The sequence below is a fragment of the Salmo trutta genome, chromosome 7 (assembly GCF_901001165.1).
Source record: "Salmo trutta chromosome 7, fSalTru1.1, whole genome shotgun sequence".
In the NCBI taxonomy this organism is placed as follows: domain Eukaryota; kingdom Metazoa; phylum Chordata; class Actinopteri; order Salmoniformes; family Salmonidae; genus Salmo; species Salmo trutta.
Genome location: NC_042963.1, coordinates 10,530,723 through 10,672,682, shown reverse-complemented (window position 1 = coordinate 10,672,682; position 141,960 = coordinate 10,530,723). Strand labels below are relative to the sequence as shown.

Sequence of the window (141,960 nt, the reverse complement as noted above, 5' to 3'; positions counted from 1 at the left end):
AGTCTGGAGACGCCGTGGAGAACGTTCTGCTGCCTGCAACATCCTCCAGCATGACCGGTTTGGCGGTGGGTCAGTCATGGTGTGGGGTGGCATTTCTTTGGGGGCTCGCACAGCCCTCCATGTGCTCGCCAGAGGTAGCCTGACTGCCATTAGGTACCGAGATGAGATCCTCAGACCCCTTGTGAGACCATATGCTGGTGCGGTTGGCCCTGGGTTCCTCCTAATGCAAGACAATGCTAGACCTCATGTGGCTGGAGTGTGTCAGCAGTTCCTGCAAGAGGAAGGCATTGATGCTATGGACTGGCCCGCCCGTTCCCCAGACCTGAATCCATTGAGCACATCTGGGACATCATGTCTCGCTCCATCCACCAACGCCATGTTGCACCACAGACTGTCCAGGAGTTGGTGGATGCTTTAGTCCAGGTCTGGGAGGAGATCCCTCAGGAGACCATCCGCCACCTCATCAGGAGCATGCCCAGGTGTTGTAGGGAGGTCATTACATCAAAATTGGATCAGCCTGTAGTGTGGTTTTCCACTTTAATTTTGAGTGTGACTCCAAATCCAGACCTCCATGGGTTGATAAATTGGATTTCCATTGATTATTTTTGTGTGATTTTGTTGTCAGCACATTCAACTATATAAAGAAAAAAGTATTTAATAAGATTATTTCATTCATTCAGATCTAGGATGTGTTATTTTAGTGTTCCCTTTATTTTTTTGAGCAGTGTATATATATATAATAGTGTGTTCAAAACCTATCAAATATGCACCTTTACAGGTTCCTACACAAGTAGATATTTTTAATTGTCAAGTTCTCTCTATTTCAACATGCAAAAGAATGAAATACATTGTACTCTTCAGTCACACCACGTGCTCAGGTTGCTCTGCTTCCTGAAAGAAGGTCCCTCCCCCAATTGATACATCATAGCAACTTCTGCACCTCATTGGATTGTTTACAGACATGTCATCACATATTATCATAATATGGGGAGGGTGAGGGGCAAAAATATTTTCTGTTGCCTGAGGGCAACGATGTGCAGTAGAGGGCTAGTTTTGGAAGCAGTATAAGAGAGGGGGTGGGGGGCTGCACATGTTTTTTTTATATAAAAAATAAATAAAAGTGGTACTTTACAGGCTTTGCCAAGTTGCTCTTAGTCCTGAGCAAGCAGAACCTTTCCAGATGTTGTCCAGTACTGTTCTGTGAAGCAGACTCTTCCATAGGGTAGCCTGGGCTTGCGCTACAGTACAGTACATTACAGTACATTACAAGAGCCAAACACAGGCTACTAGTCTACTGCATCCCACTGCTTCTCCAAGACAAAGCCCAAATCTTAGACGCAATGAAAACAAGAGAGAAAAAACAAACAGACAAACTAAGAGAAGTGTTTTGCTTTTTTTTTATAGCTGCCTAACTAACTCAAAGACTCTGAGATGTTTTTATAGCATGTCTGTAAGGGGCTTGTACTCCACCCCGATTCTCCTGGTCCTCTTGTAAGTGATCATCCGGTCTGTGTGTGCTCGCTCTTCTCTTCCTCCTATGCCTCTCCGTTTCTCTATCCAGCAAAGTTAAACAGAGCTGCCAATGTGAAGGAATGAAAGTTGGGGCCAAACGTGTGGAGTTTTATTTTTCAACGACGTTTGCTCCCCCAGTCTTGACTACATGAGTTAGTAGGTACTGTTGGAAACTGGACTGATACCGTTAGAGGGTTAAGGCATATTATGGGAAAGGGTTTACTGAATCAAAGAACAACGATGGAAAAGTGTTCCAGTGGCTGTTGATGATACTGAGAGGTGCAGAGGTGACGACTGGTTGATCTACCTGGTGGTTTTTCTACCATTCTGACTGGAAGTACCTATCGCCCTGTGAGCCCATCGCATGCCCAAGCATGCCCAGTTCTTTTCTTCTCCTCCTCTGTTATTTCTTTACTTTTTGGGGGTCTGTTCATTTTTGAGTTATGTGGAGAAAATAATGAAAGTGTTTGAAAGAAAACTCCTGGTTTGTGGTTATTGAATCTTTGTCCTCCTTCCTTCAAGTCTGATTTTACTCAGGTCTTCTTTCCATAATGAAAAAGAGTATTGAAGATATCAGAGATAAAATTAATTGAATGTGCGTGTGTATGCAGGTATACTGCATATTGTTAAATTGTTTAAGGTGAACAACATGTTAGATACCAAAGTACAACAAAGACACAGGAGTAAACCAAGCTGCTACTTTAAACTGCAGCATTGGAGGGTGGGTCACCATGGCAACCCTGACTCCATCATATGAGGGGCGTGGTCAGACAGACGAGGGCGGGGTTTGTCTCCTGGTACCCATCTTCACAATGAAAGGGAGGGCAGAGAGAGAGAAAAGGCAGAGGAAAATGGTGTATCAAGTTCGACACACGTCCATTTCCCTGTGTTCCCTCTCCATGCCGTTTCAGTCTATATATACTGTATGTTAACCCTTCCTCTATCCTATTCTTCTTTATTTCCCATGCTATTGCATCACCATTACCCAGAGAGAGAAAAAAGTCTTCCCCTGAATAGATTTAAAATGGTACACTCCAGATACACAACTACAGCTTGGCTTGTAGGCTTCATGTCAATAACATTAGTTTGTGTGTGTAGCCTTCATGTTGCTACATCAGACAGCAAGACCACACAACAACCAGCAGGATGCAACTTACATACAAACTATATTCTTTAGCTTAGCTAGTATATAATCAAATCAAATTTATATAGCCCTTCTTACATCAGCTGATATCCCAAAGTGCTGTACAGAAACCCAGCCTAAAACCCCAAACAGCAAGCAATGCAGGTGTAGAAGCACGGTGGCTAGGAAAAACTCCCTAGAAAGGCCAGAACCTAGGAAGAAACCTAGAGAGGAACCAGGCTATGAGGGGTGGCCAGTCCTCTTCTGGCTGTGCCGGGCGGAGATTATAACAGCACATGGCCTAGATGTTCAAATGTTCATAAATGACCAGTATTGTCAAATAATAATAATCATAGTAGTTGTCGAGGGTGCAACAAGTCAGTAACACAAGAGTAAGTGTCAGTTGGCTTTTTCATAGCCGATCTTTGAGAGTGTCTCTACCGCTCCTGCTGTCTCTAGAGAGTTGAAAACAGCAGGTCTGGGACAGGTAGCACGTCCGGTGAATAGGTCAGGGTTCCAGCAGGTCTGGGACAGGTAGCACGTCCGGTGAACAGGTCAGGGTTCCATAGCTGCAGGCAGAACAGTTGGAACTGGAGCAGCAGCACGGCCAGGTGAACTGGGGACAGCAAGGAGTCATCAAGCCAGGTAGTCCTGAGGCATGGTCCTAGGGCTCAGGTCCTCCGAGAGAAAGAAAGAAAGAAAGAGAAAGAGAGAATTAGAGAGAGCATATTTAAATTCACACAGGACACCGGAAAAGACAAGAGAAATACTCCAGATGTGACAGACTGACCCTAGCCCCCCGACACATAAACTACTGCAGCATAAATACTGGAGGCTGAGACAGGAGGGGTCAGGAGACACTGTGGCCCCATCCAATGAAACCCCCGGACAGGGCCAAACAGGTAGGATATAAGCCCACCCACTTTACAAAGCACAGCCTCCACACCACTGGAAGGATATCTCCAACCACCAACATACCATCCCGGGACAAGGCCGAGTATAGCCCACAAAGATCTCCGCCACGGCACAGCCCAAGGGGGGGCGCCAACTCAGACAGGAAGACCACGTCAGTGACTCAACCCACTCAAGTGACGCACCCCTCCCAGGGACGGCATGGAAGAACACCAGTAAGCCAGTGACTCAGCCACCGTAATAGGGGTAGAGGCAGAGAATCCCAGTGGACGAGGGGAAACCGGCCAGGCAGAGACAGCAAGGGCGGTTCGTTGCTCCAGCCTTTCCGTTCACCTTCACACCCCTGGGCCAGACTACACTTAATCATAGGACCTACTGAAGAGATATGTCTTCAGTAAAGACTTAAAGGTTGAGACTGAGTCTGTGTCTCTCACATGGGTAGGCAGACTGTTCCATAAAAATGGAGCTCTATAGGAGAAAGCCCTGCCTCCAGCTGTTTGCTTAGAAATTCTAGGAACAATAAGGAGGCCCGCGTCTTGTGACCGTAGCGTACGTGTAGGTATGTACGGCAGGACCAAATCGGAAAGATAGGTAGGAGCAAGCCCATGTAATGCTTTGTAGGTTAGCAGTAAAACCTTGAAATCAGCCCTTGCCTTAACAGGAAGCCAGTGTAGGGAGGCTAGCACTGGAGTAATATGATCAAATTTTTTGGTTCTAGTCAGGATTCTAGCAGCCGTATTTAGCACTAACTGAAGTTTATTTAGTGCTTTATCCGGGTAGCCGGAAAGTAGAGCATTGCAGTAGTCCAACCTAGAAGTAACAAAGGCATGGATACATTTTTCTGCGTAATTTTTGGACAGAAAGTTTCTGATTTTTGCAATGTTACGTAGATGGAAAAAAGCTGTCCTTGAAACAGTCTTGATATGTTCTTCAAAAGAGAGATCAGGGTCCAGAGTAACGCAGAGGTCCTTCACAATTTTATTTGAGACGACTGTACAACCATCCAGATTAATTGTCAGATTCAACAGAAGATCTCTTTGTTTCTTGGGACCTACAACAAGCATCTCTGTTTTGTCCGAGTTTAAGAGTAGAAAGTTTGCAGCCATCCACTTCCTTATGTCTAAGACACAGGCTTCTAGCGAGGGCAATTTTGGGGCTTCACCATGTTTCATTGAAATGTACAGCTGTGTGTCATCCGCATAGCAGTGAAATGTAACATTATGTTTTCGAATGACATCCACAAGAGGTAAAATATATAGTGAAAACAATAGTGGTCCTAAAACGGAACCTTGAGGAACACCGAAATTTACAGTTGATTTGTCAGAGGACAAACCATTCACAGAGACAAACTGATATCTTTCCAACAGATAAGACCTAAACCAGGCCAGAACTTGTCCATGTAGACCAATTTGGGTTTCCAATTGCTCCAAAAGAATGTGGTGATCGATGGTATCAAAAGCAGCACTAAGATCTAGGAGCACGAGGACAGACGCAGAACCTCGGTCTGACGTCATTAAAAGGTAATTTACCACCTTCACAAGTGCAGTCTCAGTGCTATGATGGGGTCTAAAACAAGACTGAAGCGTTTCGTATACATTGTTTGTCTTCAGGAAGGCAGTGAGTTGCTGCGCAACAGCTTTTTCACATTTTTTTGAGAGGAATGGAAGATTCGATATAGGCCGATAGTTTTTTATAATTTCTGGGTCAAGATTTGGCTTTTTCAAGAGAGGCTTTATTACTGCCACTTTTAGTGAGTTTGGTACACATCCGGTGGATAGAGAGCCGTTTATTATGTTCAACATAGGAGGGCCAAGCACAGAAAGCAGCTCTTTCAGTAGTTTAGTTGGAATAGGGTCCAGTATGCAGCTTGAAGGTTTAGAGGCCATGATTATTTTCATCATTGTGTCAAGAGATATAGTACTAAAACACTTTAGTGTCTCCCTTGATCTTAGGTCCTGGCAGGGTTGTGCAGACTCAGGACAACGGAGCTTTGGAGGAATACGCAGATTTAAAGTCCGTAATTTGCTTTCTAATGATCATGATCTTTTCCTCAAAGAAGTTCATGAATTCATCACTGCTGAAGTGAGAGCCATCCTCTCCTGGGGAATGCTGCTTTTTAGTTAACTTTGCGACAGTATCAAAAATAAATTTTGGATTGTTCTTATTTTCCTCAATTAAGTTGGAAAAATAGGATGATCGAGCAGCAGTGAGGGCTCTTCGATACTGCACGGTACTGTCTTTCCAAGCTAGTCGGAAGACTTCCAGTTTGGTGTGGCGCCATTTCCGTTCCAATTTTCTGGAAGCTTGCTTCAGAGCTTGTGTATTTTCTGTATACCAGGGAGCTAGTTTCTTATGACAAATGTTTTTAGTTTTTAGGGGTGCAACTGCATCTAGGGTATTGCGCAAGGTTAAATTGAGTTCCTCGGTTAGGTGGTTAACTGATTTTTGTCCTCTGACGTCCTTGGGTAGGCAGAGGGAGTCTGGAAGGGCATCAAGGAATCTTTGGGTTGTCTGAGAATTTATAGCACGACTTTTAATGCTTCTTGGTTGGGGTCTGAGCAGATTATTTGTTGCGATTCCGAACGTAATAAAATGGTGGTCCGATAGTCCAGGATTATGAGGAAAAACATTAAGATCCACAACATTTATTCCATGGGACAAAACTAGGTCCAGAGTATGACTGTGGCAGTGAGTAGGCCTTCCCTGTAGCTCAGTTGGTAGAGCATGGTGTTTGCAACACCAGGGTTGTGGGTTCGTTTCCCACGGGGGGCCAGCACAGAAAAAAAAATGTATGAAATTGTATGAAATGTATGCATTCACTACTGTAAGTCGCTCTGGATAAGAGCGTCTGCTAAATGACTAAAATGTAATGTAAAAATATATTGGACAAAACCCACTGAGTCGATGATGGCTCCGAAAGCCTTTTGGAGTGGGTCTGTGGACTTTTCCATGTGAATATTAAAGTCACCAAAAATTTGAATATTATCTGCGATTACTACAATGTCCGATAGGAATTCAGGGAACTCAGTGAGGAACGCTGCATATGGCCCAGAAGGCCTGTAAACAGTAGCTATAAAAAGTGATTGAGTAGGCTGCATAGATTTCATGACTAGAAGCTCAAAAGACGAAAACGTCGTTGTTGTTTTTTTGGGGGTAAATTTAAATTTGCTATCATAAATGTTAGCAACACCTCCGCCTTTGCGGGATGCGCGGGGGATATGGTCACTAGTGTAACCAGGGGGTGAGGCCTCATTTAACACAGTAAATTCATCAGGCTTAAGCCATGTTTCAGTCAGGCCAATCACATCAAGATTATGATCAGTGATTAGTTCATTGACTATAACTGCCTTTGAAGTGAGGGATCTAACATTAAGTAGTCCTATTCTGAGATGTGAGGTATCACAATCTCTTTCAATAATGGCAGGAATGGAGGAGGTCTTTATACTAGTGAGATTGCTAAAGCGAACACCGCCATCTTTAATTTTGCCCAACCGAGATCGAGGCACAGACATGGTCTCAATGGGGATAGCTGAGCTGACTACACTGACTGTGCTAGTCAGCACAAGTACATAAGAACATATCCTAGTTGTATTGCTAGTATTGTCGTACCCCTGTCAACTCCCATTAACCCCCATCTCAGATTCTAGAACCACTGTCCTTTTCTCAGTGCAGTTCTCGGTCTGTCTTGTTGCGTCTCTGACTGCCTCCCCTGTCTGAAGGGAAGTTAAGCCAATTTCACCAGATTAGGAGGAGGTAGAGAAAGAGGTAACAGTCTGTCATGGACTCACCAAATATCTGTCCAGCTGGGTGTATGATCACAACAACTCACATAAAACACACAAACAAATGGCTATAAATTGAATTATTTGACTTCTTATCTTGGAAACTGTATTAGCATGTCATGAGTCAGAATACTGGGCCGGAACAGCTTCAGTGCGACAACATTGAGAAGGGTTGATAATGATGATTATTGCACCTAGTCAGTCTAAAAACACCTAATATGGTATTATCAAATAGGAGAATACCAAAAAGATCAAGAAAACAGGGTATGAAATTATACAACTAACACTGACGTAGCCATGCGCTCTGAATGAGTCTCACTCTCACATGGGACCACTGACGAGGCTGTGACGATAACACTTCATGTGCTCCGACACGTCAGCAGCACTGGGCCCCCCCAAAAAAGTCTATTTTTAGTTATTTATATCGGTCTTTTTTACAGGATTTAAAATAAAAAAATGGGGTCGAAGGCAAATGAAGAAAGGAGTGAGGGAAAGAGTTGGAGACCGTCTGCAGCATCCCAGTAACCTCATCTATCTGCTCTCCATCTATTATTCATCTCTCCACTCTTCATCCCTCATTCTTCATCCCTCATTCTTCATCCCTCATTCTTCTCAGGGCTGAGAAAATAGGTCACTCTGGGATAGATAGCTAGCTAGGCTGCGTTTCATTTGGAGGCACTGCTTTCCTCGTCCCTCATCTTGAAGAATGATCTGGCCTTAATGGCTATGTACTCCTATAATCTCCACCGGCACAGCCAGAAGAGGACTGGCCATCCCTGAGTGTGGTTCCTCTCTAGGTTTCTTTCTAGGGAGTTTTTCCCAGCCACCATGCTTTTACACCTGCATTGCTTGCCGTTTGTGGGTTTAGGCTGGGTTCCTGTACAGCACTTTGCGACATCTGCTGATGTGAAAAGGGCTCTAAAACAAATGTGATTGATTGATACCTGACTACTATTCTAAAGTATTTTCATTGTCCTTTTCAAAATCACTCACTCGCTGAATCGTCCTCCCTCTGCAATATACCTTCCTCTCTCCATCGTCAGATAAGAAGATGAGTCTGGAGGAGGTAGAGCTAAAACGAAGGAACTGTTTTACCTTTAGCATACAGCAGGGGGAGCTTGACCACGTGTGACCGCTGCACAGTAAAAGGTAAACAGTTGGGGAGCAAATGTACTACAGTGTATGTTCTGGCAAAGCTTTGGTATAAGTTGGCAGGGTAGAGTGGTTCAAATATGTCAAGAGTTGAGTCAACAACCTATTTTAAAGGCTAAAACCTAATCTTCTTATCTTCAATACAACACAAACCCTGGGAAAGACCAACCAGTACTTATCAAGTTGAGCCATTTTCAACACTAAACACATTGGCCATCACCTTTAAAAAGACGACAGACACTACAGAAGTATTACGGTTGGATGTTTAATGACAAATTGGTTTAGAAAACAATAATCAAAGGGGGTGAGCAATAACAAGGATTTTCTTACCATCTTCTTGAAGATATGAAACTAGAAACTAATTCCAAATACGATACAGTATACATACTGCAGTGTAGTCCAACTGCCAAAACAGCAGCATATTGCCTTGCACAGTTAGGCCTACTGTACAAAGGCATGGGGGGTTATGAGGGCAGAACATTTTCACCAAGCAGAGAGATTATTTCATTGGCATCTTCAGTTTAAAGCAGTGTTTTCCAACTCTAATAATGTGTCATAGGGAAGAAAGAGGGTACTCATCAGTGGTTCCCAACTCCAGTCCTCGAGTACCCCCAACCGCGTACATTTTTATTGAAGCCCCAAACAAACTAACCAGATTCAACTCATTGAGGTCTTGATGATTAGTTGATGTTGAATCAGGTGTGCTTGTCCGTGGTGTGCTGTTGGGGAGGGGTACTTGAGGACTGGAGTTGGGAAACACTGATGAGTACCCTCATTCTTCCCTATGATAAACTATCACTCTCCACCTGTCCCATTCTCTCTCACACACACACACACACACACACACACACACACAGAAAGAAGTCGGATACACATGCACATACACCCTTGCTCACTGCTGGTCTTCATAGAACACCTTGGCCATGGCTATGCCCACTTTTTGCACCTTCGTGTCCTTAGCCTCTGGGCCCATGTTGGCCCGGGCCTGGCCTACCCAGTATTGCTCTGTACGACTCTGGAAGTCTTCCAGCGCCTCACCTGGCTGCACTGGGGGGTGACCCTCTTCATCTGTTAACACATACACCATACAGAAGAGTGTTACTGCTGGTGTCAACACTACTGCGACTGACATTGTGTTTAGACAGCACTGTCCCTTGAGGCTTTCTATAAGAGGCTTTGGCTTTGATGCAACCTGTTCACTGCTCTAGTGGAGAAGTACATTCTCTGATATACTACGGCTTTCAGCCAATCAGCATTCAGGGCTCGAACCACCCAGTTTATATTGTCTGATATACCACAGCTTTCAGCCAATCAACACCATTGAACACATGAAGAGCAGAATAAAGTAGGGTTAGAAACATACACTGAAAAGAATAGAGGGATATTTCTCATTTACCTTGTTCGTCACTTTCTTCTTCAGATTCCTCCTCTTCGTCATCACCTCCTTTAGCCTCCTCTTCATCCCCCTCCTCATCGTCCTCTGAGTCAGACCAGTCGTCCAGCCACTCTTGGGTCTCTGCAGAGAGAAGGGGTCAGTGTGATCAGGAACACAACCTCCATCGCACAGAAACACACAGACAGAAAAGCCCAGTTTCCCTCTTACTTACTGGGGTCCATCTCGACCAGCACCTCCCACTGGTCCATCTTGTGGAGGTCCAGACAGTACAGGTCGTTGAGGGTGAACTGGCGGTCGCCCACCTCAAACATGCCCCCATACAAATACAGCTTCCCATATTTCACTGTTGCCATGGCGCTGGAGCGAGCACAGGGCTCGATAAGGATGGCCGAGGCACCTTCCTCACCTTCCTCCTCGTCTTCCTCACTCTCTTCCTCCGCCTGTGTCCCGGGGATTATTTCCTTGATGGTCATGACCGTTCCGTCTTCAGTGACGATCTCCTTGATGACCTCCACAGGTCCCTGTGCTGCTGCTCCTTCCTCCTCCTGACCCTCCCCTGACCCCTCCCCTGTCTCCCCTCCCTTCTTCCCCCGTCGACGCTTCTTCTTCTCCGACTTACAGCCCTGGACGAGGGGAGGGAAACACAGGTCAACAACAATAATATTAACACAGTTGCTTACAAATGTCCAAGAAACATTATATTTACTGTATGTGCCAAAATGGAAGTTTCCAGAAATTACCTTGAGCTGAGCAGGGAACCAGCGGTGCTTGTTGATGTCATACAGGTAAAGGTCGTTGTAGAAGTCCCCCTCCAGAGTCTCATCTTCCTCCTCGTCACACACCCCTCCGAAGAGCAGCGCCCGGCCCGTGGGCCCCACAGCCAGGGAGAAGCCCGACCGGGCGGGTGGCTTGGAGCCTGAGGGACTCACCCGGGACCACAACCACTTCTCTGAAAGGGACAGGGAGAAAATAAACGTGAGGAACAATGTTATGTGAATAGAAATCCCATTGCCTCTCTGCCTTGCGTGTTATATGTCCAGGCTAGTCTGTAGCCAATAGTAAGTATAAGCCTGAGCATCATACCTTGTTCTTCTTTGCCATCTCTCTTGAGAAGAAACATGTCAGAGTGGATGGTTCCCTTTTCCACATCTTTCTTAGCTTTCTAAAAGGGAACAATAAAACACAACTTTGATTCAAATGTCATGGAGTCATTCAAAGACTTGCTGCATATCTCTCAATATCATATCAAATAACATGAGCAAACGTAAGAACCTGTTGAGTGCACACACACACACACCACTTTGGAGTATCCTCCGTAGATGATAACCCCGGAGCCATCGGGGGTAGAGGTCATCTGGCAGGCTGAGCGAGGGGAGGGGCCGGTGCCGGAGGGGGAGAGGCGACTCCAGGTGAAGGAGTCCAGACTGAAGGCGTGTACATCGTTGTAGTAGATAAAATCCCTGCAAGATAAGAAGTACACTATCAACAAAATAATCGAGTTCATTTTGCATATTTCATGCAGCAGCTGTATCTAATATTGTGATAGTTTGACCTCCATGAAGCTAGCCAGAAGGTTCTCTTTACTCTCCTCTTATTTCCTACAATTACTCCGCCTCTCCTTAACTGACACGATAGCTCCTCCCATCATCTCTCCTTACCTAGCACTTTCGTGGAAGCCTCCGAACACCAGCAACTGCCTCTTACTCAGGACCATACGATGTCCACTCCTACCAGAGGGGGCACCTGGAACCCTGGGTTACAGACACAACACTTGAACTCACACACACACTGACCAACAGGTTCATCTAGTAGCATCTCAAACATACGTTTAACCCACTATTACTACAATAGCAATATGGCTCCCTCACTTGATCTGCTCCCAGGTGTTTGTGGAGAGGTGAAGAACCCAGAGGTCTTTATAGTGGTAGAACTGCTCCCCGTCAGGAGACGCAAACTCCCCGCCAAACAACCACAGCTGCCCCCCTGCCTGGGGAACTACCACTGCCTACAGAGAGCGAGAAAGAGAGACAGGGAAAGGAGAGAGAGAGAGAGAGAGAGAGAGAGGAGAGCGAGAGAGAGAGAGCGAGAGCGAGAGCGAGAGCGAGAGCGAGAGCGAGAGCGAGAGCGAGAGAGAGAGAGAGAGAGAGAGCGAGAGAAAGATGGAGAAAGTTGGAAGGGAGAGAGAGAGTTATCAGATAGATACCATCTATGTTGGCAACCTCTCAAATTTCTTCATCGCTGTATCAAAGCATAGTCTGTCCCCTGGTGTCCAAAAGGGAGAATGACAGAACAATGGGCAGGCTGCCACCTGAGACCCGCAGTGAGAGAAATCACTCATCCACATCAGAGAAAAAGTTTAAAATTAAATGAAATGTGTCAGTAAAGGTGTGACATGCCTTTGAGTTCCCCAGAAGTAGAACAGAGGTGTGAAAACGTTACCCCGAGCTGTCTAAGTGACTATAAAGAGTAAAGGTAGACTCCTGGAAGAAGGCATGGGGGTTCTGGTGAGCTCTGTAAAGTACAGGGATGCAAACTGGTGAAGGCCCAAAAAGTTGAAAAAAAATGTTTTGCACGGAAACACACGAGAAATCGATGGAACTGTTCTAAGTGGGGTTGTCTCTCTGCATTTAGAGATATTCATACTGATACTGTATATCAACCGTATACCCACTGTATATTTGTATATCTGCTCATTCTCTTATAGCTCTATGCTCACTCTACCTAGTTGTATATCATGTATGTAAACTTTGTTTAAACGCCACTGTCTGTATTCTGTCTCTAAATATTGTCTATCACTAGCAGCACCATATGACTAAGTAACATTCTGAGTATGTGTAAATGTACCTGTCGAATAAAGGGGATTCTGATTTTACAATGTGATACCAGGCACACTATCACAATACCTAGTAGTATGGTGATCCACCCCCTCAGATTGAGCTTAGAATTATATTGATTAGACATATGCATCCTACCTTTGAAGCATCTCTTGGAGTAGGCTATCTATCCCTTTTCCCTGTGCCATCCAAATGTGTGCATAGCCAAGGAACCATGGTGTTTCGCTAGCTAGCCAGGTAACATGACTAACCAAGGTCGTTTGTTATGAAACCAAAACCTCGCAAAATGGCCTGCTTGTTCTTACAGGCGAAATGAAAAGATACCTATCCCCTTTGCTCACCCTGGGAGCTGCTCTAATAATTAAACAAATGTAACAACAGAAACCCCATGACTGTCTGCACACCCCAACTCGCCATCACGGCTAAATAACAGTTTAAAAACTGATGGAGATGCGCATAAAGAACGGCCGGAGAGAAGCAGCTGAGTAGGCTAATGGCTGGTTAGGGGGATACGGCTGACATCTGTCACACGTGATATTGGATGAAGCACTCATTCAGATATAACATATCTGACATCGCGCTCTGAACTATGTTTGATATTCAATTTGTAGGACGCGTAGGGTAAAGATGCATCCTGTACTCGTTCATTTAGAGAGAGAAGGCAGTAATCGCAGAGGGCGAAGATCTGTTTGCGCTCTCTCTTTTATAGCTTAATGTGTGATACACTCTACGTCTGCACACTTTGCGTCAGATCCGCCCAACACCTTCCTTTTAAGGATCTACACGTTTCACGTGGATGATCTATTTTGAGATCAAAACGGCGAATATCGTCAAAAAGAGAGATGTTTGCATCCCTGAAGGAAAACGGGGGTGGTTGTAGAGATGGTGGTTGGAGGTTGAAAGGAGGTACATAGTTACCTGGTGAGCACAGCGTCGTGGAGGAGGGTTGGGGATGTCCGACTTCACCCAGGTGTCCTTCTTTATGTTATAGAAGAACAGGTCATTGTAGAGGTACGTCTGAAAGGAAGAAAATTAACCCACTGTCAACCCTATTCATCCAAAGTCGATAAGGACTCATAACAGACAAAAAATGATTAATATGAATATATGAATACATTAATAAATATATGAATATAAAGGCTCCCGAGTAGTGCAGCGGTCTAAGGCACTGCTTCTCAGTGTTAGAGGCGTCACTACAGACCCTGGTTCGATTCCAGGCTGTATCACAACCAACCGTGATTGGGAGTCCCATAGGGCGGCACACAATTGGCCCAGCGTCGTCCTGGTTAGGGTTTGGCCGGGGTAGGCCGTCATTGTAAATAAGAAATTGTTCTTAACTGACTTGCCTAGTTCAATAAAGGTTTAATAGAAAAATAAAAGGTGTTCAACATACACTATATATACAAAAGTATTTGGACACCCCTTCAAATTAGTGGATTTGCTGACAGGTGTATAAAATCGAGCACACAGCCACGCAATCTCCATAGACAGACATTGGCAGTAGAATGGCCTTACTGAAGAGCTCAGTGACTTTCAATGTGGCCCCTTCATAGGATTCCACCTTTCCAACAAGTCAGTTCATCAAAATGCTGTGCTGTTATTGTGAAGTGAAAACATCCAGGACCAACAACGGCTCAGCCGCGAAGTGCTAGGGCAGACAAGCTCACAGAACGAGACTGTAAGCTTGAGTGCTGAAGCGCGTAAAAATCGTCTGTCCTCAGTTGCAACACTCACTACCGAGTTCCAAACTGCCTCGGGAAGCAACATCAGCACAAGAACTGTTTGTCGGGAGTTTCATGAAATGGGTTTCCATGGCCGAGCAGCCACACACAAGCCTAAGATCACCATGCGCAAGTAGTGTAAAGCTCGCCGCCATTGGACTCTGGTGCAGTGGAAATGTGTTCTCCGGAGTGATGAATCACGTTTCACCATCTGGCAGTCTGACAGACGAATGCATAGTGCCAACTGTAAAGTTTGGTGGAGGAGGGAAAATGGTCTGAGGCTGTTTTTCATGGCCCCTTAATTCCAGTGAAGGGAAATCTTAATGCTACAGCATACAATGACATTCTAGACGATTCTGTGCTTCCAACTTTGTGGCAACAGTTTGGGGAAGGCCCTTTCCTGGTTCAGCATGACAATGCCCCCGTGCACAAAGCGAGGTCAATACAGAAATGGTTTGTCGAGATCGGTGTGGAAGAACTTGACTGGCCTGCTCAAAGCCTTGATCTCAACCCCATCGAACACCTTTGGGCTTAATTGGAATGACGACTACGAGCCAGGCCTAATCGCCCAACATCAGACCTCACTAATGCTCTTGTGGCTGAATGGAAGCACATACCTGCAGCAATGTTCCAACTTCTAGTGGAAAGCCTTCCCAGAAGAGTGGAGGCTGTTATAACAGCAAAGGAGGGACCAACTCCATATTAAAGCCCATGATTTTGGAATGAGATGTTCGACGAGCAGGTGTCCACATACTTTTGGTCATGTAGTGTATATGAATTGTACCTTTTTTCCATTGAAGAACTCGCCTCCAAACAAGATCAGCTCATCCTTGTCGGGGTGTGCTGACAGAGAGGCGTTCAACCTGAGTGATGAGACAAACAGGATACCACTACTTTCAAATCAAATCACATTTTATTGGTCGCATACAAATATTTAGCAGATGTTATTGCAGGTGTAGCAAAATGCTTGTGACACCTGGCTTTGACTTGAGCTGCCACACCTAACACCAGGCTCATGTTCAGTAGGCACGAAACAGCAAAGGTTTTGAAATTAAAAAAATCTAAAACGAGACAATTCTTATTGTACAAGATCAGCCATAGTAACTCCCTGGTTTCAACACATTTTCTCCCGTTTTGTGCCCATTGAACACGAGCCAGGTCAACACCTATCAACATCTAGGCCAGAGTAGTGGGTCACCTGGGTGAGGGGGGTGGGCAGGCGGTCTCCACAACTGTTGTCTTCTTTGCATCCAAGGACTGAAACTCAGCTATCAGCGCTGCCAGGTCCTCCTGTACCAATGCCAAAGGAAAACACAGCAGTGAAAAGCTGAAACTATTCACTCTGTACAATGTCTGTCAGACAACGACACTAACGTCATGTGATTGAGTAGAAGTTAATTGACTTGGAATTTTACACACACACACACACACACACACACACACACACACACACACACACACACACACACACACACACACACACACACGATTTTATGCAATAATATGTTATGCTATAAAGACATAGCTATGTCTCTGTTTTAAACTGCAATGTACTGTAGAGCTATCTAGCCAGCTAATGTTAGTAGCTAGCAGTTGAAAGGGGAGACAGACATGCCTAACGTTACCTCTTCTCGTTTGGACCGCTTTGAAATCTTTTTATCCATTTTGGCTGCTGTCTTCTCTGCTCCTTTCACTTTCTTTTGCTCTTTTTTACCCTTTTTGCCCATTTTTACAGGACAGTACTAGCTACAGATTAGCTTTGAATCAGTTGTTGAATCAGAACCACATGGAAATTGTCTAACTAAATAAACTCACATGTACTTCCACAGACAAGCGCGGTTCACTTCCGGCAACAACAGCGAAGTGACATAGAAACATGTCAATACAATATGAAACAGTGCCACCTGTTGGACTGGGTGTAGTACTAGCTCACTCCTAGTAAAATAAGAAGCAGGTTTAGACTAGAAATAAATAGTTAGTTCGTGAAAAACTGTACATCTAAAGGAATATCAACTTGGAAAGTGTAGGCTAGTTCTGTGGACCAGTGATCTGGGAAGTATTGCAAATGTTATTTCACACAATGAGTTCAGTAGATTATGCTACATTTAAAGAAATTGTGTTTCAACTCATATTTGTATCATGTAAGACATAATGCCTGGTATTGTAAAGAAGTATGTTAAAGGGCACGTAAAAGGATAAAGCTTATTGTTTTTAGAGAGGACGAGCCTGTTGCATGTTGTAACATAATTAATTGAGCTGGTCAGGAGCGTCCCGATCACTCATGTAGATGAGGGTTAAGCCCTGTTCCCTCACTCTGTTCACTGGAGTGGGGACTATTAGGCATGGAGCAGGAAAAAGCATAAGGCATTGTCCTTGCCAAGGGTGTGCTAGCACTTTCACCCCTAGTGGTGCATTATCCCCACTTGGAGATGGAGTCTCTAAAAACCCTTACAGGGTTGTCACCTCTAGCAGTCTGGAAGTCAGTCTGGATCGATGCGAGAAGGGGGGTCTCTAGAGGCTGGAATAAGCTAGTGCCTGCGTGTTATGCGCACCCAAGGGTGTAATAAAGCTGCAGAGGGGGCAGAGAGTGTGTCCCAGTAACTGGGGTACTTCGAAATGAGTGAAAAACATGCTCAATCCTCTTGGATTGTGCCCTAGTGAGTGGCGACAAGTATGGCCATACCATGTCACCATGCTGGGCTATGTGCAAGGGAGAAGTCGACGGAATGATGTAAGACGTCAGACGGTGTTGCTAAAAGAAAGAAGGAAACATAGTGGTTTCCCAGATGTCCTAATCCTGAGCAGTAGAGCAGCCACACTATGTGTCTGGTCTGTCTTGGTTCTAAAATATTGTGGAAGTAGAGTGTGCCTTGACTGCACGTACCAAGCGCAAGTGTAGAAACAGGACGAGGAAAAGACCTGAGCATTGTGGACTCAAATAACCGATAGCTGTCTGGGGCTCTGACGCCTTCTCTTCTTTTTAACCAGAAAGTATAAGTAACTGTACTGACTGTTCTTTAGCTCGATAGATAGGGTTCTCCATCAATAGAGCTGAGGTTGCCATTGGCTTGCCAAAAAATCCCCAAAACTAAGTGGGCTACAGATGTAGGATCTTAATTTTAGCCAGTTTGCTACCGCAGGAAAGTTCTCCTGCAAGTGTGATCAAATTTAGATCCTACATCTGTAAGGGAGTTTCATGGGTGAGCCAAAAAAACCTGTTCCCCTGTTAAATAAATTAAAACTGAGCTTATGAGTGACAGGAATCCACAGAGAGAATGGGGAAGTGTTAAGCAGGTTTTATTCCATGCCTTGTTCACCTAGAGTGATGGCAACCGATAAAATAAGACCAGAGGGAGAGCGGATATGCTGTATTTCGCCCCTGGCTGAAACCTGACAAGGCTCTGAGAGTAGAGGGAGCTGACGGAGTCCCTTTGCGTTGCATTCCAAAAATTCAGCCGCACAAATGTACGTAGAAATAGGTAGAGACAGGGGTCGGAAATCCCGGGGGGACGGGGGGGACACGACCTGGGAAAAATATGATTTGTCCCCCCCAATATATCACTGAAACATAACTATGTAATTTAAATAATATTAATAATACGCAATGAAAGCAATTGTGCTGATTATAGACACTTAATAGCGCGTTTTTAAGTTTCAAAAGATTGCGACCCCCCCACCCTTTGCCTCACAATGGTTTGATCCACTGCCAGTTCCTCAGTTGGCAAGGTAACAGAGGGGTCGTATCTACTGTCTGAAAGGCACTCAATGAACGTAACTGACGTGAGGTTAATCCAGTCAGTCGCGCACACACACTAGCTGAATATGCAGAGCTAGCGCGCAAATATTAACTATTAAGCTAGCTAGTACCTATTCCATTTATGTGGCCTCGTCAAAGATGGAATCTTTGCTATCGTCAATTTATTCCAAGATCAGCATGCAGATGATGTAAATTAGTGCTTCAAAGTCCCTGTGATAAGGTTAGCGATAAACTGAAGTCCAAACTGAACAGAACTACACTCTCTTCTACCATTGTCTTAAATATATTTAATGGTCTCGTTACAAAAGCTAAATTGTCGCAAGGGAACTTTTATTTATTTATTTTATTTCACCTTTATTTAACCTGGGTAGCAAAGATTATAGCAAACACCACTGAAACGGAATTGGTGCTCGCTAGCTTTGCAAATTCAGCTATTGTTGGAAGCCAGCCAATATGAAACAAACTATTAAAATTACAAAAGGTTGCAGCATATGTTGTGTAAATGGTGAACTCATACAGCTGTCAACTCTTGTCATTTTAATCCGTTTCACATTTGCTAGCAACCTTTTAGATCGAAGCCCAAATAGAATGATAAAAGATAAGATGATAGAAGCCCATCTCCTACTGTAAATAACCTACACACTGTGTGTGTGTGTGTAGCCAGCCAGCCAGCCAGATAGAAAAATGGCAGAAAAATAAAAGACGGACATCAGAGTATTTTTCAGTACACCAAAACGCAAAGTAAGAACCCTACTAGCCTAATATCTCAAAGACTAGTTGATAAAATGTTCATAAGAAAGAAATGAAATTCTAATGGAAATGTTTCACAATGATGTCATTAGGCAGAGCAGGCAACAGATGGCACACAGACAGCAGAGTTGGGGACAGATATGCAGGGACAGACTAGCAGAGACAGGGAGTCTCAGGTAAGTTTGTTGAGTCTTTGTTTGGCAACATTATGAAAGGTTCTCCATTTTTTTGACTTGTAAAATAGGAACATAATTGGAAAATGCCATGGATACCCCCACTCTCAACTTAAACTGGTGACTGAACTAAGATTTGTTAAAGGCAATGGTATTGCTGTTGTGATTAGTTGTGTAGTTTTGGGTACCGGTAGGTAGGAGTACGGCAAACACCTTATTTCTTTGGTTCCTCAATATACATTTACCATATTACAATGTAGGCTATGTGTTACAGCACTACTTTTGGTGTCCCCCTCAGGAATTGCTCTTGAGAACATTTCATGTAATTGTCCCCTCCAAAGTTGATATCAGATTTTCGCCCCTGGGTAGAGAGCGATGCAAACAAACCTTCATCTGCTCCATTTGCTGTGTAAATGTAATGACTGTGTAAAGACTGTAAATTAAGGGATGATGGCACTTGGGAGTAAAGTGCAGCTCCTCCATTTTCCCATGTGAGCAAGGCCACGAAAGTGAGCGGCTGCACAGTGATATAAAAAAAATGCACCGTGCTTCCCCACTGCCTTTTCAGGCGGAAAGGGGGAGGATTGTCTCACTTTAAACCCAAGAGAGAGAGGGTAAGGCAGGGAGCCGTAGGCTTTGCTCGCTATCTTCTTCCGCTGCCAGTGCTGCGTCCTAGGAGAGCGGACATGCTGAGTCTAAAGAGCTCTACACGGTCTAAGCAAACGGAGCAGACGGAGGTCCGTTTGCATCGCGTTCCAAAAATTCAGCCACACAAACGTACGTTAGAAATATCTAAAGAGCGACGCAAACGGACTTCCATCTGCTCCGTTTGTGTAGACAGTGTAGCACCTGTGCAGCAGCTCACTTTCATGGCGTTGCTCACATGGAAAAATGGAGGAGCTGCACTTTATCCCCAAGTGCCATCATCCCAAAGCCAGCTTGTTGTTCCATCACGGTTGTGAGGCTGGAACGAGCTGCTGGAACCAACAGGCTGTGCCTTCCTTCTTACGTACAGTGCATTCGGAAAGTATTTAGACCCCTTCACTTTTTCTACATTTTGTTGCTTTACAGAATTATTCTAAAATGGATGAAATTGTTGTTTTACCTCATCAATCTCCACACAATACCCCATAATGAAAAAGCAAAAACAGGTTTTTAGAAATTGTTGCAAATGTATAAAAAATGTTTTTAAGGAAATAACATTTACATAAGTATTCAGACCATTCACTCAGTACTTTGTTGAAGCACCTTTGGCAGCGATTTCAGTCTAGAGTCTTCTTGGGTATGGCAGCACAGCTATTTTCAGGTCTCTCCAGAGATGTTCACTCAGGTTAATGTGCGGGCTCTGGCTGGGCCACTCAAGGACATTCAGAGACTTGTCCCGAAGACACTCCTGCGCTGTGTTGGCTGTGTGCTTAGGGTAATTGTCCTGTTGGAAGGTGAACCTTCGCCCCAGTCTGAGGTCCTGAGCGCTCTGCAGCAGGTTTTCATCAAGGATCTCTCTGACTAGTCTCCCAGTCCCTGCCGCTGAAAAACATCCTCACAGTATGATGCTTCCACCACCATGCTTCACCGTAGAGATGGTGCAATGTTTCCTCCTGACGCTTGGCATTCAGGCCAAAGAGTTCCATCTTGGTTTCATCAGACCAGAGAATCTTGTTTCTCATGGTCTGAGAGTCTTTAGGTGCCTTTTGGCAAACTCCAAGTGGGCTGTCATGTGCCTTTTACTGGGGAGTGGCTTCGGTCTGGTCACTACCATAAAGGCCTGATTGGTGGAGTGCTGCAGAGATGGTTGTCCTTCTGGAAGGTTGTCCCATCTCCAAAGAGGAACACTGGAGCTCTGTCAGAGTGACCATCGGGTTCTTGGTCACCTCCCTGACCAAGGCCCTTCAACCCCGGATTGCTCAGTTTGGCCGGGCGGCCAGCTCTAGGAAGAGTCTTGTTGGTTCCAAACTATTTCCATTTAAGAATGATGGAAGCCACTATGTCTTTGGGGACATTCAATGCTGCAGAACTTTTTTGGTACCCTTCCCCAGATCTGTGCCTTGACAAAATACTGTCTCGGAATTCTACGGACAATTCCTTCGAACTCATGGCTTAGTTTTTGCTCTTACATGCACTGTCAACTATGGGACAAAATTAAAACATCCATCTACCTGGTACCACACTATTAAAGGCCCTGGGACTTGAACCATTGTTGCTCTCAGTAACAAGTCTGTGCATGAGTCGTCCCTATAGACAGGTGTGTGCCTTTCTAAATCATGTCCAATCAATTGAATTTACCACAGTTGGACTCCAATCAAGTTGTAGAAATGGAAACAGGATGCACCTGAGATCAATTTCGAGTCTCATAGCAAATGGTCTGAAAAATGAAAATAAGGTATTTCGTTTTTTTATCTTCTGGAAGAGGGGACCAAGATGCAGCGTGGTAAGTGGTCATAATGATTTTTAATGAGACACTTCAAAAACAAACAGGGAAAACGAAAGCCAACAGTTCTGCCAGGTGAACACACACAAGACAGAAAACAACTACCCACAAAACCCCAAAGGAAAACAGGCTGCCTAAGTATGATTCCTAATCAGAGACAACGATAGACAGCTGCCTCTGATTAGGAACCCTACTCGGCCAAAAACAAAGAAATACAAAAACATAGAAAAAGGAACATAGAACGCCCACCCAATGTAACACCATGGCCTAACCAAAATAAAGAACAAAAAAACCCTCTCTATGGCCAGGGCGTTACAAGAAAGAAATGAGTGGAAAATGATTTAAGTTGTAACCCCTGCCTACAATACAGTGCCATCCATCTACTGCCACTGTGTCTGCATGCACGTGTCTGTGTCTAAGTCTGTATCTCTCTGTTATGTGATAAGGAAGTGGTGATATCTGTATGATATGTAATAACATCATCACACTACCTGTGTTAGCCTGTCATATATGATGCAATACACTAAACTGGCACAGTGTGGCAGCACTAATAATGAAACTATGAAATGTAGAGGAATGAGAATCTGACTGCAATGATAGCTGGGGCTAGGTAGGTAGAGCACTTTTGCACAATAATTGTCTGAAATCATTCAATGAATTGATTTGAAAACATGCTGTAAATCATGATTTATGGAGGTAAAAATGTACACACATTCACACTTTTCCTTTATTGTATTTACAAGAACTTGTAAACCCCTTTTTCAAGGGTAGGCGTATTGTAATATTACAAACACGAAAGTTAATGTTCTTTCCCCTTTCCTGCCCCATAGACCACATGACTGCTCCCTGCCTTCTACTCCTACCTCCTGACTGACCACTAACCTTTTTCTGTGAAGGCGACATTGTGAGATTTGTGTGAGAGAGTGTTTGTGCTCGAGCGTGGATGTTGGTAGCTCAGAGGGTAGTCACAGACTTTATCACAAGCTCCCCTCACGCTGCCCTGTGGGTGCCCTCGGGGGGGGGGGGGGGGGGGACACTCTCCTCCATGCCTCCCCTGTTCCCTCTAATGAAGATGGACAGAAATCTGCTTTGCAAACTATGAGTGCTTCCTTTAACTTATTGTTTCAAATTTAGAGAGCTTGTTTCCTCTCTTTGATTGTTTGTTTGCAAGGAGCAAAAGTGGCGATGGTTGAGAATGGTTTAAAGTGTGTGTGCTCACACGCACATGTGAATCAGCACAACCTGTGTCAATAATAGCATAGCAGTTAGAGCACAGGGCCAGTAACCGAAAGGATGCAAGTTTGAATCCCTGAGCCGACAAGGTGAAAAATATGTTGATTTGCCCTTGAGCAAGGCACTTAATCCTCATTTCTCCAGGGTAGCTGTTGATAATGGCAGATCCTGACCGTGAACCCACTCTCAGGGGGAGTTGGGATATGCAATGAAACACATTTCCAATTCACACGTGTACATGTGTGAAATAGGACAAAATAATGTAAGCACCCACCAACTTATTCTAGCTAGGTGCAGGTCCCTGGTATCTGTCCTCTCAGAGCTGAAAGGCTAATCTATCTGCCTGTGATGAATGGGGCTGTAAGAAAGAGGGGAGATCAGGAGTAATAGTGTTATCTGACTTGATAGGTGTTCCATTTCTTAAATATGAATGTTATCGCATATAGACCCATACACACAGGAGAAATAACCTGCTATTTCCTTGTTGCCCAGAAACAAGGCAAGCCGTGGTCACGCTCAATTACTCATCTAAACAATAGCCCTTTCTCTCTCTCTCCCACAGACAAGCACACACACTCATTTTACGATGACAGCCACCGCTTTCAAATCTAATGGTGGACATGAATAGCGTCCAGATTGCCCTGTCCTTGTATGATGAGTAAGACAGGTTATTGAGGGAGAGTAGATGTGGGATATAAAGTGAAGGCATCTCCATGGTGATGATACCAGGCCGAAGCACCTGCCAATTCTGCCCACTGGGTGTTCCTCAGTTCCTCAGAGACATGTTGGGAAATGTTGTACTGGAGGTAACATATAAATAAAATGTTATGTGAAAGGAAGTGCTGATATCTGTATGATAATGTTATGTGATAACATAACATGTAATAACATCATCACACTGCCTGTGTAAGCCTGTCATACATGATGCAATACACTAAACTGGCACAGTGTGGCAGCACTAATAATGAAACTATGAAATGTAGAGGAATGAGAATCTGACTGCAATGATAGCTGGGGCTAGGTAGGTAGAGCACTTTCGCACAATAATTGTCTGAAATCATTCAATGAATTGATTTGAAAACATGCTGTAAATCATGATTTATGGAGGTAAAAATGTACACACATTCACACTTTTCCTTTATTGTATTTACAAGAACTTGTAAACCCCTTTTTCAAGGGTAGGCGTATTGTAATATTACAAACACGAAAGTTAATGTTCTTTCCCCTTTCCTGCCCCATAGACCACATGACTGCTCCCTGCCTTCTACTCCTACCTCCTGACTGACCACTAACCTTTTTCTGTGAAGGCGACATTGTGAGATTTGTGTGAGAAAGTGTTTGTGCTCGAGCGTGGATGTTGGTAGCTCAGAGGGTAGTCACAGACTTTATCACAAGCTCCCCTCACGCTGCCCTGTGGGTGCCCTCGGGGGGGGGGGGGACACTCTCCTCCATGCCTCCCCTGTTGCCTCTAATGAAGATGGACAGAAATCTGCTTTGCAAACTATGAGTGCTTCCTTTAACTTATTGTTTCAAATTTAGAGAGCTTGTTTCCTCTCTTTGATTGTTTGTTTGCAAGGAGCAAACGTGGCGATGGTTGAGAATGGTTTAAAGTGTGTGTGCTCACACGCACATGTGAATCAGCACAACCTGTGTCAATAATAGCATAGCAGTTAGAGCACAGGGCCAGTAACCGAAAGGATGCAAGTTTGAATCCCTGAGCCGACAAGGTGAAAAATATGTTGATTTGCCCTTGAGCAAGGCACTTAATCCTCATTTCTCCAGGGTAGCTGTTGATAATGGCAGATCCTGACCGTGAACCCACTCTCAGGGGGAGTTGGGATATGCAATGAAACACATTTCCAATTCACACGTGTATTAATACACATGTGTACATGTGTGAAATAGGACAAATGTAAGCACCCACCAAATGATTCTAGCTAGGTGCAGGTCCCTGGTATCTGTCCTCTCAGAGCTGAAAGGCTAATCTATCTGCCTGTGATGAATGGGGCTGTAAGAAAGAGGGGAGATCAGGAGTAATAGTGTTATCTGACTTGATAGGTGTTCCATTTCTTAAATATGAATGTTATCGCATATAGACCCATACACACAGGAGAAATAACCTGCTATTTCCTTGTTGCCCAGAAACAAGGCAAGCCGTGGTCACGCTCAATTACTCATCTAAACAATAGCCCTTTCTCTCTCTCTCCCACAGACAAGCACACACACTCATTTTACGATGACAGCCACCGCTTTCAAATCTAATGGTGGACATGAATAGCGTCCAGATTGCCCTGTCCTTGTATGATGAGTAAGACAGGTTATTGAGGGAGAGTAGATGTGGGATATAAAGTGAAGGCATCTCCATGGTGATGATACCAGGCCGAAGCACCTGCCAATTCTGCCCACTGGGTGTTCCTCAGTTCCTCAGAGACATGTTGGGAAATGTTATACTGGAGGTAACATATAAATACATGTATTGGTCGCGTACACCGATTTGCAGGTTTTATAATGCCCTAGAGTCGATTGAAGCACAGGTGTTTCAATCTAAGTACATAATAGATCCCCATCAAAATCCGTCAGTTTAAGATATTGCATTGGATGCGTCTCAAGCCACCGCATCCACCGAAGTTGCCTTTCCTCATCTGCGGTGAAAGGTGGCAGAGCTTGAGTTGTGTTTGTCAGACCATGAGACATCCTGAAAAATCGGTCTTCTCACAACATCTATAGCATCCAAACGGTTTGACCTACAAAACAATTATGACCACTCTATGGAAACGGGAGACTCTCACAAACATGATAGGGGTCCCCGTACCTACCCAAAAAGGGGGTTCAATATGTGAAAAAAAAAATATATATATATATTTCCTGAGCTTTATTATTATCTCCTTTTTTAAAATAATTTTTGTCTTTTTGAGACATGTTGTAATTTATTTTTTATTTTTTGATATTGTTATTATTGTTACAATAAAAAAATATGACACATCAATACAGGGACATTCCTGTGAATACAATGAAAATAATTTAATAATAGAACACTAGGTGAATAATTCAGCTTAGACCCCCCATCCTCCCTCCCCTCCCCACTCCCCCGGTATACCAGGTGTACCAGGATGAGCTATGTTGGGACTACAGTATATTCATACACAGTGAGTAAAGAACAGTATATACACATACAGGACAGGAGGAGAGAAAGTAAAACAACAATAAATCACTCTGTCAGTAACTTCCAGTTCCACTCCCCAACAAACCAGCTCAACAACAGAGCTAAACAACGGACTGTAACAAGCACAGTAAACAGACAGTGTTTGAGCACCCCTCCGTTTGTGTTGACACAGGGAAGTGTAAATCAGGGTGACATTGTCTGCCCCTCACACCTGTGACAATCCCCTTCCTGCAGAATCAATATTGGGTGCCTGTTGTTGAGGCCTATCTCATGTCTCCCTCACATACAGCAGGCAACGTTTCACCAGCAGGCTCACAGTGTGGGAAGGAGCTTGATCCTGCACTTGTTTCCCCCTTCCCAACTCTGTCTCTGTGGTGGGTTATCGAGAAGACAGTCCAATCAACTAACGTGGTTAGCAATGAACACCTGCTCACTCTGCATGTAGCTCTGAAAGAGGGTATCTACAAACTATCAGTTAAAACCAAAAATTAGGCACTATCAGTGTGGACACATGGAATAACCTCTAATGCACTTTAGTGAATTCACTCTGAGCACTCTAATGGGAAATGCTTCCATGTTTTTACCTTTTTTTGCTCAGTCTCATTGAACTGTGTGACTGGCACTGGCATGTCATAATTAACTGCAACATATTTAATCCTGTTTACCAAATTTTCTAGAACTACCAGGTATGCAAACAATCTGGTATGCAAACACATTGATCAGATGTCACGTGAATGCTTCGCAAGATTACATTCACTCCAATGCCACAATTACTTGAATGGAATACACGTGCACAACCTCATATTTTTGGCTAGTTTCTGTCCTACAGGCTTAGCATCATGTTCATTGTCACTTCAATGGGTGACAATGATGGTAAACTGGAGGTGTCTTCAGGAGCCTCAGAGACCAATGGTCAGTTAGGTTAGTTAGGGCCTGAGTGTGAAATGTGGCAGCAACCCCAAACGCCATACTACAGATTCCCAAGTAGTTTCATGCACCACACTACACTCAACTTCAAGTGTAAGTTTGGGAGTACATGGACCGACTTGATGACTACATAACTCCACCATCCCATTTCCCAAAAGTCCAGTACCCCATGTGCACATTGTCAGCTAATTCTAAATGAAGAATTCTCTTTCCTAAAGGAAGCGTGTCAAGGCCAATGTGGCCATCCTATGAACATTCACACCAAAGGAAGTGTCAAAGGCCATCCGCTGAACATTCACACTAACATCTATCCTGTCATATAACACATCCAGACCATTGTAAAGACAGAAGCATCAAACACAATGACGGAATATACCAACCATGTTTAATCATTAATGATTTGCAAGAACAAAGAAACCACTCCTCTCAAATTTCTACGTCTTCCTTGTGGATCAGTTGGTAGAGCATGGTGTTTGCAATGCCAGCATGGTGTGTGGGTTCGATTCCCACGGGGGTGCAGTACAAAACAAAAAAACAAAAAATGCATGAAATGAAATGTATGCATTCACTACTGTAAGTCGCTCTGGATAAAAGTGTCTGCTAAATGACTAAAATGTAAATGATTCTAGAGCACTAATCTACTTTTTTAATACATAAAGCATTTACAAAACACCACCCACTATGAGTCTTGTAAGAGAAACATACAATGGTTAATCATCTCTATTTGGTTCTTCCAAATAGGAACAGGTCAAATGAATGTAATAATTACTTACTAACTTGTGAGTCTACAGTATGTTGCTTGCTGATATTGTCATCCAAACAAAGAGGCTACACACAGTAAGCTCTGTAATGCAGAGTACTTTACTTTACTCTCAGAGAGAGCTCAGTCCCGAATACAGTCCAGAGGGCAGACAAAGGTACAAGGCACAAGAGCTTTACAGAGACTTAAGCACTAAGAGTAATAAAAAAAACGTACAACAGAGCTTTTCACAAAGCATTGTGACAGGAGAGAGGGAGGGAAACAGAAGAACAGAGGCTATGGTGGGAGGAAGAAAACAGTCCTGGGCACGGTTTCCAAAAAGCATCTTGAGGTTAAGTTCACCATTAGAACCTTCGGAGGACCATCGTTAAATCTCTGAGCTGTTTCACAAAATCATCAGTGTTAAATTCTGAGATTCAGAGTGTTTAATAGTCACATGTACATGGGTTGCAGGTGTGATTGTAGGGTACAGTGAAAATCTTAGGCTCCGAGCTTGTTACGAGAATTATGTTCTCAATGTTCTTAAACTGAACTTCAATTCAACTACTCAGTCTGCAACCCAGAGTTTGTAAGATTCTGGTTGAATGAAACAGACAGAGTCCCAGCTTACAATAGTCAAAATGTTTATTCACGAGGGCTCTAAATATCATACAATGCACATAGCCTAAACAGAAGATCTCCGCTAAACATAGAATGGTTTAACCATCTCTCTGTGACCTCCTATACCTGCAGAACAAAGTTGACTGCAATTAAAAAGTTGCCAATGTCTTTGATACAAACAAGGGGCATATAAAAATATCCTTCAAATGAAGCCTGAGATGACTGCATAAAAACTTAAACAGTAGGCTATACAGTATGCCTATTTCAATCATATTGAAATATATTTTATGTTCAATCAATTTAGTTATATTTTGCTACTAGTAGACTACTGTGTGTAATTTGTCTCGATATATTTAATGATGTGTAGCCTAACACGTGTGCAATGATGTGCTGAATCGGTTATTTAGTGCATATTTATTGGGTAAGCATTACATTAGAACAAGCCGCCTCAATATTTGCAGCCGTAGGTGGCAGCTGATCCATCGCCAGAATTGTGAAATAATTATGTTAAGATTTGAATTGAGAAAGCTTACCCGAGAGCAGCGCTCCCTTTCTTTCGATACTATCATGCCAAGTTCAAAACAACTGGCAACTGGGACTTGAGGAATCTCCGACTTCAGTGCGTTCCAAAAATCTGGGAACTCGGAAAAAATTATCTCCGAACCGTCATCCAATTTGGAATTACAATTCGGGAACTTGGGTCTCTTTTTAGAGCTCAAACCTGAAGATCACTGAAGTCATGATTTGATCTCGTATTTTTCCGAGGACCCAGTTCTTTTGAACGCCGCATCAGTATGGACACATGCTCCAACGCGTCCGTTCTTTCTGCGTCATGTTTTGGAAAACGTCATTGTAGGAAAGATGTATCGTTAAAACACTCGTAAACACGTTTTTCTTTAAACGTTTTGAGCGCAACACGTTGTTAAAAAAATATGTCTTCATTGGGCTTGCCTATAAATTGGGGAAATGAAGGCTTCTAGGGCATAGGTTAACTTTTATTTTGTTCGATGAAAATGATAGACCTTTGAAACGTTGTATGCAACGTTGTATGAATCATTATTGGCAAGTGACTTGATGCGATAGAGTTGTTAAACGGGAGTGACGAGTGTGCTGATATAATGGTAATTATTGTCAAAATTACGCTTTTAACAACCATCAGAATTGTAAAAAAAATAGTTATGCATATTAGGGAAAGTGATCGTGTCAAGCAGAATTGATAAAAAGTTGTACCACTGCAACATTTGAAGTACAGTCACATTTGATTCACCATGCTTTTCTGAAGCAATGCTTGCTGACAGATGGAAAGATCTGGTCGGATTGGTTATTTAAGCAATAAAGCAGGAGGGCGTGTGGTATATAAGAATTTGTTCTTAACTGGTTTGCCTAGTTAAATAAAGGTGTATATATATATATATATATATATACCACTGCTAAGGGCTGTTCTTAGCCATGCAGAGTGCCTAGATAGAGCCCTTAGCTGTGGTATATTGGCCGCTGTGGTATATTGGCCATACACCACAAACCCAGAGGTGCCTTATTTCTTATATAAACGTGTTACCAATGGAATTAGAGCAGTACAAATAAATGTTTTGTCATACCCCTGGTATACAGTCTGATATACCATGGCTGTCAGCCAATCAGCATTCAGGGCTCGAACCACCCAGTTTATAATTGTCAAGTCTACTCCTGCTAACCCACTCCAGCGCTTGACATAGCCGGTCTACTAACCACCGGTCCTGGCAACCTTGTCATCATGCACATCTGGCAACCATCATTACGCACACCTGCGCCCCATCATGAGACACATCTGGACTTTATCACTCCCTGATTACTTCCCCTTTATCTAGCGCTCCGTTGTATCACCCATTAGGTAGTATTGTTTCCTGTTTTCATGTTTAGACGCTACTCCTGTTTTTGTATTCACACGTTTGTTCCTATTAAATTCACCTACTCCCTGCATCTCCATTACAATAATCCTACATTTGCAACAATGTCAATGAGCGTCATCACTATCTTTTCTTTGTGGAACCTCAAACTGTCGTCATTACAGTTGAGAAACTTTTATTAGTTGATTTTTACTCCTGGCTCAGAGTTTGTCTGGGCAATGTCTTATCCTAAAACCTACTCTGAGCTGGCAGTTTGTCTTAAAAGACACCGATGTCACAGGAAGGCCAAAAAGATCGTCAAGGACAACAACCACCCGAGCCACTGCCTGTTCACCCCGCTATCATCCAGAAGGCGAGGTCAGTACAGGTGCATCAAAGCTGAGAGCGAGAGACTGAAAAACAGCTTATATCTCAAGGCCATCAGACTGTTAAATAGCCATCACTAGCAAAAAGAGACTGCTGCCTACATGCAGACTTGAAATCACTGGCCACTTTAATGGAACACTAGTCACTTTAATAATGCTTACATATTTTGCATTACTCATCTCATATGTATATACTGTATTCTATCCTACTGTATCTTAGTCTATGCCGCTCTGAGATTGCTTGTCCAAATATTTATATATTCTTAATTCCATTCCTTTAGATTTGTGTGTTGTGAAGTTGTTAGATATTACTGCACTGTTGGAACTAGAAACACAAGCATTTTGCTACACCAGCAATAACATCTGCTAAACACGTGTATGTGACAAATACAATTTCATTTGAAGCATCTGTATGGAATAAAGTGTATTACAGCCAGATTTAGCAGTTTTTGTCAGGACACACAGGAGGCAGATGGTTGGAGTCTTACAATATTTATTAATCCAAAGGGGTAGGCAAGAGAATAACCCCCCCCCCCCCCGGGACGCCACCTGGCTGTCGGCGGTGGAAATCGGCGATGAGGGCCGGGTCCAAGATGTCTTTAGCAGGGACCCAGCACCTCTCCTCCAGGCCATAACCCTCCCAGTCAACCAGGTACTGGAAACCCCTGCCCTGTGGTCGAACCTTCAGGAGGCATCTCACCGCATATGCTGGCTGGCCATCGATAACCCGGGGAGGAGGGATGGGCCTGGAGACAGAAGACACGGGCTTAATTCTGGACACATGGAAAGTAGGGTGAATACGGAAGGTACAGTGTAACACAAGACAGACAGCAGTGGAACTAAGGACTCTAGAAATTGGAAAAGGACCAATGAAGTGGGGAGACAGTTTGCAGGACTCTAACCGAAGAGGCAGGTCCCGAGTGGAAAGCCATACCCTCTGCCCAATGCGATAGTGGGGAGCTGGAGTCCGGGGACGGTCCGCTTGCCGACAATACCCGGAGTTGGACTTGAGAAGTGCTGCCCGAGCTCTTCTCCAGGTACAGTGGCGGACAAACATCTAGGTCGAGGGTATGCTGACCTCTTGCTCTTGTTCCGGGAAGAGTGGAGGTTGATATCCCAAAGAACACTCAAATGGAGAGAGTCCCGTGGCTGAACAGGGAAGGGTGTTCCGAGCATACTACACCCAGACCAGTTGGTGGCTCCAGGTAGTGGAATTGGTCGAGACTAGGCATCTCGGGGTGGTTTCCATAATCTCATGAATTTGATTGGATACATGTTATTCTGTTTCCTTTGCTATGCAGCACAGACTACCCAGTAAATATACCACTTTATGGTTAAAGGAATTCCTGCCTCTGTCACGTCCTGACCAGTAAAAGGGGTTATTTGTTACTGTAGTTTGGTCAGGGCGTGGCAGGGGTCGTTTGTTTTGTGTGTTTCGGGGTTTTTGGTTTATCTATTTCTGTGTTTATCTAGCTTTTATATTTCTATGTTAGTTTTGTCAGTGACCTCCAATTAGAGGGAGCTGGTTGTTGTCTCTAATTGGAGGCCATATTTAGTTGTGTTTGTTTTCACTTGTGTTTGTGGGTGGTTGTTTCCAGTATAGTCTGTGCACCTTATTGGACTGTTTTCGGCGTTTGTTTTGTTTAAGTGTTTTTCCTTCATTAATAAAGAAGCTGATCAATATACCCGCTGCATTTTGGTCCACTCCTTACGACGAACGTTACAGCCTCGGTCTCATCCATTCCTGTCACCTGACCCGTGACCACCTGTTCACCTTCACTGTCAGTCATTCTACCTGTCCAGCTACCCACACAGACTCCACTAATCTTTCAATGCCGCTCTGACATTGCTTGTCCATATATTTATATATTCTTAATTCCATTCCTTTACTTTCTATTTGTGTGTTGTTGTGAAATTGTTAGATATCACTGAACTGTTGTTGGAGCTAGAAACACTAGCATTTCGCTACATGTGGGCATGCCCCAAGGGTCAATACTGGGGCCCCTCCTGTTCAGCCTGTACATTAATGATCTGCCTTCTGTCTGTACTGGGTCTGAAGTTCAAATGTATGCAGATGATACAGTGATATATGTGCATGCAAAGAGCAAACAACAAGCTGCACAAGAACTCACTACTGTAATGGTACAAGTTAAAAAGTGGCTCAGTGACTCATGTTTGCATCTCAATGTAAAAAAAAAAAAACTGTCTGCATGTTCTTCACAAAGAGGACAACTGATGCCACTGAGTCAGATGTGTATGTGTCAGGGGAGAAGCTCCAGGTGGTATCTGATTTTAAGTACCTTGGCATCATACTTGATTCCAACCACTCTTTAAAAAGCAGGTGAAAAAGGTAATTCAAATAACCAAATTCAACCTAGCTCATTTCCGATTTATACGAAATTGTTTGACTACAGCGGTAGCAAAACTGTACTTCAAATCTATGATACTCCCCCACTTAACATACTGCTTGACTAGTTGGGCCCAAGCTTGCTGTACAACATTAAAACCCACTCAGTCTACAAACAGGCTCTCAAAGTGCTTGATAGGAAGCCCAATAGCCATCATCACTGTTACATCCTAGGAAGCATGAGCTCCTGAGTTAGAAAAATCTTGTTCAATACACCGACACGTCTTGTATTCAAGATCCTAAATGGCCTGGCTCCCCCTCCACTCAGTACTTTTGTTAAACAGAAAACCAAACATATGGCCGCAGAACCACAAGGTCTGCCATGAGAGGTGACTGTATAGTTCCCTTAAGGAAAAGCACCTTTAGTCAATCTGCTTTCTCTGTGAGAGCTTCCCATGTTTGGAATACACTGCCATCAGACACACAACTGCACCACCTATCACACTTTCACAAAAAACATGAAGACATGGCTAAAGGTCAATCAGATTTGTGTACATAATCCATTGTTGTGTATTGCTGCTTCCATGTTGTCTGTAGCTTGTGAGGTGTGGAAACATTTTGTTGTTTTTATAGATTGTCTTGTTGCCGTTTGTGCTATGTTGCTCTGTCTGTATGCTGTGTCTTGCTTGTCCTATGTTGCTCTGCGTGTGCTCACTGCTCAATGATTCTATTGTAATTGCCTTTAATAACCTGCCCAGGGACTGCAGTTGAAAATTAGCCGGCTGGTTAAAACCAGCACTTTTACTGAAACGTCGATTAATGTGCACTGTCCCTGTAAAAATAAACTCAACCGCCTGCAATAACATCTGCTAAACACATGTATGTGACAAATAAAACTCGATTTGATTTGAAGCATCAAATCCAGTTTTATAGTGTATTACAGCCAGATTTAACAGTTTTTGTCAGGACACACCTAGCTGAGAGAACAGTATTCCGTTCCATCCTGGCTTCTGCCCTCAAGGCAGAATCAGGAAACCTGTTATCCTGTGAGTAGCAGGATTGTAATTACACATACAGGCTTGTGCAACTTAATGATAATTAGCACAAACCACTGTATAACATATAGGGGTGGTTTCCCAGACACAGATCAATCTTAGTCTGGACTACCAAGCTATTTCAATAAAGATTCTCCATTGACCATGCTTCTTAGTCCAGGACTAGGCTTAATCTATGTCTGGGAAACCAGCCTGAAGTGGATAGAAATGTGTGTAATGTATCCTGGGAGGTCAAGGATCAAAGTTGAAAGGATGGCCCAAGTCATTGGTGTAGGCTACTTATTGTATTCTGCTTCATCCCTTTAGCAGATCACCTGGTACAGCATATGGACTACGTACAATCAACATAACACATGTTACACAGAGGATTGTATTGAAACATTTTACACGAGAATACTGAAAAACGAAACAACAAATGGACAATACATGTATGGAATAAAACGTAAGATTTATTCATAAAGCACTTTCACAAATGCCCTGTAAAAAATTAAAGACCCCCAAAAATTAGAAGGCTAACAGTTCCTACAATAAATAAATAAACCTACTGTACTATTTAAATGACCTCTGATGGCTGGAGTGTTAGCTTGCTATGCAGCTGTTCTACATACAATGACAGATCCTCCGAGAAACTGATGGGAGACCAGACTCGTGAACGATACGGTTACCACAGCAACCACATGGTCTATAGCACAACACATCATACTCTTTACCACGGTAAAGATACAACGTGGAGGAACACGGGTCTGGACAAGCTTCTGGAGGATGAGTTCAGTTAATACAGTACACTACAGTTTCTTTCAGCAAAAAATAATAACAATGAATTAATCTTGTCAACCTTCCCAACCTCCTTTCCACCTCCTGTCCTATGTCTCCACTGTCCCACCCCCTGAGGCATCTGTATCCAAAGACTGTGGTTTTAACCTCTGCTCTGAATGCCCTGCCTGCCTCCCCCCTTTTGACTGGACAACTACCCATCTCCTACTACCATGGTCCATACCTCATCAAACCTTTACAGCCCAAATCTTATTATCACCCTAAAATAATGAAATCCTTCAATGAAGTTGGTAGCTGACAGTAGTGACAACATTCAATAGACCTTTTCTAATGTAGGATACCAAGACACACATAAGCACAGAAACACTAAAACAATATTCACAGCTATGAACCTATTCTTAGACACATGATCTCACACACTCCCACATAACGGCCCATTCTAACCCAATATCTAAGGTTATTAGCCACCCTTGTCGTCGTAGGTAAAAATAGTGGCTGTGACATCAGTACTCCTATCGTGGGCCTTTGTTACAACCTGCTCTGTTGTAAAAACACTAACTTAACAGTAGTATTATAGCAACAACACCAATGTGCATCAGATGATACCCACAAGATCACTGTGATCTAAGAACAAATGAAGAGTCCTCAAGCAGGCAACTATTATGTTCATTAGCTGGTGTTAATGCCAGTATTAAAAAACCATGATGTTGGATGTGTAAGGTTTACAATCAGATAGATTATATTCATGTGATACTCGAGGTCCACTGAGGTGAGATTGTACAGTAAGAAGGCTACTGGTGATTGAGTAACAGACCTTCACAGGACACAAGCAACTTGTATACGAGAAATTGTTGTAATAATAACTAGAATTAAAATGTCCCCTGTATGGTATAATTGTGAACCAGGAATCTAATAGGAATTTACGAATTCCCTGGATTTACAAAATAGTTAATTGACAGCACTAAAAAAAGCTCCACTGCATCTACCTATAAAAATAAAGGAATTCAAGTAGAAATTCATATCTACAAAGAATTTAAAAAATAACTGCCAAAGCAGGGATTTCCAACGTGTGCAGTCTAGGCGCAGTGAACCAGTCTGGTCTGCCAGATGCCGAGGGGAGGGGGGCTATCACATAGGAAGTACACCGCTGACACTCCTCCAATCGCTGTTACACGTGCATTTACCTGTCTACCTCTGTCTTCAGCTTCTCTGGGGTCAGATGACTTGTACTGTGTCTGTAGTCGGGGAAATGAATAGCCTTGGCTTCATCAGAGGCACTAGTTTAAGCAAATGTTATCTGTGGGTCCTTCATGTTTGGCTAATTCTTTACAAATACATGAATACTTCCCGGCCAAAAGCTGAAAACATAAAAGCATACAGAAAACACAAATATACACAGATATTTAGATACACACCCAGATGACAACCCATAATGGCTGCATTATACAGCCTGCCAGGTGCTGAAATAGAAGCCATGGCAACACAGAGATGATACCCTACTGGGAAGCAGTTGACTGCCTGACTGGGTAATGGCAGAACTACTGAGAAACAGTGAGTCTACCATGAAAATCTGAACAAAAGTTCTAGCTTTAGCCTACAAGGAATTGGCAAAAAGCCAGGCCACAAGTGTCCATCACAACTACATGAAAGCACAGATTGTAATTACACAAAAACACGGACACTAAACCCTCAGTGAAATAATAGTTTGAACGAGAAGGCGTTTCTCTGCAACTCAAATATGAAAAATAAAAGTAACATCATTCTTATAAAAACAACACTTGTGGGTCATGGTTGGATAAGAGTACAAAGATATTCAAAAATACAAATCAACAAAATCTTTAAAAAGGTCCAATGCAGCAGTTTTTATCGCAATAGAAAATAATTTCTGGGTAACAATTAAGGACCTTACTGTGATTGTTTTCAATGAAAATGGTCAAAAAGAAGAAAAAAAAATAGCTTCTTAGCAAAGAACAATTTCTCAAGCAAGACTTTTGCTAGGACTGACTGGAATGTTCTGAGTGGGGAGGGGACAACTGAAAACTAGCTGTTGGCTGAGATTTTTTGAAGTCTTTCTTATTGGTCTAACTAAATTTAACTAAATTTCCGCCTGGTGATGTCACTAGCCAGGCCAAAGCTCCATCCCACCAAAACAGGCAGACATTTCAGGTAGTCTTTTCAAATAGCTCTTACACGAAAAGGGCATTATGATAGTTTTCACAATTTCACAGTATTATTCCAACCTCGTAGTATGGAAATATGAAACACAGGATCACCATGTTTTTGACTGTACTGGCCCATATAAACGGATACTTTGCAGTGAAAACCTGTCTGAATATATCCCAGCACTTATCAAACGGCCTATGAGCAGGGTGGAGGTGGCCGTGCCCCTGCCTGGTGCGGAGGAATGAAGGAGGGGCTCTGACATGTAAACCAGTCTGCAGCATAGCTCTCCTTCACTACAGCACTAGGAGATCAGGGGGAATGATTGGAGTGTGCTTGAAGAACACATCGATAGGGGCTGAGTTAGGGTGTACACTGGGGGCAGGCGTAGGGGTGCAGGGTAGATGAGCAGTTACTGGGTTTTCCGTGTCGAGGGGCTTCATCGATTTATCTCCTCTTTAGGACTCCTGTGGTACCACCTCCATCATCTTCTGGCACAGGGCCGTAGAAGAGACTGGAGAGAGAGACACAAATACACACCGTCAGTTATAAGCACTGTATAATCAGAAACAGACTACATCATGAAGACAGATCAAGAGTACAGTGAAGCAATTCATAAATACAACTTACAGATAAATTGAAGGAGCCATTTAGGCTTGTTTTGCCACCAAACGCCAATAAAGTAGACTGGCACTCCCGTGGCAATGATGCCAAAGCCGATGGCACACTCCACAGGTGTTTTCCAGATGGACACCACGATAAGGAACATACAAGCCAGGACGAAGCTGATAGGCAGCAGGATATTGACCTGGGGGAAACGTTTCAATGGGATACTGAATACATTACAAACACAGACAAACACATTGAAACTCCCGCTAACAAAATACACAGAGAATGACTGGATTCAAACTAAACTCACCGAGGAAGTCGAAATAGGAAAATAATGTGAAATTGTGTTAACGTAATTGGCAAAGCATCTTTATATACTAAATATAATATTTTAAATCCAATATTTTGAAAACAGGGAATCCTTTCATCAGCAAATACTCATTTTCATCAGCTTTACTGAGGTACATGCCTAAGGTTAAAGTGTGGACAAGGGTTAGAGGTGAAATTCTGACTAACCAAATGGCATTCATCCAGAGGACCAGGGAGAGAGGGAGAGTGTTGGTGCTCTCCGTCACACAGTGATCAGAACACTGACTCACATCCAGATGAATGTGGAGCATAAGACCAGTAATCAACTGTCATCTTTTCAGAGGCTGACAAAGGCTGTGTGTGATGTTAAGCCACACAAACTTAATGAGTACCAGCGAGTGCGTATATGAGAGAGAGATATTCAAAGGCCGACAATTGAATGAACAGTGTTGAAAAAAACCCTCCACCCCCTCCTCTATGGTGGCACAGACCAGGCCACTGTACGGTCCTCTGTCCCAAACACACAGGACATATTTATGTGGTCAATAGATAGATAGATCCATCTGAAACCATAGCACTGTGCAGCGATGGCCTCTTTCACTTCACTGCCTTTCTCGGCCACTCCCCTCATTAACACATCGCCATGTCAACCAGGAATTAGGGGTCCATTTTGAGGGCAGGCAGAGGACCCACAGTCCCACAGTCGCACAAAGGGGCTCTGTGTGCCCAACAGTCCTAGGGCGACTGTATCAGTGCACATGCTGCGCTACCTTCACTAGCCAGCAGCTCATGCCCATGGCAGGTCACATTGCAGCCTACGCTTCCAAGTAACCAGTTCCAGTTCCCTTTATCATTCTCTTTTTCTCCGTCTCCCTTCTCCCTCTCTGGTGCCTGATCAGGTGATAACGGGTTAGAGACATTACACATATTCTCACCTTGATTGGTCGTTCCAGCTCAGGCTTCTTGTAGCGCAGCCACATCATGCCAATGATCGCCATGGCAATACAGAGCCAGTTGAAGAAACTGAAGAAGTTGATGACGGAGAAGATGTCGTTGGAGAAGGCGTACAGCAGCGTCATCAGGCACTGTGAAGGAGAGAGGGAAGTGTGAGAGAGAGGTTTGGAATGCAGCAGACAGCAGTGACTAGCAACGACAGCCATAGAAAAAAAGCTAACATGACAATAATACGGAGCCTCAATGTTTGACTTCCGATATGTTTCACTTGTTGAATGACGAGAGCCCTTGGTGTTGGGGTGGTTTTGAGAAGCCCCTGGTTGGAGGGAAGTGTGTGTACGTACTGTGAAGATGAGTGACGGCAGAGGGGTCAGCAGGTTGGGGTGGATCATGGACAGCAGACTAGGGAGGTGGCCCTCTCTTGAGCCCACAAAGAACAACCTGACAGAGGACAGGGGTTATAGTAATTCTATATACACACAAAGCAAAGTAGTCCATAAAGGAGCATACTCGTAGTTGGTGTGTGTGAATGAAAAAGTGTGTGTGTGTGTGTGTGTTACCTGGATGATGTAAAGAGAGAGCCATTGACAGAGCCGAAACAGGACAGTCCCACAAACACAGGGATGATCCAAGCCATGGGACCCAGGTGGTAGTTTCCAAAGTCCTGAAAGACAGACAAACAATTTCAGCAAACTGTCCATCTACCAGTCACTGAGGCTGTGTGTACAGGGACATAGAGCGATGTATTTATAGCCAGAGATTGTGTGTGCTTAAGGGAACATAGAGAGTACAGTATGTGCAGGCTGCGTGGTATGGCATGGGGGAGAACTCACCACAGCCACTGCCTCAGAGCCGAGCATCTCGTCTGGACTCAGAGTAGTGAAGTAGGCCAGGTTAGTTAGTACGTACACCACCGTGACGATGGGAAGGGAGATGATGATTGCACGAGGCAGGTTCCTGTGGGAGAGGGGGGCAGTGAGGGATACGCACAGTTAAACTCTTCAGCTGTGACATTATACTTCCTATGTTTACCTACGTCTGAAGAAAATCTCATGTAATTCTACATTTAACACGGACTGAGAAAGGGATCGCGCTAACATAAAACATGCATGTACCAGTAATTCTTCTAAATTCATAGAGTCATTCCTGACCTATAGCATGTTACAGGGAACATAGAATAGAGTTGACACTCACTTGTAAGGTTCAATCATTTCTTCCGTAACAAAGTTCAAGTAATTCCTGCAAGATGAGGATGACATGGTTTAGAGACACTAGCTAGGTTCCCATCCAATTGGTGACAGATTTTCATGCAAATATTCTAGAATCCACACAAAGAAAATATGTTAATTTTTCCACCATTGGTGGGTTCCCACCAAATGGATTTGTTGTGCATAAAAATTTAATGTACCTAATAAAATCTAAAGTTCAATATGTTTCCATCGCATGTCAAACTCTACCGATAGTTTTGGCACAAAAACGGCTGCGTTAAATAGAAAATGTGCCTACACTGGGCATGGCTTGTGCGCTCTAGCCAACAGCTCACAGATACAGTGGGGGTAGGCTCGTCTACATGATGAGATTATTATGGATAAGAGCAAGAATATTTCTATTTGTCAAAAATGGCAGTCAAGCATCGATTATCATGCCACCAAACTAACATGCTGACCAGACCGGACATGTCGTGTGCGCGAGCGTCGCAAAATAAATTTAGAAATCCACGTTATTCAATTATTGCACCCACACACCCAGCTTGCACTTGCTAGCTAATTCGTCCTATTTAGCTGTTTGTTGTTATTTGTTGTTATTTTACCTGAAATGCACAAGGTCCTCTACTCTGACAATTAATCCACAAATAAAACGGCCAACCGAATCGTTTCTAGTCATCTCTCCTCCTTCCAGGCCTTTTCATCTTTGAACTTATATGGTGATTGGCATCTACACTTTCAACCGGCAAAACATTTCGTCTTTCAATCACCCACGTAGGTATAACTAATGAGGAGATGGCACGTGGGTACCTGCTTCTATAAACCAATGAGGAGATGGGAGAGGCAGGACTTGCAGTGTGATCTGTGTCAGAAATAGTAATGACTTCTATTTTAGCCCTTGGCAACGCAGACGCTCGTTGGCGCACGCGAGCAGTGTGGGTGGAATAATTTAATTTCTAAATGTATTTTGCGACGCTCGTGCACGCGACGTGTCCGGTCTGGTCTGCATGTAATAAACTGCGTGGTTTCCCCGAGTCGTAGTGGGAGGACCACACACCATATCATCGTGTGACTCCCAAGTTTACTTCGATACAATGGTTATTATATAAATATTTGCACATAAATACGTTTCCACCGTCATTTCTCGCATAATACATTTTACAGACACAAAAAGATCCCACCACGTCGAACAAACAAATGATCTGTCGGCATTTATAAAATTATACCGGAACTTCCTGTTTCCATCACGGCTGTCGTGATTTTACTCACATAAAAACTGTGGATAGAATAGTGGTTACAGACAGACAGAACACCGTGTGCAAATCTATTGTAGACAGGCTGTGATTTCATTAAGTGTGAGTGAGGATAAAGTATTCAATCATCCAGTAATGTTCATGTCCCATAGAGCAACAAAACTGTGCTAAAAAGATCAGAGGGAAGAGGGACTGTTTGAGGTTGAAACCTGAGCACCATGCATTGGGGGGATTAGTCTGAGCAGAGTTTTCAATTCACTTAGTAGACTTCTTAATTGGTCAGCCCTCCTAAAAAGGGGTTTACAATGGGATTATATGGAGGACAAAATGCTGCTCTAGTGTTAAATACTCCTGGATGTGTCAGTCAAGTTCTAGTTCTCTGTACTTACCAGCCCCCATAGGCAAACAGACCACTGTACAGGGCCAGACCAATGTTCCCAAAATTGTAATTTGAATTCTTGAAAGAATTTTCTGGTAGTAGGTTGACGGTGTCACCTGGAAGAAGGGAAGAAAGAGTTGGAAAGGCAAGTCCAAAGTTGACACTGAATTACTGACCACAAAGTGGACAGAATCAGCAGCCCTGTGAATTGTGTCAGAGCAGGGTCCTGGAATGACGAAACACAAGATAACATCAATGCACCATGAAAACTAGGATCAACATGACAAAGTTAAAATAGTGGAAGACTAGACAAATATACCCAGACAAAATACCACCGTTAATACCAGAGCTAGATTAAAAGGCTGTGAGCATGCATGGGTTCAACCTAAATCCCCTATAATAAACAGTTATGGGGGTTTCACTAAATCCACCACTCAGGGGGGTAGAATGGCGATGGGGTTACCTGTTTTATTAAATGAAAAACAAGACAAATATGTGGAACGTATGCCTCAGGGGGACACAAGGGATGGACATTCCAGGAGTACCAGCCGGCCAAAAGAGCCAGACATCCTCTGAACAAACAACTCCCAGAGTGTTGTTTCAGACAGAGGCCCGTGTTTAACCAGGACCGGGCCGTGTCCCTCTTCATGTAGGACCATGACCTTCCACCTTTATTGTCCCCCAACTCCAACCCTAAAGTCTGCATGACACCCCAACATGGAAAGGGTCTTTCTAGGGTTGTGCAACGTCAGCTAGTACACTGAAACTCTACGACACAAATACATAGTAACCACAGTCCTATATACACTGAGTGTACAAAACACTAGGAACACCTTCCTAATATTGAGTTGCACCCCGTTTTGCCCTCAGAACAGCCTCAATTCGTCGGGCATGGAATCTACAAAGTGTTAAAAGCATTCCATAGGGATGCTGGCCCATGTTGACTCCAATGCTTCCCACAGTTGTGTCAAGTTGGCTGGATGCCCTTTGGGTGGTGGACCATTCTTGATACACACAGAAAACTGTTGAGCATGAAAAACCCAGCAGCGTTGTGGTTCTGGTGCACCTGGCACCTCTTCCCTGTGGCTCAGTTGGTAGAGCATGGTGTTTGCAACGCCAGCATGGTGTGTGCAACGCCAGGGTTGTGGGTTCAATTCCCAAGGGGGGCCAGTACAACAAAAATAAAAAATAAAAATAAAATGCATGAAATGAAATGTATGAAATGTATGCATTCACTACTGTAAGTCGCTCTGGATAAGAGTGTCTGCTAAATGACTAAAATGTAAATGTACTACCATACGCCATTGAAAGGCTCTTAAATATTTTGCATTGCGCATTCACCCTCTGAATGGCACACATACACAATCCATGTCTCAATTGTTTCAAGGCTTAAAAAACCTTCCTTAACCTGTCTCCTCCCCTTCATCTACACTGATTGAAGTGGATTTAACACGTGACATCAATAAGGGATCATAGCTTTCTCCTGGATTCACCTGGTCAGTCTATGACATGGAAAGAGCAGGTGTTCTTAATGTTTTGTACACTTAGTGTAGATCTATCTGTGGCTCTGCTAGGAACTGCTTTGTCAAGCATCGAACATCCCAACAGCGTATTGGTTGCTCTCCACACACACACAACATCTACACACACACAGGTTTCTGAATGCCTTGAGATTGGTGGTGATGGAAAGGTGAGAGGCAGTGTGTGTGAGCGTGTGTCTGGGTAGATGACTGACTGAAAAGAGTCATGAGAGGCTGTGTTGGCCTCAGCTCATGTGACCCACCGACCGCCCCGGGACAGGCTTCAGGAGCCTGCCATCAGTTATTCACATGACTGCAGTACCAGGCAGAGGGAGGGATGCAGTGGCCTTAGGGTCAGGCATGGCAGAAAAGCAGGCAGGCAGGCAGACAATGGGCCAGACGGGCCCCAGTGGCAAAATAGCCCTGCGTATTACCAGTTCAGACATGACTCTGCAGAATGCAGATAAGTGTCAGAGCCTCGAGACAGTTTGTCTGAATGGGAGCAACCACTGTGAACACACCACATCTTTCCGACACACAGTGTACTGTATGTACAGTATGTACAGTATGGGTGATCTGTACCTTTCAAGTTTCAAGTTGTATTAGTCAGTTGTACAGGATACACATGGTGTACACCGTCCAGTGAAATGCTTACTTGCAGCTTCCTTCTCGATAATGCAACAACAATAACAATAATAAAATATAAGAATAGGAACATAAAGTAAATGTCTCAGTAGAATAGAATAAACATTTTAGCATGAGTATAATTTATAGTCCAATATTTACACGTGTTTTGGGGAACGGGGCATTGGGGGGCAAGTGTTTAAATTGTGTATTATTTAGCAATCATAATAGCATGTGTGTGTGTACATATAAATGTCTGTGTAAGTAAGTGCATGTGAGCTAAGGTGCAGAGAATCAGCAGGTGGTCAGTCCAGTTCCAGTGTTCAGCAGTCTGATGGACTGTAGATAGAAAGTATCTCTGAGTCTGTTGGTATCAGACCTCATGCTCCGATACCGTCTGATGGACTGTAGATAGAAACTGCCTCTGAGTCTGTTGGTATCAGACCTCATGCTCCGATACCGTCTGATGGCTGGTAGATAGAAAGTATCTCTGAGTCTGTTGGTATCAGACCTCATGCTCCGATACCGTCTGCCTGATGGTAAGGGAGTGAACAGCTCGTGGCTGAGGTATGTGGGGTCCTTGATGATGCTGCGTTCCTTCCTCAGGCACCGTTTCCAGTAGAAGTCCTGGATGGGTGTGAGCACGGTCCCAGTGATGTACTGGGCCTTACCGTACCAGGCCGTGATGCAATCGGTCTGGACGCTCTCGATGGTGCAGCGGTAGTATTTGTAGAGGACCCGGGTCAGCATGCTGAATTTCTTCAGCCGCCTTAGGAAGTGGAGACGCTGTTGCCCCCTCTTCACAAGAGTGGTGGTGTTGTTGGTCCATGTCACGCCCTCGGTGATATGTGTGTGTGTGTGTCATCTATCTCAGGTTTCTCAAGCAATTTCAGGTGAACACATCACTACATCAAACAAGTCTATCCTTGTTTGATGAATAAAGGTTCATTAATTCATACCAGTGAAACATTAGATGACCCTTAAAGAGCTCTCCTCTTGTAAACTTTACCTGCACCTTTCTGCCTGAGAGATTAGATCTCTGACTCACTCCAATAGAGTGTTCTCTATAGCTTTGGGATAGCTGTCAGACACAAAGACAGCTAGTTCTTTCACACACATGCTGCCAAAGAGGAGCGGTGAAGGGTTGACATAATAAAATGGGGGCAGCTGGTATGCTGCCTGTATTCCTGAGTTTGTACAGGGAAATATAAACAAAGGTGGCTGCCACATCAGATCAGAAATGCATTAGATCATCATGTCCAGGGCGGTGGCACAGAGATGCATGCCCCCAAACCTTATATTTTCAAGAACTCCTACTGAGTAGTAGATGACTGTGGAATAGTACCAGCAAGATGACACAAGGGCTGAGTTTACACAGGCAGCCCAATTCTAATCTTACCAATCACATCAGATCTTTATCAGAGCTGATCTGATTGGTCAAAAGACAATTAATGAAAAAAAAGATCAGAATTGGGCTGCCTGTTTCAACGCAACCACTGATGGCCAGTACAGTATACATACAGTACTTTAAGAAAGTATTCATACCCCTTGACTTATTCCACATTTTGTTGTATTTCAGTCTGAATTCAAAATTGATTAAATATATGTTTCTCACCCATCTACACACAATACCCCATAATGACAAGGTGAAAACAACAAATGTATTGAAAATGAAATACAGAAATATCTCATTTACATAAGTATTTGCACCCCTGAGTCAATACAAGTTAGAATCACCTTTGGCAGCGATTACAGCTGTGAGTCTTTCTGGGTAAGAGCTTTTCACACCTGGATTGTACAATATTTGCATATTATTATTTTCAAAAATTCTTCAAATTGGTTATTGATCATTGCTAGACAGCCATTTTCAAGTCTTGTAATAGCCAGTTTAAGACAAAACTGTAACTAGGCCACTCAGGAACATTGAATGTCTTCTTGGTAAACAACTTCAGTGTAGATTCGGCCTTGTGTTTTAGGTTATTGTCCAGCTGAAAGGTGAATTGATCAGACTAAACCAGGTTTCAAGATGACTGAACCAAGTTTTCCTCTAGGATTTTGCCTGTGGTTAGCTCCATTCTGCAGCCACCACTATGCTTGAAAATATTTAGTGGTACTCAGTAATGTGTTGATTTGGATTTGCCCCAAACATAACACTTTGTATTCAGGACAAAAAGTGAATTGATTCGCCAATTTTTTTGCAGTATTACTTTAGTGCCTTGTTGCAAATAGTATGCAGGTTTTGTAATATTTATATTCTGTACAGGCTTCCTTCTTTTCACTCTGTCAATTAGATTAGTATTGTGGAGTAACTACAATGTTAAACAACGTCCATCCTCAGTTCTCTTATCATAACCATTATACTCTGTAACTGTTTTAAAGTCAGCATTGGCCTCATGGTGGAATCCCTGAGTGGTTTCCTTCCTCTCTGGCAACGGAGTTAGGATGGACGCAGTGACTGGGTGTATTGATACATCATCATCCACTGTAATTAATAACTTCACCATGCTCAAAAGGATATTCCATAGTTTTATTCTTACCCATCTACCAATAGGTACACTTCTTTGCGAGGCATTGGAAAACCTCCCTGGTCTTTGTGTTTGAAATTGACTGCTCGACTGAGGGACCTTACAGATAATTGAGATGAGAGATGAGGTAGTCATTCAAGAATCATGTTAAACACTATTATTGCACATAGAGTTAGTCCATGCAACTTATTATGTAACTTGTTAAGCACATTTTTACTCCTGAACTTATGTAGGCTTGCCATAACAAAGGGATTGAATACTTATTGATGCAAGACATTTCAGTTTTTCATTTTGAATTAATTTGTAAAAACTTCTAAAAACATAATTCCACTTTGACATTATGGGGTATTGTGTGTAGACCAGTGACACAACAGCTCAATGTAATCCATTTTAAATTCAGGCTGTAAGACAACAAAAGGTGGAAAAAGTAAAGGGGTGAGAATACTTTCTGAAGGTGCTGAATATTCTGTCATGCCAGCCAAGGGGAGACACCGGGTTGTTCTGATATAGTGAAGGTCGGTCGTAACTGCTGCCTAACATGTATTTCTGAGTTGTACGGTTAAACAAAATACAAACAGGGCTGCCACGTCATCCTGTCAGATCACATAGATGAAATCACACCCTGGTCGCTCTGTGCTCCACTAATCTGTCTGGAATATAAACAGCCATCTGTCAACCCTCATTTGACACTTCAGTTTAATTCTGATCTGCATAAAGAAACAGGTACAGTAGTTGTCTATTTGACACGAGGGCTCCATGGGAAGAATCATTGACATTTGACTATTTACCCCCATCTTTATCACTAGTGCATTTACATTAACAGCCACCCCTCAGGTAAGGCTAAGCTCTGAATCCACCTCTTCCCATTTCTTTGTCAAGAGATACTGGCTTGGCCTACAAGCAAGCAGTCTCCAGCTCTAGGTTCTCCTAGTTTGGACCAACTTCCGTATTTGGTCAAGATAACAAAACAATGGCCCAGTAGTTTAAAACTTCTTAATACAATATCAGTGTATAAACAGCAGCTGGTGGACTGCATGGCACATATCTGGTATAACCTTTTAAACAAGTGCTTGAAAGGTAGAAACAGGTAGGCCTGATATGATTAGCCACTTGTGTTTGGGGAGGGGTTAAAGTCAGTCACAGCAGCATGGTGAGCAGCACGGTGAGCAGCTGGGTCAGGTTGTAAATAAACCATTGAGAGATCCCATTACACTACTGACTACCGTACCTTCAACTGAACCAGCAGATAACATGTGATGGCGAAACCAAGACTGGGCTGCCTCTTTGATAACAAGCCAAGGGGAGAAACTTGTTTTCAAACAGAGACATAGAGACGCACATGCGACACACACGAGAGACACGCAGACAAGGAATGTCCCTACAGAGGACTCAAGACTGGCTCCCAAAGACAAACAAAAATGCTTTTGATTGAAAAGGAACTGTGTCATTGGAGTAGCCTAATGAGATTATTTTTGTAACAATCCTGTTGTCATTAACCTGGTAGAGCTTATTACCAAATGAAGGAATGACCCAGAATCGTACCCTTCATCCGTTAACCCTAGACGACGGTCTGGTGTAGATAACGGGCATTTTAAAATGCACTGAAGTGAGGATGTCTCTCAGTCAAGAAGAGAAGACAAAGACAAGTGGAGTGTTCATTTGATCTCTGTGGTTAGATTTATTTCTCCCACCCAGGGAGTCCCAACCAGACCAGACCAGACCGGACCAGACCAGCTCTGGAAGAGCCTCCTCCATACAACAGCCCTGAACTGGCAGCAGGAGGACTCTAATAACTCAATATAGGGATATTTCACAACACTGAGTCAGTCACAGGGCAATAAAACGACTATCACCCACAGACAGATATAGACAGACAAACACACTTAAATCATTTAGCAGATGCTTTACACAGAGTGACTTACAGTTTGTGCATTCAACTAAAGACAACCACTACCATGATCAACCTTCATAAAAATGAGCCTCTATCTGAAAGATCGGTCCTAGAAAAAAAAGTACAATATTATATTTTTGTGAGGACTTAGCTGAGAGTAAGCAGTGTTGTCCCATGCTCATTGGGGCATGCAAGAGATTCATTGACAAATTCATCGATATAAAACGATCTTGTTGACACATAGCTCTTCTTTATTAAAATGTATTTCCCCCCCTTCACAGAACCTACCATCCGTCTGTATGTGACTTCTGGAAGAACCATGTGGATGGAGGGGAGGAGAGTGAGGCTGCTGTATTGAAGACAGGAATACAGAGTTATATACTGTATTTATCTCTGAATTATTGCTAGTCTTAAATCCACCTAGCCATCTTAGAATGTTTAACAAAAATATATGTAAGTACACCACCAATGTTATGGTATATTGAATCTAGTCTGGTGCTTCAAAAGGGGACTCTTTACTCTCTGGCAGCTCGACTTCAGATGTATCCAAATATACTCCTTACTACCACTTCAAACATAGTAATTAGATGTACTCCACCAAAAACACATGATTTCACATGATGGTAAAGCACCCAAATCAGACACAATCATATTCTACAAACATTGACTCAAAGCGCTCAATGCCTCACTCAACAATCAATATCATCAAATTGTCTACATTTTGCCCTGAGTGACCCTGGGGGCAACCTCCATCGGCTGACTGATTCATTCAGGCAAGCTTACACTTCACTAAGTCACTGGCTCTTCCAGAAGAATGGCCGTTGCTGGTCTGGTTCACTCCAACTTCCGTCAGTAAATCCTGCCAGGAGTTAATGCAAATCTTGGTGTCTCGTTCTCCCTCCTGCTCACTCTCTCTCTTTTCATAGTCTCTCTATCTCTCCCTTTGTATGTGCTCCAGTTCTGAATGGAGAACAATCCCAGGCAGTGTTCTGGGCACGCAACACCACAGTCAGCAGTTCTGACTGCGGAACAGTTCAGCCTGAGCCAACCTGGCCAATCGCATCCACCAGGCCATAGCCTCAGCCCCAGCCAGCCCAAATTCAATATGTATTTGGTATTTTATTAGGATCCCCATTAGCGGCTGTGAAAGCAGCAGCTACTCTTCCTGGGGTCCACAGAAAACATGAAACATAATACAGAATTACATAATACAGAACATCATAAGACAAGAACAGCTCAAGGACAGAACTACATACAACTACATACATAAAAAGGCACATGTAGCCTACATATCAATGCATACACACAAGCTATCTAGGTCAAATAGGGGAGAGGCGTTGTGCCGCGAATTGTTGCTTTATCTGTTTTTTCTTAAACCAGGTTTTCTGTATATTTGAGCACTATGAGATGGAAGTTCCATGCAATAAGGGCTCTATATAATACTGTAAGCTTTCTTGAATTTGTTCTGGATTTGGGGACTGTGAAAAGACCCCTGGTGGCATGTCTGGTGGGATAAGTGTGTGTAAGTTGACTATGTAAACAATTTGGGATTTTCAACACATGAATGTTTCTTATAAAAAGAAGAAGTGATGCAGTCAGTCTCTCCTCAACTCTTAACTAAGAGAGACTGGCATGCATAGTATTAATATTAGCCCTCTGATTACAATTAAGAGCAAAACGTGCCGCTCTGTTCTGGGCCATCTGCAGCTTAACTAGACTAGAGTCACACTCCATGGCCCAGGTCACATGGGAGAGACCACCGACATGGCAAATACTGGGGGCAACAAGGAGAGGGGGAAGAGCTGTGATAACAAGCAGGTCAACAAGAAGGATCCAGGACCAGCAATGGCTACACAGCTGGCCATGACTACACATTTTCACCCAACAGAGGGGATCTGGACCCTTAGGGCACAGGGTTACCTGGGAAAGGTTAGCAGTCTCAGAAATTATTCGATAAGCAGCGGTGCGAATTGATGTACCTTAGACTTTGCAGTCTTGGTACACTGAAGGAGGGTGGCATCTTGAATCACACATTTTCACCCATGCACTGACCACACACTTCTGTAAAGAAATTCTCAGTTGCTAACTTGCTACAGTATAACATCAGGTTACAAAATCTCAGTCGTCTCCAGGACAGAGGTCTTAAGATGTGCAATTTGTTACACTTCAACGATACCTTAAATTCGAACATAATGACTTATACACAACATTAAAATCAGTCTGACTGGGGGACTTCAAGGTGGCCCATAAGCCCCTTCTGGGGGAGAAGAAGAAATGTATTGTTTGTATAATGTTACAAAATGGTAGCTGTACTTACCATGAATATGTTTTATTGTATGTAATTTTGTTTTGTATTTGTGCACATGATTCTTCAAAATATTGGCACTGTGCGTCACGGCTGGAAAGGCTACGTTTACGCTGTCAAAATGCATCCCATAACCAACCGTGTTACCGCTGAAACTAGCATTTGGTTGGTCTTAAATATTCCTATCAGTGTTGCATGAAACTAGCACTTTGGATCATGTTTTTAAGGACACCTCAAATAGTTCCACTACGCCTATAAAAATAAAATCAATGTGTTGACGTTGAATCAATGTTCAAAATTGATTGGATTTGTAAAAAGTCATCAATGTTAGGGAATTTTGTCTTTTTTTCACCCAACTTTTAACTTAAATCCAATGACATGGTGAAATGTTTTGTTGATTTCATGTTGAATTCCCATTAGTTGACAACTCAACCAAATCAAAACTATACTTTGAACTGATGTCTGTGCCCAGTGGGATCACTCTCTAGGGCAGGGGTAGGCAAGTAGATTCAGCCAAAAGGCAGATTTTTGGTGGAGCAAATGGTAGTTATAATAATAATTATAAGAATTTGTACACTGCAAATTGACCACAATTAAGCCGAAAAAGAGATAGTACTAGAGAATAACAAAAATGTCATCCCTTGATTACATTGAGAAACGGTCATCACCCTTTTTTTATTTGAGGGAATACTTGGGAACAGATTTCCTAAATTAAACAAATGTTTTGCTGAATCTTTCACCAAAAGATGACATCATAAAAAATAAAGCTGTTTCCCCTCTGTGGGGATGAAAAACCAAGAAGCGCCGCCACTTCCTGTTTCTGATAACGTGACTCAGACTATATCGTTATCGGCCCTGAATTCATTTCCTGTCCAATTGCACTTTATGTCTTGTCTGTTTGGTTTTCACTGTGTACCTCCTCCTGTAAAGGGCATTTTGTAGAGTGCGGTAGTGTAAGTGATTATGTATGGCTGTATCTTACCTTTGCCAATCTCCACAAAGCCCACAATAATGATGAGGCCCAAGGCAAGGAGCTTGGCAGCGGCGAAGGCATCCTGGACCCGCGTGGCTGCCTTCACACTGTAGCAGTTTATAGCAGTCAACAGCACTGGGCAGAGAGAGAGACAGAGGAATAGAGAAAAAGAGGTGTGAGTTATTCCGTTCTATTTTTGACTACTGTCTAGATCAGTGGTTCCCAAACGCTTTATAGTCCCGTACCCCTTCAAACATTCAACCTTCAGCGCACTCTCAAACGTTGTTTTTTTGCCATCATTGTAAGCCTGCCACACACACACTATACGATACATTTATTAAACATAAGAATGAGTCTGAGTTTGTGTCACAAACCGGCTCGTGGGAAGTGACAAAGAGCTCTTATAGGACCAGGGCACAAATAATAATATAATAATCAATAATTTTGCTCTTTATTTAACCATCTTACATATAAAACCTTAATTGTTCATCTAAAATTGTGAATAACTCACCACAGGTTAATGAGAAAGGTATGTTTGAAAGGATGCACAAACTCTGCAATGTTGGGTTGTATTGGAGAGTCTCAGTCTTAAATCATTTTCCACACACAGTCTGTGCCTGTATTTAGTTGTCATGCTAGTGAGGGCAGAGAATCCACTCTCACATAGGTACATGGTTGCAAAGGGCATCAGTGTCTTAACAGCATGATTTGCCAAGGCAAGAAACTCTGAGTGCAGCCCAATCCAGAAATCTGGCAGTGGCTTCTGATTAAATTACATTTTCACAGAACCGCTTGTTCTGTTCTCAATTTCGATGAGGCTCTCTTGTTTAGTTGTCATCAAGTGCACGGGAGGCAGGGCATGAAGGGGATAACGAATCCAGTTGTTTGTGTCGTCCTTTTCGGGAAAGTACCAGCGTATTTGCGCACCCAACTCACTCTGGTGCTTCGCTATATCACATTTGACATTGTCCGTAAGCTTGAGTTCATTTACACACAAAAAAATCATACAATGATGGAAAGACCTTTGTGTTATCCTTGTTAATGCAGACAGAGAAGAGCTCCAACTTCTTAATCATAGCCTCAATTTTGTCCCGCACATTGAATATAGTTGCGGAGAGTCCCTGTAATCCTAGATTCAGATCATTCAGGCGAGAAAAAACATCACCCAGATAGGCCAGTCGTGTGAGAAACTTATCATCATGCAAGCGGTCAGACAAGTGAAAATTATGTTCAGTAAAGCTTGTCCCTCAATTCAAAAAAACGTGTCAATACTTTGCCCCTTGATAACCAGCGCACTTCTAAATGTTGTAAAAGCGTTACATGGTCACTGCCCATATCATTGCATAATGCAGAAAATACACGAGAGTTCACGGGCATTGCTTGTCAAAGTTAACCATTTTCACTGTCGTGTCCAAAATGTCTTTCAAGCTGTCAGGCATTCCTTTGGCAGCAAGAGCCTCTCGGTGGATGCTGCAGTGTACCCAAGAGGTGTCGGGAGTAACTGCTTACACGCGCATTGCCACTCCACTATGTCTCCCTGTCATGGCTTTTGCACCATCAGTACAGATACCAACACATCTTGACCACCAAAGTCCATTTGATGTCACAAAGCTGTCCAGTACTTTAAAAATATCCTCTCATGTTGTCCTGGTTTCCAGAAGAGGATGTCTTCCTTAATTGACCCCCCATAAACATAACGGACATATACCAGGAGCTGTGCCAGGCCCGCCATGTCTGTTGACTCATCCAGCTGTAATGCATAGAATTCACTGGCTTGTATGCAAAGCAGTAATTGTTTCAGAACATCTCCTGCCAAGTCACTGATGCGTCATGAAACAGTGTTGTTTGATGAAGTCATTGTCTGTATAGTTTTGTGGGCGTTTTCCCCCAGCATTGTTCCAGCCATAATCGCTGCAGCAGGAAGAATTAAGTCTTCCACAATAGTATGGGGCTTGCCTGTCCTAGCCACTCGGTAGCTCACCATATAAGACACTTCTAGCTCCTTCTTATTAATGGTAGCTGTTGCTTTTATACAGTCGAAGTCAGAAGTTTACATACACTTAGTCATTAAAACTCGTTTTTCAACCACTCCACAAATTTCTTGTTAACAAACTATAGTTTTGGCAAGTCGTTTAGGACATCTACTTTGTGCCTGACACAAGTAATTTTTACAACAATTGTTTACAGACAGATTATTTCACTTATAATTCACTGTATCACAATTCCAGTGGGTCAGAAGTTTACATACACTAAGTTGACTGTGCCTTTAAACAGTTTGGAAAATTCCAGAAAATGATGTCATGGCTTTAGAAGCTTCTGATAGGCTAATTGACATCATTTGAGTCAATTGAAGGTGTACCTGTGGATGTATTTCAAGGCCCTACCTTCAAACTCAGTGTCTGTTTGCTTGACATCATGGGAAAATCTTAAGAAATCAGCCAAGACCTCATAACAAAATATTGTAGACCTCCACAAGTCTGGTTCATCCTTGGGAGCAATTTCCAAACGCCTGAAGGTACCACGTTAATCTGTACAAACAATAGTACGCAAGTATAAACACAATGGGACCACGCCGCCGTCATACTGCTCAGGAAGGAGACGCGTTCTGTCTCCAAGAGATGAACATACTTTGGTGTGAAAAGTGCAAATCAATCCCAGAACAACAGCAAAGGACCCTGTGAAGATGCTGGAGGAAACAGGTACAAAAGTATCTATATCCACAGTAAAACAAGTCCTATATCGACATAACCTGAGCAAGGAAGAAGCCACTGCTCCAAAACCGCCATAAAAAAAGCCAGACTACAGTTTGCAACTGCACATGGGGACAAAGATCGTACTTTCGTCTAGTCTGATGAAACAAAAATAGAACTGTTTGGCCATAATGACCATCGTTATGTTTGGAGGAAAAAGGGGGAGGCTTGCAAGCCGAAGAATACCATCCCAACCGTGAAGCACGGGGGCGGCAGCATCATGTTGTGGGGGTGCTTTGCTGCAGGAGGGACTGGTGCACTTCACAAAATAGATGGCTTCATGATGGATGGAAAATTATGTGGACATATTGAAGCAACATCTCAAGACATCAGTCAGGAAGTTAAAGCTTGGTCGCAAATGGGTCTCCCAAATGGACAACGACCCCAAGCATACTTCCAAATGGCTTAAGCACAACAAAGTCAAGGTATTGGAATGGCCATGACAAAGCCCTGACCTCAATCCTATAGAATATTTGTGGGCAGAAATGAAAAAGCGTGTGCGAGCAAGGAGGCCTACAAACCTGACTCAGTTACACCAGCTCTGTCAGGAGGAATGGGCCAAAATTCACCCAACTTATTGTGGGAATCTTGTGGAAGGCTACCTGAAACGTTTGACCCAAGTTAACCTTCTCTCCCTGTTCCCCAGCCTCCTCTCCCTGTCGCCCAGCCTCCTCTCCCTGTCCCCCAGCCTCCTCTCCCTCTCCCTGTCCCCCAGCCTCCTCTCCCTGTCCCCCAGCCTCCTCTCCCTCTCCCTGTCCCCCAGCCTCCTCTCCCTCTCCCTGTCCCCCAGCCTCCTCTCCCTGTCCCCCAGCCTCCTCTCCCTGTCCCCCAGCCTCCTCTCCCTGTCCCCCAGCCTCCTCTCCCTGTCCCCCAGGCTTCTCTCCCTGTCCCCCAGCCTCCTCTCCCTGTCCCCCAGCCTCCTCTCCCTGTCCCCCAGACTCCCCATTAAAAATGATTAACTAACAAACACTTCAAAGCACCATAAGCCGTACATCAGCCCGGGCAACAATAGGGAACCCAACAGCCTCTGTGTGGACCCACAGCACAATGAGGGCCTGTGTGGGAGAGTACAGTATAGGCTGGGAAGAATGGTACATAAACACGAAAACACACACTCCCGCTGAGAGTGAGAATGAGAGAGCAGAGCAGTGATGTTGCATGTAGGATCAGGGCAGACAGGCTTCAGATTCTCAGCCTCCTAAACACACCACATGAACTGAGACTGAGGTTTCCCCACAACCCACTAAAGAAGCCATACAGAGCCAGCCAGGGGGTCACTCTATAAAACCTCACTACTGGGACCTACAGTATGCACTAAAGCACAGTGACCTAATAACTACAAAGCACTAAATAAATAGATCACAGGAACATTAACTCACAAAGTCTTTCAGCCAAACCCTGTAGCCTAGCACAATAACTCAATAGACCAGCAAATGTGGATAAGAGTGGCTTGGCTATCCAGACGGATCCTGTCAACCACCAAGACCAGAATAAGCAGACTAGACTAACAACATCATGGCTTCAATCCTATCTCTTTATCTATACATTCGCCCTGGCCTGGCTGCGGCCTTATCTCAGTTTCTATCATGTGGTCACTGGCGATTACACACTTAGAATAGGGATTAGAGACTAGCGCAAGTACTGAACCGTACAACATTCTCACACACACACACACACACACACACACACACACACACACACACACACACACACACACAGAGTCTGTGAGAGCTTTTTCCACCAGGCAGGAGCAGCCATGAGCCTGGCTTGAATTCAGTCTCTACAGTGCCACAGCCCTGCAATGTATGCCGCTGCCGCTTCCGCTGCCCACACATTTCACATTGCAAACTGTATTGACAGATGGTACTGTTAGGTCTGGTACTCAGCATCCACTGGGAAGTGGTAATGAACACTGATCACACAATGTCCAAAACCCTCAGTGGGTTAGATGCAGAAAGAGAATCATGGCAGGGTTTGAATAGAATGTTATATATATGGGGGATACAATCTTCCCAGCTCTGTAGATTTTGCTGTGAGGAGGCAGAGTCATTAGATAATTTGTTTTGTAGCTCGTTTTTGTCCAGGAATGGCTGAAGAATTGCAACATTTACCTAGAGCTAACACTGCAGATACTGTAGCAATACTGGGTGATTTGAAAAGTCATAGTCAATCGATCAATAATATAATAATTATTTTAGCAAAAATGTTTCTTTAATTTACAATCTGTAGAAACTATGAGAATAGAACATTTCATAACTTTTGTGAAGCATTACAGCACAGTTGAAAAATATATGGCAAATAGAAATCCAAAATGGATGGTGTTAAGAGATAGATGGGAGGGGTTGAAAGGAGCTGAAGGGTGGGACTAATAACAACAAGATAACCAACGTAAAACATACAGGGTTTGTAAAATGTATATAGGTTCAGAAATGTTGTGAAATAGCACAGTTACAAATAGAAATCAGAAATAGAGGAAGGACTAAAAACAAACAAAATATAACTATTGTAAAATAGATTGTGTCTGTAAAATGTGTATAGTATGTATAAGCTGGAAGTAGAAGCCTAAGTGTTATTGTTTATTAATTTACTCCAATTGGGGGAGGGGTGGTAAGGTTTGCGGGGAATAATAAAGGCAAATATATTCTAAAAAGATGTGTATATGTATATGTATGCCAAAAAAAAACATTGATTTTAAAGTTTAACAAACCATGCACAAGGACTACTTTGAACAATTTACAAAAACACATATACTGGAAGAACTGTGCAGATGCAAAGTTTGGTAACAGAATTACGGTAAAATCTCCCTCAGTTTTTTATGCGACCACGTTCTTCAAAAACGTTGGTAGATATCGACTCCGAATTGAGGATTCAAAGATGTCTGCAGAAAGAATGGGGTGTCAGCTATATAATGACACCTTGAGTTTGAAACAATCTCTTTTGGTTATTGAACTACAGTAAGTGAAGTGGATTTACATCCGTTAAGTAACAGAATTATGGTAATGGAATTACATCATGGGTCCCTGATCTGAACTGGGTAATTCCACCAACTAGCTGCCTTGTGAGTAGTGTAACTTGTTTGGGGGAAAAAAACATTTATTAAAAACATTTTTTTACATTCTGTCATAAAGAGGTTAATGTTCAACTTAATAAAAAACACTTACTCCCATCTCAAGAGGTTAAATAAATAACAAATCCTATAGTAAGTGCCTATTTAGTGCCAAATAAAGTAACAGGGCTGACCGTAACAGGGTATTTGGTGTGGCTATCTATGGGTAACATGGATGACATGTTACACTCAGTTTTCCATCACAAAACACCAGAAAATGGCCAAAAAGAGTAGAACCAGCTCACCTGTTATTACACTATGATTTGACTATTAGATGTTCAATGTAAAAAGTTTCACCATATTAAAACAAGAGTTCAGTTCACGTAACAGGCTTGACCTTAAAATGAGGGACAGTTGGTTGTTCGTTTTTAACCTTAAAATGAATGAAATAATATTCAGAAATTCAGAAATTAGTTTGTCAAAGCAACAAAATACCTAGGGTTTACAATGATGGTGAATACTTCAATATAATATAACTGAAAAGCTTCAATCTGGTACGTTAATGCTAAAAGATATACATCAAGAAACATGACGCTTATGTGTATACAGTACATTTCATTCAATTGGGAGAAGATTAGTGTCATAATATTGACGCCAAGAGATACGCGTCAAAGACATGATGTCAAAGTGAATACATTTCATTCAATGGGGGGAAAATTACTGCAACAATATTGATTCATAGAGCTAGCCATCATAGACAGACGCATAAGTTGCCAACAAAATCCGAAACAGTTTCACATTGTGGAGATTGCTGGTCATCTCAAAAAGACTTTTCTTTCTTTCTGGTCTCCCATTCCCTCTCAGCGCTTACAGGAAGAAAAAAAACTACAAATCCAAATTTGCTCCATTCATTTTTTGTTTAAAAATATAATTTACCTAACACCCCATCTACTTTTGTGATTATGTACCATTTGGTTTTGAAGCAGGCTATCATAAGAAGCTTCAACATTTCAACAACATGTCGTAGGCTATTAAACAAGGACTTTCCAGATTATTTGCAGCCGCTGTGTTAAAAAACAAATAGCTTTTTCTCTAATCTATTGATGATCAGATGCTTCAGTCGTAACTGGCTCTGTTGCACTCACATTTTACAGTTGATAGACAACTTTACCATTGCTACAAACGTAGATTTGTCTTTTTTTAACAATAGCATATATAGACATCAAAACATCTCCAGTGCTGCTGCATGGGCTCATTCATTGTCTTGCTATCAATTACACAGGCTATGTGACCTATTTCTTCGACGACTCATATAAAATATCTGTGCATTAGTGGTGGGGTAGGCTAAATAAATACAACAGAATAGGCCAAATGAAAATAAGATTGATGGAAGGAAGGAAATTAAAAACGCTGCATGCCCAGAGCTCGTGGCTGAGCAGACGCTTCATCAGGAGCGTCTGCTGAACAAACCCATATGTGAATTGTGTTTCTAGCCTCAACCGTTCTACCGATGTCACTCAAAAGCACCTTAACTTTAGGTCAAGCTTCAAGTGAGGCCTACATTTTTGCCATGTAGTGGGGGAGGGGTGAAAATAAAAAATAAATAAATATATTTATTTTATTTTTACCCCTTTTTCGCCCCAATTTCGTGGTATCCAATTGGTATTTAGTCTTGTCTCATCGCTGCAACTCCAATACAGACTCAGGAGAGGTAAAGGTTGAGAGCCGTGCGTCCTCCGAAACACAACCCAAACAAGCTGCACTGCTTCTTGACACAATGCCCACTTAACCCGGAATCCAGCCGCACTAATGTGTCGGAGGAAACACCGTACACCTGGCGACCGTGTCAGGAGTCGGTACTGCGCGATGGGACAAGGACATCCCTGCCGGCCAAACCCTCCCCTAACTCGGACGACGCTGGGCCAGTTGTGCGCCGCCCCATGGGTCTCCCGGTCGCGGCCGGCTGCGACAGTGCCTGGACTCGAACCCAGAATCTTTAGTGGCCTTAGACCACTGCGCCACTCGTGAGGCCGAGATTAACATTTATGTACACTACCGTTCAAAAGTTTGGGGTCACTTAGAAATGTCCTTGATTTTGAAAGAAAAGCACATTTGTTGTCCATTAAAATAACATCAAATTGATCAGAAATACAGTGTAGACATTGTTAATGTTGTAAATGACTATTGTAGCTGGAAACTGCAGATTTTTTTATGGAATATCTACATAGACGTACAGACACCTATTATCAGCAACCATCACTCCTGTCTTCCAATGGCACGTTGTGTTAGCTAATCCAAGTTTATCATTTTAAAAGGCTAATTGATCATTAGAAAACCCTTTTGCAATTATGTTAGCACAGCTGAAAACTGTTGTTCTCATTAAAGAAGCAATAAAACTGGCCTTCTTTAGACTAGTTGAGTATCTGGAGCATCAGCGTTTGTGGGTTTGATTACAGGCTCAAAATGGCAAGAAACAAAGACCTTTCTTCTGAAACTCGTCAGTCTATTCTTGTTCTGAGAAATTAAGGCTATTCCATGTGAGGAATTGCCAAGAAACTGAAGATCTGGTACAACACTGTGTACTACTCCCTTCACAGAACAGCGCAAACTGGCTCTAACCAGAATATAAAGAGGAGTGGGAGGCCCCGGTACACAACTGAGCAAGAGGACAAGTACATTAGCATGTCTTGTTTGAAAAACAGATGCCTCACAAGTCCTCAACTGGCAGCTTCATTAATTAGTACCCGCAGAACACCAGTCTCAATGTCAACAGTGAAGAGGCGACTCCGGGATGCTGGCATTCTAGGCATCTTCTGTATACCACCCCTAACTTGTCACAACACAACTGATCATCTCAAAGGCATCTTCTGTATACCACCCATAACTTGTCACAACACAACTGATTGTCTCAAAGGCATCTTCTGTATACCACCCATAACTTGTCACAACACAACTGATTATCTCAAAGGCATCTTCTGTATACCACCCATAACTTGTCACAACACAACTGATTGTCTCAAATGCACAAATGAACTTTTAACAAGGCACACCTGTTAATTGAAATGCATCCTAGGTGACTACCTCATTAAGCTGGTTGAGAGAATGCCAAGAGTGTGCAAAGCTGTCATCAAGGCAATGGGTTGCTACTTTGAAGAATTTGTTCAACAATTTTCTGGTTACTACATGATTCCATGTGTTATTTCATAGTTTTGATGTCTTCACTATTATTCTACAATGTAGAAAATAGTAAAAATAAAGAGAAACCCTGGAATGAGTAGGTGTCCAAACTTTTGACTGGCACTATATACAGATACAACATGACCAAAAGTATATGGACACTTCCTTGTTAAACATTAATATGGAGTCGGTCCCCCTTTTGCTGCAATAACAGCCTCCACTCTTTTGGGAAGGCCTTCCACTAGATGTTGGAACAATGCTGCGGGGACTTGCTTCCATTCAGCCACGAGCATTAGTGAGGTCGGGCACTGATGTTGGTTGGGTAAGGGCCTTCCCCAAACTGTTGCTATAAAGTTGGAAGAACAGAATTGTCTAGAATGTCATTGTATGCTGTAGCTTTAAGATTTCCCTTCACTGGAACTAAGGGGCCTAGCCCAAACCATGAAAAACAGCCCCAGACCCTTATTCCTTCTCCACCAAACTTTACAGTTAGCACTATGCATTCGGGCAGGTAGCATTCTCCTGGCATCCACTAAATCCAGATTCTTCCATTGGACTGCCAGATGGTGAAACTTGATTCATCACTCCAGAGAACGCGTTTCCACTGAGTTCAATGGCGGTGAGCTTTACATCACTCCAGCTGACGCTTGGCATTGCCCATGGTAATCTCAGGCTTGTGTGCAGCTGCTCAGCCATGGAAACCCATTTAATGAAGTTCCCGATGAACAGTTCTTCTGATAACGTTGCTTCCAGAGGCAGTTTGGAACTGGGAAGTGAGTGTTGCAACCGAAGACAGAGTATTTTTACGCGCTACAGCACTCGGCAGTCCCGTTCTGTGAGCTTGTGTGGCCTACCACTTTGTGGCTGTGCCATTGTTTCTCCTAGATGTTTCCACTTCACAATAACAGCACTTACAGTTGACATACTTTGTATAGTGTATATTTATACTTCGGAATCCGACACTGCTCGTCCTAATATTTCTATATTTCTTAATTCCATTATTTTACTTTTTAGATTTGTGTGTATTGTTGTGTGTTGTTAGATATTACTGCACTGTTGGAGCTAGGAACATAAGCATTTCGCTAAACCCGCAATAACAACTGCTAAATGTGTATGCGACCAATAAAATTTGATTTCATTTGACGCCCTGGAACAAAGCTACTGCCTCAAGCATTGTACACGACCAACAAACATCTACAGGTTGCATGCGCACATACAGTACCATCTGAGATGCAAAATACCATCTAAGATGCACGCTTATGCGCTTTGATGTTCGCAGACTAGGCGCCGTCAGCGCTGATAATCACAGCTGGATGCTTCTCAGCCAGCTAGCCATTGTAGCCAATTTATCAAGGTGACAGCTACATTTCTTGGTTGTAGTGCTAGCTAGCTAACTCTCCCAAGTTTGACCACTGCAATACTAACTCAAAAATATAACACCCCAGACCAGAGCTACTGCACCGACAATTGTGTACTGCATCATCCAGTTTGTATGATATGTTCCGTCCTTTTTTTCGGGTGCAATTCGTATGCTATGTTACGAATCCAATTCATACAATATGTTATGAATTTGTTGTGCTTAAGATCCCAGACTGCATCTTTACCTACAGAGAGAAAGAAGAGAAAGACATAAAGAGAGAAGGAGGGAGGGGTTGTCCAGTCTGCTCCACACTCTCGCTTTGACCACAAGACACAGAAAGAAAACAGTTATGAGCTGAACATAACAGTATGCCAGTGGAAGGGAGGACAGTAGAGGGTGACCCTGTGGTTTGTGACTACTATGATTTGTCATTGTAACCAATTCAATTGCAGTAATTCCATTGATGATTTTTCTGTAATTCTGTTACCGATTTGGTAACAAAAATGGTATCAGTAAAAACACTATAACTAATTGATAGGTCTACCCTTTACTTGTTACTTCTGTGAACTTTCATTATCGGAGAGAAATTCGAAAATGTGGGTTTTTGTTAAAGGCATTAAAAAGCACAAGGCAATGTTTCTTAAACTTACAGAGGGCAAGTCATTTCAAGTGTTGATATGAGATGGCAGGGGTCTTTACTTCAACCCGATTGTTGACGTAAATACTTTTTCTGGTAGTCTACATGTTTTCTAAGACCCCCTTTCCATCTGTTTGACCAGAAATCAAAGCCATTACCTATTCCTAATTTTTATGATGGAAAATTGTTGAAAAATGTATCTATGGCTTAATTTCCCAAAAATATAGAGTTAGCTTTCATTTGACACCCAATTCAACATGCTGCTAAGAACTTCACATGTTGGTGCTCATGGGTCTTTTCACATGGAAATGACCTGTTTATTGCACGCGCAATAGTGTAACGCAATGTGTTTGAGACAAAAGGCTGAATTAATTGAATTTGCAATATATTGTAGATTTTTTATTTTGTTTGTATTATTTTTATTATTCTTATTATTGTCATTATTAATAATGAATTATCTTATCTAAAAAATAAATACAATTTCCGTTTGAGCTTGATGAGACGCGTGGGTGACGCTGGTTCTACAGGCCTACTAACCAAAGATGATGAAATAACTCGGTATTTTTTCAACAGCAGCCAAGTACACCCAGTGCTTCCGTTTGGGTGAGTCTCGTGCGGCTGCCATGAGACCAATGCATACTACGATTTCCTTATGTGGCGCAATCGTCAATTCAACGTCTATTCCGCGTTGGTTCAACGTCATTTCATTTCATTTAAACAAACGTTCATTCAACCAGTGTGTGCCCAGTGGGATGCAACGTGTAGGCTACAACAGTTTCAACTTCTAATCGTGCTTAGTGTGGTAATAGTGAATTGCATCGGCTTGGATACTTACAGATGCAAAGACAGGCTATCAGCTTCGCCCCATTCTCGGGCACTGGGCAGTCAGGGAAAATGGGCTTGAGGAGGTAGGTAGCGAAGACGTACGCGACAATGTACTGCGATGATGGCCGGATGATGAGCAACTCGATCCACAATTTCAGGAAAGCCGGCAGGGAACCATACACTTCAAGGATGTAAGCATAGTCTCCACCTGATTTGGAAATAGTGGTGCCCAGCTCAGCATAGCACAGGGCACCTATGGTTGAGAACACTCCACACACTGCCCAAACAACAAGGGACAGTCCGACTGACCCGGCTTCCTTTACCACTCCAGTCGGGGTCACAAAGATACCCGAGCCGATAATGGTACCCACAATGATAGCTACGCCGTTCACCAGGGTAATGGTTCTTTCTAGGACAACCTTATCTTCGCCGGGTACAGATACCTTGTCCGGGCTTCCCGGTGCGCCTCCCGTTCGGCTCGAGTTTCCATTCTCCCCTCCGGCCGGAGAGAGCATCTTCTCCGTAACCTCCTTGTCTTCCACATCCCGGTCGACTGACGAATTCGAATTTCTTTTCTTTAAACTAGACATTGCTCGATCCTGTGGGGACACAGCTTTTAGCTTGTTGTCTGTCCTTGCGTTGTTTTTTTCTATTCAATGTCTATGATTCTGTCTGAGTCGCTCCTGTAGCACAAAGACACGATGCTGACACGGAAAAACGTGCTTGCTCTGTTCTGTGTATGGGTAAATCTCAAGTGCCGCGTCCCCTCTCTTCTCACCTCCTTCCCATTGGAAAAGGTCAGAGGGGCGGGACCTCTGGCTTTCTCATTCAAAGTGTTTTGAGGACGCGACGACGAAGCAGTTAAAATTGTCATATGGGCCAGTCTGCTTCTCTTTTTTGCCTGTCATGACAGCGTCACAAATCCACCTCAAATGATGCTACTGAGTTGCTAAATGCGAGACCGAAGCTTTTACGCCCTCTAGTGATGTTTTCGCTGAGACAATCTGTTTAAGGGGCCAAACTGCCAGACTATCTGAAATGCTTTTGTTGGCATTCTCTGTTAGGCAGTTAAAGAGTGAAAACTGAGATCATTTTAAGGAAATTACAAACTACAAAAAGACCATTGTGATAAAGACGCACTAGTTGCCAATCCATGCGCATTCCTTTCATTATGTGACATGTTGGCCTTTGTTTATCAGTGCCACGTTAAATATAAGTAGTCCAGTTAACTTTAATCCTTGACATTTCCCAATAATATAGAATGTTTGTTTATGGTAATTCCTGTTAGTTTATTCAATATATTATTGGGGTATACATTAATTTAGCCTATCGCTTTCATTCTACAAGTGGACATGTTGCTTGAAGAGCTCACAAATTGCGTTGCCTACACTTTAGTGGAATTCGTTTTGGTTCATTAAATTCCATTTACATGTTTTATGTCAATTTCTTAATTGCTTTTTGTTTGGAGCACTTCATGTAGGCCTATGCATTATGTGTGAACGGGCACACATAAAAGTACCTAGGCTAGAGCTGCCGCTTTCAAGGAGCCCGGACGCTTATAAGAAATCCCACTATGCCCTCGGACGAACCATCAAACGAGCAACGTGTCAATACAGGATTAAGATTGAATCCTACTACACCGGCTCTGATGCTCGTCGGATGTGGCAGGGCTTGATAACTATTATGGACTACATAGGGAAACCCAGCCCCGAGCAGCCCAGTGACGTGAGCCTACCAGACGAGCTAAATGCCTTTTATGCTCACTTTGAGGCAAGCAACACTGAAGCATGCATGAGAGCACCAGCTGTTCTGGACGACTGTGTGATAACACTCTCGGTAGCCGATGTGCGCAAGACCTTTTAACAGGTCAACATTCACAAAGCTGTGGGGCCAGATGGATTACCAAGACGTGTACCTAAAGCATGCGCGGACCAACTGGCAAGTGTCTTCGCTGACATTTTCAACCTCTCCCTGACCGAGTCTGTAATATCTACATGTTTCAAGCAGATCACCATAGTCCCTGTGCCCAAAGAAGAGAAGATAACCTGTCTAAATGATTACCGCCCCATAGCACACACGTCGGTAGCCATGAATTTCCTTTAAAGGCTGGTCATGGCTCACATCAACAGCATCTTCCCGGATACACTAGACCCACTCCAATTTGCATACCGCCCCAACAGATCCACAGATGATGCAATCTCAATCGTACTCCACACTGCCCTTTCCCACTTCCCACCTGGACAAAAGGAACACCTATGTGAGAATACTGTTCATTGACTACAGCTCAGCGTTCAACACCATAGTGCCCACAAAGCTCATCACTAAACTAAGGACACTGGGACTAAACTCCTCCCTCTGCAACTGGATCCTGGACTTCCTGACGGGCCGCTCCCAGGTGGTAAGGGTAGGCAACAACATGTCTGCTACACTGATCCTCAACACTGGGGCCCCTCAGGGGTGTGTGCTTAGTCCCTTCCTGTACTCTCTGTTCACCCATGACTGAGTGGCCAAACACGACTCCAACACCATCATTAAGTTTGCTGACGACACAATAGTGGTAGGCTTGATCACCTAATGATGAGACAGCCTATAGGGAGGAGATCAGAGATCTGGCAGTGTGGTGCCAAGACAACAATCTCTCCCTCAATGTGAGCAAGACAAAGGAGCTGATCGTGGACTACAGGAAAAGGTAGGCCGAACAGGCCTCCATTAACATCGACAGGGCTGTAGTGGAGCTGGTTGAGAGTTTAAAATTCCTTGGTGTCCACATCACCAACGAACTATCATGGTCCAAACACACCAAGACAGTCGTGAAGAGGGTACGACAATGCCTATTCCCCCTCAGGAGACTGAAAAGATTTGGCATGGGTCCCCAGATCCTCAAAAAGTTCTACAGCTGCACCATCGAGAGCATCCTGACCGGTTGCATCACCGCCTGGTATGGTAACTGGTCGGCATCTGACCGTAAGGCGCTACAGAGGGTAGTGCGTATGGCCCAGTACGTCACTGGGGCCAAGCTTCCTGCCATCCAGCACATATATACTAGGTGGTGTCAGAGGAAGGCCCAAAAAATTGTCAGACTCCAGTCATCCAAGTCATAGACTGTTTTCTCTGCTACCACACGGCAAGAGGTACCGGAACGGCAAAGGCTTCTTAACAGCTTCTACCCCCAAGCCATAAGACTGCTGTACAATTAATCAAATGGCCATCAGATTATTTACATTGCCCCCCCCCCACTTGTTTTTTACACTGCTGCTACTCGCTGTTTATTATCTATGCATAGTCACTTCACCCCTACCTACATGTACAAATTTCCCTCGACTAAGCTGTACCCCAGCAAATTTACTCAGTACCGGTACCCTCTGTATACAGCCTCGTAATTGTTATTTTATTGTGTTACTTTTTATCATTTTTTACTTTAGTTTATTTGGTAAATATTTTCTTAACTCTTTCTTGAACTGCACTGTTGGTTAAGGGCTTGTAAGTAAGCATTTCACGGTATGGTCTACACGTTGTGTTTGGCGCATATGACAAATAAAGTTTGATTTGATGCAGCCACTTGAAAATGAGGCAATTACTCAGTGATGTGTTGTGTTGGATTTGCTCCAAATATAAGGCTTTGCATTTAGGCCAAAAAGTGTATTCCTTTGCCTTTTTTTCCCAGTATTACTTCAGTGCCTTGTTGCATACATAAGCATATTATGTATATTTGTATTCTTCTTTTCACTCTTGTCATTTAGCTCATTATTGTGGAGTCCCTACAATGTTGTTGATCCATCCTTGGTTTTCTCCCATCACAGCCATTGAACTCTGTAGCTGTTTTAAAATCACCAATGACCTCATGGTGACATCCCTAAGCAGTTTCCTTCCTGTCCTGCAGCTCAGTTCAGTAGGGCGACTGCAGCCTATAGCCTAGGTCTACTCTACTTGCTCGGCCATGCATTGAACAGTCTTTTTTGTGAACAGTGATTGAGTTACTGTATATTATTAGCCTAAATTCTTACTATTCAATCTACTCATTACATTAGGAATAGTAGGCTATCTTTCATAAGTCTGCAAATACAATGATGCATGGAATGCTTTATTATAAAGGTGCATTTTTATGGAGAAAATTAACTTCCCCAAATATTTAACCTTTATTTAACTAGGCAAGTCAGAAAATAACTAATTCTTATTTACAATGATGGCCTACCAATGAACAGGAAGGGTTCAGAAAATGAGATGATACAAGCCCCACTATGAGGGCTTTGCAGAGATGTGCCCTGGAGTTCCCTCACCCAGACACAGAGACCCACAGACAGACCCTTGCCATAATTGCATCTGGAGCTCAGACAGACAAATATTGCCCCACTCAGACAATTTCCTGTTGTGTCCCCAGAAGAGGAGGACATAGTTAAATAATAGTGGCCAGATTTACCCCTAAGGTCTTCAAGTTATTGGCTCCTCATTTAACACAGCAAAAAGACAGACAGATGCAGGCTTAGCGTTTCATATATAGTCTGAGTAGTTTTTTCCTTCCTAAATACCATTTCAGGTCACTGCAGAGAGTTGAAGAAATACATTGGAGTCTGATGTTTGCCCTCTACTTGTGTAATTGCAGATAATATTTTTTGGAGGCAGGACCTATGATCTCCTATTGCACAATATGACATTCCACATTTTTTGAGTTTAGTCAGTCACAAGAACACAGATATTAACGCACTTGGGAAGACTCATTTGTCCAAATTTCTTGCCCGCTTCTCTTTTTGTGCTATCATGAGGTCCAGTTTTTTTAATTCCCATCTAATTCACCCAGGAATTACGGTGTGTTGCCTGTAAAAAAAGGCAATGTTTATATGACCCCCTTTCAAACTGTCCCATTTTTTTATCACATTCTTTCCGGCATAAGCCTTTTCTATATCCGTGTGCATGCCAGCACTGTTGGCGAGTGGGAGTAGCAGGTGTTCCGTTGTTAGTGGGAGTAACGGTGTCGGGTGTTCCGTTGTTAGTGGGAGTAGCGGTGTCGGGTGTTCCTTTGTTAGTTGGAGTAGCGGTGTCGGGTGTTCCTTTGTTAGTGGGAGTAGCGGTGTCGGGTGTTCCGTTGTTAGTGGGAGTAGCGGTGTCGGGTGTTCCTTTGTTTGTGGGAGTAGTGGTGTCAGGTGTTCCTTTGTTAGTTGGAGTAGCGGTGTCGGGTAATCCTTTTTTAGTGGGAGTAGCGGTGTCGGGTGTTCCTTTGTTAGTGGGAGTAGCGGTGTCGGGTGTTCCTTTGTTTGTGGGAGTAGCGGTGTCGGGTGTTCCTTTGTTAGTGGGAGTAGCGGTGTCGGGTGTTCCTTTGTTAGTGGGAGTAGCGGTGTCGGGTGTTCCTTTGTTAGTGGGAGTAGCGGTGTCGGGTGTTCCTTTGTTAGTGGGAGTAGCGGTGTCGGGTGTTCCTTTGTTAGTGGGAGTAGCGGTGTCGGGTGTTCCGTTGTTAGTGGGAGTAGCGGTGTCGGGTGTTCCTTTGTTAGTGGGAGTAGCGGTGTCGGGTGTTCCTTTGTTAGTGGGAGTAGCGGTGTCGGGTGTTCCTTTGTTAGTGGGAGTAGCGGTGTCGGGTGTTCCTTTGTAAGTGGGAGTAGCGGTGTCGGGTGTTCCTTTGTTAGTGGGAGTAGCGGTGTCGGGTGTTCCTTTGTTAGTGGGAGTAGCGGTGTCGGGTGTTCCTTTGTTAGTGGGAGTAACGGTGTCGGGTGTTCCTTTGTTAGTGGGAGTAGCGGTGTCGGGTGTTCCGTTGTTAGTGGGAGTAGCGGTGTCGGGTGTTCCTTTGTTAGTGGGAGTAGCGGTGTCGGGTGTTCCTTTGTTAGTGGGAGTAGCGGTGTCGGGTGTTCCTTTGTTAGTGGGAGTAGCGGTGTCGGGTGTTCCATTGTTAGTGGGAGTAGCGGTGTCGGGTGTTCCTTTGTTAATGGGAGTAGCGGTGTCGGGTGTTCCGTTGTTAGTGGGAGTCTATTTTAATAAATCCATTGAATGCATTTGGAAAGTATTCAGACCCCTTCACATTTTCCACATTTTATAACATTACAGCCTTATTCTAAAATGGAGGAAATGTTTTTTCCCCTTATCAATCTACACACAATACCCCATAATAACAAAGCCCAAAAAGTTAAAAAAAAATTTTTCAAATGTATTAAAAACAAAAACTGAAATATCCCCTTTACATAAGTATCCAGAACCTTTTCTCAGTACTTTGTTGAAGCACCTTTGGCAGCGATTACAGCCTTGAGTATTCTTGGGTATGACGCTACAAGCTTGGCACACCTGTATTTGGGGAGTTTCTTCCATTCTTCTCTGCAGATCCTCTCAAGCTATGTCAGGTTGGATGGGGAACGTCGCTGCACAGCTATTTTCATCACTCTCCAGAGATGTTCGATCGGCATCAAGTCCGGGCTCTGGCTGGGCCACTCAAGGACATTCAGAAACTTGTCCCGAAGCCACTCCTGCGTTGTCTTGGCTGTGTGTTTAGGGTCGTTGTCCTGTTGGAAGGCGAACCTTCGCCCCAGTCCTGAATCCTCTGGAGCAGGTTTTCATCAAGGATCTCTGTACTTTGCTTCGTTTATCTTTTCCTCGATCCTGACTAGTCTCCCAGTCCCTGCCGCTGAACAACATCCCCACAGCATGATGCTGCCACCACCATGCTTCACCGTAGGGATGGTATTGGCCAGGTGATGACCTTTACCTGGTTTCCTCCAGATGTGTTGCTTGGCATTCAGACCAAAGAGTTCAATCTTGGTTTAATCTCACTAGAGAATCTTGTTTCTCATGGTCTGAGAGTCCTTTAGGTGCCTTTTGGCAAACTCCAAACGGCCTGTCATGTGCCTTTTACTGAGGAGTGGCTTCCGTCTGGACAGTCTACCATAAAGGCCTGATTGGTGGAGTGCTGCCGAGATGGTTGTCCTTCTGGAAGGTTATCCCATCTCCACAGAGAAACTCTGGAGTTCTGTCAGAGTGACCATTGGGTTCTTGGTCACCTCCCTGACCAAGGCCCTTCCCCCGATTGCTCAGTTTGGCAAGGCGGCCAGCTTTAGCAAGAGTCTTGGTGGTTCCAAACTTCTTCCATTTAAGAATGATGGAGGCCACTGTGTTCATAGGGACCTTCAATGCTTCAGAAATGTTTTGGTACCCTTCCCCAGATCTGTGCCTCGACACGATCCTGTCTCGGAGCTCTACGGACAATTCCTTCGAGCTCATGGCTTGGTTTTTGCTCTAACACGCACTGTCAACTGTGGGACCTTATATAGACAGGTGTGTGCCTTTCCAAATCATGTCCAATCAATTGACTTTATCACAGGTGGACTTCAATGAAGTTGTAGAAACATCTCAAGGATGATCAATGGAAACAGGATGCACCTGAGCTAAATTTTGCATCTCATAGCAAAAGGTCTGAATACTTATGTATATAAGGTATTTCTGTTTTTTATTTTTAATACATTTTCAAAAATGTCTAAACCTGTTTTATCTTTGTCATTATGGGGTATTGTGTGTAGATTGATGAGGGAAAACAAATCTTTAATCAATTTTAGAATATGGCTGTAATGTTACAAAATGTGGAAAAAGTGAAGGGGTCTGAATACTTTCCGAATGCACTGTACACCATCACAAATAAATGCATTATTAATTTGTTTAGGCAGGTCCTAAGAAACCTTATACAACTAATCACATTTATTTTGAGTTTAGTTATGTTACTAGCATAGAGCTACATGGCAGCACCATGCAAATGAAATTCAACAGACAAGACACACTTACATTCCCCTGCCCTGATCAAAGTCAACACCCACATATTTTATAGCAGGAATATAATGGAATATAACAGAATAAAATATAAATCATATTTTCCAACGCAACTTGAATGTCACAGGAATGTGTGGAACCGCTGTCATTTAAAACAAAAGTGATATTTAGAGATTTTGTAGGTACTTGTATGTGCTTTAGAAACCTTAAAATCTGCTCTGTCTGATCATGTACAGATAAAAAAGCAAAAATCTGACCTGGATGAACCTCTGATTTGAAAAAGTAACTTATATATTTTCTTTCCTTGCCTCACTCCGCTTTGTTAGATATCATGCACATTGATATCTAACAAAGCTAGCAAACGTCCTCGCCAACTGCTTTTTTAATACAGATGTAGCATCTTAATTAAGCAATAAGGCACAAGAGGCATGCTGTGTCGTGAATATAGTCACATGTAGCCTAAATGGCTTTGTTCGGCCCGACGCTTGAGGGCCAGTCAACCCATTTACCTGTGACTGTATTCAGGATACAGCACTGCCTCGCGTGCCTTATTGCTTTTATAAAACGTTTACCAACATACAGTATTATAACAACTTATTATTTTGATAAGTAAGCTCATACAATTCAATTCTTCCACCAAATGAAACAGTCAGGACAGAAATCTGGTCCGAGTTCTTTTGGTCATGTTTTTACAGACAATCTCTATTCGTTAAAGGTGCTACACATAGGGGGCTCCCGAGTAGCACAGCAGTCTAAGGCACTACATCTCAATGCTAGAGGCATCACTACAGACTATGGTTCAATTCCAGGCTGTATCACAACCAGCTGTGATTGGGAGTCCAATAGGGCAGTGCACAATTGGCCCAGCATCATCCGGGGTAGGGTTTGGCTGTCATTATAAATAAGAATTTGTTCTTAACTGACTTGCCTAGTTAAATAAAATAAATACAAATATAATTTCTGCCCTATGTGGAAGCAGGTGAATTGCAACAGCACTAGGATGCATTCAAAACAAATCTCCCCTTCTGCTGCATCTCATTTCCCTGTAACATTAGTAACGTGCTTGAGCCTTTTACTTTCAGTTTTGGTCCACCAGCTTCAAACAGCTGTAAAAACGAGATGTTTAGTTATTGAAAAGATATTTCACAGCGACTTAGATGGTACAATGATTCCCTACAATATTAACATTGAAATTAAGCGAACCGTGTAGAATTTCAGCAACCAGGAAATAACAGAGAGATTTCTACATTTGCCGATTGACCCGATTCCCACTAGATAACTCCGCCACAAAGTCAAAACATCTTTCCAATTTTGACAAGGGCACAAAATGTATGTCTTACTGTCGAAAAATGTCTACGGTTCAAAACAGTCTATGGGACCGTTCTGAGACAACACAAATATAAAAAAGTAATGAGGCTGATGCAACAGATCAGACCATTTAGCTTAAAATTTTGATAAAGTTGTATTTCTTCATATTATAACCATAGTAATGTATATTATAAACTCAAGAATGTGCATATGGCTGTAGGCTACCTGTGAATGTTCCAAAATGCAATTAGTTGGAAAAACTTGTTTCCTCAAAAGTGCACCTTTTGTTTCATGTGACAGATTAAAATATATGTTAGAAATTAAGAAAGATAGGAGATTTTAAAATGCATCAACTAGCATGGGTTCCCAGCTAGCAATGAGGAATCGGCCCAGAAGCGACCCTCTTCCAGGGGGCCGGAACTGATTGAATCGACCCGGGAATCGGTTGTCGGACTCGGCCGGAATCAAAATTAACGACTGCCCAGAATCGGGCCGTTTCTGTTCTACCGGAATTCAGGCAACTTTTCCAACATTTTACCAGAATCCCCCCAGAATCGTCCCGATGCAAATTTAAATAAATGTATACACAATTACCCGATTTAGTCATTTTAAATATTACTATTATACATACAAATTATACCTGTAATATCTGGGATCTACATCTGTTTATATTAGTTACTATGCTGTTACTAAGCAGTAATGTATTACGGCAGTGTTACGTTACAAGACCTAATAGGAAATGCACATGCGCACTATTGTGCCGGGGGTTTTGTCTAAACGAAAACGAACTACTCACGTCTCCTGCCTGGTCATTTCTCCACAACACAAATATTACAGTTAAACTTCTTAAACGGACATTGCTTGAAGGGAAGAATGTTGCGTGAGTAATGAAACTCAAAATAATTATGTAATTCGTCAGTTATTTATTTATTTTCTTTCGCCAGTAGTAGGTACAGTGTTCAGGAGCTGCCAAGTAGCAAGACTATTGGAGTCCCGAATACTGCCCTCTGGTGGTTAATGTCATTGAACCCATTGAAATTAGGCGATCTCAGTGGAGAAATATTGTTTTTAAAAAAATGGAAGAAGAAACGTAACACGGCGTGTACATTATTACAAATTAGTGCAGTGAATGAAGAAAATGCAGAAACTTCTGAAGTGAAGAATAAGATGAAAATTAAGGAATACAAGGAATGAGGAAACTTAACAATTAACGGTGAAAATGGCAACCATTGGTCGAGTACCAGAGTTTGAGGCTACAAAAGAGGATTTTGATTCCAACTTGGAGCGTTTTGAGCGTTGGCTGGCTGCAAATGAAATCAAAGATGAAAAGAAAGCAGACGTATTTCTCAGTGTTTTGGGTCCAACTGAGTATGGATTGCTGAAAGGTCTCATTGAACCAATAAAAGCAGTGGAGTTGAACTATGCAGAACTGACTGAACTCTTTCAAGTCATTTCAAGCCTAAGCCAATTCTCATTGCAGAACGTTTCAGATTTGACCAACGTCACCAGAGTCAAGGAGAAACCGTGGCTGACTACATCCTTGCTTTGAAAAGGCTGGCAAGTACATGTGACTTTGCACGATGTCTTGATGATGCTCTTCAAGACAAGTTTGTATGTGGTCTCACAGGTGAAGCATATCACAGAAGGCTTCTGTCAGAGAAGGACCTGACATTTAAGAAAGCCTGGGATATCGCACTTGGACTCGAGCTTGCCCACAGGGATACTATTGAGCTGTCGGGACATGCAGAGCGTCAGAAAGGTGTTCACAAGGTCAGTGATGCACGCGATGAAAAAGGCTCACAAAAGTCACACTTTTCTCAGTCCCGTCCTCAAGGTTACACAAGAACAAAGCAGCCCACATCACAAAGGTCTAAGCCAAGTTGCTACAGACGTGGGGGAGATAATCATCAGCCCAGTGAATGTCGATTCCAAAATGAAAAGTGCCACAATTGTGGAAAGGTTGGACATTTACAGAGAGTGTGTAAAGCTCCAAAACGCACAGCAAGAGCGCACAGAGTGTCAGACGCAGCACAAGAAGAGGAAGGTACAACTTAAATACTATTGGAACTGTTCACAGTGTACACAGCTCAACAACAAAAAGATGGAATCTATCTCAGCATGGAGTTAGCGGGAAAACCAGTACAAATGCAGCTGGACACCGGAGCGTCTGTATCGCTGGTTCCAGAAAGACTCTACAAAGAAAAACTGAAAGAGTGCCCTCTTCAGCCAGCGTCCATCCGCCTTTCTTCATACACTGGTGACACTATTCCTGTGTTAGGGCAGATCCAGGTACCAGTCCAGTATGAGGGGAAGGAGTGGATGCTACCGCTTGTCATTGTTAAAGGAGAAAAATCAGCCTTGCTAGGCAGAAACTGGCTACAAAAGATCAAGTTAAACTGGGGAGAAATCTTTATTCTGAGAAATGACAAACCAGTGAGTCAGGCTACACTCACTAACATGCTGGAGAAGGACAAATAACTTTTCAAAGATGGCTAAGGCGAAATACAAGACTTCACAGCAAAAGTCAGAGTGCAAGAAGGAACCAAGCCTATCTTTCACAAACCACTTCCAGTTCCCTATGCTCTTAAGGAAGCAGTAGAGAAGGAACTGAACCGCCTACAAAAGAATAACATAATCACGAAAGTAGCGAGGAGCGACTGGGCCGCTCCGATCGTTGTAGTCCCAAAGAAAGACAAGACCGTCAGAATGTGCGGAGACTACAAGGTCACAGTAAATCGCTGCATACTACCAGAGGAATATCCACTACCAAACGCTGAAGATCTGTTTGCCACTCTAGCTGGTGGGAAGGTTTGCAGTAAGCTGGACCTGGCATTCGCTTATCAGCAACTGAAGCTGGATCCGGAGTAAGAACAGTATCTGACCATCAATACACACAAGGGGCTATTCAGATTCAATCGCTTGGCCTGTGGAATCTCGACAGCTCCAGTGATATTCCAACACACAATGGATCAGATCTTGGATGGTATAGACAATGTTGTGTGCTTCATGGACGACATTCTCGTACCAGCACCAACCATTGGAGAGCACCTTCAGCTGAGAAGACCATCAATCTTCTCAGACACGTGTTCGCATCCTTTGGACTAGTCAAGGAGCTCGTATCGGATAATGGCCCGCCTTTCACGTCAAACGATTTTGAAATGTTTCTCAAGAACATCCTGTCACCACCTTACCATCCGGCATCAAACGGAGCAGCGGAGAGAGCCGTGCAAACCTTTAAGAAGGCCTGGACTAGACTCGAGGTTCAGTCTGTGCCCACCCACCAAAGGCTTCCCCGGTTCCTGTTTACTTACCGTAACACAACACACACGGTAACGGAATGTACACCAGCTGAACTGTTTCTGAAACGCCAACCACGTACCCGCCTGACATTGTTGAAACCAGACATGTCAAGCACTGTGGCAAAGCACCAGCTACAGCAAAAGAAAGCTGTCAGAGAATTCAGAGGGAGAGAGGGTGATGGTACGTGATTTCAGACACCCCAAGCGCCTGTGGAACTCAGGTGTGATCTTGCAACGCAGAGGACCTTTGACTTACCAAGTCCAAATTGGTCATCGCCAAGTCAACGTTCATGTGGATCATCTGCTACGGTCCAACGCCCCAGCAGAGACATGTCGAGAGAACAAGAGCAATAACGACCCTCAGGACTATTCTCCTGACTGTGGACGTACAGGAGAGACAGAGCCTGACCTTCACCCGAACCTGGCCAACCACCGGAAGCCCAGGAGGAGCGGAGATATCCTATTCGACAGCGAAGGGCACCTCACAAACGTTGACCTGTGAGTTGAACTGTTTCAGGAGGTAACAGACAGTAAAACAAACAAACACTTTAATATGTCCTCGATAAAAGGAAAGAAAAAAGACATTACCTGGGTTAGATATTAGGACACAAACTCCATCTTCGAGGCAGAATAATCCTCTGGATTTGTGCTGGGCTCAAAGTCTGCTTCAACCCAGTAGTTGAAAAATGTTTAAGAATGCATTGTTCAGATATTGCATTAGTAGTTCCCTAACATATTTACCTTGTTCTCTGGGAGTTAAACACTATGGGGGAGGAGTGTAGTATCTGGGATCTACATCTGTTTATATTAGTTACTATACTGTTACTAAGCATTAATGTTTTACGGCAGTGTTACGTTACTAGACCTAATAGGAAATGCACATGCGCACTATTGTGCCGGGGGCTGTAGAGCACGAGAGGTTTTGACTAAACGAAAACGAACTGTACTCCAGTCTCCTGCCCGGTCATTTCTCCACAACACAAATATTACAATACCGATCCACAAAAAAAAAACATTTTGGGTCGGAGGAAACACCATACACCTGGCGACCGTGTCAGCGTGCATGTGCCTGTCCCGCCACAGCGCGATGGGACAAGGACATCGCGGCCGGCCAAACCCTCCCTTAACTCAGACGACGCTGGGCCAATTGTGCGTCACTTCATGGGTCTCAAACCAGCATCTGTAGCAACACAGTTTGCACTGTAATGCAGTGTTTTAGACCGCTGCGCCACAAGTTTTTAATGCTCATCAATTGCCTTGCATAAAGTATCAAAATACTAAAATACTACACAGGACTCTTAAAGAATTTAATTTCAATGTTCATTGTATTTTTTGATCACAGAAACAATTAGAAAATATGGAAAAATAAATAATGAAATGTTAATTATATAAAGCAGCCCGTGTAATCATCTGCCAGAGAGTAGAATCGGCCCGAGCCCCAAGTAATACATTTGGTCCAGATAACTCACACCGGAATCTGCCCGAGCTCAATCCCCGCAACCTAATACTGACGAAGGCGGCCCAGACTCGGGCCACATGACGTCGGCCGAGTCTGACTCTCAGCGGAGTGCCTCGACTCTCAGCCGGAATCGGCCCAGATCCACTGTGCTAGCTGGGTTAATAATATAACTAGGATTATGCCTTTGGCTGCTGGACAATAAAAAAAACCTTGATTTGAAAACCAATAGAACATGAGAAAAATGCTGGTTTCAATGGCATATTAAGTGTTTATAAAATAATTCCCTCAACATTTCTATGGTTGTATTTTGCCTAAGCTACTTTGAAATAAGGTAAAACATGCTGCATGAAATGAAATAGAACTTCCAGGTTTTAAACAATTAAGTTTATAGTTAAAAAGTAAAAAATGCTGACCGCCTCCCCTCAGATTCAAGGTGGGTGATGTTTAGTGAGCAACAGGGCATGCACTGTCCTTCACACTCCAGCCGTTTGGCCATTTGATCTGAACAAGCTGTGCCTTGAGTAGGCCTGTGTCGACAAAATCAAGCCTTTAGACATTAATGTTAATCATCATTCATCATATTTGTAAAACATGTCAGGCTTTTTTATTTATGTACATTTATGAAAAATAGATTGGAATATTATTCCAATGTTGGTCTCTGATCCAATTCTGATCCGAGTAATTGTTTGATATTGTGATTTTTGTGTGTTTTTTTACTTGAATGTATATTCTTGTCTGATTATTATTTTTTTGTACTTGTCCCAGACAAGAGGACAAGGGTTCATGTCGAGCCCTGAGGAAGGTGCAGTACTGCTTTTCTAGCAGCTTCCCAGTCCCAGAAGCAAAACCAGAGAGGGAGGCAAAGGTGAGCCCTCCTGCAACGGTGACCAGCCCAACAATGGTGACCCCAGTGGCGGTGTCCACAGAGACGGTGACCCCAGCAACGGTGTCCCCAACGGCGATGACCCCAGTGATGGTGACCCCAGTGGCAGTGACCCTAGCGGCGGTGAGCCCAGCAGCGTGAGTCTCGACACAGGGCAAGGCCACCACCCTGCTGCCTGCGCCAAGGTCCTCACCCTCAACACAGGGCAAGGCCACCACCCTGCTGCCTGCGCCAAGGTCCTCACCCTCAACACAGGGCAAGGCCACCACCCTGCTGCCTGCGCCAAGGTCCTCACCCTCAACACAGGGCAAGGCCACCACCCTGCTGCCTGCGCCAAGGTCCTCACCCTCAACACAGGGCAAGGCCACCACCCTGCTGCCTGCGCCAAGGTCCTCACCCTCAACACAGGGCAAGGCCACTACCCTGCTGCCTGCGCCATGGGCCTCACCCTCAACACCGATCAGAGCCGCCACTCCTCTTCTGGTACTAAGGCCGTCGACACAGGCACCACCAGACCTGTGCTTCAGCCAGCCAAAGGTGAAGAGAAGTAGTGTGCCCACACTGAACCGTGTGTGTTCCTGAACATTCTTCCTGACATCTCAGGCACTACAGTGGAGAACCCCCAGTCCATAGTGTCAGGAAAGCGCCAACCAGATACCGGCTGCATCCTGACAAAGACTTCCATGACACACCCCACCCACCAAACTTAAAGTGGTTTTGTCATGCTCTTTTCAGCTCCGCCGGGCTGAGAGGCTATTTTAAATAAATGACTGGACATGAAAGAAGACAGTTTAGGGTCCTGAGTTCACTTATCTAAGTACTGTTGTATTGTTGCCTTGCATATGTTGAATATTTGAACAGGACATTCAGGATTCACTGGTAATGTTTACTTACCTATTGTTCTTATAGCTTTAACTGTTTACTCTACAAAGTGTTTTTAGAAAATGTTTTATTGTTCCTGCCTTTTTCGGCACTGATGGAGCAGGGCTACAGTGCGACCGATTTACTTGCATATGCGCCTAAAAATAGATGTTTGCGAACTGAAAAAAATCAAGTATGAGCACTTGCGAGTTGTGATTTTGCCATTTTGTTTCATAGCTGGTAGCTAATCACACAAAAAACAACAGAGTCCTATACATCTCACAGTCTCATGAAGCAATAGTGCTTGGGGCGCTGTGCCCACCGGGAGACCAGTACGAATAAAAAGTATGAAAATGTATGCACTCACTACTGTAAGTTACTCTGGATAAGAGCGTTTGCTAAATGACTAAAATGTAAAAATGTGCTGAAAGATTAATTTTTAGAAGTGCACAGGCATAGAAGTTGGTCAAATTTACCCGAAAGGGTACTAAAGTGTGACTTAGTCCTCGTGTTTTTGGGCTATTTACAGTTTTGTTCACACACTAGGTTGTTTTTCAATGTTAGCTAAGCTTTGCTCAACTGCTAGCGAAGAAGGAACTATGTCGGAGAAAAGAGAGCAATAGTAATGCCGTCTTTTCGTAGGCACTAATTACGCCATGGTTCATTGGACAAAGCCTATGGGGTTTTTGTAGCGTTTTAAGATAAATGCCGAAAATAAGTTCTCTGGTAAACACAGGCATAGGAGATCTTATACTTTTTACTCTATGAGTTATTCTTCATCGGCTTTATTTTTTTGTGAATTTTGAAGCATTTATGTAAAAACAAAAAGCACAAGGCTTCATAATTGATAAAGGTTATGTTAACTGACTGATATTATGTCATAGAACAAAACGTATAAGATCTCCTAAGCCTGTGTTAACCTCAGACCTTATTTTCGGCATTTATCCCAAAACCCTGTTCTTTCCCCATTAATTTCCCTCATAGGAATGGCTGAACGAACCAGCGGTAACTCATTTCCGGGTTTTAGGACGACAAGCTGGTTAGCTCTACATCATCTCTCAAAGACAGACATCTGAGGCCCATGGTAACAGCCAGCCCCTTAAAGGGGCAGCTGAACATTGTTGTGTCACCTAAGTTCACTTTATTGAGCATGGAGCACTCCAAAAACCTTTTCATTAACTTTTAGTCATTTATCATAAAAACACTCTGCCTCAAATACTTTAATTCTGCTCTTAAATGTCTTTGTGTGCTACTCATTTATTTTACTTAGGAGCGCATATGAAAGTCAGTGTAGAGCCCTCTGGAGGGGATAGAGTGTTGGTAATGCAGTTATGCTCTTTTATGCCCCGCCTACTGGGTGGATTGATTGGAAGTAGTGTTGGCCAATAATCTGTCAGCCCCACATTGCCATACTATGTAACTGACAGTTTGCCTTCAGTTTTGTTGTATGGCCCCAGTATGGACACTGTGCTGTGTGATCTGTGCTGAAGCTCAACAGTAACTAAATGTGATTTTTGACTGCAATAAACATCCTAAAACAAGATATAAGGTTGTCATAGACCAGGGTTCCCCAACTGCTGGCCTGCGTTTTTATTTGTCCCTCCATGTTTTCTGAGCAAAAAAGTATAGATTTTTATTTTCATTGTTGGACATAAAAGACAGTAAAAACAACAGGAAATCAGTGATTTTAATTTAAGAAATCTGTTCTCAAGTATAATAGAGAGACACGTAATAATATACAAATGTAAGCAAGGTTTGATACGATTATGTTTTAGTCGAACATTCTGTTTGGGCTTCTTGCGGTCAATTTGCAGTCTACAAATTATTTGTAATTGTGTTCCGGCCCCCCAAACATCCGCTCAACAACAAAAAAAATCGGCCCACGGCTGAATCTAGTTGATGATCCCTGTCGTAGACCTTCCCACACCGTCCACACATAAGGTCTGTGTAGATACAAGAGAATAGGCAGCTACAGTACAGTAACGTTAGTTTAGTTCAGCTTGCTAACTGTTAGCTAATGGTCATCTGGAGACTGAAGAGCCTATCTACACTGAGTGGACAAGACCAGCAAATCTACAAACATGACAATAGCTAGGTGAGACCACATCACAGTCATTGTAAGTAAATTTTTCCTCAATAAAGAAGTTGCCAGCAAAGTCAGTGCCAGTGGAAAGACAAGTGCAAGGTTTTTTTTTTTAGGGGGGGGGGGGGGGACTTATACGTCTTATTTAACATACTCTTTGAATAGATAGGGCTTCAGACGTTTTTGGAAGATATGCAGGGACTCTTCTGTTCTAGCATCAGGGGGAAGCTGGTTCCACCTTTGGGGTGCCAGGACAGAGAAGAGTTTTGGCTGGGCTGAGCGGAAGCTGAACTCCCATAGCGGTGGAACAGCCAAAAGATCAGAGATGGCAGAACGGCTCAGGCTGGGATGTAGGGTTTGAGCATTGCCTGAAGGTAGGGAGGCGCAGTTCTCCTTGTTGCTCCGTAGGCAAGCACCATGGTCTTGTCGTGGCCTCGAGCTTCGACTGGAAGCCAGTGGAGTGTATGGAGTAGCGGGGGCCATGGGAGAACTTGGGAAGGTTGAACACCAGACGGGCTGCGGCGTTCTGGATAGGTTGCAGGTTGAGTTTGATGGCACAAGCGGTGAGCCCAGCCCACAGAGAGTTGCAGTAGTCCAGATGGGATATGACCAGTGCCTAGATTAGGACCTGTGCCACTTCCTGAGTGAGGAAAGGTCGTACTCTACGGATGTGGTAGAGTAGGAGTATTCAGCTCTTCCTACGAGGTCTAGAGCCTGCTGGTTTTCTGTTCTACCTGATAATTAATTGCACCAGTTCTACCTGATAATTAATCAGTCCCTGATTAAAGGGGAACCATTTTAAAAAGCAGTGGAACTGGCTTCGAGGTCCAGAATTGAGTTTGAGGGTTGCAGAGCATGAACCTGCAGGAGCGAGTTACTGTTTTGATGTTTGCGGAGAACGACAGGGTCACGTCAGGATTCTTTGATGAAGGTGCTGCTGCCTCCAGATGTGGAGGCTCTGCTTTTTCTCCTGGCAGGTGATCTAAGGGTGGGACTGACCTCAAATTTCAGGGATGGTCTACATCAGGAAGAGAAAATAATCATTCCATCCTCTGAATGGAGCCCATAGTAGGCCTGTCAGCATGGGCACAGAGAGGATCTGAGGCATGGAACACTTTTGTTTGTTGAGAGTGTGGTTATTAGGATAAGGAGTCCCATAAACAGTAATCCTCAAAGCAGTGAGGATAGGTGAAAACAATGACACAACTGAATGAATGTTATACAAGACAAAGAACAAAACCAAGAGATGAAGAAATTATCTTTAATTACACCTTTTCCTTTCATTTTCTAACCACCATTCATCTTGAAGTGTATGGTCAGTGGAAAGAGGTCCACAGGCCTTCATTAGAATGACATTTTACATTGACATTTTAGTAATTTAGTAGACACCTTTATCAAAAGTGATTTACAGTAAGTGCATTAAACTGAAGATAGCTAGATGAGACAACCACATCACGGTCACAGTACATTGTTCCTCAATACAGAAGTTACAGGGCAGATTCAGTGCTAATAGGAAAATACAAATGTACGCCTTTTAAAGGGAAAGGGGGGATACCTAGTCAGTTGTCCAACTGAATCTATTCAACTGAAATGTGTCTTCCGCATTTAGGAGGATAAATCTGAGACATCTTTAAGATACTCTTTGAAGAGGTAGGGTTTCAGTTGTTTTCGGAAGATGGGCATGGACTCTGCTGTCCTAGCTTCAGTGGGTGGATTCTCATGCTCTGAATGCAGAGTTGATAGCTATGTGGTCACGAAAATATTCAGACTCTAATCGCATGTTCGTTTAATTCCCCCATTTGTTATACACACTTCAAAGAGCAGGTTCTCAAACTCTCCCACACAATAATGGGAAACCTGCAGCCTTTTGGGAGACAACTCTCATCCCATTTTTATATCCCCTGTGGCCAACCATAATACACATATGAGGGTCTGTTTGAATCAGGTTGAGACAAAACTCAAACCATGTTTCCTAACATATCTAAACATCCACACCCTGGCCCCATTCGGTTGTCTTCAAAAGGTGCCGACTAGGTCTGGTGTGGCGTTATGGGTCCTGGAACCAGGTCCTTATTGCCTGCCCAGGCTCCTGTCTAATGGGGAATAATGGAGCACAGCACAACCATTCATTTATAGGGGAAAATAGGAACCTTTCTAACAACCCAGATCATTGTGACATCATTGTTGTTGCTACTACAGATATTACTGGGTTCTGGCTGCTGAGCATTACTCAAGTCGAGACCAGCATGTCCCATAACAGACTGTTAACTACATCACTTTACCCAGATGAACACCCCATTCCATAGAAGCATTTTAATACCACCAGCAAGTCAAAATACTAAAACACAGGCATAGTGTACTCATTTCTTTATTATATTCATCTTTAAAATCTTCTATATAAACATTTGTCATCAGTGGCTTCCTGGTTGTACGGCTGGACTGGGCCAATCAGGCACCTGGTACAACAACAGGCCTGTTGGGAGAGGGGCCCATATTTAGCCCTTGAACCACAGCCCCTCAATAGCAGTTTTCATTCCGGCCCATGGGGCAGGAATGTGGCCACCCATTGATAAAACAAATACAACATGTATTACAGCACAACAAACGTAGAACAATCCTCTAGCTCCAGGAAAACCCCTGCTAAGTAGCAAACAAAGAAAGGGGAAGCACTGTCGAGTTTCCATCTGAGGTGTTTTACCCAAAAGGCTCAGACTTGTGGGCCATGGCTCCTGCGGACCTGCTCTTGCTTGGGCCCAATACCAGGCCACAGGAACTTTTCAGCTGGCATTTATACTGAACAAAAATATAAACACAACATGTAAAGTGTTAGTTCCATGTTTCATGAGCTGAAATAAAAGATCCCAGAAATGTTCCATATGCACAAAAAGCATATTTCTCTCATATTTTGAGCACAAATTAGTTTATATTCCTGTTAGTGAGCATTTCTCATTTGCCAAGATAATCCATCCACCTGACAGGTGTGTCATATCAAGAAGCTGATTAAACAGCATGATCATTACAGAGGTGCACCTTGTGCTGGGGACAATAAAAGGTCATTCTAAAATGTGCAGTTGTGTCACACAACAATGCCACACAACAATGCCACAGATGTCTCAAGTTTTGAGGGAGCGTGCAATTGGCATGCTGACTGCAGGAGTGTCCACCAGAGCCTTTGGCAGAGAATTGAATTTTCATTTCTCTACCATGAGCCACATCCAACATAATTTTTGAAAATGTGGCAGTATGCCCAAGCAGCCTCACAACCACAGACCACGTGTAACCACGCCAGCCCAGGACCTCCACATCCGGCTTCTTCACCTGCGGGATCATCTGAGGGGGTGCTAAGGAGTATTTCAGTCTGTTATTTAAATTGACCGATTTCCTTATATGAACTGTAACTCAGTAAAATCGTTGAAAATGTTGCGTTTAGATTTTTGTTCAGCACACGTAACAATGGCTAACTGTGAACACCTCACAAAGCAACTGTTTTGATGCAGAGGTTGTTGATCCTGCTCGCCCCAAGTCTTTAGTGTCACACTCCTGATGGAAACAATGATACTAGAGCTTACATCAACATAAAAACACTGGCGACACAATGGTGTTGGGCAAGTTAAGTGGAAGTTCCGCATAACTCCAATTTACGTAAAACATGTACATCGAACTAGATCATTGTGCATACTAAGTTTGACACGTTTAAAACAGTCATTGATGGCATTTACATGAAAATACAGCAGTTCACCATTGATGACAGATTAAATCATGATCATTAGTCTTGATTAAAGTAGTCATTACAGTTCAATGACATTTCAATTACCTTTTAGTATTTATAATTTGAAAACAAAAATACAGTTAAGTGAAAGGAAACATCCCACTAGAGATTAAGGCAGAACATAACTAAACAGATCAAGACAAATAGGAGGCAGAAAATAGGTCCCTTACCACAGTTACAGCAAAAAAAGTTCATCTGTCCTACCATCACTTAACCATAAAAATGCCCACATCAAACCAAGACCTAAAACGTACAACTGTTTCATAACCCCCATTCAAATCCTCCCTGTACCCCAACATTGTTCCCCTAACCCCTGGTGTGAAAAAAAGTGTCACCTTCAATTTCATAGGTAACGCAGTGAAACAGGCATAAGTGTCAAGTGGGTATGGAGGGCTGGAGTCTTGGACAGTGCTTTTCAGTTTTCAGTACAGGTTATTGTCAAGCTACTTCTCTGCAATTTACCTATTGGGGAGAGGGCCAGGTGGCTCTTTTAAGGGCCAGGCCGTACAGAGAACAGTTTGTACAGGGACATTGTTATTGAGTAATCAAAAGACAACCGTCCTCTCACTTAATGCTTTATAGAACAATACCAAAAGCTCCCTCTATGTCTGCTCTCCCTTTCATTCCCTGTTTATAGAACAAACCAATCAATCCTTTTCTCCTCCAATCTTTTTAGCACCCACTTCAAATAAGCTCTTCACTTTCTCTGAGCTCCAAAAGTATTGGGACAGTGCCAATTTTTGTTGTTGTTTTTGGCTCTGTACTCCAGCACTTTGGATTTTAAATGATACAATGACTATGAGACTATCTTAAATTTGATAGTATTTTCATCCATATCTGGTGAACGGTTTAGAAATGACAGCACTTTTTGTACACCCCCCCCCCCCTAATTCACATGTGTACTAAACTAGTAATTGGTCCCATAGTCATAGCACACAATAACTACATCAAGCTCGTGACTACACATTTCTTGGATAGATTTGCTGTTTGTTTTGGTTGTTTCAGATTATTTTGTGCCCAATAGAAATAAATGGTAATTCATTGTGTCATTTTGGAGTCACTTTTATTGTAAATAAGAATAGAATATATGTTTCTACACACTTCTACATTAATGTGGATGCTACCATGATTACGTATAATACTGAATTAATCGTGAATAATGATGAGTGAGAAAGTTACAGACCCACAAATATCATACCCAAGACATGCTAAACTCACCATTACAACAACAGGGTATGATATGTGCATCTGTAACTGAAGTACAGAGCCAAAATAACAACAAAAATGTGTCTCTGTCCCAATACTTTGAGCTCACAGTACATAAGACCCCCCTATTTTTCCCAGTCACTCTCTAACCAAGATGTCTTATTTAAGATCTTTGAAGAAAACAGTGAAGCACTGCAAGGCACACCCATCAAACTGCAACAAGAAGTAGGTCAATGGAAAATAGGCAGCAAGACACATACACACACACATACATACATACATACATACATACATACATACATACACACACAAAAGTATGTGGACGCCCCTTCAATTAGTAAATTCGGCTAATACAGCCACACCCATTGCTGGCAGGTGTATAAAAGAAAATGGAGCACACAGCCATGCAAACTCCATAGTCAAACATTAGCAGTATAATGGCCTTACTGAAGAGCTCAGTAACTTTCAACAGGGCACCGACATTGGATGCCACCCTTCCAACATTTTTTATTTAACTAGGCAAGTCCTTCCCAAATTGTGCGCCACCCTATGGGACTCCCAATCACGACGGTTGTGATACAACCTGGAATCGAACCAGGGTCTGTAGTGACGCCTCTAGCACTGAGAGACAGTGCCTTGCACCACTTGGGAGCCCCCAACAAGTCAGTTCATCAAATGTCTGCCCTGCTAGAGCTGTTCTGGTCAACTGTAAGTGCTGTTATTGTGAAGTGGAAACATCTAGGAGCAACAACGGATAAGTCGCGAAGTGGTAGGTCACACAAGCTCACATAACGGGACCGCCGAATGCTGAAGCACGTAGGTCATAAATAGTCTGTCCTCGATTGCAACAATTACTACCGAGTTCCAAACTGCCTCTGGAAGCAATGTCAGCACAATAACTGTAAGGAGCTTCATGAAATGGGTTTCCATGGCCAAGCAGCCGCACACAAGCCTAAGATCACCATGCGCCATGCCAAACATCGGCTGGAGTGGTCTACAGCTCACCGCCATTGGACTCTGGAGCAGTGGAAATGCGTTCTCTGGAGTGATGAATCAAGCTTCACCATCTGGCAGTCCGACGGACTGCCAGATGGTGGACGCCAGGAAAACGCTACCTGCCTGAATGCATAGTGCCAACTGTAAAGTTTGGTGGAGGAGGAATAATGGTCTGGGGCTGTTTTTCATGGTTCGGGCTAGGCCTCTTAGTTCTAGTGATGGGAAATCTTAACACTACAGTATACAATGACATTCTAGACGATTCTGTGGTTCCAACTTTGTGGCAACAGTTTGGGGAAGGCCTTTCCTGTTTCAGTGTGTAAGAACTTGACTGGCCTGCACAGAGCCCTGACCTTAACTCCATCGAACACCTTTGGGATGAATTGGAACGCCAACTGCGAGCCAGGCCTAACTAATGCTCTTGTTGCTCAATTCTCCGCAGCAATGTCCCAACATCTTGTGGAAAGCCTTCCCAGAAGAGTGGAGGCTGTTATAGCAGCAAAGGGGGGGACTAACTCCATATTAATGCCCATGAGTTTGGAATGAGATGTTCGACAAGCAGGTGTCCGCATACTTTTGGTCATATAGTATATGTATTACAATTGCTATAAAATGTTCTATATCACTTATCATGGTTGTGTGTCAACATAGGGAATAGCAATGCTTATTTTACCGTAAACAACCTTTTGAAATGCTATTAAAGCATAACATTAAGTTCAGGTATGTTTTCAAGTTCAAGATACATGTAGTTGGTCCCACTGTAATCCCTGTCCAGCTACCTAGATATTTTCCATTTATGGATGGTCCTGCTGTGAACTTAAAAATCATCTCCAAATTATTGCAATATCAAGGTCTGAACAAATAGCAGTTTTCAGAGTACAGTCAAAGCTAAACAGTCTCAAGAAATGACATACAACTATCAGAAGGAGAATGATTCCTGTCGGTGTGCTGCTAGTGCTTCTAAAAGGCAAGTCAAATCCTTCTGACCGCCACCAATAAATAAATACAGAACCAACAGGATGAATAACAGGCTAATGATGTACATGTGACTCCCTCTCTAAACTTTCCCACAGCTCCTGGACCAGAAACTGGCAAACAATCTACCGACTGCCTGCGAGGGGCATAATATTGTCAGTATTCATTAGACCAGCAGGCTCCAACAGAACAGACACTGCAGTGAGCTATTGATCTATGAAAACAGAGTTGGCCGTGCGTCTCAGTATTATGCATAACATGGAAGGCACTATGGTAGAGTCCTTTTTAGTACAACAGAAGAATTTGATTACAAGAGGAAAATAATCTTAGACACTCATGTTAAAAAAGGTCAATGTTTGCTATAGAATTCAACCTATTAGTTGTAACAAATGCCCTGGTTTCCCTGTGCTTGTAAGGCATTATGAAGCTGTACACCCTACACATTACTTTTACATCTAAGTTAAAGATACTGAGATGTACATTCTATTCTACTCAAGACTATGTATTAAAATCCATCAAATCACCTAAAAACATATTGAGCAACAATCATTTGTGCAGTTTGGAGCCATAGCTAGGCCTAAATACAATGAACTAAATCTTTTCGGCTATATGCTGTAAACAAATTTAGAGCTTAAACCTTCAAACTAAACCCCCATTCATATATGATGCCCCTTCACTTCAAATACTTTGTCAAGGAACAAAAATGACTGTAGAAGTACTCTTTCCACAAGAGGGTGATATTCATAAGCTTTAGTTTACATAATAAGTGTTGATAGTACATCAAATTATTCCAGCAGCATCAATCATTGGTTTCTGGAAGCATGTAAAGTTTGACTGTTAATAAGGAGTGAATAAATAAGGTTTACAACTTAAAAACATTAAGAGCATTCATAAAAATCTCCAACCTGATTCACCTAAGACACAGGAGTTTCAAAAATATGTTAGCGTCGACTACAGCAATACACCTGCCATGTGTTGATGACTTTCAGTTATTGACAGGACAGCAGACAGTGAGACAGATAACAACAACAAAAAGCCTTTAGATCATTGGTATTCAAACTTTTTCATGGGGGACCAACCCTTTTTTTGTAATCCTTTCTCGAGACCCTCCACCCCAGATCTAATGACATGACCTTAAAAAGGAAACATTTTGATTTTTACGTCAACAAATGAACTTCAAATCATTACATTTTTATCTCTTATTAAAATGAAAAGAAACCAATAAATACATTTACTCAAAATAGTATTGTTCAAATTCTTTCTCAAAAACATTTGTATATTGTCAAATAAAATTATCTGTACTCTTAATTTGCTTACTTAAAAAAAAAAAAAATTGGGGGCGAACCCACAGCAGTTCCCACACAACCCAACTAACTAGAGGTCGCGACCCTGACTTCGAATACCACAGCTTTAGATGGTGACATTGGAATTATAAAATCCCTGTCATTTAAGTGAAATCATCGAGTGCTTTATGAATACATAGGGTATTTGGAAAGAAGATGCCAGCAGTATGACATCTGTAGAGTAAAAAAAAAAAAAAAAAAAAAAAGCCTTCCTAGGGTAATTGCATAATTTTGGTTTGAAGGGTGTGAGTGAGTTTGTGTGTACCGGTCAGTGGCCTGTGTGTGGACCTTTTGCAGGTGGCTCCTGCTGCAGGAAGGGGGTGAACGAGGACCGCACAGTGCGGCCCCTCAGGGGCTGCTGCACGCGGAAGTTGTTGACCATGCTCTTCTGCACCTCCTCCTCTGCTGAGGTGAAGAGAAGGCTCCGGAACACTGCCAGCTGAGAAAGGGATAGGGACAATGTGTTACGCAGACCTGAAACTACGGAGTTAAAACACCAAGTTGTAAACTGCTGGTAATGCCATTGATGTTCCCTCCCTGTTCTCCACTAGCAAACAAACACATCCACACTAACCTGGTCATGGCTGACTTCGATGTGCTGCTTCATGATAATCCAGGTCACTGCCTCAGTCAGAGGAGGAGTGGTAAGTGACCCTGCATACGTCCAGTAATCGTCAATGTTAGCAGGCAGTAAGGAGGCTGGGTCAAACCTAGTGAACTCAACAACACTGTCCTAGGGAGTGAAAACGGAAAGAGGAAAGGGTTACATGGTGCTGCCAACCATGTAATAATTATTATTATTATTGGCATTCCCCATCCATAATAACCTTACTGATAGTAGTGGCACGTAATTTGACTCAAGGCCACTAGATGGCAGTTAAAGTTGACCATCTTCCCATCTCTGATCATATTTCAGAATTGTTCCTTTGTGTAATAATTCTGTGGGAGGTAACAAATGGTGTTCTACCCTTTACGACTCCCATATAGCTCCTACACTGTCGTCACTCTCCCCCTCACATACAATTGCCATACAAATGTCACGTGTGCTCCACCTGAGACTTGTCCAGATAGTCAATGTACTGTACGACTCAGTTGGGCTATTTTTGTTCTTACGCTTGGGCGGCCTTCTCAGAAACTCAGAGGCATATACCACCTGCTTGAAATGTGCTGTTTGAAACCTTGGTTTAAAAAAAAGAAAAATCACCATGATTTAAGTGGTCAATCCCTGATCTCACCTTGTGTCTGACAGCAGGTAGGACATCCACTAGTTTCTGCAGTCCCTCGTGTCTCTTCCCTATCTGAGGAGTAAAATAATCTGTGTCTGAGCACTGAGTCCATCTGTCAGGCATGTGCTGTGTGTTTACATTCACTGCATGGGGTGTTTACATTTCAATGCCAGTAAATAGTGAAATGAGATATATATGTATGATGTGTATATTTAGTCAAGTGTGTATATGACAGCAGTGGTGGGGGGTTGCATATTATAGGGATGCATCAATAGCTATGTTAACGAGGAGCAATAAATTACCTTGAGGAAGACCCCGATAACAGCCAGTCCATTCTCCTCCATCACAGCTTCCTCAAACCGGCTGTACTTATTAGAGTTCCAGTGGACCATGTGGAGCTAGCAACAGAAAAGACGGAGCATATGTAAATCAAAATGTGTTTATCCACACGCCCAGAGTCAGGTTGTAGACTTTGGTTGACATATGTCATGATACACTGATTGCATTCAAATGCAATGTGTCACAAATTATATCTGTTGCTGAATAATGATTAACCTAATTCATGTTTAATATCATTCTCAAGATAAATGACAGCCAAAAAGCAGAAGTAAAACAAATTTGGGATCATATTCTGAACTTTAAAATACACCCCAAAATACTGATACCTGTCAGATAAGGATGGGTATCTATTAAACCAAAGTGAGCATTGTCTGACCCCGAGGTCACATGTAGCTCCTCTTTGTTTCACTCTATTTCAGTTCCCAACAATGGCCCACAGTCACACTGGGATCAGGGGAGGTGTACATAAAGAAAAAAGGAGTTACAACCCAATAAATACCCAGACTGTGGTGTGCTCCGATTAGGCACACAGAGGGAGTTGTGTTGTAATCACACCTGGGGAGTGTTGAGAACCCTGACATGGTCAGATTCTCACAGCCATTAGCAACAGCTTGGCATGGCACCCTCCCCCAGACAGACAGTAGTACAGTAGTACTCCCTCTATTGTGTAAGTGTGCTTTAGGTGAGTGGAACAATATGAAAATAGATAACATGTCAAAGGTGGGTCATGAGGATTGACCAGAATGCATTTCACGCAGAGCATTCTGCTTCTATATGTAGAGGTTTTCAACAGCACAATACCCCTCTGTCACGAAAATTCCATGCCAATATAGTCATGGATTGGCTAGGACAGCACTATGCCCTGATGTCTAAAAGCAGTCCTTCTACCGTTCCATGCCATAGTCTCCTGAAGACTACAGCTCTACTAGACTTGACATGTTAGGAGGTTTTTCAAACTGCATAGAGGCATTCAACAAAGTTAACATTTAAAATACAAAAGACTAACTCTTAAGGAAGAGGATGTGCGGTAGCTACCTCAGCAGGGAAGAGGCGGCGGTCCACTGTGTGCTCGGAGCCCCACGCGTTGCTCTCCCCCCAATGGAAGTGGAACTGACACAGCCGGAAGTTATCCTCCAGAGGACCCCCTTTAAGTACTGAGTGAGGGATGGATAAGAATAGATAGATCCGTCGGTGTTATATTAGAGACCCAAGAATGGGAAACAGTAGCTAGTACATAAATAACAGCTGAGTGGGGGTTAAAAACACGATTATATTAACATACATGCTAAAACATAGCATAACTCTCTCTTCACACAAAAGCAGAATATTTTTTTTGTTACAGAATAATAAGCCTATTGTATAATTGGCATAAATATTAATGTATAAAGTATATTATTAAAGCAGTGAAACAAAATATACATTTATGAAATAACATTCAATTGAAAATGAGAAATGTGTAAACAATACATTTCAAGACAGAGTGATGTTGAGAAATAAGCCTAGGGCAGGGATACTTAAAAAAGTTAATCAAAGTCACATTCCACGTGGTGGGCATTGCGTTTTTAATGAGGCACATTGCAGAGCAGAGTCCTTACTGGATTTGTCGGTGGTGTCGTCGTACTCAACCAGGAATGAGTACCCATTGTTCCATATCTGTGAGCACGTCCCGGGGTCGTAATCCGGGGTCAGCGGCTTGAGGTGCGGATCAAAAACGCTCTTGCGCACCCGAATATCGATAGGAGATTGTCTGTTACCCCCTGGAGCAACGAGTGGTCCCTGCCACATTGGATGCACTGGAGTCAAAGGATGAGAGAGGATTTTAATCTAGGCTGACAGTAAAATTTGTGATGAATAAAGCCTAACCAGGAATTACAGGGCACATGTGTAAATCACATTTGATCCCATTGCTTAGCCCACTAAAACAAAGACAAATGCTGACACTTACTTTTCATTGTGTACTCTCCAGCTTCCTGCATTATTATTTGGCTATTATAGTCAAAATGCCAAAAATAAAATATGATTAAAATGTCTCACAGTAGACAAGCAATTGAACAGACTTCGAGTTAGACCAGTAAGCCTCTTCCCTACATTCCATTTAAAGAAATGAGTAAAGCAGAGGAGGAATGAGACACTTGGGTTATTCCTCATGAAACTAGGACAAAAAAAAAAAAAAGACCATGATTTGGCAGATTTTCACAACATTCAATATACAGAACAGTCCTTTGGAGGAAGGTATGTTGACATATTTGACATTTGTAACAAAGCATAATTGAGAAATAATTTGTGAAAGTTTGCATATTTCTAAACATTTTGTCCTTACCCAGGCCTCCTTTAAGACTCCATAATTTATCTGTAGGTGCTACAAAGCAAACACTGGTATCATATGATTGTTTTCCCCGTTTGCTCAGTAATAGGAGTAGTATTTTGATTTCAATAAAAGTCTTACATTAAATTTACAAATATTGAAAAATCCAAACATGAATACAGAAAATATACCAGTTAAGACTTGGCACATTTTTCAATATAGTGTTAAACAAAATATTCTCTACAGGAATATCAAAAATATTCATAAATTGATGTAAGAAAATTGTTATTGAAATCAAAATACCACTCATTCCAGAGCAAGCCGCAAAGCTTCATATAACACCAATTTTTGCTTTGTAACACCTACATATGAAACATTACGGAGTCTTAAGAGGCCTGGGTTAGGCAAAAATCTCATAACTATGCTAACTTTGATTAGTTATTTCTCAATTATGCTTTTAGATACCAATGTTAAATGTATGGCAAAAATCCTTCCTCCACGGGACCATTCTATGGATTACATAATCATGGGTGGGGGGGGGGGTGTCCTGGTTTCGTGAGGAATCACCCACTTCCTTCCTCTAACTAGTATTCAAAGGAAATTGCAGAATAAGCTAAATGTGGGTAGGTTACAGAAACTTACTCACTGAATGTATTGGCAGCCCAACAGGTCTTCTCCACAGAAGGAGAGACAGTAGTTCAGTTCTGACGGAAAGTTTATTAAATCGCCATTTTCTGGCATTACAATAAATCTACTAGGACCGTTGGAAAAGGTATTTTCAATGGGAACAATTATTTTTAAATTAACCTTTTTGCTACTGTACCCATGGCTCTAATGTGCGAAGAAAATATGTGTCTTTGCTGTGTATCCTGCAGTTTTAATTTGGGAACACCAATGCGACAACAAAACAATATATTTTTATTATAATTGTTGTACCATTGTTTCCCGAGCGCAGATTCATTAGCTTCATGCTTGCACCCTTACTACAGCGAACACAGATGTTTCCTACTAGCACAAACAGTTTAAAAGATCGGACTCATTAACCAGGGCAACGTTTCTTTTTCTTCCTGTCGAGGATTGGAAGCCGCATTTTACATTCCTAAAAACTGTCACCGGCTGTTAACCATTCGTTTTAAACCTTGTTTAGTCATGTTTGTTACCTGACTAACTAGCTAGCTAACAACCTGGTAACATTACCGGTATTTACATTTTTCTAGGGCATAACGTGTTTCAGATTTAGCTGGAATTCATATAGGGCTGCTATATCTCAATAAATGCTATGTTGTGCTCCTAACTTTTTAAAAGTTGTGAGCACCAATGCTAACAATGCATTTTAGAGCCCTGACTCTACCTGATTAAAATAAAGAGCTATTCTTACTACAATTTATTTTTAATGCAGCCTAGTTTCCCATCATGAGTAATATAAATTGTGACAATGAAGATCATAAAATATGTATGAATTTTTTACAAGTTTACTTCCTGTACTGAAATGAGCTATGGATTTTTGTATAATCCACTCTTCATAATCCTCTATAGCTCATGAATAGACAATGTGTTCTAATTCTGTGGCCCAGTGGATCGCAGGGAGATACATCTGCCACAGGATTCTCAGTGAGGTATGCAGGGTCATGGGTAGTAAAAATAGGTTGAACACCAGTAGGACTCTCATAGCAGACATTAACATTGTGGTTCTCATCATAAAAATCAACCATGTTCATTATCTTCAACAGGATTTGAGGCATTATGCAGATTACAGGACCTCCATGTGTTTCTCAAAAGAAACAGGACTGCTTTTTCTGTGCCCTTAACCGACTCATTTGCTCTAGAAAAACTGCTTTTGGTGATTCATCACAAAACCAGGACAAAATAAATATCCCAATTTTTTTATATATTTTTTTACACCATTTAATCCATAGAATGGTCCTTTGGAGCAAGGTTTCCCAAACTCGGTCCTGGGTTGTCGTGAATCAGGTGTGTAGTGCTAAGGCAAAAACCAAAACATGCACCCAGGGGTAAACAATTAATCAAAGTTGGCATATTGAGGACATTTTGGCCTTATGGAGTCTTAAGGCCTGCGTAATGTTTGATCTGTAGGTGCTACAAAGCAAACTTTGATGTCAAATTAAGCTTTACCACTTGCTCTGTAATAGGAGTAGTATTTTTCAGTAACAATTCTTACATTCATTTATGAAGATTGAAAAATATAAAACATGAATATTGAAAATACATTTTTGGATTAAGCAAATGTTTCAATACATTGTTGATAATATACTCTACGGCAGGGATCATCAACTAGATTCAGTCATGGGACAATTTTTTTCTTGAGCGGATGGTCAGGGGGACGGAACATAATTACAAATAATTTGTAGAATGCAAAATTGACCGCAAGAAGCCCAAACAGATATAAAATTTGGCTAAAACAATTTAAAACCATGCTTACATTTGTATATGATCACACCTCTCTATTATGCATGGGAATACTTTGGAACAGATATATTTTTTTTTTAAGTACAATATGTTTTATCACTTGGAGCCAGTTTGCTCCCGTTTTTACAGTTGTTTACGTTTACACAAGGGGTAGGGGCAAATATATATTATATATATATAATTTTTTTAATTCACCCAGAGGACAAAATCCCAGGGACAAATTCCCAGTTGGGGAAACTTGCTCTATGGCCATATCAAAGTTCCAGAGAGGGATTTTTGCTACTTTTAGAGTTATGATCATATTTGTAAGCATGACCAACAGAGTGAATGTGAAAATGGATAAAAAGAGATTTCCCTCTGCTGGTGATTTGCAGGATGTCCAATGACACAAGTAAAAAAAGGGCTGGGAATGGTTACATTGCCTACTATACCAATTTCACTATGAAATGGGCCATAACTTCAGAACTACCAGAGACCCCACTCTGGAACTTTGTTATGCCCATAGTAGAGTATAATGGCTCAACAATATATAGAAAAATATGAATATAAAAATGTTATATATTCATTTTAATATTTTTCTATATTCAATGACTAAGAAAATTGTTATCAAAATACCACTCATATTTCAGAACAAGCGGTAAAGCTTCATATGACACATATGAGGACTGAGTGAGGCTAAAATGTAAAATAGGCCAACTTTGATTGCTTATTTCACAATGAATAATGCTTTTAGATACAAATGTCAAATATGTCAACAATCCTTCCTCCAAAAAGGACCATTGCATGGGTTAAATGTTGTCAAAATGCCCTAAATCATGGTGGTTTTTTGTCCTGGTTCGTGAGGAATCACTCGAGCGCCCAAGCGTAGCTTCCCTGGAAGGCAAACGTTTTTACTTGCATGCTATTTTCCACTCTCAATGGATGCACCCCAAAAAATGTATGGGTTTGCCTGGGACTGAAGAAATTAAAACATAAAATGCAACTCGGTGGGGCAGTAGTTCTTGACAAACATGATTTTACAGTTGAAGTCGGAAGTTTACATACGAGTTTTAATGACTCCAACCTAAGTGTTTTTCAACCACTTCACAAATTTCTTGTTAACAAATAATAGTTTTGGCAAGTCGGTTAGGACATCTACTTTGTGCATGACACAAGTAATTTTTCCAGCAATTGTTTACAGATTATATCATTTATAACTCACTGTATCACTATTCCAGTGGGTCAGAAATGTACATACACTAAGTTGACTGTGCCTTTAAACAGCTTGGAAAATTCCAGAAAATGATGTCATGGCTTTAGAAGCATCTGATAGGCTAATTGACATCATTTGAGTCAATTGGAGGTGTACCTGTTGATGTTTTTCAACACCTAGCTTCAAACTCAGTGCCTCTTTGCTTGACGACATGAGAAAATCAAAAGAAAAATCAGCCAAGACCTCAGAAAAAAAAATTTGTAGACCTCCACAAGTCTGGTTCATCCTTGGGAGCAATTTCCAAATGCCTGAAGGTACCACGTTCATCTGTACAAACAATAGTACGCAAGTATAAACACCATGGGACCACGCAGCCGTCATACCGCTCAGGAAGGAGACACGTTCTGTCTCCTAGAGATGAACGTACTTTGGTGCGAAAAGTGCAAATCAATCCCAGAACAACAGCAAAAGGATCTTGTGAAGATGCTGGAGGAAACAGGTATAAAAGTATCTATATCCACAGTAAAACAAGTCCTATATCGACATAACCTGAAAGGCCGCTCAGCAAGAGAGAAGCCACTGCTCCAAAACTGCCATAAAAAAAGCCAGACTACGGTTTGCAACTGCACATGGGGACAAAGATCATACTTTTTGGAGAAATGTCCTCTGGTCTGATTAAACAAAAATAGAACTGTTTGGCTATAATGACCATTGTTATGTTTGGAGGAAAAAGGGGGATGCTTGCAAGCCGAAGAAAACCATCCCAACCGTGAAGCACGGGTGTGGCAGCATCATGTAGTGGGGGTGCTTTGCTGCAGGAGGGACTGGTGCACTTCAAAGTAGATGGCATCATGAGGAAGGAAAATTACGTGGAAATATTGAAGCAACATCGCAAGATATCAGTCACGAAGTTAAAGCTTGGTCGCAAATGGGTCTTCCAAATGGACAATTACCCCAAGCATACTTCCAAAGTTGTGGAAAAATGGCTTAAGGACAACAAAGTGAAGGTATTGGAGTGGCCATCACAAAGCCCTGACCTCAATCCTATAGAAAATTTGTGGGCAGAACTGAAAAAGCATGTGCAAGCAAGGAGGCCTACAAACCTGACTCAGTTACACCATCTCTGTCAGGAGGAATGGGCCAAAATTCACCCAACTTATTGTGGGAAGCTTGTGGAAGGCTACCCAAAACATTTGACCCAAGTTAAACAATTAAGGCAATGCTACCAAATACTAATTGAGTGTATGTAAACTTCTGACCCCCTGGGAATGTGATGAAAGAAATAAATCACTATTATTCTGACATTTCACATTCTTAAAATAAAGTGGTGATCCTAACTGACCTAAGATAGGGCATTTTTACTAGGACTAAATGTCAGGAATTGTGAAAAACTGAGTTTAAATGTATTTGGCTAAGGTGTATGTAAACTTCCAACTTCAACTGTATATGATGGCACTGGCAGGCTCAGTCTGGCAAGCCCTTATGCATGTGTAAAGCTGAGCAATCAGCTGTTTCCTTGTCATGAATATTTGTATAGGCTTTTATCATACTTTTGGAAGTGTAGTTTGTTGGATGACAAGTTCCGATCCTTTTCTTGCTTACCAAGTGTAAACAATGGCGGAAGCAAAGTCAATGTTTGTAGCGTACCTTTCTGTAGTAATAACAAGCAAAAGCAGCCGTACTTAAGTTTCCATGCTGTGAAAAGAGTTGAAAGCTCTACATTTACGTCTACAGTAGCACCTTGGAATGTAGCCTACATTTCAACCAAACAGACTACACTGCTGGGAGCGGTTTACCTGAATACTTTAAAATAATGAACCGAAAACTTTGTTAATATATCCCTTTATTTGTGAATATAATCGTCACCTTTGGAAACTCACCAGCGCTGTGGAAATAAATAAAAACACATATTTGCAACTTGACCTGCTTTCCTCCTGCGGAATCCTTGCCCTTACACCTTGTATGATCAGATCATAGCTAGAATAAAAATCCACATCACAGAAAATAAGGTGCAGAAATACTACCATTTAACTTTCAAAGTAATGTTTCACATCGCACGAAGGAGTGCATATCTTGGTGAATAGAGCTATGGACACTTCACGTCCCTTCAATTAGACGTCAAATGGTCAAACGTTGTTTAAAAGAGCCAATAAAACACAAAATAGTGTATTGTAGACACAGAGCTCTATCAGTAGCACACAGCAATGTTTCAAACATTGCAAAAATAATACACTACATGACCAAAGGTATGTGGACACCAGCTCTTCAAACATCATTCCAAAATCATGGGCATTAACACGGAGTTGGTCCCCCCCCATTGCTGCTATAACAGCCTCCACTCTTCTGAGAAGGCTTTCCACTAGATGTTGGAATATTGCTGTGGGAACTTGCTTTCATTCAGCCACAAGAGCATTATGAGGTCAGGCACTGATGTTGGGCGATTAGGCCTGGTGAGGTCGGACACTGATATTGGGTGATTAGGCCTGGCTCCCAGTCAGCGTTCCAATTCCTCCTAAAGGTGTTTGATGGGGTTGCGATCAGGGCTCTGTGCAGGCCAGTCAAGTTCTTCCACACCGATCAAGACAAACCATTTCTGTATGGACCTCGCATTGTGCACAAGGGTATTGTAATGCTGAAACAAGAAAGGGCCTTCCCCAAACTGTTGCCACAAAGTCGGGAGCACAGAATCGTCTAGAATGTCATTGTATGCTGTAGCTAGAAGATTTCGCTTCACTGGAACTAAGGGACCTAGCCCGAACCATGAAAAACAGCCACAGACCATTATTCCTCCTCCACCAAACGTTACAGTTGGCACTATGCAGTTGGGCAGGAAGCGTTCTCCTGGCATCCGCCAAATCCAGCTTCGTCCATCGGACTGCCAGATGGTGAAGCCTGATTCATCACGCCAGAGAACATGTTTCCACTGCTCCAGAGTCCAATGGTGGCGAGCTTTACACCACTCCAGCTGACGTTTGGCATTGTGCATGGTGATATTAGGCTTGTGTGCGGCTGCTTGCCCATGGAAACCCATTTCACGATGCTCCCGACGAACAGTTCTGGTGCTGACGTTGTTACCACGTCGCTGCCGAGCAGTTGTTGCTTCTAGACATTTCCACTTCTCAATAACAGCATTATGGTTATTTCTTTGCAACTCTGCATAGAAGCCAGCATCCCGGAGTCACCTCTTTACTGTTGACATTGAGACTGGTATTTTGCGGGTACCATTTAATAAAGCTGCCAGATGAGGACTTGTGAGGCATCTGCTTCTCAACCTAGGCATTCTAATGTACTTGTCCTCTTGCTCAGTTGTGCACCGGGGCCTCCCACTCTTTACTATTGTGGTTAAAGCCAGTTTGTGCTGTTCTGCGAAGGGAGTAGTACACAGTGTTGTACCAGATCTTCAGTTTCTTGGCAATTTCTCACATGGAATAGCCTTCATTTCTCAGAACAAGAATAGACTGATGAGTTTCAGAAGAAAGTTATTTGTTTCTGGACATTTTGAGCCTTTAATCGAACCCACAAATGTTGATGCTCCAGATACTCAACTAGTCTAAAGGCCAGATTTATTGCTTCTTTAAATCAGAACAGCAGGTTTCAGCTGTGCTAACATAATTGTAAAAGGGTTTTCTAATGATCAATTAGCCTTTTAAAATGATCAACTTGGATTAGCTAACACAACGTGCCATTGGAACACAGGAGTGATGATTGCTGATAATGGGCCTCTGTACGCCTATGAAGATATTCCATAAAAAATCTGCAGTTTCCAGCTATAATAGTCATTTATAACATTAACAAATGTCTACACTATTTCTGATCAATTATGTTTTTTAAATGGACAAAAAAAAGAGGTTTTCTTTCAAAAACAAAGGACATTTCTAAGTGACCCTAGACTTTTATTTTAAATTACATTTACATTTTAGTCATTTAGCAGACGCTCTTATCCAGAGCGACTTACAGTAGTGAATGCATACATTTCATTTCATAATTTTTTTTTCTGTGCTGGCCCCCCGTGGGAATCGAACCCACAACCCTGGCGTTGCAAACACCATGCTCTACCAACTGAGCTACAGGGAAGGCCTGTATGGTAGTAATATATAACACACACTTTTGTTAATGTATTTTTATATATACTAAAACAAGGTGTCTTGGACACACACAGTTCCAGCAGTAAGTGTAAAGCTGCTGTTCTCATCCATGTGCTAGGTGGTTAAAGATCAGTCACACCATCTAGCCTGGAGAAAATTAGACATTTCAGAGTACCGTTTTAACACCTCTGGTTCTAGAGCCAAGCCCCTTTTCATTTGACTGGTTTGCCTTACCCAGTAGGGCTTGCCAGTGCCTGGCCAGAGGAATCCACTTTCACGTGACATACTCCACAAAACCTGCTGGCTGCTACTCTTGGCCAATGCATTTGGCTCCATAGTGGGCACTCTTGATTGCGCTTCAGTACCTTCCTTGATCACAGCTGACAACTCTTGTGACCTTTAAGCTCTTTAAAATGGTAGAACTGGTGGCAGTTTGGGACAAAAGTGTAATTTGCTCTAACTTCCCATCTATATGGAGTTAGGGAAAGACTGGAGCATCTGGGTGTTTGTCAAGCTTTCTGGTCATAACAGGGGGACACTTGTAAGACAGCACAGAACCACAGGGCAGAGATCCAAAACTGGAATCAAATAGAGACAGTTCAGCTAAGCCATGCAGGACAGAGGAAATCAGGAATTGGGGTGTAATGCTCCTCAAAGCCTCTCCAGCAGAACGCTTCCTGCCTGGTCAGGAAGGGGCCCTAAAACAAAAACGATACATTTAGGTTTGAGAAAGTGATAACTAAAACTATTGTGACTTGTTTGAGACAAAGTATTTGTATTCCTTGCAAAAATGTTATCAAGAGCATGATTTAAAATATACTTTTTTCTATCTCGTCACAGAAAATTGATGTATGCTTGCTAAAGTGTACATTTTAAGCCACTTCTGCCAGACGTCATTGGTTCTGGGCAGATCCCCTGAAAACAAAAATAAGTACACTTGTGCAGAGATTGCATTTACCATCCCAAAATTATATCAGAAACAACATCTAGGCCTAGCTCTACAAAGTGTATTACCAGAGTCCTTGGCCTGTGCCATGTTCGCAGGAAACTTGTGCATGGTACATGTGGAGGCACAGTCTTCATGCTCATCATGCTGTCAATGTATTGTTTGGAAAAGCAAGGCAACCAGGTGGTTGCACACAGAAGGCTTCATGTCTGTGTACAAAGTGAACTACAGCACCAATATCAGTGGCAGTACAATTTACAAATCTTTGTTTCTATAGAAGACAGAAAGCAAAAAATGTAGTGCACAGCTGCCAAACCTAATTGAAAGGGTTAGGCAGTGCTACAGTAGATGAACAAAGAGTATGGTCTTTATGAGAGTTATATTGTAGAGTTAAAGGAAATCTACAACCGCAGTATCAAGCAATGAACTTGATCAAATCTGAATTTTTCCTAATCTCATCCATGGGTAACCTGCAGTGAATGGGGTTCCTCGTTCTTGCTCATTGACCTGTAGCACCTAGCTCTCAAACAAACTCCCCATTCCCTTGCTCAATACTGAACATTTACAGAAAAAAATTAAAATAAATAAACTTAAATCAAGGAAGGTCTCACGTAATCAATTTGGTAGCACTTGAACTGAAGCACTTGTTATAGCTAGCAACGTGTTATCTTTAGTCACAGGTTAAACAATGCCATAACGTTGTAGCTTAAGTTGGTAGCTAACATTACAGTGTTAGCTACAGCTAGCTAGCTGGTGATGGTAAATATAGCTGATGGTAAACTTACCTTCATAATTGAAAAGGTAGTTCTCGTGGAAGAACATATAATTTATCGAGCTTTGGCCTCAGTCGCCGAGTGGAGCTCAACAAGATTTGATCAGACAGATGTGGTCACTTTTGACAGGTCAAGCAGAAGTGGTAAAAAAAAAAGCTCAATTTTGCAGGATGTTGTGCTATGCAACTATCCACTGACCGGATGCAACCGTTATGGGCGTGATAAAGGCCCATTGACCAGTACACACCCACACCATTCTGTTGTTCAGGTAAACCCATACAATTTAAAACACAGAAAAGCTGCTTTTTAAACAAACTATTTCACACATATTGTAATTAAAAGGTCATATTTAATAGAAATCTGGACACACTGGACAGATAATTTAAAGGGATACCTCGGGATTTTGGCAATGGGGCCTTTTATCTACTTCCCCAGAGTCAGATGAACTCGTAAATACCATTTGTATACCTCTGCGTGCAGTTTGAAGGAAGTTCCTAACTAGCGTTACCCATAGACTTCCAGTCATTGCTATCTGCTAGCACACAGCCTATCATTGTGCTAACGCTAGTTAGCATTGGCTCGTGAAACTACCTTAAACTTCCTTATTTGACACAGACATAAAAATGGTATCCACGAGTTCTTCCACAGAGTCAGATTTACATAATGGGCCTCATTGCCAAAATCCCAGAGTATACATTTAAGATTATTATTCTGTTTGTTTATCAGTTTCCATCCACAGTTTGAGTGTAAAGTCATATCATATTAAAAAAAAACCAGCTGTGATGGAAACAGGTAATTTCGGTACAATTTTATAAATGGCGACATTATTTGTTTGTTCTGCATGGTGGTATCTTTTTGTGTCTGTATTATGTGAAAAATGGTGGTGGAAACAGCTTTATGCGCAAATATTTATACAATAACCATTATATTGAAGTAAACTTGGAGCCACACCATGATATGGTGTGTGGTCCTCCCACTATGACTTGGGAAACAATGCAGTTTATTAGGATACAGATTGAATAAATGATGATTAACTTTACAGGGTGGTGAAAGTGCAGTCTTTAGCGTGATGCTTCATGCCAATAAATATTGAGGGTCTTATTCTGGTGACATGATGGTCGATACTTAGCTGCCGTTTAACAAATTATCTCGCTCTTTTGTCCATAATAATCTCATCACGTAGGCTATACCCGCAAGCTGTTGCTGTTGGCTAAAGCGCACGTGCCAATACCAGAGTGGGCACATTACCTATATAACGCTGCATTTGTGACAAAACCATCAGTAGAGTTGAAAATGCGATGGAATCAAATTTTTTATTTAACCTTTAATCTAGGCAAGTCAGTTAAGAACAAATTCTTATTTACAATGACGGCCTACTTGTAAAGCACCCTCTAACCTGGATGACTACACTTGTATTTCTTAATTCGGTACATGGAGTTTAACCGTAGAAGTTATTTTTATGTGCACTACGTCATCACTCACAGCCTTTCATCTGCAACAAGTCCATTTGTTGGAATTACATCACTGGTGAGAATTTTCATTTTTTAATGCAGATTTGATTATATTAGCATAACAATCTGTGGCCAATTGGTGAGAGATTTTCATGCAAATATTCTAAAATCTGCATTAAAAATGAGCATTTCCTCACCAGAGAACAGCTTGCAGATACAGTGTGGGTATAGCCTACATGATGAGGTTATTATGGACAAAAGAGCAAGATTATTTTTATTTGTCAAACAGCAGCCAAGCATCGATCATCATGTTACTAGAATAAGACCCTCGATATTCATTGGAATGGAGCATAAAGCTAAAGGCTGAGCACTTTCACCACCCTGTGAAGTTAATTTCTTTCATCTGTAGCATAATAAACTGCATGCTTTGCCGAGTCATAGTGGGAGTACAACACATTACATTAGTTTAAAAACCCATTCGAAAGACAGGGCAATGACCCCAATCACTGCCTTGGGGAATTGGGATCATTTGACTAACCAGGACCAACACTGCTTAACTTCAGAGGCATGCCAGCAGTGGAATGCAGGGTGGTATGCTGCTGGCATAATGAACCACATTCACTCATGCAGAAATCCACTCCCTGGTTTCCAGGTATTCTTTGTGCACGCATTGCGATGAAAACAATGTCATTATCCCTTTAGTAACGTAGCCACCAAGGATGTATATACATAATTGGTAGCCATAGTGATGTTGATTAAAACGTTACAACTGCTTGATAAGATTTAAACAGTTATTTATCATGTCTTGTGTGGAATTTGTCAGCTTCGCTGCCAGCTGGACTGAGTGACTAGTAGTGATAATAGCACTGACTGTTCTAGTCTTAAATATATATAGCCTACATCTAGCAAATTCAACTGTACTTAATATAATGATACAAGCTACTTGAAAAGTTGACACTTACAGGCAGAAAGCACATATTTGCTTGAACATGCGGTGAGGTTGCATCTTCTCACAGGTATCAAACGTTGACCTTTAGTTTGCTTGATGAGATGTCTGTGTATATGCCGAGCAAGTGGCGTTAAAACCGATCTGAGAGCCACCATGATCTCGGATTCTTCGAATACGCTTCTCGAGGGTTGCGAGAGTCAAAGTGAACTGTTATTTATCGTTTCAGGTAAGGCAAAACGTCAAGTCAACTGCTCATCTTGTCCCCAGGTGTTACGGGTTGGTTTCATAGCCGTTTCCACTTAACGGGATTTGCTTTTTAGGGCCCCTCGTCTTCCACATTGTCGGCTGGGTGGCTGGTCTCTCTCGCTACCTCTCGTTTGACTGGTAGCAACGAAATGGGCAGGCTTTCACACGATTAAAACATTCACGAACTGACAGTAAATTCCATCCGGTTTTACAGCTTTTCACTAGTCCTGTTGATGCGTGCTCTTACTTGAACACCGCACCCATCGAATTTAGCTTCCTATAGATATTTCACGCGCCGCATCAACGAAAATAACAGATTTTAAATGTGTTTACAAAGCAATGTCATTTACGAACAGTTTACTGAGTGGGGGGGGTCCCAAAATTCCCATCCCGACCTATCAGCTTTATCGTCTGAGGGGCGTTTCAATCCACATGCGCGAGACAATGCTACGTTCATAGCATCTTGTAAATACGAGCATATGACTGGAAAATCCACTTGAACGCCTCTCCAACTCGTAATTACTTGAGGGAAACTCGTCTATCATCCTTGAGCTCCGACTTCTTCCATCTGTACTCTGACGTCACCTAATCAAATTGTATTTGTCACATGCTTAGCAAACAACATGGCTGCGTTCGGGTATGTTTTTACGTTCTGGAACGTTCAATTCAACGGAAATGGTGCTGTACTGAACGACCAGTTGGAACGCTGTCGCACACAGTTTCTAAACCGTGGCGCAACATCGCGAGACTTCCGGGAACGCTTGCAAAACAGACCAGGCCAGGGTTTGGGGTTTGAGAAGTCAATGAGAGAACTGAAAGTTCTTCCTTAGTTGTTAAATTTCTCTAAATCTAAAGGCACAACCTCGATTCGAGACAATGTTTTTGGTAGTTCAACATGTTATTACTCCAACCTCGTGAAAGTGACAAACTGACACGTTTTCATTTTCGTCAAAAACAACTTAATCGAAGGAGTGGCTTTGATTTGAGTGGCATTGGCGTGCACATCGGCAGTTTGGCGCGAGACGACCGTTAGAAACACGTCATCGGATCTACACATGAGTTTAGCTAGCCAATGTCGCCATGCCATTGCCTACAAGTGTTTTAGCATATTTTCATACTATATTATAAACCGGGTGGTTTGAGACCTGAATGCTGATTGGCTGAAAACCGTGGTATATCAGACATCATAAACTGGGTGTTTGAGCCAAGAATGCTGATCGGCTGACAACTGTGTTATATCAGACCATATACCATGGGTATGACAAAACACTTATTTTTACTGCTCTAATTAAGTTGGTTAACAGTTTATAATAGCAATAAGGCACCTCGGGGGTTTGTGGTATATAGCTAAGGGGCTGTGTCCAGGCACTCTGTTGTCATGCATAAGAACAGCCTTCCGGTGTGGTATATTGGCCATATACCACACCTCCTCGGGCCTTATTGCTTAAATATACAACAGGTGGGTCTAATCCTGGATGCTGATTGGTTAAAACCGCATTCCAACTGGTGTCTATTCCACAAGTTACCACCGGCTAAAGATATGATGTTGAAATGCCTATTTACTCTGTTCCATCTCACTGCGCAATCCACTGTCTCATCAGCCCAGCCAGGCAATTTATAAACTTGATCTCCACTATAAAAAGCATCCAGATATTATCTCCGATTTCTTTTAGACTAGCATTTGATTTAACAGCGGAGATTAATATAAACCTTGCGGTCTGTCTCTGACATTTGAATTTCAATATTGAAACAATGTTTCAATCTCCAGCTGTCCCACAGTAATGAACGTGTTGGGACGAGACAGACAGGCAGGCAGGAAGCTTTTCTCAGCCAGTCCACATCTTGAATCAGCTGGCATAATTTTTATGGATATATAGATATATACAAAGAAATGTCAATAGAAAACCGTTAAAAAGAAACAAAATGCAGCTAGTTGGCAGTCTTTCCAGCTTCAGTTTAAGGTGATTTGTCAGGTGTGTTCCCTCTCCGGCCTCTAGGTCACCAGGCTGCTCGTTATGGCGCACACCTCTCACCATCGTTACGCGGACCTGCGCGTCGTCAGACTCACCTGGACTCCATCACTTCCCTGATTACCGCCCCAGTTTCATGTCTGTGTGCTGTTAGTGTTTCTTGTTTTGTATTATGTTCCGTTTATTAAAACACTCACTCCCTGAACTTTCTTCCCGACTCTCAGCGCATATTGTTATATGATTGTATTAGCTGTGTTTTTGGCTAGCTCCTCTGAACAACAGTGTCCTGACGAGAGAGCATATTTTCTATGCCAGGCAAAATCGTGCATCATTAGCTCAATGTTATTGTTGTATCCAAATAAATGTCACTAGAAAACAGCTTAAACAAACACAAATACAGCTACTGTGCTGTTATACTGTCTGTACTGTTTGACATGACTAAGTTAACTGTAGTTGGCCAGCTAGGAAGCAAGGGATAAAACGAACGACAGGGTCGCGTCTCTGGCAACCGAAACGATAGAACGACCAGCCGGCTTGGGTAGCAACCTTATAGTCCCGACACAAATCTATCTCTTGGAAGGATGAAATAGTATGAATATATGCATCAAAATAACATTTAAATGAAAATATGTCAATCATTATATGAATGTTAACCCATTGTATAAAAGTGATAATGCCCTCGAAGCCGGTGTTTGGGGGATATATTGGCACGGTTTGTCGGCCCAAGACGAACAACACCTGGGCCAATATATCCTCCAAATACCAGCTTCGAGGGCATTATCACTTAACTGTACTGGCTTTGCTGTCAGCATGGTCACTGCCCTTTAAATACATCACTCATTGTTTCAGGTCACACCCACCAAACAGAAAAGGTACCTCAGTCTGTTCAAAAACATACACATGTTTTGGAGAAATAGTGTCATTCAGTAGAAACCGTTCTGCAAAGTAGCAAACTTTAAAGCGAACTCAACACACCTCTGGTGTGGACTAACAGTGAAACGCTTACTTACTGGCCCTTCCCCACAATTCAGAGAGAAAGAAAATAGAGCAATAATAGAAAAATAAAACAAAGTAATAATAGATACACAATCAGAAAACAATAACTTGGTTATCTATATGGGTACCAGTACTGAAACGATGTGCAGGGGTACGAAGTTATTGAGGTACATACTGTATGTACTGTTGGGTTTTATTTCACTTATTAGATATGATGCATTACCATTTACAGTAGATGTAGGCCTAAGTATGAACGGACTGTAATGCACTAAGAGGTTTATATTGTATTAACATAGATTGAGCAACATATAATAGACATGACTAACTGGAGGGTTGCTGGCTAGTAGGAGTGTAGGCTGAGTAGACTCTTGACACACACACACACTGCCTGGTTGTGGGGCCGCTCAAGGACAGGTGTACGGGAGGGGCTGGTAGAATGGATGATAACTGTAGCATAAAAACAGGCACTGTCCTTGAGTGTCTGACTCTCGGTTACACACACGAAGATAAGCTAGAAGACAACTATGCTTGGCAACAAAGATGCGTCTAGAGGCTGGGACCAGCCTGCACGCCAACGATATGATGAGTAAGTTTAAACCACGCTCATCCTCCCTCTGACAGGCCAGCAGTGAGCGGGAACTATCTCTGTCAGAGTATTTAATGAAGAACTCATGATGTCATTTTCAGTTCTCTGTTTTGCCCTGCAAGGTGTTACAGGGAGCCCGTATATACGAACCACCTATTTACCCTTCAAGGGTTTGCATTAATTAAAGTACAAAGAAATCAGAAGTTACTATGTGCTGACTATTTTGTTCCGATACCAACCAGATCGAATTGACGCAACTTTAACAGTACATATAACTAGGAAGAAATTGACAGATAGTAAACAGTAGCAGCAGCGTATGTGATGAATCAAAGTTAGTGCAAAAAGGATCAATGCAAATTGTCCTGGTAGTTATTTGGTTAACTATTTAACTAACTATTTAGCAGTCTTATGGCTTGGGGGTAGAAGCTGTTCAGGGTCCTGTTTGGTTCATCAGTAACACTTGCGGCAGCAGAGAGAACAGTCTATGACTTGGGTGGCTGGAGACTGACAATTCTTAAAGCCTTCCAACCTAAGCATAATGACATTTATATTCAATCAAATAAGTCTCACCTATCAAAATAGAAATTCACTTTTAATTTGACCAAAATCGACATTCATTATTGCCCCCCATACAAAAAAACTCCTCACTTGGTCTGCGTAACGCTATAAGCGTTAAAGAACAACTGCCCCTAAAAAAACAACTACCCATTTAAAAAACAGCCTATGCGGCATCGATATGAGTCAAACCCCGAAGTTAGGCTATCCAAATTAAAACCATCTTTGCCACTGTCGCACACCAGCCTTCTGAAGCCAACTGGCGAAATAATTTAGAAACTATTCACACCTGCGGATATATACGAGACACCCACTTCAAACCAGACCCTGAAACCAACTCAAGTTAGAATTCAGTCATGGTCGCTAGCATTTCTTAATGAACCAAATGTAAAATAAGGCCAAACAGGAAGTGGAGTCGCCCTTTAAGCAGACCAAGTCTGCTTAATCTGTGTGGACAATTCGGCAAAGTCGACCCTCTCACTTTACCTCTTCCTCTCTGTCTTTGTTGTACTTTTCTGAAAGGTGTGTTTTTTTTTATTACACGATGTCATAATACACTATGAAAGTCCAGCCTACTTCCTGGATCATGTCCCGTACTGTTTTTGAATGGAATTCAAGATTATATCATAAAATTCATAAAAATGTGCTAATTTAAGATATGTAAAATTATATTTGTGGATAAATTTACTTCTACCTGATGCCTTTCATTGACGTTTTCGATTGCATTTTCTTTTTCTAATCGAAACCTTTATAAAAGTAAATTCAAAGTATAAGTAAATTAATCCACAAATACAAATATAATTTTACATACAGTGCCTATTCAGATTCCTTGACTTTTTCCACATTTTGTTATGCTAGCCTTATTTTAAAATGGATTAAATACAAAAGATTCCTCAGCAATCTGCACACAATACCCCATAATGACAAAGCGAATACAGGTTTATAGAAATGTTTCCATTGATCATCCTTGAGATGTTTCTGCAACTTGATTGGAGTCCACTTGTGGTAAAAACAATTGATTGGAAATTATTTAGAAAGGCACACACCTGTCTATATAAGGTCCCATAGTTGACAGTGCATGGCAGAGCAAAAACCAAGCCATGAGGTCAAAGGAATTGTCCATAGAGCTCCGAGACAGGATTCTCTAACCTTCATTTAACTAGGCAAGTCAGTTAAGAACAAATTCGTATTTACACTGATGGCCTACCCTGGCCAAACCCGGACGACGCTGGGCCAATTGTGCGCCACCCTATGGGACTCCCAATCACTACAGTTTTTAGTGTCGATTATGTCGAAGCACAGATCTGGGGAAGGGTACCAAAACATTTCTGCAGCATTGAAGGTCCCCAAGAACACAGTGGCCTCCATCATTCTTAAATGGAAAATGTTTTGAACCACCGAGACTCTTCCTAGAGCTAGCCGCCCAGCCAAACTGAGAAATTGGGGGAGAAGGGCCTTGGTCAGGGAGGTGACCAAGAACCCAATGGTCACTCTGACTGACCTCCAGAGTTCCTCTGTGGAGATGGGAGAAACTTCCAGAAGAACAACAATCTCTACAGCACTCCACCAATCAGGCCTTTATGGTAGAGTGACCAGACGGAAGCCCCTCCTCAGTAAAAGACACATGACAGCCCACTTGGAGTTTGCCAAAAGGCACCAAAAGACACTCAGACCACGAGAAACAAGATTCTCTGATCTGATGAAACCAAGATTGAACTCTTTAGCTTGAATGCAAAACGTCATGTCTGGAGGAAACCTGGCACCATCCCTACGGTGAAGCATGGTGGTGGCAGCATCATGCTGTGGGGATGTTTTTAAGCGGCATGGACTGGGAGACTAGTTAGGATCAAGGAAAAGATTAACAGAGCAAAGTACTGAGAGATCCTTGATGAAAACCTGCTACAAAACGCTCAGGACCTCAGACTGGGGAGCAGATTTACCTTACAACAGGACAACGACCCTAAGCATATAGCCAAGACAACGCAGGAGTGGCTTCGGGACAAGTCTCTGAATGTTCTTGAGTGGCCAGCCAGAGTCCGGACTTCAACCCGATCGAAACATCTCTGGAGATCTGAAAATAGCTGTGCAGCAACGTTAACTTCCAACCTGACAGAGCTTGAGTGAATCTGCAGAGAAGAATGGGAGAAACTCTCCAAATAAAATACAGGTGTGCCCAGCTTGTAGCGTCATACCCAAGAAGACTCGATGCCAAAGGTGCTGCAGCAAATTACTGAGTAAAGGGTCTGAATAATTACGTAAATTAGATTTTTATTTTTAAATTAGCAAACATTTCTAAAAACCCGTTTTTGCTTTGTCATTATGGGGTATTGTATGTAGATTGATGAGGGGATTTTTTTTAGAATAAGGCTGTAACATAACAAATGTGGAAAAGGTCAAGGGGTCTGAATACCTTCTGAAAGCACTGTATATCTTAAATTGGCCATCTTCAGTTGCCATATATATTTTTTGGACTTATAAATATGTACCCGTTGATTATTGAAGAATATAACTTATAAATGCCTCATGGTGAAATTAGTTCAACTGTCATACCTCATCAGAGCCCAAAACATAGCTAATGTTTGTAAACAAAGTAAATGTAAACAAATACTATATAGCCTCAAAACGTACATTTTAATATCATGGATGATCAGTCTTTGCATCCATAGCGCTCTCTATGAATTTGAGTGGTTACATTTCTCCACCAAAACAAGCGCAGGGGGGCCACTTTGTTATGGTTTTAACTGCTGATTTCGCTTTTTCATGAATTTGGTTATATAATCTTGAATCCCAAATAAAACAGTATTGGACATGATCCAGAAATTAGGTTGGGACTTGCAAAGCTTATAACAGCACAATACATCTGGCAGATTCATGCGCTACAATACATGCAGCACATACAGTTGAAGTCGGAGGTTTACATACTTAGGTTGAAGTCATTAAAACTCGTTTTTCAACCACTCCACAAATATCTTGTTAACAAACTATAGTTTTGGCAAGTCGGTTAGGACACCTACTTTGTGCATGACACAAGTAATTTTTCCAAAAATTGTTTATAGACAGATTTCACTTATAATTCGCTGTATCACAATTCCAGTGGGTCAGAAGTTTACATACACTAAGTTGACTGTGCCTTTAAACAGCTTGGAAAATTCCAGAGAATGATGTCATGGCTTTAGAAGCTTCTGATAGGCTAATTTACATAATTTGCGTCAATTGGAGGTGTACCTGTGGATGTATTTCAAGGCCTACCTTCAAACTCAGTGCCTCTTTGCTTGACATCATGGGAAAATCAACAGAAATCAGCCAAGACCTCAGAAAAACAATTGTAGACCTCCACAAGTCTGGTTCATCCTTGGGAGCAATTTCCAAACGCCTGAAGGTACCACGTTCATCTGTACAAACAATAGTATGCAAGTATAAACACCATGGGACCACGCAGCCGTCATACCGATCAAGGAGACGCATTCTGTCTCCTAGAGATGAACATACTTTGGTGCGAAAAGTGCAAATCAATCCCAGAACAACAGCAAAGGACCTTGTGAAGATGCTGGAGGAAACAGGTACAAAAGTATCTATATCCACAGTAAAACGAGTCCTATATTGACATAACCTATAGATAATTTGTGGGCAGAACTGAAAAATCATGTGGGGGCAAGGAGGCCTACAAACCTGACTCAGTTACACCAGCTCTGTCAGGAGGAATGGGTCAAAATTCACCCAACTTATTGTGGGAAGCTTGTGCCCGAAACATTTGACCCAAGTTAAACAATTTAAAGTCAATGCTACCAAATACTAATTGAGTGTATGTAAACTTCTGACCCACTGGGAATGTGATGAAAGAAATAAAAGCTGAAATAAATCAATCTCTCTTCTATTATTCTGACATTTCACATTCTTAAAATAAATTGGTGATCCTAACTGACTTAAGACAGGGCATTTTTACTAGGATTAAATGTCAAGAATTGTGAACCTGAGTTTAAATGTATTTGGCTATGGTGTATGTAAACTTCCGACTTCAACTATATGGTAAAATGTACAGTGCTTTGTGTCTATAATAAAAATAGTAGTTTCCAATTGTGGTTGAGCAGACAAATGCATCTTTACAAACAGCCCAAGTGTTATTTTCTGATTTATTGTAAATAATTGGATGAGGTAATTTTGCCTAACAGAGGTCTTGCAAATGTTATGCTAACGTTGTATTAGTACTTGACTGAGAATATGTTTAGCTAAAGCTCCTTAGGAATGGCATTATTGTAAACTTGCTTATGGCTTTGCAATTTTGTACTCCATTTAGGAGTGTCACTGACAGGGCTGAGATTACTCTTTTGGACTTTAATCCCTACACAAACACACTCACCCACACACCTTGAATTATAAAATATTCGCTCAGAAAAAAAAAGTTTTTTCCTTGAGTCCTGGGACACCACGTTGGAAGTGGAACACACAAAATACAATCTCAAGGTGAGAAGGACATTATGAAACATACTTGCTGTTCTGGAAAACATGGCTGTAAAAGTATCCAGTTGTAAATGCTATATAATGAGATATTTTCTCCATTTGAACCCTTTATAAAGAACTGTGGCAAAAACAAGACATCCCTTATTGTCAAACCAAAAGCAAGCAATGAAAGGGCTTCACAGTAAAAAATGTGGTGTATCCAGTACAAAAACTGCAAAGTACTGAAGTTCTAAACACATTCAGTGCCTTCTGAAAGTATTCACACCCCTTGACTTTTTCCACATTCTGTCCCACTGAATTTAAAATGGATTAAACTGAGATTTGTTTGTCACTGGCCTGCACAAAGTGGAATTATGTATTTTCATTGTAAAAAAATAAATATATATATATATATAAAAATGAAAAGTTGAAATATTTTGAGTCAATAAGTATTCAACACCTTTGTTATGGCAAGCCTAAATAAGTTCAGGAATAAAATGTTGCTTAGTCACAGAATAAGTTGTATGGACATTGTGTGCAATAATAGTGTTTAACATATACAACTACCTCATCAACTACCTTTAACATATACAACTACCTCAGTGTTTAACATGAACAACTACCTCATCTCTGTACCCCACACATACAATTATCTGTATGGTCCCTCAGTCGAGCAGTGAATTTAAAACACTGATTCAACCACAAAGACCAGGGAGGTTTTCCAATGCACAACAATTTTTTTTTTTAAATAAATAAAAGCAGACGAGAAAATATCCCTTTGATCATGGTGAACTTATTATTTACTCTTTGGATGGTGTATCAATACACCCAGTCACTACAAAGATACAGGTGTCGTTCCTAACTCAGTTGCCAGAGAGGAAGGAAACCGCTCAGGGATTTCACCAAGAGGCCAATGGTGACTTTAAAACAGCTGTAATAGTGGAAAATTGACGATGGATCAACATTGTAGTTACTCCACAAGTTGAGCTAAACACAGGCAAAATCCTGGAGGAAAACCTGGATCAGTCTGCTTTCCACCAGACACTGGGAGATAACGTCACCTTTCAGCAGGACAATAATATAAAACACAAAGCCAAATCTACACTGGATTTGTTTACCATTTTAGTTAGGCAGGACACCCATATCTTTGTGGTGACCGCAGCATACCACTGCTGGCTTCCTCTGAAGCCAAGCAGGGTTGGTTGTGGTTGATCCCTGGATGGGAGACCAGATGAGGCTGGAAGTGGTGTTGGAGGGCCAGTAAGAGGCACTTTTCCTCTGGTCTAAAAAAAAAGAATATATCCCAATGCGGCAGTGATTGGGCACTTTTTCCTAGGTAGGGTACGGTCTTTCGAATGGTTAAATAGGTGTCTTGACTCTGTTGTCACTAAAGATCCCATGGTGTCCTAACTAAATTCCCAATCTGGCCCTCAAACCATCATGGCCACCTAATCATCCCCAGCTTCCAATTGGCTCATTCACCCCCAGCTTCCAATTGGCTCATTCAATTCCCCGGGTCGTTACTGTAAATGTGTTCTCAGTCAACTTACCTTGTAAAACATGGGATCAAATAAACCAAGACAGTGAATGTGGACAAGTTACAGTTTTGATATAAACCTATTTCATTTTCAATAAATCTGCACACATTTCTAAAAACCTGTTTTCACTTTGTCATTATTGGGCATTGTGTGTAAATGGGTGAGAAAAAAAGTATATTTAATCCATTTTGAATTCAGGCTGTAATACAACAAAATGTGGAAGAAGTCAAGGGTATGAATACTTTAAGGCACTGTATGTACAGTACACTGTACTGGCCATCAGTGGTTGCGTTGACACAGGCAGCGCAATTTTGATATTTTTTGTATACCAGTAATACTGTGTATGCTAAAGCTTAAGAAAATAAGTTTTGGGTCATTAGATCTGTTCGCGTTTATTCTGTCGTTGCCTACTTGGTCCAAAGGGAGGTGTAAGCCTAGCTATGATGGATCAAACTATAAACCACATGAAAGACAAATGTATAAATAAAGTAACAAACACCAGTACAATACATTTTTGCAAGTGGTCAATGGTCAACAATTACAAAGAAAATGCAGTCAATGCTAGACCCAAAGAAATAATTGGGTTTGATTATATATATTTTTTTACAATGATCTGGAGGAAATACCATGAAAACATTTGGTATTAAAAGGTGCTACACAGGATTTAGGGGGGGAAATGTTAGCATTGTAATTTCAGAAAATGTCCATAATATACAGTTGAAGTGGGAAGTTTACATACACCATAGCCAAATACATTTAAACTCAGTTTTTCACAATTCCTGACATTTAATCATAGTAAAAATCCCCTGTCTTAGGTCAGTTAGGATCAACACTTTAAGAATGTGAAATGTCAGAATAATAGAAGAGAATGATTTATTTCAGTTTATATTTCTTTCATCACATTCCCAGTGGGTCAGAAGTTTACACACTCAATTAGTATTTGGTAGCATTGCCTTTAAATTGTTTAACTTGGGTCAAACGTTTCAGGTAGCCTTCCACAAGCTTCCCCACAATAAGTTGGGTGAATTTTGGCCCATTCCTCCTGACAGAGCTGGTGTAACTGAGTCAGGTTTGTAGGCCTCCTTGCTCGCACACAATTTTTCAGTTCTGCCTACAAATTCTCTGTGGGATTGAGGTCAGAGCTTTGTGATGGCAATTCCAATACCTTGACTTTGTTGTCCTTAAGCCATTTTGCCACAACTTTGGAAGTATGCTTGGGGTCATTGTCCATTTGGAAGACCCATTTGCGACCAAGCTTAAACTTCCTGACTGATGTCTTGAGATGTTGCTTCAATATATCAACATTATTTTCCTACTTCATGATGCTATCTATTTTGTGAAGTGCACCTTGTCAATATAGGACTCGTTTTACTGTGGATATAGATACTTTTGTACCTGTTTCCTCCAGCATCTTCACAAGGTCCTTTGCTGTCGTTCGGGGATTGATTTGCACTTTTCGCACCAAAGTACATTCATCTCTAGGAGACAGAACGCGTCTCCTTCCTGATCGGTATGACGGCTATGTGGTCCCATGGTGTTTATACTTGCGTACTATTATTTGTACAGATGAACGTGGTACCTTCAACCATTTTGGAAATTGCTCCCAAGGATGAACCAGACTTGTGGTCTACAACTTTTTTTCTGAGATATTGGCTGATTTCCCCATGATGTCAAGCAAAAAGGCACTGAGTTTGAAGGTAGGCCTTGAAATACATCCACTGGTACACCTCCAATTGACTCAAATTATGTCAATTAGCCTATCAGAAGCTTCTAAAGCCATGACACCATTTTCTGGAATTTTCCAAGCGGTTTAAAGGCACAGTCAACTTAGTGTATGTAAACTTCTGACCCACTAGAATTGTGATACAGTGAATTATAAGTGAAATAATCTGTCTGTTAACAATTGTTGGAAAATTACTTGTGTCACGCACAAAGTAGAGGTCCTAACCGACATGCCAAAACTATAGTTTAAGAAATTTGTGGAGTGGTTGAAAAACTAGTTTTAATGACGCCAACCTAAGTGCATGTAAACTTCCGACTAACTGTAACGGCAGTAATAGTGGAATGATAGTGTTTCACAGTATTACTTACTTGCCAGTGTTGTCATTGGCAGTGATATTCACCTATTGATTACTCCCACCATCTGTTGTCAGAATAGGAAAGCTAATTTGACTGTGGCTGTGTTATCTAGGATGGGTCAATTGGATAATGTAGAAATCGCTTTTCCAAGTTGCAAGAATTCTACACGGTTCGCTCAATTTCAGTTTATGTGAAAAAACAAGCACGGAATAGTGTAGGGAAGCATTGTACCAACAAAAAAATAAACTTTTTTTATAGCTACTTGAAGCTGGTGTACTAAAACCAAAAGTAAAAGCCTCTCAGCTCACAGGTCACCATAGTACGTGTTCCAGTAGGTATATCTCACTGGTCACCCCCAAAGCCAATTCTTCCGTTGGCTGCCTTTCCTTCCAGTTCTCTGCTGCCAACGACTGGAACGAACTGCAAAAATCATTAAAGCTGGAGACTCATATCTCCCTCACCAGCTGTCAGAGCAGCTCACAGATCACTGCACATGGGCCATCTTTAAATAGCCCATCCAACTACCTCATCCCCATACTGTATTTATCTTGCTCCATTGCACCCCAGTATCTCTACTTGCACATTAATCTTCTGCACATCTATCACTCCAGTGTTTAATTGCTATATTGTAATTACTTCGTCACCATGGCCTATGTATTGCTTTACCTCCCTTACCCTACCTCATTTACACACACTGTATATATACTTTTTATACTGTTTGTTTATTCCATGTGTACCTCTTGTTTTTGTATGTGTCGAACTGCTTTGCTTTATCTTGGCCAGGTCGCAGTTGTAAATGAGAACTTGTTCTCAACTAGCCTACCTGGTTAAATAAAAGGTGAAATAAAAAGCACGTTACTAATGCTATGGGGAAATGGGATGCATGGGAGGGGAGATTTGTTTTGAATGCCTATTGCAGTTGCAATTCACCTGCTTCCACATAGGGGAGAAATTCTAGCTGTAGCACCTTTAAAATGTTTCTCTCAGTCCCCCCCCCCCCCAAAAAAACACACCCGACATGTGACAAAACAAATACATTATATATTTTTTTTTAAATCTAAAATATTTTATCAAACTTTCTACTGTAAACAGTACTCTGACCCCAAATAATAACCAGAAAACTTACGTTTTGTACATTATTATTTACAAATGTTTGGTAAGAGGAACAGCGTGAAAACAGTTCCCTTCTAATGGGGGGGGAGACATGCTAGTCCAGCGCAATGATGTCAATATCATCATCAGCTGAGGGTTGGCTCAGGTGTTGGCGCTTAGCTGAGGCCTCGCCTGTCTCAGCATCATGGAGCTTCCTCTTGTGGCCTCGTGACTCCATTCTGACAGCCATAGTGCTGGAGGACGGCTCCTCCTCGTCTGAATCAACTAGCAGAACCTCATTCTGTTCAGCAGGGGCTAAGAGGTGAAAGCAAGAGCAAAACAAAGTCAGATTTACCTGTACCCCTTTAGAGTTTACATCAGCTACAGAAGAAACGTTGCCTCATTCTCAGCACTATAAACAAATGGTTTAAGGACCGGACTGATTACTTACGACCAGGATTTGAATGATCAGATGTAGTCTAAAACTGTCCATTTCTGTAGACAATGTCAGTTTTGCTCACCTTTGGAAGAGGTGGACGGTTCTGCAGATTCTTTGTTGCCATTGGCAACGTTCTTTCCCTCTTGTGACCTGGTTGGGGTTGGGGCTTTGTCAGGGGCGTCACCCACCACCTCAAATTCCACATCCTTCTCCAAGTCTTCACTTTTTCAGCAGAAATATATTTACATTAGGGAAATACAAAGGCCTATACAGCACAGAGAGAAATACATCCTTCTCTTACCTGTGAATCACATTAACCAGGAGTGTGTAATCCTGCAGAAAGTCATCCACTTGCAGACGGCTGCCATTTCGAATCCCAAAGTCAGACAGGAACTTGCAGTTGTTTGCTATGAGAAGAGAATGGTGCATGAAAAGATTTGTATACTGATGATAAGAGAGTATACCGTTTAGGGATGGGCACAGTTAATCGAATATCCCAACAGACGTTAGTATTGGATTATTTGCAAGAGTATTCATGTTGGTGATCGTGTGCCCACTGGAGCCGCTTGTTTTTAGCTGATAGAAGAAGTGCAACCCGGTGTGGTCTGCTGCAATAGCCCTCTACAAGGTGTGGAAAAATTTCCACAGGGATGCTGGCCCATGTTGACTCCCAATACTTCCCACAGTTGTGTCAAGTTGGCTGGATGTCCTTTGGGTGGTTGACCATTCTTGATACACACGGGAAACTATTGAGCGTGAAAATCCCAGCAGCGTTGCAGTTCTTGACACAAACCAGTGCGCCTAGGCTGGCACCTGCTACCATACCCCTTTCAAAAGGCACTTAAATATTTTGTCTTGCCCATTCACCCTCTGAATGGCATACATACACAAGCCATGTCTCAATTGTTTCAAGGCTTAAAAAACATTATTTTACCTGTCTTCTTGTTGTTCAGTCTGTTTAGGCTCTAAAGATCATATCACTCACCTATTTTAAGACACATAGGCTGTGAAAACTGGTAAGAACCAGTTTATGTTAATGCTTTAAAGGAGTAGAGCTAAGAATCTCATCTCTCATGTAAGCCTCCCTCTTGGAGGGGTAAGCAGTTCGGGGAGTGCCTCAATTAGCCTTGCTAGCTAGCTAACTACTTTGTCGATTTGACGTACAGTGGCAAGAAAAAGTATGTGAACGCTTTGGAATTATCTGGATTTCTGCATAAATTGGTAACAAAATTAGATATGATCATCATCGAAGTCACAGACAAACCGTCTGCTTAAAATAATAAAACACAAATTGTATTCCTCTTGTCTATACTGAATACATAATTTAAACATTCACAGTGTAGGTTGGAAAAAGTATGTGAACCCCTAGGCTAATGACTTCTCCAAAAGCTAATTGGAGTCAGAGTCAGCTAACCTGGAGTCCAATCAATGAGACCAGATTGGAGATATTAGTTAGAGATGCCCTGATAATATATATATTATCAAAATGTGAGTTTGCTATTCACAAGAAGCATTGCCTGATGTGAACCATGCCTCGAACAAAAGATATCTCAGAAGACCCAAGATTAAGAAATCGCTGACTTGCATAAAGCTGGAAAGGGTTACAAAAGTATCTCTAAAAGCCTTGATGTTCATCAGTCCACAGTAACACAAATTGTCTAAAGTTGAGTTGTTTGGAAGGAACACACAACACTATGTGTGGAGAAAAAAAGGCACTGCACACCAACATCAAAACCTCATCCCAACTGTAAAGTATGGTAGAGGGAGCATCATGGTTTGGGTCTGCTTTGCTGCCTCAGGGCCTGGACACCTTGCTATCGTTGACGGAAAAATGAATACCCAAGTTTATCAAGACATTTCGCAGGAGAATGGAAGGCTCTGTCCACCAATTGAAGCTAAACAGAAGTTGGGTGATGTAACAGGACAACCACCCAAATCACAGAAGTAAATCAACAACAGAATGGCTTCAACAGAAGAAAATACGCCTTCTGGAGTGGACCAGTCAGAGTCCTGACCTCAACCCAATTGAGATGCTGTGGCATGACCTCAAGAGAGCAGTTCACACCAGACATCCCAAGAATATTGCCGAACTGAAATCGTTTTGTAAAGAGGAATGGTCCAAAAATCCTCCTGACCGTTGTGCAGGTCTGATCCGCAACTACAGAAAACATTTGCTTGAGGTTATTGCTGCCAAAGTAGGGTCAACCAGTTATTAAATCCAAGGGTTTACATACTTTTCCCACCCTGATCTGTGAATGTTTACACGGTGTGTTCAATAAAGACATGAAAACAGTGTGTTATTAGTTTAAGCAGACTGTTTATCTATTGTTGTGACTTAGAGGAAATCAGATCAAATTTTATGACCAATTTATGCAGAAGTCCAAGTAATTCCAAAGGGTTCACATACCTTGTCTTGCCACTGTAGTTAAAACAGGCACTACCAGATGGTATGATAGATAACCTATAGCAGCAAGTTTGTCAAACTGGCATGACTATGGCTACTTTCGCTCCCATCTCACATATACCGGCCCCTGCCGCAGCTCTCCCGAGTCGCGCAGAAAACAAGAGCTGTTTTACAAAAAACAAGAGCTGTTTTACAAAAAACATGCATTTCGACTATCCGAAAGAATGTCATGATATTATTCGAACAGTACAAATATTTTAAATGCAAACCCATAACTGTTGAGTGCAATATGCAGTCCTCTACTGATCTCCTTTGGGACAGTCTGATAATATTCTGTGATTGTCTCATACCTTCTGTTTCACCCTCCTCAGAGGAGATAAGGATTGTCCCTTTCCCATCCTCGATCTGCACATCTGGCGCCACCATCCCAAACTTCTCCTTTAATATCTAACACAAAGAAACAAGAATCTTTAGCTGAACACATGGTTATGGAGCGGCAGGTAGCCTAGTGGTTAGAGCGTTGGACTAGTAATCGAAAGGTTGCAAGATCGAATCCCCGAGTCGACAATGTAAAACTCTGTTGTTCCGCCCCTGAACAAGGCAGTTAACCCACTGTTCCTAGGCCCTCATTGAAAATAAGAATTTGTTCTTAACTGACTTGCCTAGTAAAATAACGGTATTTAAAAAATATATATATGCTGCTGATCACATTTCACTCTGTCATGTTTGCAACAACGAAACAAGATTGGTTTTGTTTAGATTTTACATGCAACCCTCTAGTCAATATCTACATTGCTTTATCTCTGCCTCCCTGGTCAAAAATGTCTCAGACTGTGCACTTGTCTGGCTTTATCAGTCTGATTGGAAACATGGTTACATGCAAAAAGGAGACAGAGCCATGCATTACCTTGTCTTGAAGGGCCAGCACAAGAGTTTTGTGCACATTCAGTTTGACTGTGACTTCTGGCTTGCTGGCGCACACATAACAGTTGGCACTGGGTGGGTCCAAAGCACATGGAACCAGCAGCTTTTTCCTGGGGTTGGGCTGCTTGTTCAGGAAGATCTAGAAGACAATACGGGAATGGACAATAGGTTTCAGATCACATTAGATACACTAAACAGCCACAAGTTGCCATTAAAATTATTCACAACCACAGGGTATCTGCAGGTTCAATGACGTAACATTTTTAAATGGCACTTGGAATGCAATTTAATACCAACTTGGTGTCTGCACGCACCACACACACCAATATTCCTCTCCAGAAATGAGCACATATTAGCAAAAAGTAGTATTTTTGGGGGCTGACTCTTTCACCAAAAGGCTATAGCCTACATGGCTTATATTATCAGGCAGCTGTGCCATTTTAGGCTTACTGATGTAGCATAGTGGCTAGGCTATAGATGGGTAAAGCATGGGGTTGCCCATCTGCATTTGTTTAGGTTACCCCGATGGGCTAATCATTTTTATAACCTTTATTTAACTAAGTCAGTTAAGAACAAATTCTTATTTACAATGACGGCCTACCCCGTACGACGCTGGGCCAATTGTGCGCCGCCCTATGGAACTCCCAATCACAGCCGATTGCGATACAGCCTGAAATCAAACCAGGGTCTGTAGTGACGCCTCACGCTGAGATGCAGTGTCTTAGACCGCTGTGCCACTCAGGAGCCCTTTCATTAGCTAGATCACAAACTAAGTGTTCAGAATTTTGGGTTCGATACCAAAACCAGCCTAGTATAATGATACTCAATATCATATAGATACCACTGTGACAAAATGCCTTAAAGTCAAATATCCTGCACTATTACTTTCCATCTGGAGAGCTAGGCCACACAGGAGTCAGATTAACAAGGTCCTGTTGAGCAGTGTGTTAGAGTAGAGCTGGAACAAAAGTCTACACTCAATAGCTCTCTCTGAGGTATTACGCTATAACAGCCTACAACCAAAAAGTTGAATAAATAACTCCTTCATTCCGTGAATCAGGTATAAATTGGCTATACTTCAAAGCAAGTTAGCTAAGCGAGAGAGCTCGAGACTGACTTTTTCCAGTGCCAAGTAAGACCTGACAGAAGTTAGATATTTCAACTAACATGTTCAGGGAACGCATGACGGATATTTTTATGTGCAGCATGTCAAAACAGGATCCAGAATAATCACATTTATTTAGAGATTAATTTGCCTGCATTGTTTGTGCATATTGGCCTAGGCCATGCCTATATGCTACATAATTCAAATCAAATGTTATGGTCACATGTGCCAAATACAACAGGTGCAGAATTTACAGTGAAATGCTTGCTTATAATCCCTTTTCAACAATGCAGAGTTAAATTATTAAAAAAAGTAACAAGAGGAATGATCAATGCCAAGCATCGGCTGGATTGGTGTAAAGTTCACCGCCATTGGACTCTGGAAACGCATTCTCTGGGAGTGATGAATCACGCTCCACCATCCGGCAGTCTGACAGACGAATCTGTGATTGGTGGATGTCAGGAGAAAACTACCTGCCGAATGCATTGTGCCAACTGTAAAGTTTGGTGGAGGAGGAATAATGGTCTGGGGCCATTTTCCATGGTTTCAGTGAATAGACATCTTAACTGTACTGCATTCAATTACATTCTAGACGATTCTGTGCTTCCAACTTTGTGGCAACAGTTTGGGGAAGGCCCTTTCCTGTTTCATGAAATTGCCCGTGTACAAAGCGAGGTTCACACAGAAATGGTTTGGCGAGATCGGTGTGGAAGAAGTTGACTGGCCTGCCGCGCCCTTGACTTTTTAAGGACCCACAGTTACACTGCAACCATCACGGCTACTATTACAGGGAATGATACAAAATGACAGGCAGGTAAGAGGGCTACAACAAAACCATTCCTCCCCAAATGCATTTTGAAATAAATGCTGTGCTGTGTACTTAAAATGATGAGTTTTGAAAATAGTTCCCCGAACCTACTGTCAAACTTCCCCTGGGGTGTATTCATTAGTCGCACACCATAGCAAAACGTTTAGCAACGGAAGCGGTTAGATCCAAACGGAAAGCGGTTTGCAACAAACAAGAGTTTCTATTGGACAAGTTCAGGTTTGTCCTGTTTGGTTCCTAGTTAATATGACAAAATATTTGAAGGCTTAGAACCACCCTTAGCAGAAAGGATCACTCCTGATTTCTCACCGTGCGACAGTGCTCCACATCTCCTGAAAGAATCTTCAGTGCCTCCAGCACTATGAGGCCAGCAATGACTGCATTGGTCGTGGCAATCGCTGGGATGATGTTCCCTGCCATGGCTGCAAGGAACAATTTACAACACATCAAAACAGCTTACTAGGAAACAGACCTAGCAAAATAGTAATCAAAAGTACAATCACTTGTATTAATATTTATTAATAATAAATCAAAATAATACTTAACATTTTTTCTTTAACAAACGCTAGACAGCTTTCACTCAAAAATACCCACACTTGATGTCAAAACGGCTCTTCATGTTCATGCTGAAAATATACATGCGCAAGTTGGCGGCTGCTGTCACAAAGTCCATCGCTGGAGGGTCATCCTAGCAACAAGAGGAAGACAATCAAATGGACTGCCAAAAAACTTGCAATGCACCTTTAAGCTTAAACTATGAGAGCATCATCTTCGCCGGTCTGTTGTACCTTGATAATATACTGTGTTCCAGTTTAGACCCGGCAGTTACCCATCCAAATCCATTCCCTGTGTGTCCTCACCTTGTCCCACACAAGCTCTGCTCCATCCCCTTTGTCAGCCAGCATGGAGCGCAGGGTTTCCACGCTGCGAGAGAAGAGCTGGCAGTAGCCTGCCACACCCAAAACCTGCTGGTCCTTCAATCCCGTCCCAGTCACCCTCTGGGGACACGCTATCACACAACCAGAGAGAAAGAGAGAATCACAAACCTAAACATCAAAGCAACTATAACAAGACCAGAAATTGAATCAGAAAATCTTCAAATTCAATACGTAGAAGATTTTCTAATTCAATTTCTTTGAATCAGAGAGCGAAAAAAAAATTCTAATTCAAACTGGAACAATATAATATAGGATGCTTATATCTTACTAAGTTTCTGATGCTCAAGCCAATCCAGAGGCAGTGGGGCTTTCCTCTTCTTCCACAGCTTGTCCATGGTCAGGAGGTACCGGATGTCATCTTTAAAAAGCTGGAGGACCACACAAATATAGTCCTGGACTAGTAGCTATTTCTATACATTTTAATACCCATAGCTTAGGGTAATAAGCTGCTTGACAACAAGACATGGGGCCACATTCAAGCAGTCCTCTAGTAAATGCTTGTTCACCCTTAAGCCTACAGTACCTTGTTGAAGAGTTTGACTGGGTCATAGCCAGTGGAACGTGCCCAGTCCTTAGTGGACACGCGTTTGATGTCTCCATCCTGGTCAGATGCTGTGGCTCGGGCTTCAGTGTCTGCAGGGTTCCCTGGGAATAGGCAACAAATATCCAATGGCATATATTATTATCCCAAAGAAGCCCAGAGTACACACAACTCAGTCTCACTCCTCTGGTTCATGGAGGCCAGGCAGAGTGGCAGTTGGAGAACGTTCAAGTGTTTTGTTATACTCACATGAAAGCTCTGGGTCAGCTGTGTCAGGGGACACCTCTTGATCTGCATCTTCCTCTCCAAAAAGCTGGCTGAGGTGGAGATAGAACTGGATTGTCAATACCATGGACGTCAGCTCAACCAACTTGATAGCAATAACAGATCTCCGCCAGGAATCCCATCATTAACCCCCTATTGGGTAAAATGAAAAATCATGATCTACTTCTCAAATTGTTTACTACCAGAGAGATACAAGCACTTTTACTAGACTTACTTGAAGAGGTACTTGGCCCACACAATGCAATGTATGGGCTCAGATGGGGTGTTGCGAATGGTGCAGCCAGGGAATGTTTTCTGTGTGGGTTTGGGCTGGCACTCATAGCACTCAGTAAGACCCTGTAGTGTGTAAAAGCAAGAAGAGGGAGGTGGTTGTTATTATGTGTTATATTGGTGCTCAACATTAACAATCGGATGAATGGTACTCACAGGTTGTGGTTGACAACTACGCACATGTGATTCACAATCAAATTGTCACACTCATCCGAGACACTCATCCTTTGAGATGTGTTTTTAATCTGCGTCTTACCTTCTTAATAACAGTCACCTGCCCAAGGTAGCCAGCTGTGCCACTCTCAATAAGGGGAATGTCAGCTGCAAGACACATCCTGTTCACATGGTTACGAGCCGCTGCAAGGAAGATTAGATTCAGCTGGCAGCAATGTTCCATACAATCACTCCCCTATTGCTGACTACAAATTATCTATAACTGGGCTAATAACTCACTACAAAAAAAAAAAGATATGGACAAAATGTGCACACGTGGCTACATGCAGCTGTCGCTTTGATCTCAACACAAGCGCATCTACTCAGGACCGCTCATGCTGTAAACACAGTTCAGTTTAAAGTAAATGCCACAGATCCATATATGGCATTGATCTATTTGCATATAGGCCTACTGCAGCTCTGATTGGTTATGCCGCACCGGTCTGTGTAAAGTACGGTCTGAGTAGTGTGTGTCAATGCAATAGAATCCTACTCCGATTCGTTCAGCTTTCAACAAAATCTCTTGCATACTTAGTCTTGCATAGTTCGTTTTGTTTCAGTATGTTGCATTGAAAGGGGCTAATATTGCGTTGATTCAATCACAATTGCCAGAGTAATGAGAAACGCTGAGTGTTAACAGGGAAAACTCTAGAAAGTTGTGTGAAGTTCAATCTCGTGCTTCTCTCCATGGGCTTATATTTGTTCTGTGTGGCAGTCCACGGGAGCTGTACGGCATTCTCGGGCTACTGCGCGCAGCTTAGAGGGAATGTTGGCTGGCGGTAAGACAAGGACCATAATAATTGGGAAAAGATACCAAATATACTCTACAAACAGACAAATTGACGGGGATCAGTATTGAGGGTTTCATTAGGAAGGCATGAGATTCCACTATACCTCGATTGTCCAAGGCATTCATGACAAGCATGAAGTTCCTGAAGAATTCCACATTGTAATCTGGACTGGGAAGGACAAACAGACCAAGGACATCTCAGTTTTCCCATCAGCAACTCATGGTGACAAACACACACAATAAAATATCATATGCACAAAGAACAATCATGCACATAACTACAGTAGCTAGTTGACTTACTTCATGATGCTGTCATGGTAGGCTGTGATATTGGCAGTAGGACAGAATTGCAGCACACTCTCTTTGGCCACCTGCAAGACAGCCACAAGTTCATATATATAGCAGGGGTTGGCAACAGGCAGCCCCCAAGAGTTTTTAGTAACAAAATAAAAAATAAATGATAAATAAAATAAACGTAGCTTTGGGTCAAAAAGCCTAAAATCACCAGTTGTTCAGCTTAAAACAATTTTGATTTAGGAAATCTGCTCCCAGGTATTCTCACAAATAAAAAGTGACATGTGATTGTGTCTCAAAGTAATCAAGGAAGGAAATTGTTATTTTCAAATACAATCTATTTTGGGGCTTAAATTGTGGTAATTTGCAATGTGCAAATTCTTATAATTATGTTCCGGCATCGTGACTATCAGCTCTGGGGGGAAAATTTAAAAATCTAGTTGCCTTCCCCTGACAGTATTCTGGTTGTATAGCTACATAGCCTACAGCAAAAGTGAGACTGGACCAAGAGGATCAAGCGGTAATGCATGTTTGTGAAAAGAAACATTGGGTCCCCTACCTGAGCCTTGGACTTCCCCACATGTTTCTTCTGGAACAGAAACTGTCTGTTCAGGTTGCTCACATCAATAACGTCCAGATCAATCTGTAAGAAAACACAGATACAGCAAATTAAAATCCAAATCGAAGTTAACAAGACAATTACTAATAGCTACAAATAAACAACATCTTGACAGGTTCACTAAAAGTGTGATTGTATGAAAGAACTTGCTACAAGCAGCAATGTATCTAGCTACCTAACAGAAATGCACATTATAAACACCTGAGGGGTAGAGTACAAAGCAAGATCAATGACTGACCAACCCTACAGCTAAGCTTATTTACACTGAGCTACATATTTTGGAATGGCAGTGTCAGCCAATTTGTTGTTCAATGCGACAAGCCATTCCATAATGGCTGTGGTGGCCACTGCCAGCTAGGAGGACGAAAAGGGCCGTTTCCCAGGAAAAAGCAGTAGTATCACAAACGTCGACGGAGCAGTGTCGATAAAGATAACATTTGGAGTGCAGTGGTATATCCCATCCCTGCATTGAGGTACGTTTTCAGACCCATATCTCGCACCAGGTCTAAGGGTGCATTCGTAAATACTCTCTGGCGCTCTACTCAGACATCAGAGCACTCTCCTGAGTGTGCAGAATAACTGATGAATTTACAAACACAAAACAGCCGTTGAATATGACTGGTGACAATAAACGCAAAAATGTTGAATGAAATTGTTTTCAACAGCACGGTTAATCACTAACGACCTAGATAACATGAACAGCCTAACCAGCTCTGCTAGGGCAAATCAAAATGTATTTGTAACGTCCTGAATACAACAGGTGTAGACCTTACCGTGAAATGCTTACTTACAAGCACTTAACTTTCTTGAACTGCATTGTTGATTAAGAAAATATTTACTAAATAAAGTTAAAAAAAAAATTAAAAGTAAGAATAAAATGACATAACAATAACGAGGCTATATGCAGGGGGTACCGATACCAAGTCGATGTGCGGGAGTACAGGTTATTTGAGGTAATTTGCACATTTAGGTAGGTGTAAAGTTACTACGCATAGATAATAAACAGCGAGTAGCAGCAGTGTAAAAACTGCCATTTGATTAATTCTTCAGCAGTCTCATAGCTTGGGGGTAGAAGCTGTTAAGGAGCCTTTTGGACCTAGACTTGGCGCTCCGGTACAGCTGGCCGTGCAGTAGCAGAGAGAACAGTCTATGACTTGGGTGACTGGAGTCATTTTCTTCCTCTGTAAAAATGGTCAGGGTGAAGTGTTCTCTCAATTGTGCCAGGAAGCAGTTGTCTAGCTAGCCAACTCGACAGTGAGCTTGGGTGCTTGTCTACAGTTGTGAGGCCAGAACGCTCTGATCAACCCTACTCCTCGGCCAGAGTCCAGTGTGCGCTCTGAACGCTGAGAGAGCGAAACGCCCGGAGGGAACTCTGCCACTCCAGATTGAATTTAGGAACGCATCCTTTACTTACGACCCAGAGCGCACTGACACACTGGAGATCATTTACGTAACCATGATTGTATTCTGACCCCTGCTGCCAGGTGTAAACAGGCAGCTAACGTTACCTTGCCGAAATATTCGGTAATAACTTGATTTTCTAGAAAGAAGAGCATGGTATAAAAAACAACAACTAGCCTTCAAGCAAACAGGTGTCGTGCCGAAAATCTCCCCCTGCACCCCCTTCTAATTTCCTTATTTTTGTGGCTAATGTCAAATACTTTGTGGCACACATAAGTCAAATACTTTCTATAGAACAAACTTCACGTCAGGATAGGCAACAGAAATTAATAATTCATTGTGTGTTATATTAAACAGAGGGAGTAAAATGTTGGCAAGCAATAAACATTTCAGAACAACTACGGTTGAATTATTATCCTTACACTTTCAAAAATACTTGTCGAATAAGACATGGGAGAGATGCCGAATTTTGGCAAATATATTTATTTATAGACTAACACAAATCAGTATCTAATTTAGGTACGGGCAACATGGGTGGCATCTTACCGGAGCGGCACCGGGGGGGGGGCATATTGAAACAAATAGCCAAACGGAAAACGGCAGACAAAAATGCTTTCTGCTACTAAGATCAGTGAAATGTAGGCTAAACTGACAACGGATTGAAGAGCAGAAATCTCAACTAGCAAGCAAATCGCAGCAATGAAGAACGCGAAGGGGGGGAATATTCGGCACAACACCGGGAAAGATTAGAGACTCCTTGGTATTGACTAACTAACGTTAGCAGACCACAAAGATGTCCGAACATGGCGCGCAATTTACAACTGTTAACTAGGTCGTTTTCTGCTCATTCATGACTATATCCAAAGAGATAACGTCACCACTTAAATATAGACAGGTCCATATGGACATGTTCGAATATAATTATTTTCAGATGAGCTAAATTTAGCTAGTTAGGCCTTTCATATCACCCTGGCTGTAGCGGCAAGTGTCCGCCCCCTGCACGACTTACCACTTCTATATTTTTGAAACCGGTGAGAACAACGTTTTTCAAGAGCTCACAGCCAATTCCTCCAGCTCCGACCACCAGCACCCGGCAAGTGGATAAGGAGTCAGCGAGCTCTTTTCGGAGAGACCCCACTAGTTGTAACGGTACCATTGTTGACCGCCTCAACACAGAAACTGTAGAGGACGAGACAGTAGCTTCTTCTTTTGTGGATTTTATATGGCGGTTGGCAACCAACTTTAGGGTGCATTACCGCCACCAACTGGACAGGAGTGTGGGCCAGAGACAGCGAAGGTCTAAATCCTACCCAATATCGGCCTGAGGACCTCCCTGCCCCTACCTTTTCCTGGATCTTATACAGGTTTCTACCCTTATTCTCCCTGTTCCAAAACTCTTGCCACTTATTTTTAACCACTGTTCTTATTCATCCATTGGCTTCTGCTTTACAATTCCATCTCAACATTAGGATGTTTAAGAGCCTGCTTAGCATTAATATCCACTTTTCTCCCACATGAGCTGGTACCCAGAGGAACATCACAAATACCCCCATCTGTTTCAAATTAAATTGTATTTGTCACATACTCCGAATACAACAGGTGTAGACCTTACCGTGAAATGCTTACTTACGTCACCCTATACAAACACTGCAAAACCTCAAACAATACATCCTGTCTGCTTTGAATTTACACTCATCAGTGTAGCACAGGAGTCAGAGCAGATGACTACCCTGTCTGGCCTCACCTCCTCCACTCACACTGCAGCCAATATTATGGCCAACAACTCCATTGTGTAAACAGATAAATTATTTGTTGCTCTTTTTGTCACTGCCACCTTAAACTCAGGAACACTAAAAGCTGCTCCTGTCCTCCCTGTTTTAGGGTCCTTAGATTCATCTGTGAATATATTCAAGAAAGTATAGTATTGTGTTCTTAAATGTTCACTTACAACTGAATCTACTCCTTCCTCAACATCTCTTACCCTCTCAAGCAACCCTATATCTATCACTGGTTGAGGGAGAAACCAAGGTGAGATAGCAGAAAGAACCAGAGGGGCTAAACTCCCTCCCAAACCACCTCTCTCACCATCCGCTATCCACCCAAAGCTTGTATTCAGATTTTGTTCATGTTCCCAGCACTCTAGGAGCACCTTTTCTGTAGGATGTGTAACCTTATGTCATTGTAGATTTACCCAATATATCATGGCCAGCTGTTGTCTTCTTAACTTTAACGGCATCTCTACAAACTCTACCCGCATCGCTGCAGGTAATACATTTCATTATTCAAATTATGTTTTGAATATTCAATAAGGGTTGTTGACATCAACCACCTGTATTCAATGGAAAGAGATACTATGCTACTAGCATCATGTCATGAATATGCATAGCCATCTCAAAATAGTGTTATTTTCTCAAAGTTACCGGGATGTCACACGTCCTACTTATATCAGTACACCCGTAACAACTTAAGCATTACGAAACTTCTATTCGATCAAATAAATCTCACGTAGCAAATAAGCCATACATTTTTGTTGTAGACCGAAATTTCACACTCATTGACCTCCATACAAAAAGTCCTTGCTTTGTGGGCGAAACAACGAAAAGACGCCACCTGTTGGGCCTCGCTCTTCTTCCTCTCTGTTGTTGACAAGCTAGCTGGTAGCAGGCACCACCTCCTCACTCCAATAGGGGGTGTTCTGACAAAAGTACACAGCGTGATCCAACTAGTGCCGCCTGCTGGAGAGGCGAGGTTTAGTTTACTTCTCCGATAGTGCAGTTCACAACTGCACATCAAAACCATGACCAAAACAGCCTTGGTTGGCTTTCTCACTATGTGGGTGGGAAGATATTGTTGGATACCATTTTTTATTGAAAAGTTCAAGATAGCACCATGGCAAATTAACTCAATCCAGATGAACAAAAACATCCAATAAATTGTGTTGTCAAGCTCAAACAAATAGTCATGATTAAGAGCCAGAATATACTAATATAAAACTGGTTTATTGCTTTGAGTGGTGGTATACCTAATCAAAACAGAGAAATTGAGGAGCGTCAGATTATGGAGTGGGGGAAGGATGTGATTAGAGAGCTGTACGTGGCCATGTTTATCATCACAGGTGATTGGCCAATCTGGGGTCTCGTCTCAGTCTTTCATCCAGAGCCAGGTATTTCTGGGGGGCTTTGTCCTTATGCCTGAAACACAACCCAAGTCATCCTTCACAAATAATCCAACAAAATAACTATTGAAGTATGTAAATGTCTATACTAAAGCCCAGTCATGTGAAATAATTTCTATATCGATCGTAAATCAAGGTTTTGAAACTGAAACTTTTCAGTGCTTACCTGCTCAGACGCAGTTTGAGAATATGGATCCTGAACATGGCATCAGAGCAGTAGGCAAGGTATTCATCTTCATCCTCCTTGGTCATAGTGAGCTGGTTCTTCTGGTACCACTGCTGTTTCTGCTGAAGCTCCTGGGTCTCCTAAACATAAATAGAGAAACATTACAAAATATAGAGATACCCATCAAAATTAAACCATTCTTTTTCTACCAAGTGTATTCCCAAACCTTGAACCTTTGCTTGTTTTGTTTATTTTAACATTATTGTACAGATATTCACAAAACTGTTTGTTCTTTTGATTCCACTTAACCTGTGCTTTGACGTACCCTCTCAAAACGAGCCTGTATGAGGTTGGCCTTATCAATGAGCCGCTGCTTCAGGTCAGCCAGGCAGTCATTCCTCAGCTGTAGAGCAGCCTGTCTGGTCAGGTTCTCTGGGTCACCCAGCTGGGCCAGAAGCGGTGCTAAGAAGTCCAGCTCCTTCTCCTCCTGTTGAAGACGCTCCTCTTTGGCCGTCCGCTCCTGAACATGAGGTAGAGAGGAATTAGGGTAAGGAGGTTCCTGAGGGTCAGTCAGTCTTCTATAAGAGAGTGTGATGCTCACCAGTGCCTCTCGGTGGCAGCGTGCTCTCTCATTTCTCGCTGTGTTGTAGATGGAGATGTGGAGCTCAATACTGCTCTCTTCTTGTTCCCTAACACCCAGTATCACCCTCACCTAAGCAAAAATACAAATGCATATTAGCACTACCAACTACATACTGGGTATTACTTTTCTAATTAACTCATTTTAAGACGAACTGGAAAAGGTCTATCAATTCATACCAGAGTACCCACACAACACATGCATACCTCTTTTTCAGACTCCTTGACTCTGAGAGCAACACTCTCCTCCTCCTTCATCATATGGACTAGCATTTCATACAGAAAGATATTCTTACTGGGCTTCTCAAATGGATCTACCTGAAAGCACATACATAAAGACAATTGGAAAAACACCCTACTTCACTCAAACCAATTAACAGAAGAATATGTTATCTGAAATTGATGGTGGCGCCAGTTGTAAATTCATGTGAATTGGTGGTTGTTTAGGTACTGTTTATTGTCCCTGGTGATGTTTGACCTGGAAAGTGGAGGCCATTTGAGGGGTGAAGGAGTGTGGGTTCTGGGAATCGCCTGAATCTCTGGGCTTTATGAAGTTTCTCCAAGCAGGAATAATCCGGTCGTCCTCCCGGTGGTATGTCACCTGGATCCTGTCCTCGGACACTAGAAAGATACGCTCTGCGACGTCCTCCCCGGCTGGCTTGGACCGGTCTCGACTGAATCGTTCCACCACCTTCTTCTCATAGACCATCGGAGATATCGTCAAAGATGTTCAAATGTTTAACCATATCTTTTCCAGTGATACAGACATGTGTATGACACATAATGGTGGTGTTAAGTTTATCCAAACGGAGTTATGTTTGAATGGTAGCGCAACCAGTTATTATCATGTAATGTAAGCAGTATTACCTGTAAAGGGCGTTGCCCCTGGTCAGGTGCCTCAGTATTACTGGGGCCGAACACTTTGACACGTTTGCCAAAAACGACATGACGATGGTACATGAAGTCTGGTCGATCCTCGAAGGTCTCTGTCATCTCAAAGGGCATCTCGACCCGTCTGGCCAGCCCGTCTGCTCGGGCATGGCTGTAGAAGTCCATCTGACGCTCCGTCTCTGGAGTCATGGTAATATACCTGTGGGCTTGACAGCAAAAACACATTTGTCATGTATGCTCTCTTGTCACTTTTGTCTACATGTTTAGTTACATTATCTGATGTAAATGTTGTAACACGGTTAAGGCAGTAGTCATAAGCTGATACTAGCTGTTATGTCATGATCATGGCAGAGTCATGTAGCCCTTATGGGAGTGGGTTCAAGTTAGTTAGTATTTTTCCACTTTGTCCAATTTTCTAACAGTTACATTTTAAAGCGTAGCTCCATCCAGGTCTGAAATGCTCAATAGTGACATTGCTAGTCTTCTTCAGTTCCCGTTCCTCAAGGTGGTCATGCCTGTGTTGGTACCACTCCTTCACAGTGCTGGGCTGGGTACCTACAGAAACACACCAGAGGGGGACAGGAGGGAACGGGAGTCAGTGTCTGAGGCAGGAGATAGATTAATCAGAGACAGACTCAAGTCAGAGTTCAGATACCAGAGAGAGGAGACATTATGGCTGATCATTTATCAGTGTGCTGACTTTATCAGTCCACATTTAGGACTTTTACTGTAACACATATTAGGCAATCACAGCACCATGACTCAATATGTCAATAATATGCAACTCACAGTCGAGGTCTGAGTAAGAGGTCAAGCGTGTCACAAGACCATCCGGGAGGAGGTAGGGTGCAAACTTTTCCAGCTTGGCCTTCCGATACTGGATAACTTTCATTCCCCCAGGGCAGCGTGTCTCCATGTCTGGACAACGTCACAAAGGTCACTCAGGCCAGACAGATGGAGCATGTAACATTTGATAAGGATAGGAGACATGAGACTGGGTTAGGCTGGTTAATCCATGCCAGAAGGTCCAGTTAGTTATGTAAGATTATGAGGCTGAGTAAAGCAATGAATGACTTACCTTGTTGTGAGATGTTGATTTGATTCACCCAGGATGGAGGCATTTCAAACACCTTGGGTTCATCCACTTCTTCCTTCAGAAAAACAACAAAGTACACATGCTCATAGTAAATCATAGCACAAATATACACCCATGCATGAACTTCACTATTTATTCCCACACGGTCAATGCCATAGAGGGTGTGCAGAATCAAGAGTAAAGGGCACCAGAGCAGAGTTGAGCAAGAGAGTGAGCGAGGGAGTGCGAGATTGGGATGCACCTCTTCATCATCCTCTGCCTCCTGCTGTTTTTTCATGTCAGGGATGAGAAGCAGAGATTGGCCAGTTGTGCCATAGAGCAGATACTCCCACTTCACCGCATCCCCCAGGTCGAAATTCATCTCCTGCAAAAACATCCAGTCATTCCCCAATTTCAAAAACACTTTAAAAACACCTTGTCACTAACTCTGTGAGCAAGATATAATACATGTAGTACATGTATACAGTAAAAATCACATTGTCACAGACAAAAGGGCATTACTAACCGCACAGCCGAACCGGCAGTCCTGCATGTTGACCCAGTAGTTCTGATGGTTCCAGATGCTCTCTATGCCCAGGAAGCATTTGTGGGTGGTGGATAAACTCTTCCCTGTGAGTGGGTTAATGAAGAAGTTCTCTGGAACCTCCCGGTTGCCAGACAGAATGAGAACCCAGCAGTGGACCCGCAGGCCCAACAGGGGATCTGGGGGTAGGCGCTCTCGCTCCTTAGGCACATAACAGAGGGACAGTCACAGACATATACCCTGTGCTCAAACAGGGACAATACATTGAAGATTTATTTGTTTCTCAGAGAGTGTTTCTGGAGTTGCCTCCATACCTCTTGGAGTCTCTCTGCCTCCTGCTGTTTCTTCAGGAGGATAGCCTGTGCATCAGCCTGTCTGCGTTCCTCCTGACGCTGCTCAAAGCCACTGCGAAGGTCCCGTGGTGGTTTCACTGAGTACTTCTTCACCTGCCGCTTCTGCTCAGTAGCCTTTCCCTGAAACACACAAACCCACAGGAAAACCACAAGAGTGATGCAATTGTGCTATAAGGGACGGATGCAGTGAAATGACATACTGTAATTTGAACATGAAATGAACGCAGATATACCGGTTCAGTGGTACTGGAGGGCAATGTACAGGCCATGTAGCCAGGTTGCTATAGGTCACTCACCTTAACATGTGTAACCAGTAGGGGACATTCCTGGAGGGACTGGTTGAGGAGACACATTTCCTTCACAGCGTATCCACTAACACAGTAGGCGTTGTAGCCTGCACCCAACAACAGGCTACACAGCAGAGTAGAGAAATCAAAGCAGGAGCCTCTCTGAGTCTGCATCAACCAGGTTGGAGAGTAGAGGTGCCTTGGCTAGAGATAAAGAAGAACATTACTGCTTGCGTCTCTTATATACAAAAGTAAATGCACCAAATCTTCTATTAGTATTATATCATTTTTAGGACAAGCGAAGAGATGTTTCTCTCCCTTACCGGGTCAATGGGAGGATCCAGTGGCTCTAAAGACAAGAACTCTGACACAAAGCTTGCACATCCCTCCCAGCTGTACAGCTCCGGGTATGAGAGCAAGGTGGGCCTCAAGGTTGTACTCACAAATTTCTATTTTGGCCGTTAGAAAGGTAAGAGTGACAAAAATGCCCATTTAAAGATGGGATGTTGGAGGAACATAGGAAGTATGGGTGTCAGTGTGCACAACAAACATGTCACAGAGAAAACAAAGTCAAATGTGAGTGTAATTGTGAATGCTGTGGAGTTTACCTGGACTCCACACTCATTGAGTGGGCTCAGCAGAAGGGGTTTTCGGTCGGGGTAAAGGTGCACATACTGGCAGCAGAAGTTGTCGGCGATGGCAAGCAGCAGCTTTTCCTGTGGGGAGTTTTCTTTATAAGAGGTTGGGTATTGGGACAGGTCAACCTCCTGTGCCCGTTCTGGCCTGTTAGGATTGGATTTGAGCATGAGTGTTGATGCAGCTGTCTAAGCATGTAGTAAGTATGCGAATACAATAAAAGGATGTATGTATGTGAGAGCACTCTAAGTCATTGTGCAAGTAATCATGACATTGAACGTAAACATCCTGTATGTTTAGAATTTTTGGTAGAAAGCAATATGAATCAATAACCATGTGCCCTAGTTAAACATGACCAAACGTGTAACAAAAGTAACCTCACAGGGAACACGGTGTTGGGGTTATTTGTATGTTGCAGAGGGTCTCCTCTAGTTTAAGCAGGTCCTCATTAACCTCATCCTGTCGATCCTCTTCAGCTTCATCAATGGCAACCTCTTTGTCAGACTCCACTTTAGTCAATACCTCCATCTAGAAACAGCTATTTATTTAGGCATATCAATAACTTGCATTCAATAAATTGCATTTTCTCATAACTAATATAGTGGACTGTTTATGGGTGGGTTCGTAAATTCATTTTGGCTATCTAATCCGATTTCAGAGCACTCGTTTGAGTATGCCAGAGCGCAGAATAACTGATGAATTTACGAACACGCAACGGCCGTTGAATATGACAGGTGACCGTAAAGGTTGGCAAAAACAATTGATTAAATTGTTGCTAGCAGCAGTTACAGTCACTAACGCTCTAGATAATATTAAAAACAAAACGTCAGACAGTTCTGAACGCTCGGATCAACCCTACTCCTCGGTCCAGTGTGCGCTCTGAATTTAAGAACGAACCAGAGCGCACTCTGACACACTGGGGGAAATTTATGAACGGACAATCTGAAAACGCTCTGAATTTACGAACGGCCCAGAGCACACTCTGACACACTGGAGGCAATTTACGAACGCACCCTATTTTGATGCTTAGTTGACGTCAACATCCATGTGAGCTAACGAGAGCTAGCTTGCAAAGCTAGCAGCGTTTAACGTTAGCTACCAAACAAGTGACAGAGCCGCAATCCAGAGAATAACACATTTCCAAACTTCAATGAAGAAATATTGTACATAGCAACTATTACAAGATAAAACAGTTTATTGAGAACGATAAACGTTTCTTTATGCCGGTTACCTTACTTGGATTAGACAAGATGTTGTCGTCTGCCGGTAGTTTACCGTCTATCTCCATAGTAACGGAAATTGTTTGATGTATTCAATTCTGGGTTCCTACCCAAGACTTCGCGCAGCTAGAGATGTAATTCCCGGAATCATCGTCGATTAAATAAAGTAACCATGTAGCCAAACATGTAATGAATTATATTTGTTAATGATATTATTCATAGGAAATGTAGAGTTATGTCACATGTGCCGCTAACAAAAATATATGGAAATGTGTGCTGTATACAAAATTAAACCAACTGATTGAAGCGTTAGACTACCGCAAAAATGGAGGAGGCAAATTGAAAGGGAGAAAGAAGGTAGGAAATGTTTGTCTGCTCTTTATTAAATACCAAAATTGGGTAAACAAATGAATACAAATCGTCAGAAATAGAAAAATATAGCCTATCAGGTATATGGTTTATACATTTATATTTTGACCTACGTCATTGATCTAGAGCGATTTACAGGAGAGCAATGACAGATTTTTCACCAAATTGGCTCGGGAATTAATCCCAAACCCCTGTCCCCGCAGGAGGCCTTTTGCCTCTTGGTAGGCTGTCATTGTACATACGAATTTGTTCTTAATTGACTTGCCTAGTTAAATAAATGTTCAATAAAAAAATGTGTGACTAACTGTTTTTTTTGTTGCCAATGTTTACCTACTGACACCGGTCACATTCAACAGGTGTTGCTCATGTATCGGCTGCCAATACGCAAAACAACGCTTGATTTAAAACACAATTTTTCAATTGAATTATTATAAAAAATTATTGCCACCAACAGAATGTTACACTATATATATACAAAAGTATGTGGACACCCCTTCAAATTTGTGGATTTGGCTATTTCAGCCACACCCGTTGCTAACAGGTGTATACAATCGAGCACACAGCCATGCAATCACCATAGACAAACATTGTCAGTAGAATGGCCTTACTGAAGAGCTCAGTGACTTTCAATGTGTCACTGTCAATGGCACAGCCACGAAATGGTAGGCCACACAAGCTCACAGAACAAGTGCTGGAGCACGTGGCGCGTAAAAATCATCTGTCCTAAGTTGTAACACTCACTAACGAGTTCCAAACTGCCTCTGGAAGCACATCAGTACAATAAGTGTTCGTCGGGAGCTTCATGAAATGGGTTTCCATGGCCGAGCAGCCGCACACAAGCCTAAGATACGCAATGCCAAGCGTTGGCTGGAGTGGTGTAAAGCTCGCTGCCATTGGACTCTGGAGCAGTGGAAACACGTTCTCTAGAGTGATGATTAACCCTTTCACCATCTTGCAGTCCAACGGTAGAATCTGGGTTTGGCAGATGCCAGGAGAACGTTACCTGCACCAATGCATAGTGCCAACGGTAAAGTTTGGTGGATAAGGAATAATTGTCTAGGGCTGTTTTTCATGGTTCAGGCTAGGCCTCTTAGTTCCAGTGAAGGGAAATCTAAACGCTACAGCATACAATGACATTCTAGACAATTCTGTGCTTCCAACTTTGTGGAAACAGTTTGGGGAAGGCCCTTTCCTCTTTCAGCATGACAATTGCCCCGTGCACAAAGCAAGGTCCATTCAGAATTTGTCAAGATTGGTGTGGAAGAACTTGACTTGCCTGTACAGAGCCCTGACCTCAACCCCATCGAACACCTTTGGGACAAATTGTAATGCCGACTGCGAGCCAGACCTAATCACCCAACATCAGTGTCTGACCTTACTAATGCTGAATAGAAAGAAGTTGCGCAACAATGTTCCAACATCTAGTGGAAAGCCTTCCAAGAAGATTGGAGGTTGTTATAGCAGCAAAGGGGGACCAACTCCATATTAATGCCCATGATTTTGGAATGAGATGTTCGTCGAGCAGGTGTCCACATACTTTTGGTCATATAGTGTATATATATTATATATATATATATAGGGCATACAACCATCTCAGCTCTGCAAATTTAGCTGCTAAGAGATTTAGATAACTTATTCTGGTATTGCCCCTATGTATTGAGACCCCTTGACTTGTTCCACATTATGTTATGTTACAGCCTTATTCTAAAATGGATCAAACTGTTTTCCCCCCTCATCAATCTACACACAATACCCCATAATGTCAATGCAAAAACAGGTTTCTAGAAATGTTTGCAAATGTATAAAAAATAAAAAACAGAAATATTATATTTTCATAATTATTCAGACCATTTAACCCAGTATTTTGTTGAAGCATCTTGTAACATAGACGCTGGGAGTCGGGAAGCAAGTACAGGTGGTGAGTTTAATAGTAAACGTAACATGGAACAAAACAAGACACACGAGTAGCGTACAGACATGAAACATAGTCAATCCTGCCTGGGGAATGGAACTAAGGGAGTGACAGATATAGGGGAGGTAATCAGTGAAGTGATGGAGTTCAGGTGCGCGTAATGATGAACGCCAGGACTGGTGGTTAGTAAACCGGCGATGCCGAACACCGGAGGGGAGGAGCAGGAGTAGACGTGACACACCTTTGGCAGCGATTACAGCCTTGAGGCTTCTTGGGTATGACGCTTCAAGCTTGGCGCACCTGTATTTGGGGAGTTCATCCCATTCTTCTCTGCAGATCCTCTCAATCTCTGTCAGGTTGAGTGGGGAGCGTCACTGCCAGCTATTTTCAGGTCTCCCCAGAGATGTTCGATCGGGTTCAAGTCCAGGCTCTGGCTGGGCCATTCAAGGACATTGAGACTTGTCCCGAAGCCACTCCTGCGTTGTCCTGTTGAAAGGTCAACCTTCGTCCCAGTCTGAGGTCCTGAGCGCTCTGGAATAGGTTTTCATCAAGGATCTTCTCAGTACTTTGTTCCGTTCATCTTTCCCTCGATCCTGACTAATCTCCCACTCCCTGCCGCTGAAAAACATCCCCACAGCATGATGCTGCCACCACCATGCTTCACCATAGGGATATGTGCCAGGTTTCCTCAAAACGTGGTGCTTGGCATTCAGGCCAAAGAGTTCAATCTTGGTTTCGTCAGACCAGAGAATCCTGTTTCTCATGGTCTGAGAGTCCTTTAGGTGCCTTTTGGCAAACTCCAAGCGGGCTGATGTGTCTTTTACTGAAGAGTGGATCCGTCTGCCCACTCTAACATAAAGGCCTAATTGGCGGAGTGCTGCAGAGATGGTTGTCCTTCTGGAAGATTGTCCCATCTCCAAAGAGGAACACTGGAGCTCTGTCAGAGTGACCATTGGGTTCTTGGTCACCTCCCTGATGAATCCCCTCCCTTCTCCCCCGTTTGCTCAGTTTGGCTGGGTGGCCAGCTCTAAGGAGAGTCTTGCTGGTTCCAAACTTCTTCCATTTAAAAATGATGGAGGCCACTGTGTTCTTGGGGACCTTCAATGCTGCAGACATTTTTTGGTACCTTTCCCCAGATCTGTGTCTCGACACAATCCTATCTCGGAGCTCACAAACAATTCCTTGAACCTCATGGCTTGGTTTTTGCTCTGTCATGCTCTGTCAACTGTGGAACCTTATATAGACAGGTGTGTGCCTTTCCAGATCATGTCCAATCAAATGAACGTACCACTGGTGGACTCCAATCAAGTTGTAGAAACATCTCAAGGATGATCAATAGATACAGGGTCTGAATACTTATGTAAATACGGATGTATTCAGACCC

The 141,960-nt window shown here is 42.5% G+C and overlaps 5 protein-coding genes and 1 long non-coding RNA gene across 12 annotated transcripts; all 6 read right to left on the bottom strand.

The window, feature by feature from the left end:
• Positions 1-8,730: 8,730 nt before the first annotated feature.
• Positions 8,731-16,290, bottom strand: klhdc4 (kelch domain containing 4). Of its 2 annotated transcripts, XM_029757949.1 has the most exons (12): positions 16,058-16,290; positions 15,631-15,722; positions 15,217-15,295; positions 13,630-13,728; positions 11,746-11,882; positions 11,536-11,628; positions 11,175-11,337; positions 10,961-11,039; positions 10,618-10,826; positions 10,089-10,500; positions 9,878-9,997; positions 8,731-9,549 (listed from the first exon to the last, which is right to left on the bottom strand). In XM_029757949.1, the coding sequence occupies exons 1-12, from the start codon at positions 16,157-16,159 to the stop codon at positions 9,374-9,376; spliced, it is 1,761 nt and encodes a 586-aa protein (XP_029613809.1). In that variant the 5' UTR covers positions 16,160-16,290; the 3' UTR covers positions 8,731-9,373. The 2 variants fall into 2 exon arrangements, with proteins under 2 accessions (XP_029613809.1, XP_029613810.1); XM_029757950.1 differs by lacking the exons at positions 15,631-15,722; positions 16,058-16,290 and having other exon boundaries at positions 13,630-13,730; positions 15,218-15,295.
• An 11,939-nt stretch (positions 16,291-28,229) lies between these two features.
• Positions 28,230-28,990, bottom strand: LOC115196671 (uncharacterized). The gene is made up of 2 exons (XR_003878888.1): positions 28,757-28,990; positions 28,230-28,349 (listed from the first exon to the last, which is right to left on the bottom strand). It is a non-coding gene; the product is annotated as an uncharacterized LOC115196671 (long non-coding RNA).
• A 5,313-nt stretch (positions 28,991-34,303) lies between these two features.
• On the bottom strand, positions 34,304-64,190 carry slc7a5 (solute carrier family 7 member 5). Its single transcript, XM_029757948.1, has 10 exons — positions 63,163-64,190; positions 51,367-51,492; positions 41,530-41,635; positions 39,877-39,921; positions 39,516-39,639; positions 39,243-39,346; positions 39,027-39,123; positions 38,664-38,813; positions 37,441-37,618; positions 34,304-37,324 (listed from the first exon to the last, which is right to left on the bottom strand). The coding sequence occupies exons 1-10, from the start codon at positions 63,740-63,742 to the stop codon at positions 37,269-37,271; spliced, it is 1,566 nt and encodes a 521-aa protein (XP_029613808.1). The 5' UTR covers positions 63,743-64,190; the 3' UTR covers positions 34,304-37,268.
• A 17,836-nt stretch (positions 64,191-82,026) lies between these two features.
• On the bottom strand, positions 82,027-105,394 carry LOC115196920 (carbonic anhydrase 5B, mitochondrial). Of its 3 annotated transcripts, XM_029757946.1 has the most exons (8): positions 104,775-105,394; positions 92,229-92,426; positions 91,669-91,787; positions 90,597-90,692; positions 90,304-90,366; positions 89,643-89,801; positions 89,334-89,507; positions 82,027-83,572 (listed from the first exon to the last, which is right to left on the bottom strand). In XM_029757946.1, exons 1-7 carry the CDS (start codon positions 104,914-104,916, stop codon positions 89,337-89,339), a joined length of 948 nt encoding a protein of 315 aa, XP_029613806.1. In that variant the 5' UTR covers positions 104,917-105,394; the 3' UTR covers positions 82,027-83,572; positions 89,334-89,336. The 3 variants fall into 3 exon arrangements, with proteins under 3 accessions (XP_029613806.1, XP_029613805.1, XP_029613807.1); XM_029757945.1 differs by lacking the exon at positions 82,027-83,572 and having other exon boundaries at positions 88,442-89,507; positions 104,775-105,393; XM_029757947.1 differs by lacking the exons at positions 82,027-83,572; positions 104,775-105,394 and adding an exon at positions 92,579-92,931 and having other exon boundaries at positions 88,442-89,507.
• Positions 105,395-118,187: 12,793 nt separating this feature from the next.
• On the bottom strand, positions 118,188-130,523 carry LOC115196919 (SUMO-activating enzyme subunit 2). Of its 2 annotated transcripts, none has more exons than XR_003878932.1 (17): positions 130,319-130,523; positions 127,849-127,932; positions 127,296-127,366; positions 127,100-127,164; positions 126,249-126,349; positions 125,937-126,058; positions 125,687-125,754; positions 125,420-125,541; positions 125,165-125,264; positions 124,819-124,967; positions 124,553-124,646; positions 124,268-124,380; positions 122,011-122,166; positions 121,454-121,550; positions 119,001-119,106; positions 118,782-118,916; positions 118,188-118,575 (listed from the first exon to the last, which is right to left on the bottom strand). XR_003878932.1 is itself a non-coding variant. In XM_029757944.1 (17 exons), the coding sequence occupies exons 1-17, from the start codon at positions 130,463-130,465 to the stop codon at positions 118,376-118,378; spliced, it is 1,935 nt and encodes a 644-aa protein (XP_029613804.1). In that variant the 5' UTR covers positions 130,466-130,523; the 3' UTR covers positions 118,188-118,375. The 2 variants fall into 2 exon arrangements, 1 of the variants encoding a protein (XP_029613804.1); XM_029757944.1 differs by having other exon boundaries at positions 118,782-118,921.
• A 1,766-nt stretch (positions 130,524-132,289) lies between these two features.
• On the bottom strand, positions 132,290-138,508 carry ccdc135 (coiled-coil domain containing 135). Of its 3 annotated transcripts, none has more exons than XM_029757940.1 (18): positions 138,307-138,508; positions 137,458-137,603; positions 137,048-137,222; positions 136,763-136,888; positions 136,449-136,643; positions 136,114-136,272; positions 135,782-136,000; positions 135,518-135,640; positions 135,259-135,331; positions 134,970-135,098; positions 134,607-134,735; positions 134,157-134,386; positions 133,768-133,983; positions 133,497-133,607; positions 133,252-133,362; positions 132,976-133,170; positions 132,651-132,790; positions 132,290-132,500 (listed from the first exon to the last, which is right to left on the bottom strand). In XM_029757940.1, the coding sequence occupies exons 1-18, from the start codon at positions 138,361-138,363 to the stop codon at positions 132,419-132,421; spliced, it is 2,616 nt and encodes an 871-aa protein (XP_029613800.1). In that variant the 5' UTR covers positions 138,364-138,508; the 3' UTR covers positions 132,290-132,418. The 3 variants fall into 3 exon arrangements, with proteins under 3 accessions (XP_029613800.1, XP_029613802.1, XP_029613801.1); XM_029757942.1 differs by having other exon boundaries at positions 138,312-138,397; XM_029757941.1 differs by having other exon boundaries at positions 137,458-137,613; positions 138,312-138,367.
• Between the last annotated feature and the right edge of the window lie 3,452 nt (positions 138,509-141,960).

What these genes read in the sequence shown, in the direction of transcription:
- ccdc135 (XM_029757940.1), bottom strand. Translation starts at nt 138,363, where the DNA reads ATGGAGATAGACGGTAAACTACCGGCAGACGACAACATCTTGTCTAAT. An exon ending in AGGCAGAGAGACTCCAAGAG is followed by an intron (nt 136,001 to 136,113) that starts GTATGGAGGCAA and finishes TATGTGCCTAAG; the next exon opens with GAGCGAGAGCGCCTACCCCC. An exon ending in TACAGGCTCGTTTTGAGAGG is followed by an intron (nt 132,791 to 132,975) that starts GTACGTCAAAGC and finishes ATTTATGTTTAG; the next exon opens with GAGACCCAGGAGCTTCAGCA.
- klhdc4 (XM_029757949.1), bottom strand. Translation starts at nt 16,159, where the DNA reads ATGGGCAAAAAGGGTAAAAAAGAGCAAAAGAAAGTGAAAGGAGCAGAG. An exon ending in CACGACGCTGTGCTCACCAG is followed by an intron (nt 11,883 to 13,629) that starts GTAACTATGTAC and finishes CGCTCTCTGTAG; the next exon opens with GCAGTGGTAGTTCCCCAGGC. An exon ending in AGAAGAAAGTGACGAACAAG is followed by an intron (nt 9,550 to 9,877) that starts GTAAATGAGAAA and finishes ATGTGTTAACAG; the next exon opens with ATGAAGAGGGTCACCCCCCA.
- slc7a5 (XM_029757948.1), bottom strand. Translation starts at nt 63,742, where the DNA reads ATGTCTAGTTTAAAGAAAAGAAATTCGAATTCGTCAGTCGACCGGGAT. An exon ending in GATAGCCTGTCTTTGCATCT is followed by an intron (nt 51,493 to 63,162) that starts GTAAGTATCCAA and finishes CTCTCTGCCCAG; the next exon opens with TGCTGTTGACTGCTATAAAC. An exon ending in ATGGCTCCTTCAATTTATCT is followed by an intron (nt 37,325 to 37,440) that starts GTAAGTTGTATT and finishes CTCTCTCTCCAG; the next exon opens with TCTCTTCTACGGCCCTGTGC.
- LOC115196920 (XM_029757946.1), bottom strand. Translation starts at nt 104,916, where the DNA reads ATGGTGGCTCTCAGATCGGTTTTAACGCCACTTGCTCGGCATATACAC. An exon ending in GCCGCCTCTTCCCTGCTGAG is followed by an intron (nt 90,693 to 91,668) that starts GTAGCTACCGCA and finishes TTCTGTTGCTAG; the next exon opens with CTCCACATGGTCCACTGGAA. An exon ending in TTATCGGGGTCTTCCTCAAG is followed by an intron (nt 90,367 to 90,596) that starts GTAATTTATTGC and finishes TTTACTCCTCAG; the next exon opens with ATAGGGAAGAGACACGAGGG.
- LOC115196919 (XM_029757944.1), bottom strand. Translation starts at nt 130,465, where the DNA reads ATGGTACCGTTACAACTAGTGGGGTCTCTCCGAAAAGAGCTCGCTGAC. An exon ending in TGGGGAAGTCCAAGGCTCAG is followed by an intron (nt 127,367 to 127,848) that starts GTAGGGGACCCA and finishes GCTGTCTTGCAG; the next exon opens with GTGGCCAAAGAGAGTGTGCT. An exon ending in TGGGCCAAGTACCTCTTCAA is followed by an intron (nt 125,755 to 125,936) that starts GTAAGTCTAGTA and finishes TCTCCACCTCAG; the next exon opens with CCAGCTTTTTGGAGAGGAAG.